This window comes from Spea bombifrons, chromosome 2 (genome assembly GCF_027358695.1).
Source record: "Spea bombifrons isolate aSpeBom1 chromosome 2, aSpeBom1.2.pri, whole genome shotgun sequence".
Taxonomy (NCBI): Eukaryota; Metazoa; Chordata; class Amphibia; order Anura; family Pelobatidae; genus Spea; species Spea bombifrons.
Genome location: NC_071088.1, coordinates 80,681,664 through 80,825,842, shown reverse-complemented (window position 1 = coordinate 80,825,842; position 144,179 = coordinate 80,681,664). Strand labels below are relative to the sequence as shown.

The following is a 144,179-nucleotide window of genomic DNA, read 5'->3' as shown; positions in this document are numbered from 1 at the left end:
GGCTGATATGTGCAGGCAGCAAGCTTGGAGGTGGGGGGCAGGCAGTGTGTAGTTTTGGTGTGGCATGCAGGAAGGAATGGGCAGGCAGCAGACATGAAAGAAACAGACAGCTAATAGCGTGAAAGGGGTGGCAGGAGGCAGCAGACTTGGAGCGGGAAGGGGCAGGCTGCAGTAAACTGGTTGGTAGAACAGGTGACAGCAGGGAGTGGAAGAGACAGGCAGCAGATTGGGTAGGCAAGAAGGCAGCAGACCTTGTGGGGAATGTGCAAGGAGGAATAGACAAGAATAATACATAGTGCTAAACTAGCAGGCAACAGAGTAAATGGGAGAACAAATAGACAGCAGACTGGGAGGGGAAGAGGCTGGTGGCAGATGATTGGGTTAAAACAGGAAGTAATAGGCAGTAAGCAGGCAGGGTGCTAAGCAGGCAGGCAGCAAAGTGAAGAGGCAGTACAGAAAGACGGCAGCAGACAGAAGTGAACAGGCAGGACTGGATAGTTAGGGAGCAGAATTAAGATGGGAGAAAAGGCAGGTGTTTGCATGGTATGGGTGAAAGGCAAGAAGCAGATTAGGAGGCATGAAGGTAGCAGACTGTGGGGGAGAGTTGCAGGAAATAATAGGTAGGAAGCAAAAAAGGAGCTTAGCAGGCATGCGGCAGAGTGAAGGGGGGAAAGGCAGGAGATTGGCTGGTTAGGAGAACAACCAGAGAACAGCCCTAGGCGGAAATGAGCTGGTGGAAGTAGAGTAAAGGAGAGAGTCATAGGGAGATGGCAGCAGACTTGGAGCTGTGTGAGAGCAGCAAACTAAAAGGAGAAACTAAAAGGAGAAACTGAGGGCAGAAGCAGGCTGTCAGAAATGTTGTGGTAGCAGGCAGCAGACTAGGGGAATACCTAGGAAGAATTAGACAGGCCCATACAGAGGAGAAACAGGCAGGTGGCAGCATAGTAAAGCAGGGAGACAGGCAGGGGGTGACAGCCTGGGGTATCATCAGGTAGCACTAGACCAAGAAGGGAGGTAGACAAATGGCAGCAGACATTGGGGCAACAGGCAGGTGGTAGGAAAACAAGCAGGTGGCAAGAAAAAGGGGAACAGGAAGGCGAGGGATAGGCAGGTGGCAGCAGACATGGGGAGGTCAGGGAGGATGGACCAAAGAGGCTAGAGAATGAAGGGGGGAACAGACAGGTGGCAGTGAACTGAGAGGACAAGAGACAGCCAGAAGAATAAAGCTGAGAGAAAAGCTATGTGTTTGCTTAGTAGGGGCAAAGTAAGGAAGCAAATTGTAAGCATAAAGGTAGCGGGGTGCAGGAAATAATAGGTAGCATGCAGACACGAGGCTAAGCAGCAGGCAGGGGAGTAAAGGGGGAGAACTGACAGGCAACAGCAGACTTGAAGGGAACTTGCAGGAAGTGATAGTCATGAAGCAGACGGGGCTAAACAATCAGGCAGCAGAGTAAAGAGGGGGAAACAGGCAACAGAGTGGGAGAGGCAGGTGGCAGCAAAAGAGGAAACGGGCATGTGAGTGATGACCAGGCAGCAGACCTGGGGGTATGGCAGGAAGGAATAGACAGGCTGCAGAGTGAAGGGGGAAGAGACAGGAGGCAATGGACTGGGTAGGAAAATAGTCAGGCGACAACAGACGGTGGGACCAGGCAGGGCAGAATCAGCAGGCAGCAGAGTAAAGGACCAAGAACATGCAGACTGCAGCAGATTGGGAGTGGGAAGAAGCAGGCAGCGGATTGAGTGGGGAAATGCAGGAAGAAATAGGAAGTAAGCAGACAGGGTGCTCAACAGGCAGGCAGCAGTAATGTAAAGGGGCAGAACAGACTGCTGGCAGCAGAAACGAGGGAACAAGCAGTACATGATAGACAGGCTGATGAGTGAAGCTGAGAGAATAGGCAGGTGTTTGCATAGTATGAGGTAAAGGCACTAAGCAGATTAGGGGGCATTAAGCAGACTGTGGGGGAGTAGGTGCAGGAAATAATAGGTAGGAAACAAACAGCCGAGTGAAGGGGGGAAACAGACAATTAACAGCAGAGTAAGAGCGGGAGGAACTAAGGTGATAGTTGACTGGATAGAACAACCAGAGAACAGCCCTAGTGGAAACGAGTAGCGGATATAGAGACAGGGAGAGGATGATAGGCAGGCGGTAGCAGAATGGGAGGTGTAAGAGAGCAGCAAAGTTAAAGAAGAAACTGAGGGTAGAAGCAGACAGAGAGCAATGTTGTGGGTGGCAGGCAGCAGACTAGTGGAACATCTAAGAAGGAACAGGCAGGCCGCATTCAGGAGGAGAAACAGGCAGGCGGCAGCAGCATCGTGAAGCATGGGGACAGGCAGGAGTTAACAGACTAGTTAACTAGTCAGGTAGCACTAGACCAAGAAGGGAGGTTGACAAGCAGCAGCAGAATTAGTGGCAACAGACAGTCGGTCAGTCGGTAGACAAGCATGTGGCAGCAGACTGGGAGGATAAATACGCAGGTAGCAGTAGACTCGGTAGGGTAACAAGTATGTGCCAGGAAAAGGGGAAACAGGCAGGCGAGGAATAGACAGGTGGCAGAAGAATTGGGGGAATAGGGAGGATGTAATAGAGATGCTGCATAATAATAAGGCAGGGCACCAGGCAACAGAGTGAAGCTGAGGGAAAAGACATGTATTTGCATAGTAGGGGAAAATAGGTAGAATGCAGACAGGAGACTAAGTAGGCAGAAAGCAGAGTAAAGTGGGAAACGTGGGATATGAGGCAGCAGAGTAAGACAGGAAGAGGAAGGTGGTAGTTGACTGGGTAGGAGAACACCCAAAGGCAGAGATATAGTAAAGGAGAGGGTGATAGGCAGGCAGGCATAGACAGAGAGGGGTAATTGGCAGAGAATGGCAGACTAAAAGGGGAAACTAGTGGAAGTAAGCACGCAACAATGTTGTGGGGGTAGGCAGACAGCAGACTGGCAAGGATTGAAGGAAACAGACTGTTGAAGAATGTGCAGTAAAAGAAAGTTAGACGCATAAGGGAGCTAAACAGGCAGTCAACAGATTGAAGGAGGGAGAACCAAACACACAGTATAAAAGATAAAGACGCAGACAGCAGACTGGGGGTAGGATATTCGGGGGCGACTGACATGCAGGAAGGAATATGCAGGAAGCAGACGGGTAGGGGGTAACCAGGTAGTAGAGTGAATCGATGAGAGAGCCAACAGTAGACTTGACGAGAAACTGGAAGATAGTAGCAGACTGGGTGGGACAACAGGCAGGTGGCAAGCTAGGCTTGGTAGAGATAGGATACAACAAACGGGAGTAACAGGCAAGTAAGGAATAGGCAGACAGCAACAGACTTGGAGAGGCGATGCAGAAAGAAGAAGACAGGCTGGGGGAAGCAACAGGCAGCAGAGTGAAGGGGAGAGAATAGGCAGGAGGCAGTAGACTGGGAGGGGGACAAAGCAGATGTCAGTGGACTGGGTGAAGGAGAAGTCAGGCAACAGGAAACAGGGAGGACCGAACAGGCTGTAGGGGGGAACAGGCAGAAAGGAAAAGACAGGTTTCAGAATGGTGAGAAATAAGCAGCCAAGGTGGAAGAACATGCAAGCGGCAGCAGACTGAGATGTGGAGGAGGCAAATGGTAGTGGACTGGGAAAGAGAACAGGCAGGGAATGTCAGGTAGCTCTAGACCAGCGGTTGACATAGCAGACGTAGGGTCAAAAGCAGGCAGCAAATTGAGAAACTGAAGGCAGAAGCATGCATGTTTTGGGGGCAGGTAAGAATAGACTGGGTAGTGAACAGCAGACTGGGGGAATGGAGAGATGGCCGACTTGGGAGGGGGACAAGCAAGTGGCAGAGGAATGGTGGTGAAAAAGGCAAGCTTGGAGAGGTAGCAGGCAGGTTGCCGTTTTACTAGGGCATGCAGGAAGGAATGGGCAGGCAGCAGACTGTAGTGAAATTGGCAGCTAGCAAAGTGAAAGGGGGGCAGCAAGTAGGAGGCAGCAGACTGGGAGTAGGAAGAGGCAGGCTACAGTAAACTGTCTGGTAGAACAGGCGACAGCAGAAGGGAAGAGACAGGCAGCAGATTTGGTTTCCAAGAAGGCAGCAGACCTAGGGAACATGCAGGAAGGAGCAGACAAGAAGAAGACAGTGATAAACAAGCAGGAGGCTAAGCAACAGGTAGTAGATTAAAGCGGTAGAACAGATCAACAGAGTAAAAAGGTGAAAGAAGTCAGCGGTAGTTGACTGGATAGGAAAACACCCAGAGAACAGCCCTGGATAGGAATAAGCAGGGGTAAATAGAGTAAGGGAGGGGGTGAGAGGTAGGCAGCAGCAATGTTGTGATAGGCAGGAAGCAGACTGAGGGGGAACATGCTGATGGCTTTATGGAACATGCAGGTGAGAGATAAGCAGGCAGCAGACTTGTGAGTCTGGCAGGAAGAAAGAGTCAGGCTGCACAGTGAAGAGGGGGGGACAGGCAGGAGGCAATGGACTTGGCAGGAGAACACTCAGGTGACAGCAGACAGTGGTATCGGGCCGGATACAATCAGCAGACAACAGACGAAGAACAGCAGGTGGAAGCAGACTGGGAGTGGGAAGAGGCAGTCAGCAGATTGAGTAGGGAAAATGGAGGGAGGAATAGGCAATACACAGACATGGTGCTAAACAGGCAAGCAGCAGAGGGAATGGGCCATACAGACAGGCAGCAGACAGGAAGGAACAAGTAGGACAGGCTAAGCAGGCAGCAGAGTGAAGCTGGGAGAATAGGCAGGTGTTTGGTTAGTATGAGTGAAAGGTAGGAAGCAGATTAGAGGGCATGAAGGCCTCAAACTGCAAGGGGAAGTACAGAAAATATTAGCAAACAAGGGACAAGGCAGGCAGCAGAGTGAATGGGGGAGAACAGACAAGCAGCAGCAGAGTAAGAGGCAGGCAATAGTTGACTAGTTAGGAGATCGACTAGAGAACACAGGCAGGCAGAACACAGTAAGAGAAACAGATAGGCGCAGCATAGTGGAGTTGGGAGAACAGGCAGGGATTGCATGCTAGTGGGAAAGGCATGTCTGTAGAACGGACAGAAAGGTGCAACACGATGGGTGTAAAAGGCAGGCTGCAATAGACCTAGGCTGGGAACAGGTAGGTGGTAGGAACGGGGGAACAGGCAGGGGTGGGATAAGCAGGCTGGTTAGGTGGGGACATCATGCAGGTAGGAGTATACAGGCTATAAACTAAAAGAAAGAAACGGAATAAAGGGAGAAGAACATGCAGACAGTATAATGGGACTGAGAAGAAGCAGACAGGCCGGGGGGAGAACAGACAGGAGGAATAGAGAGGACTAAGCGGGCGGAAGAGTAAAGTGGAAAGATCATACAGGTGACAACAGAGTGGGATTGTGAAGAGGCAGACAGCAGATTAGGGGACAAAAAGGTAGCAGACAAGGGTGAACATGGAGGAAAGAATGGACAGGAAAGGGGAGACTAGGCATTTGTCAGCAGACTGAGAGGGGAAAGAAGCAGGCGGTAATGGACTAGTTAGAAGAACAGGCATGCGGTAGTTGAAGGGAAGAGGCAGGTAGTAGTTGACTGGGTAGGAGAACACTCAATGAACAGACCAGGGCAAAAATAGTCAGGCAGGAAAAGATTGAGAAGAGACTGAGGCCAGAGACAGCAGACTTGGAGAGGAAAATAAAGGTGGGAATAGGCAGTCATCAACGTTGTGGGAGCAGACAGCAGACTTTGGGTGAATATGCATGTAGAAAAAGGCAGACAGCAGACAGGAAAAGAACCAGGCTGGTATCAACATAGCAAAGCTTGGAGAATAGGCAAGTGGTTGCATATAAAGGGTTAAAAGGGCCACTGGGTATGAGAACAGTGAGGTGGCACCAGGCAGTTGGGAACAGACTGGGGATAGAAGAGGCTGGCCGCAGTAGACTTGGGGAGGAACAAAAAGGCAATAGCAGACCGGGCAGGAGAATAAGCAGGTGACAACAGAATGAGGGGATAGTGTGGCTGCAGTAGACCTAGAGAACAGCAAGGTTGAAGCAAATGGTGGAACAGACAAATAAGGGATACACAGACTGCAACAGACTGGAGGGAGTGGTATACTCAGGAAGGAAAATACATGGTTCAGACTGGGAGAAACAAGCAGGCAGTAAAGGTGGAAGAACATGCAGGCCACAGCATACTGTGTGCTGGAAGAGACAGGAAGCAAATTGAAAGGGGTGTTAAGGCAGTAGATTGGGGGTGGACATGAAGGAAGCTATAGGCAAGAAGTAACCAGAGCTAAACAGGCAGGCAGCAGATTGAAGGGGAGGGAGTCAAAGATACAATATAAAGTATAAAGACACAGCCAACAGACTGGGGGAAGGAGATTGGGGGTGATAGAAATGCAGGAAGGAATATGCAAGAAGCAAACAGGGAGGGGGTAGCCAGGTAGCAGAATGAATCTGGGAGAACAGACAGGCAGCAGCAGACTGAAAGTGGGAACTATTCGAACCTATTTATTTATATATCTTTTTTTTTTTTTTTTTTTTTTTTTTTTTTTCTCTTCCTTTCACCTGCCATATTAGGAATACCCCATTAATTCCGACAACCATCGGTAGGATGGTAAATATTCCGCTTGTATCTCTCGCAACTGAGGGATTTAGGGAGAGACACATGCGGATGTATATTTCTCATTTTAAAATTGAGCTGTATACTGTACAAAGTCTTAAATGTTGTCTTATTGTGTTATATATGTATATATTTTTCTTAGTTCATGACAGATTAGAAAGCATCACCAGGGTAGTAAAATATATTGATCAAGTTGAAAGCAATGCTTAAGTTTGCTACGATAAATGCCCAAGGTCTAAATTCTCCCTTAAAACGAACATTACTTTTGGATAGATTATGGTCGGAAAAAATACATATTTGTTGTATTCAAGAGACACACTGGAGATTAAGTGATAAAATAAATATGAAAACTCAGAGATTCCCCACTATATTTGAGGCTTCACTGAAAGAGAAAAAAAAGAGAGGAGTAGCAATTTTGTTTAGTAAAGATATAGATGCTGACATAAAGCTAATAGAATTAGACCCAGACGGGAGATATATAATAATGATTATTGAAATAAATAAAAAACTAATGACATTGGTTAATGTATATGCACCAAACAGTTCACAAGTTTATTTTCTTACAGCTCTTTTTCAAAAGATAATGAAAATCAAACAGGGTTTCTTGATGATCTTAGGGGATTTTAATTGTATATTGAATCCAGATCTAGACAAAATGACTCAAAAAGGTACGACGAAAGATAGAAAAGTGATTGCACAAGCTAAAAGATTTCAAACGCTGTTACAAAATCATTTTTTATTTGATATTTGGAGAACTATGTATCCTAATGAGAGAGACTATACTTGTTTCTCCAAATCATATAAATCTTATTCAAGGATAGATCTGGCGGTAGGGGACTTAGGTTTGATGTCTAGAGTTTCAAGTTCAAAAATACATGAAATTACCTGGTCTGATCATAACTTACTGACAGTACTGGTAGAAGGGTTAATCTTTAAACATCGCCCTGAATGGATATTAAATGATAATTTAATGAAGAAAGACCAAGATATTGCCTACATAGATGAGACTACTAAATTATATTTTAAAGAGAATGACGTAGAAGGAATATCAGCAGGTAGCCTATGGTGTGCATATAAGGCGGTAATTAGAGGCCATTTTATAAAATTAGAAGCTCAAAAGAAAAGAGTTTTGGAATCCTCCCTGTCAGAATTATATATTAATCTTTATTTAGTAACAACAGAAAATAAAAAATCTCCATCAGCTCATGGGACCGAGAAGATTGAAGAAATAAAAAATAAGATTAATAATCTTCTATTAGAGAAAGTGAATAAAACCCTAAATTCCCTAAAAATGAATAGATATTATAAAGGGAACAGAGCGGATAAACTGCTCACTAACTTACTTAAGAAAAAAAGGGCAAAAAAGCGAATTACAAGATTAGTCTATAAAGGTAAAACCCTGCTGAATCCTAGAGCAATTGGGGAAGCCTTTAATGAGTTTTATAGTATGTTATATAATATTCCGCAGAAATGTTCGGCATCGGAAATCAAAAAATATTTTAGTAATAGAGTTTTCCCTAAACCTACAAGAGAAATGCTTAAGGAGCTCAACAAAACGATAACAATTGATGAAGTCCAAAACAGAATTAGAGCATTAAAACCAAAAAAATCCCCTGGTCCGGACGGATTTAATGCCAATTTTTATAAAATATTTATAGACCGAGTATCTGCTAATTTGACCATTTTCTTTAATGAGGCTATGAAAACAGGGAATATTCCCAGGGAACTTTTAAGAGGCAATATAATACCTATTTTGAAAGCAGGAAAAAACCCAGAGGACATGGTCAGCTATAGGCCAATAACTCTATTGAATTTGGATTTCAAAATCTATACGGGTATCCTGGCCCAAAGACTAAAAAAAGTTCTCCCCTGTCTGATCCATAAGGACCAGGCAGGATTTATTACAGGTAGATCTTCTGCAAGCCATGTAAGGTTTCTCGCAGATCTATTGGAACACTCAAGCAGGAGGGGAGTCCCCCAACTGACCCTGTCATTGGACGCGGAAAAGGCCTTTGACAGGGTCAGCTGGGTATATATGTCAGAGGCCTTGCTTTCATTCGGTATGGATGGTGATTTTCATCGAGCTATTATGGCCCTATATACAACCCCTATGGGGAGAGTAGTCGGACCAGGAATTGAGTCCCTTTGGTTTTCATTAACGAATGGCACCCGACAGGGTTGCCCACTTTCTCCCCTTCTTTATATTATCTCATTAGAACCTCTTGCAATAGAGATTAGATCTAGTCCAGGAATCAAAGGATGTGGGAAAGACGAGACCCATAAAATAAAATTATATGCGGACGATATCCTAATAACAATTGAAGATCCGATAAGATCAACAGAGAGTCTCATGACAGTGATTAATCAATATAGCTTTCTATCGAACTATAAATTAAATGTTTCAAAAACAGTGGCTTTACCTTTATCTATTAATAAAATTCAGAAATCACAGATAGAAAAATTTGGTTTTTCTTGGGTTAAAGATTCAATAGAATATTTAGGAATAAAAATCTCAGTCAATCCCGCAGATTGGTTAGAAATAAACTTATTGCCAGCGATAAAAGAAATGAATCAATCACTCAAAAATTGGCAAAAACTGTATATCTCATGGATGGGAAGGATAAATGCGGTTAAATCATATTTACTACCAAAATTTATATATATTTTTAGATTAATACCATTTTCTGTTCCCGATCCCTGGCTAGAACTAATACAACAAGCATTTACACAATTTATCTGGGCAAAAAAGTTATATGAAGGAGGCCTGGGTTTTCCAATCATTAAGCATTATGCTTTGGCTGCGCAACTTACTAATATATTAATGACCTTATTGGATAATGCACAATATGAATCTTGGTATGATTTAGAACTGTTAAATAATACTCCCTTTAAAGATCTCCAAACACTTTTTTGGCTACCTAAAAAGGAAACTATGGAATATGTTAAGACATGTAACAAGTTAATTTTGATACACTTATTAAAGGTTTGGATTCAAATAAGGAAAAAAATAGGACTTGAAAATAAAATTGTGTCCTTATCATTGAGTACCATAGAAAATTTAATACAGGATATAACCCTGACCACATGGAAACACGCGGGTATATTAAAGATCTCAGATCTATATGAAGATCAGATCCTTAAAAGTTTTACGACTCTACAAATACAATATAATCTTTCTCCGGGTGAATGTTTTAAATATTTAAGAATTAAGTCATTTCTGAATAAAAATATTTGTTTTGATAATAAAAATAGCTCTATTTCCTTGTTTACAAAAATATTAAAATTTAACGAACATAACAAAATGACTACTAAATCTCTGGCCATAATCTATTCTTATAAAAAAATCCCGTCCCCTCCAGCGTTAAAAAATTGGGGAAAGGATTTAAATTGTGAAATAAATTTAGAGGAATGGAATTATGCGTTGAAACTTACTATGAAACATGTTCACTGTTTAAACCTAAATGAATTACAGTTTAAATTAATGAATAGATGGTATAGAGTTCCAGTACTATTAGCAAAAATGTATCGCAATGCCATACCTAATTGCTGGAGATGTGGAGAACCAAAGGGAGATGAAATACATATCTGGTGGAGTTGTATAGCAATTAAAAACTTGGAGTTCTATATCTTCCCGTCTGCAAATGATTTTTGGAAAAAAATGGAATCTGACTTCTGACCAAGCCTTGTTACATCTAAATCTTCCCAATACAAATAATAACGACCTGAGATTCCTTCTTCACTTATTAACAGCCGTAAAAATGGAAATTGCTAGGAATTGGAAAAAGACAGAAGGGATTATTTGGGAAAAAGTTAAGGCACAAGTTATATATCAATGTCAGATGGAGAGAGGAATTGCAACCTACCCGACTTTCTATAAAGAAAAATATAATTTCTGGAATAGATGGATAGACCAATTACAAATGGGCAAATTGGATTAATATTAAATACTTAAGTTAGCTCTAATTTTTGTAACTTAATTAATAGTTACAATCTACCCTGGTGATGCGGGGATGATAATATATGTACATTAAGATGTGAATGAATCTATATTTTAATGTGGTACTTTGTACCCTATTTATTTATGTCTAATGTTTATTATTTATGTATGCTGTTGTTTTTTTTTTTTTTTTTTTTTTTTTTTTTTTCCTTTTGATTAATGTTTTTTTCTGTTTTTCCTTGTTGTTACGCCACAATTCGCCTGGTAAGGCACAGGCGAAGTCTGTTTTCATTTTCTTTTTTTCGTGTATAAATTTTGAAAAACCAAATAAATAAAAAATAAAAAAAAAAAAAAAGAAAGTGGGAACAGGCAAGCTGTAGTAGACTAGGTAGAAAAACAATCAGGGAACAGACCAAGGCGGGAAAAGGCAAGCGGAAATAGACCAGAGGAGGTGGCAACAGACTGGGGGGGGAGGCAGACTTGGTGAGGTATATGCAAGCGGCAGCAAACTGGGAGGAGGAATAGGAAGATAGCAGCAGACTGGAAGTGGGAAGAGGAAGACAGCAGCAGACTGGGTATGAGAACAGATAGGTGACAGATAGGTCAGACAGGTGGAAACAGACTGGAGGGTCAGAGAGGCACCAGTAGACTTCAGGAGAAACTGGAAGACAGTAGCAGACTGGGTGGGAGAACAGGCAGGTGGTAACAGAATGGGGGATAGGCAAACTGCAATAGACCTAGGCTTGGAACAGATAGGATGCATCAAGTAACAGGCAAGTAAGGGATAGGCAGACGGCAACAGACTAGGAGGGGACATGCAGAAGAAGGAAGACAGGCTACAAACTGGGGGAAGCAAACGGGCAGCAGAGTGAAGGAGAGCTAACAGACAGGAGGCAGTAGACTGGGAGGGGGAGAAGCAGGTGTCAGTGGACTGGGTGGAAGAGCAGTCAGGCGACGGGGAACAGGGAGGACAGAATAGGCTGTGGGGGGGACAGACAGAAGGGAAAAGACAAGTTGCATAATGGGGAGAAACAAGCAGCCAAGGTGGAAAACTGAGATGGGGAGGAGGCACGTGGTAGTGGACTGGGAAAGAGAACAGGCAAGGAATGTCAAGTAGCTCTAGACTAGAGGTAGACCCACAGTAGGGTCACAAGCAGGCAGCAAACTGGCATGGGAATAGGCAGGTAGCAGATGAGGGGGAACAAGCAGATAGCATTGTGATGAGGAAAACAGGCAGGCAACAGCAGACTGTGAGCAGAAAAAGCAAGGAACTGCAGACTTGGTAGGGGAACTGACAGGTGGTAACAGATGGGAAGGGAACATACTGGTGGGAACAGGAAGATGGAATTAGACTGGGGAGGTCTAGGAAATAAGAAGTAGGAGGCAGACAGAGGTAAGATAGCAGCAAACTAAAAGCAGAAACTGGAGGCAGAAGCGGGCATTCAGTGCAGGCAAGAATAGACTGGTTGGTGAACAGGCAAGATTGGGGAATGGACAGATGGCCGTAGACTTCGGAGGGGTACAAGTTGGTGACAGTTTGGTTGCGGAAAAGGCAGGTTGCAGCAGACTTGAAGGGGGAGCAGTTTGACAGCAACAGACTAAAAGGAACAGGCATGCATATATGTGCATGCTGCAAGCTTGGAGGGGGAGCAAGCATGTTGCTGTTTTGGTAGGGCATGCAGAAAGTAATGGGCAGGTAGGAGGCAGTAGTGAAACTGATAGCTAGCAAAGTGACAGGGGGACAGCAGACTGGGAGTGGGAAGAGGCAGGCTGCAGTAAACTGGTTGGTAGAACAGGCGAAGCGACAGGCAGCAGGTTTGGTGTGCAAGAAGGCAGCAGACCTTGGGAGAACATGCAGAGAGGAATAGACAAGAAGACATAGTGAAAAACAAGCAGGATGCTAAGCAACAGGCAGTAGAGTAAAGAGGGAAAACAGATAGGCATCAGAGTAAGAGGGGGAAGAGGCCAGCGGTAGTTGAATGGATAGGAATAAGCAGGAGTAAATAGAGTAAGGGAGAGGGTGATAGGTAGGCATCAGCAGACTGGGAGGGATAAAAGAGCAGCAAACTAAAAGGAGAAACTGAATGCAGAAGCAGGCAGTGAGCAATGTTGTGGGGGGTAGGCAGTCAGCAGACTGAGGGGAACATGCCGGTGGCCTTAGGGAACATGCAGATGAGCAGGCAGTAGACTTGGGGGTCTGGCAGGGAGAAATAGACACGCTGCACAGTGAAGGGGGGAGAATAGGAAGGAGGCAGTGGACTTGGTAGCAGAATACTCAGGCAACAGCAGACAGTGGTATCGGGCAGGATAGAATCAGTAGGCAGTAGAGTAAAAGACGAAGAACAGCAGGGGGCAACCGATTGGGAGTGAGAAGAGGCAGTCAGCAGATTGAGTGGGAAATTGCAGGAAGGAATAGGCAATACGCAGATGGTGCTATACAGGCAAGCAGCAAAATGAAGGGGCAGTACAGACAGGCGGCAGCAGAGAGGAGGGAACAAGTAGGACAGGATAGGCAGGCAGCAGAAGCTGGGAGAATAGGCAGGTGTTTGTCTTAGTATGAGTGAAAGGCAGGAAGCAGGTTAGAGGGCATGAAGGCAGCAGACTGCAAGGGGATGTGCAGGAAATATTAGGTAGGAAGCAAACAAGAGGCTAGGCAGGCAGCATACTAAATGGGGGAGAACAGACAAGCAGAGTAAGACACAGGCAATAGTTGACTAGTTAGGAGAACAACTAGAGAACACAGGCAGGCAGAACACAGGAAGAGAAACAGATAGGCGCAGCATAGTGAGTTGGGAGAACAGGCAGAGGTTGCATGCTAGGGGGAACGGCAGTTAGCAACAGATAGCATTAGACTAGTGGGGGAAACGTAAGTTGGAAATAGGCAGGTAGCAAACTGGGGGAGGGTGCAAGACAGAATAAGCAGGCAGCAAACACAGGACCAACAAGCAGTTAGCAGAGTGAAGAAGAAGCAGGCAGCAGACTGGGAGGGGGAAGAAGGAGGTGGCAGTAGACTGGGTTGGAGAACAGTCTGGCGGTAACAGACTGAGGGAATTGGCAGGTAGCAATAGACCAAGAAGGGGTAAGCAAGCAGCATCAGATTTGGGAGGAACAGGCAGGTAGCATACTTGAGCGGAATAGGCATGCGGCATCAGAAGTTGCAGAGGAAATGGGAGGTTCCAGCAAAGTGGGAGGAGGAAGATACAAGCTGCAGTAGGAGAACAGACAGAATGGGAATAGGCAGACTGACGTAAACCTAGGTGGGGAACAGGTAGGTGAGGAATAAGCAGGCTGGTTAGGCAGGGACATCATGCAGGGAGGAATAGACAGGCTGCAAACTAGGGGAAACAAACAGACAGCAGAGAAATTGGACTGGGGAGAAGCAGGTGGGCAGCAGAGTGAAGGGGGGAGAAAAGAGAGGTGAAAGCAGAGTAGGATTGTGAAGAGACAGGCAGCGGATTGGGGGGGGTGTATCAGACTGGGGTGAACATGGAGGATGGAGCAGGCAGGAACCAGGCTGCAGAGTGAAGGGGGAGAACAGACAGATGCCAGCAGACTGAGAAGGGGAAGAGCCAGGCGATAATTGACTAGTTAGAAGAACAGGCAGACGGTAGTTGAAGGGAAGAAGCAGGCAGTAGTAGAAGGGCAAAAATAGTCAGGCAGGAAAAAACTGAGAAGGGGGTGATAGGCAGGCGACAGCAGACGTGGAAAGGCAATAGGCAGAGAGCAGCAGACTGAGAGTGGATACTGAAGGTGGGAATAGGCAGTCATCAAAATTTTGGGTCTCACAGCAGACTTGGGGGTGGATATGCATGTAGAAAAAAGGCAGGCAGCAGATAGAAAAAGAATCAGGCTGGTGGCAACATAGCGAAGCTTGGAGAATTGTCAAGTGGCTTCATACTAAGGGTGAAAAGGTAGGCAGAAGATTATCATGTCATGAAGGCAGACTAGGGGGACATTCAGGAAGTAATAGGCGGAAAGCAGACAAGGGAGTAAACAGGCAGGCCTGTAACAACAGACTGTAAGTGGGAAGAGGAAACCAGCAGCCCACTGGGTACGAGAACAGTGTGAGAACAGACTGGGGATGGAAGAGGCTGGCCGCAGTAGACTTGGGGAGGAACAGAAAGGCAATAGCAGATTGAGTAGGAAAATAGACAGGTGACAAAAGAATGGGGGATAATAAGGCTACAGTAGACATAGGAAACAGGAAGATCTCAGTAAATGGGGGGGAAGCGCAGACTGTTACAGACGGGGGGTACATGCAGGCAGACTGAAAAGGGGAGAGCCGACAGTCGTCAGGAAACAGGAGGGAATAGGCAGGACAGAATAGACAGACAGCAGACTGGGAGTATGAAGGCGCATATAGCAGATTGAGGCAAAGAAGGCAGCAGATTGATGGGTAACATGCAGGAAGAAACAGCCAGACAGCAGACTGAAAGTGAGAAGAGGCAAGCTGTGGTAGACTGGGTAGGAAAGCAATCGGAAAAGACAGGGGGAGGAAGGAGAGTGGAAATAGATAGTGGGGTGTAGGTGCAGGTGGCACCAGATTGGGAGTGGGAAGAGGAAAGGGTACAAAAACAGAAAGGTGGCATCAGACAGGTAGCAACATAATTGGGGTGATAGGCAAGCTGCAATAGACCTATGCCAGAAACAGAATGGAGGAATGGGGGGGGGACAGGCAAGCAATGGATAGGCAGATGGCAACACACTTGGGAGGGACATGCAGCATGGAAAATGCAGGCTGCAGACTGGAGAGAAACAAGCAGGCAGCAGAGTGAAGGCGGAAGAAAATGCAGGCGGCGGGAACCTGTGAGAGGGAGGAGGCAGGGGGTGGTGGCGTGTTTAGGTGAACAGGCTGGCGGCAACAGACTAAGCAGGAATATCAGTTAGCACTAGACCAAGAGGGAAGATACAAGATAGACAAGTGGCAGCAGACTTTGGGGCACAGGCAGACAGCTAATTGGCATGGGAATAGGCAGATAGCAGATGAAGGGGGCAAGTAGATAGCAGAGTAAAGAGAGGAGAACATGCAGGCAACAGAAGACTTGGAAGGGGAACTGTCAGTTGGCAACAGGTGGGAAGGAAACATACTGGAGGGAAAAGGAAGGTGACATTAGACTGGGAAGGGACAGGGAGGCAAGAATAGACTGGGTGGTGATCAGGCAAGCAGCAGACTGGGAGAATGGACAGGGGCTGAAGACTTGGCAGGGGAACAAGAAGGTGGCAGCAGACTGAGGGGGATTAGGCAGGTGCAAGCAGACGTGAAGGGGCATCAGTTTGATAGCAACAGGAAGGCAGATGTGCAGGCAGCAAGCTTAAGTGGGGACATGCAGGATGCAGTTTTGGTGAGGCATGCAAAAAGGAGGGAAACAGACAGCTAGCAGAGTGAAAGGGGGACATCAGGCAAGACTGGGACTGGAGGGGGGAATATGCAACAGCAGAGGGAAGAGGCAGGCAGCAAAAGGGTGGGCAAGAATGTATCAGACTTTGGGGGTGTGTGCAGGGAGGAATACACAGGAAGAAGACATAGTACTAAGCAGGCATGAAGCAGAGTGGAGGGGGGAGAATGGACAGGCAGCAGCAGCCATAGGGTAAACATGCAGGAAGCAATAGTCAAGAAGCAGACAGGGGCTAAACAGCCAGACAACAGACAGAGTTGAAAGAGGCAGGCTGTAGTGGACTGGGTAGGAGAACAATAAAGGAGCAGACCGAGGCAGGAATAGGCCAGCAGAAATAGATTATTGGTGGGAGCTGGTGATAGGAAAGTGACAGCTGACTAAGATGAGAAACGGAAGGCAAGAATATGCAGACAACAAGGTTATGGGTTGCAGTAAGGCTACAGGCTGATGGGGGCATGCAGAAAGTAATAGGCAGGCAGCAGACAGGAGGAGAAACATATAGCATTATAGTGAAGCAAGGAGAATAAGCAAGCTGTAGCATACCAGGGGGGAAAATATGCGGCAGGAGTCATAGTCAGACAGCAACAGACTAGGAGACCGGCAGACAACTTGGTAGGCAGCAGCAGACTGGGAAAGGTGGAAGGTGGTAGCAGTAGAAAAGGGGGAGCAGACAGACAGCAGCAAAGTCAGGCAAGGATCAGACACGGGGAACAGACAGATTGCAGTAGACTTGGGAGGGGAACAGGCAGGTAGCTTTAGACTGGGTAGTGGAAAAGGCAGGTGGCAGGAAAGAATAAGCAGGCAGTATACTGGGAGGGGGGAAGAGGCAGGCGGCAGCATGCTGGGTTGGAGAACTGGTCGCCGTCAAAAGTAGGGGGTCAATAAGCAAAATAGATAGGGGACAATAAGCAGGCGTCAGCAGACCGGATGGGATCAGGCAGGGAGAACAGTAATAATAATAAGGCAAGAACAAACTGGGTGCAGGCAGGGTAGCAGTAGGAGATTAAGGGTGTACATCCAGGCAGCAGCAAGCGGTAACCAACTGGGGAAATAGGCAGGAGGCAGCATACTAGGTGGGAAAACGGAAGGTAGGAATTGTCAGACAGCAAACTTGGAAAGGGAAGCAAGCAGCAGACTAGAGAGGGAAATGCAGATAGGCATGCAGTAGACAGGGTGGCCTGATAGGAGGCAGCAGAGTGAAGGGGAGAACAAGAAGGCAGCAGCAGACTGGGTCAGTGATCAGTTAGACGGCAGCAGGTGGGGAAACAGGCAGGAGGCAACAGACTGGGAGATAGGGAAACTGCAATAGTCCAAGGTGAAGAGGGGGGATAGGCAGGCAGCTGACTAGGAAGCAGAAGTGGGAGCCAGCCGTTAACCGGGCATAAGAACAGTTAGGTGGCATCAGATGGATGACGAGACAGACTAGGGTTAAACAGCCAATCAACAGCAGACTGTGGCTGGGGGAGGATCAGGAAGGTGGGAGCAGACTGGAAGAGTTGAAGATTGGTCAGGCAACTGCAAGTGAGGGAAATCAGGCAGGCAGCATCAGACAAAGATAGGAGGTGGTGGCAGGTAGGAGCAGACTGTGGGAGCAGGCAGGCAGTAACATGCTGGGGGAACTTGGCAGTAGTATGCTATGAGTCACCAGACAGGCGGTAGCAGAGTGAGGTAGAGAGATGGCAGCAGACAAGGGGCAACAGGCCGGCAGCAGTAGAGTGAGGGCAGGTAGAATGTAGCTGACTAGAGGAGAAACTTGCAGGAAGGAACGGGTAGACAGAACAGTGGTGATCAGGAAGGCAACAGACTGGGAGGGAGGACAGTCAGGCCGACACATTCAGGTATCAAAACACTGAGTGGGGAAAGATAGACGGGAATAGACCGAAGGGGGCAATAAGCAGGCGTCAGCAGACCGGATGAGATCAGGCAGGGAGAACAGTAATAATAATAATAAGGCAAGAACAAACTGGGTGCAGGCAGGGTAGCAGTAGGAGATTAAGGGTGTACATCCAGGCAGCAGCAAGTGGTAACCAACTGGGGAAATAGGCAGGAGGTAGCATACTTGGTGGGAAAACAGAAGGTAGGAATTGTCAGACAGCAAACTTGGAAAGGCAAGCAAGCAGCAGACTAGGGGGGAAATGCAGATAGGCGTGCAGTAGACAGGGTGGGCTGGCAGGAGGCAGCAGAGTGAAGGGGAGAACACGAAGGCAGCAGTAGACTGGGTAGGTGATCAGTTAGACGGCAGCAGGTGGGGGCAACAGACTGGGAGATAGGGAAACTGCAATAGTCCAAGGTGAAGAGGGGGATAGGCAGGCAATTGACTAGGAAGCAGAAGTGGGAGCCAGCCGTTAACTGGGCATAAGAACAGTTAGGTGGCATCAGACAGATGACGAGACAGACTAGGGTTAAACAGCCAATCGACAGCAGACTGGGGCTGGGGGAGGAACAGGAAGGTGGGAGCAGACTGGTAGAGTTGAAGATTGGTCAGGCAACTGCAAGTGAGGGAAATCAGGCAGGCAGCATCAGACAAAGATAGGAGGTGGTGGCAGGTAGGAGCAGACTGGGGGAGCAGGCAGGCAGTAACATGCTATGAGTCAGCAGGCAGGCGGTAGCAGAGTGAGGTAGAGAGATGGCAGCAGACAAGGGGCAACAGGCCGGCAGCAGCAGAGTGAGGGCAGGTAGAATGCAGCTGACTAGAGGAGAAACTTGCAGGAAGGAACGGGTAGACAGAACAGTGGTGATCAGGAAGGCAACAGACTGGGATGGAGGACAGTCAGGTCGACACATTCAGGCATCAAAACACTGAGTGGGGAAAGATAGACGGGAATAGACCGAAGGGGGCAATAAGCAGGCACCATCAGAACTAATGGGAACAGGCAGCAACAGAGTTGGGGGAATGGACAGGATGCAACAGACTGAGAGAAGGAACAATCCGACACTAACAAAGTAGGAGAGGTAAAGGAAGGTGAAAATAGAAAGGCAGCAAACTGCATGGGGGGAGGCAAGTAGCAGACTAGGGGGAAATATGCAGGTAGGAAAAAGTAGGTGACAGCAGAGTGAAGGGGGAGAACTGGCAGGGATCAACAGACTAGGGAATAGGGACGCTGCAATAGTCCAAGGTTGTGGGGATAGATAAGGGGAGCAGTCGTGGAGCAGCAGACTGGGAGAGGGAACAAATGGCAAGAGGCTATGATAGGAAATGGAGAGTAGGAATAGGTAGGCAGCAGATCGGTGAGGGACATGTAGGAAGAAATAGGCACAAGCGTATAAGGAGGTGACTGGAAGGGGGCTGGACATGCAGCAGACTTAAGGAAGGAACAGGTTTGGTGTATAATAACTTTACTGATATTTTGTAATATAATAAAGTAATCATATACATATATATTGTCTTATGTTTTCATTTTGCTTAATATGCTGTCTGAAACAATGTCTGAAAAATGTAGGATGTTGCCTGCAAGTGGGAAATTGTGCCATTTTTGTGGTCCATATAGTGGTAGAGTGGCTATGAATTGTGTGGGCCGATTAACTCTGTTAGAGAAGAATGTCTATTTATGGATGGAGAATAAATGTGTGTATGTATCTGTGTGTGATAATGTGAGTATGTTTGAATAGAGGGTAAATCTTTGATGATTTTATTGAAAAAAATGGTATTCAGAAAGCGTAGTTAATGAATATGAAGAGAAAAATCCAAGGTATAAAAGATGGAAAGACATAAGGATGAGGATGGAGTTGGGGACCACTTCCATGGAATGCAGCGCAGTATTCTGCTGTCCACACAACCAAAGTAATATGCTGTGATAGGCATGTCTCCCCAGTCAGACAGAAAAGAGTAAGAAGGAAATGTATTTTTGGCACCGAGTTATCAAGTCCAAGCTGTAGTATTTAATGATTCCCATCTGTCGCTATTACGCTGGTCTCTTGGGGAGGTCCTCACCGCAGAATTTCTTCTGCCCAAGCTACTGCTGCTGAGAGAGGAGCTCTCGGCAACAGTAGCCCAGGACTTAGATGATCCCAACAGTGAGATACCTCCCGCCAGCTGGAGATAGGCTCTGAGCAAGTGCAGCAAGGCGCAGAAAGCAGCAGGTGAGTAGAACAGGATGGCCAAGTCTTAACACTAAGCAGGTAGTCAGACGAGCCAGGGGTCAGGTACACAGTACAGGTAATCAGACGAGCCAGGGGTCAGGTAAACTAAGCGGGTAGTCAGACGAGCCGGGTCGGTAAACAGGAGTTACAGGCAAGCAAGGGTCGGTAAACAGGAGTCTCAGGCAAGCAAGGGTCAAAAACTATAAGGGACAGCAAGAGCAGCAATACCATAACAGTAAGGACCACAACAGGGTGCCTGTGAGAAGCACAACCGGCTTTTTAAATCCGGTGCCAGTTCACAAGCCCCTCCCAGACAATAACAAAAACCACGCCCCCCGGCCGTCCATCAATTCCCCAGCAGCACGCAGCGTGCCAGAGAGGCAGACCCTTCCTAGGATGACGATCTGGGGAACGGACCGATTCCCCAGATCGTCGTGTACCTCGGGTGGAGGGTTGTCCACTGCCCGGGGAGATGGTTTTCTGAGACCCGCGGCCAACCCTCCTCCCCCTAGCAACACATGTGCCGCGGGTGGAGGACCGGTCGTGAACCGCGGCCGGTCCTCCTCCCGGCGGCAACGGGAGCCGGAGGAGTGACACCATCATTCTGTCTAGTAGATATGTGCATGGCAAGCAGAATTCAGATTAAATTCAGATTACCTTTTCATTTTTATTTTGCCCCATTGCTTTTGAGCAACAAATTTAATTTCCCAACCCTTTAATTTGGATAAAATTCTGAGAGTTTTTTCAACAAAATTCAGGGGGAGTTTCAAGGTGGGAGGTCCCTGCACTGATCTTTAATTTACAAGAGCAGCATCTCAAGGTTTAAAAAGAAATCCAGAGTAGATTTTGCATTGTAGGACCACCAACAGCATTACTGCTCCAATAGATACACACGACCACGAACACCAAGGCACTCACCACAGAAGTTCTTCTGCTCCGAAGCCCACACCAAGGGAGACTCTTAGTGACAGGGAGTGGAGACTGGAATGATTCCAACAGTGAGGAGGCCAGATGCAGGTGGATAAATTAAGGGCCGAGTTGGAGTGCAAGGTGCAGGAGCCCCGAAAGCAGGAACCAGAAGGCAAATGCAGCAGAGCCGGGGTTAACTCAGGTAACGTACTCAGGATAGCCGGGTCGGTAACAGAGCGGGTAATCAGACAAGGCAAAAAACTGGTAACCAGGATAAGCAGGAGAAGGTACAGAAGCGCTAGGCAAAGAATCGTCAGGCAGGCAGAGGTCAAAAACTAAAGTAACGAGCAGTAGCAATAACTCTGAATACATAGACCACAACAGGGTACAGACTAAAGCATTTCCTGGGTTTTTAAATCTGGCGCCCTTACAAGCTCCGCCCCCTGGACCTCATCATCGCAGTTCTGGGCAGTCGCCCAGAACTCCGCCTCCGGACCCGTCCAGCCGCGCCCCCATTGATACAGACAGGAGGAACGCCGCTGGACCGGGAGCAGGTAAGTACAGAATACTGGGGATCAATGCTCCGTCGGGCATCATGATGCCGGACGGCAGCAATGTCCCCAGACACCGCCTTGAAACCTCGATGCCGGTGATTGGGGACCTCTGCCCGTGAGCACCCGACACCGAGGGAGAGATAGTGACACACACATCCAGCAGAATGCTGAATTTCTCCAAAACAAAGGCAGGCCATTGGTACTGGACAGAATTTCCCCAGTATTCAGAATGTTAAATAATTAATCCTACCTCCAGAACAAGGAAGGTGATAGATGAGCAGCAGCTGAGCTTGTCTAGTCAGCTTTCTGATACCAATTTATTAAAGGGTCACCACTTTAGAGGCGCTGGTCTGGCTTTGGGATGGTTAGGTGGTGTGACGGACCGACCAGGGACCTCAGATTGTCCCTCTCGCCAAGAGCGACTTCTTCCTTCAGGACAATAATTCCCCGCAATCCGTAGGCAATATCCCCAAGCAAAGTAAAGGCATATCGCTAATCAGTACCCAAATAACCAGGGAAGACTAGTCTTTAGGTGCAACAAAAGGAATAACTGATTTATTTTAGACACAGGCAGCCGGATATATCCAGCAAAACACACATTAACATAAAACAAGATACTGGGATACAAACCGCCCCCATAATCTGCCTCCCAGAGACAACAGAGGCAGTAAAGGGATTAACAATACAAAAGGACACCAGCACCACCAAATCTGGGAGATACACACATTATCTTTATTAGATTATCTCTCAGACCTTAGTGTGTCGTGTGCAAACTTTTACAAAATAAGGTATTTATATACGTTTCTATTAATAACACATTAAAGAGTTTCATGTCACTGGATAACATTAACTGAGGGGACTTTGGAAATAAGGGCAACAATAGCGGAGGGGTAGGGTGACTTTAGGAACCGTCACAGGTGGTACTTACCAAAGAATGAAGGGCCTTTGCCCATATCGCTGCTGCTCCAGTGGATCTAGCACTGATGCTGCAAGGGTTTGGGTATCAGTGGTACTAATGCTGCTGCTTGCACTTTCCACGTCCAGCCTCTGCATTTCTCTGCGTCATTTCCCTGTTGTGCTGCATCCCACATACCCTACAGATAAGCAAGTCCCTCCAAGTTTTAAAATTGTTTTTTAGGGACCAACTGGAGGGGTTCTTACCTGCCAACACTTTCTATATTATCTATGCTAACTTGCCCTTAACTCTTGGGTCACAAATCATGCCCATTTAAGGCTCATTTAAGCCTGATCTGATCAGTGTTTTAACATCCTGGTGTAATCTGTCACCCTGTTCTGCTCTGAGGACATGGAGTGAAGATGGCTCCAGGGCCCCGGCGTTCTGGGGGGACCTGCATTATTTACTCCAGCCCTCTGGGTTCCGATGGGCCCATACATCTTATCTGTCTGACGAAGTAATGTCATTAATGGGCACGCAGCACAATGAGGGAGCACAGCGCAGTAAGGGGGCTACAGACCACAAGAAACATACAGGAGGGTCCTCCACAAACAAGTAGAGGATGCAGTAGATACTGTGTATGTAAATATATGTGAAAAAAAGGAGAAATGAGATAGCAGAAAAGGTGAGGAAAAGACAGTAAATGTGGTACAAAGAAGACATAGGGCAAAACAAAGAATAGAACAAAAGTAAAAAAAGGAGAAAATAGAACAGAAGGAAGAAGACTGCAAGAGGCTGAACGCAGAGGAAAGGGAGCTTGCTAAATGTAGGTGATACAGATTACATTCCTGTGTAATTACTCCAGGGAACAAAATAACAAGCTATCCTGGGAAAAAGGTATCCACTCCTCAAGGTAGGGTATCCTATTTTTCTTTTTTTACATATGCTGTATACCGTATTTGCTCGATTATAAGACGACCCTGATTATAAGACGACCCCCCAAAATCTAAATATTAATTTAGGAAAAAAACAAAAAGCCTGAATATAAGACTACCCTATAGGAAAAAAAGTTTTACTAGTAAATATTAATTCATGTAAACAATATTTTCATATTTAATAAAAGCTATGATTGAGAAAAATATATATATTTTTTTATTTCCTTTTATTTGCCAACCTGCCCCCCCAGTTATGCACATCTGCCCCCAGGGTTGCCACTCTGCCCCCAGAAATGCCTTATACCCCCTATTTGCCACTCTGCCCCATGATATGCCTTTTAATGCCCTATATGCCAGAGTGGCATATAGGGGGTTAAAAGGCATATCATGGGGCAGAGTGGCATATAGGGGGTTAAAAGGCATTTCTGGAGATATATATATAACTGCTAACAGCAATCACACCCCTATCAAGCCAAGGCAGCCAGTACATGCTGGAACCTAGGATGATAGGAGTGTGAGTACAGCCTCCCTATGCCATGCTACCACCACCACCCTTACACATCCATACTAACACACACTCATTCACAAACATTTAAATTCTCATTCATTCCATCAATCACATATACACACACACGCTCAAACCCCCCAGCCCCCCACCCCCTTACCTGAACTGCTGATCTCTCACTCGAAGACTTCTGCAGGGGCCCGCTGTGCGTGCAACTTCTCTGGCCCCGCCCCCAGAGGAAGGAGGGGGGAGGCAGAGTTTTGTGACACGCTGCTAGCTTCTTGTTCTCCTGCTGCTCGCGACCAAAGCCCGGTAAGTAGCATGGCCCCAGGGGACATTTTGAGGTCTGATTAGAAGACGACCTCGATTATAAGACGAGGGGTATTTTTCAGAGCATTTGCTCTGAAAAAAACCTCGTCTTATAATCGAGCAAATACGGTATATAGTCTTTGGTTCCTTCTAGAGGGGCTTGTCTCTGGCAGTCCTGCATCCCTCTAATCTGTGACCCTTTGACTAGGTAACAGGTTCACCAAGAGAGCTGTAGTAACTCCCAGAGATTACCCACATGTATCCTCTTGTTGTCCCCGAAATCACTTCCAGCACCAGTCAGCATGCACACCTTGGAACCCTGCTATGTGTACCCAATAAGTAGACACAACTACCTTGAATTGAGTACAGCAGGAATGAACAGTTTATTGTTGTAAAACATGGACTTATATAGTCACAGAACTTCATTAACATAAATTAACATTGATAAACAGGTACATGTAGACAACCCAACTGTAACGGGTTCACCAAGAGAGCTGTAGTAACTCCCAGAGATCACCCACATGTATCCTCCTGTTGTCCCCGGAATCACTTCCAGCACCAGTCAGCATGCGCACCTTGGAACCCTGCTATGTGTACCCAATAAGTAGAGACAACTACCTTGAACCACTGCCAGCCACAAATTGGTACTCCCCAAAACAATTTAACAAAAGAGCATTACTCACCCAGCCGCACTCTGCTTCTCCCAAACAACGTAACTGCCGCTGGGAAGAAGGGCCAAATGTGCCTTCTCCCTGGAGTTCTCTCAGCCGCTGGGGAGAAAACAGAGAGACTGGGGTCCCTTCCATATGGGGTTCTGGGCTGACTGCCCGGCACCTCTAGGGACTGCAGGTGGCAACCGTAGTCCAATCCACCTGCATGGTACAAATGTTTGCATGATCCACTGTGAGGGGAGGGAAGCCACATGCATCCCCTCCTGTATACTCCATCTGCTGATGAGAGATGTCGATCTGCCTCTCTCCCATTGCCAACACTTCTGCTGGGGATACAGGATCCATAAAAAACACTGCCTCTAGGCAACATTGCGGGGGTAAAGCCAATGGAGCTGGGGTCACAGAGGGGAGCGGGCAGAGGCCAGGAGCACCACCAACTCTGTGGCTGCCTGACCAGATCCTCCTTGGTTGCTGCGGTCAGGCTTGGGAACACGTGGAAGGGGTGGGCAGAGGCCAGCAGTACTCTGCCTCGATGCCAGCAGTTCAGCTGGGGGATCTGGCTGGGACATGCAGGGCAGGTCTCGGTCAGTTTCCGGGCCATATTGCGGGGAATAGGGCAAAGTGTCTGGGGTGAGAGAAGGGAGTGGGCAGGGGCACAATACTCACAAGATCCACTGGGGCACACTGCTGAGCACGGTCAAAGAGTTTTTGGTAGGCCTGCTCCAGGTTCCATTCTTGGTAAACCAAATAATCGAAATCAGCCCACAAGTCGGGCAGGTAACAGGGCACATCTGCGAGAATCCCTTCCCTGAACTCCCGGATCTCCTCGCACCGATATTTCGATGGGCTCCCAAATTCTCGGTCCTCCTGTAGGTTTCCATTTTCAATCCTGGGCCATCAAAGTCATCGCCCTCTGGCATGTAGTCATCCTTCAGCTCTGGACACCACTGCGCAGCCTGCCAATACAGGGCCCGGTATCCACAGTCATTTCAAGTGGAAGCAACTTCTCCAACCCAGCCACTAAGTCCTCTTGGGGCTGTTCTCCCAGGTACTGTATTCGCCAATCTAGTTGTAGCACGTACCATTCCTTGGAGGATGGAAGGACTATTCCTCGGACACCCTGGTCCACTCTGAGAGCCTCCATCCAGGCAATTATGTAACTCATGACTCTGCTGCGCACCAACACGTCCTGTAGTGCTGGAACCATCTTTAGCTTGCTGCTGGTATACCCGATGGTACTCCGCTGGGACGTTTGCAAGGAGGTTCCCGCCGCTGCCGCCAATGTAACGGGTTCACCAAGAGAGCTGTAGTAACTCCCAGAGATCACCCACATGTATCCTCCTGTTGTCCCCAAAATCACTTCCAGTACCAGTCAGCATGCACACCTTGGAACCCTGCTATGTACGTGTACCCAATAAGTAGACACAACTAGGGCTGAAACAACTAATCGATAAAATCGATAATAATCGATAATTAAAATCGTTGACAACGATTTTCATTATCGATTAGTCGAATCGATTTTTATCGATTATAAAAAGAGCAAATGCTCTGAAAAACTCCTCTCCTTATATAATCCGACTTTAAACAGAGATCGGATTATAACACTAGAATCCAGACCTGGATTCCCCTCACTGTCGGCCGGTGGATGTCCGTGCGATACGCACAGACAATTTCCGTCTCTCCCCTCCACTTCCATACACCCCTCTGACTCCTCCCCCCTCCCATACACCACTCTGCCTCTCTCCCGACTCCCTGGTGTTTTGTGAACCTCCGTTGCAGACAGGCACTTTCACTGCAGCTTCATAGAAGCCTCAGCGTAAATGAAGGTGAGTAACGGAGGCTGTCTGTGCACATCGCGCAGACTCCCACCAGCTGACAGAGAATCGAGGTCTTCTGCAGAGGATCATCCTCTCTGTGAGCTGGTGGGTGTCTGCGCAATGCGCACAGACAACCTCCGTTACTGCCCTTCACTTACTGCCTCCTCTCAGCAACGGAGGTTCACAAAACACCAGGGAGTCGGGCTCTGGCTCCTCCCCCTCCCATACATCACTCTGCCTCTCTACCCGGCTCCCTGGTGTCTTGTGAACCTCCGTTGCTGACAGGAGGCAGAGTGGTGTATGGGAGGAGGGAGGAGGCAGAGTGGCGTATGGGAGGGGGAGGAGGCAGAGTGGCGTATGGGAGGGGGAGGAGGCAGAGTGGCGTATGGGAGGGGGAGGAGGCAGAGTGGTGTATGGGAGGGGGGAGGAGGTAAAGTGGTGTATGGGAGGGGGAGGAGGCAGAGTGGTGTATGGGAGGGGGGAAGAGGCAAAGTGGTGTATGGGAGGGGGAGGAGCCAGAGTGGTGTATGGGAAGGGGAGGAGACAAAGTGGTGTATGAGAAGGGGAGGAGACAAAGTGGTTATGGGAGGGGGAGGAGGCAGAGTGGAGTATGGGAGGGGGAGAAAGCAGAGTGGTGTATGGGAGGGGAGGAGGCAGAGTGGTGTATGGGAGGGGGAGGAGGCAGAGTGGTGTATGGGATGGGGAGGAGGCAGAGTGGTGTATGGGAGGGGGGGCAGAGTGGTGTATGAGAGGGAGAGGAGGCAGAGTGGTGTATGGGAGGGGGGAGGAGGCAGAGTGGTGTATGGGTGGTATTATGAATTTCACGATAGCAGAGTGGTGTATGGGGGTGTAATGAATTTCAGGGAGGCAGAATGGCATATCTGGGGGAGTTAGAGTGGTGCATAGGGGAGGTAGAGTGGTGTATGGGGGGGTATAATAAATTTCAGAGTGGCATATCTGGGAGAGGCAGAGTGGTGAATCAGGGAGTATAATGAATTTCAGGGTGGTGCAGGGCATTTATGGGGGTCGGAGTGGCATATCAGGGTGCACAGTGGCATATATGGAGGTATAAGGCATAAATGGGGGCGAGTGGCATATTGGAAGTTATAAGGCATATAGGGATATAAGGCATATCAATATTAGGCATATCAGGGGGGCATAAGACGTATCTGGGGGTAAAAGGTATATCGGGCGCTCATTTGCATATCACTGGCATATAACGAGTATAAGGCATATCGGGGGCACAGTGGCATATCAGGGGGCACAGTGGAATCTCTGGCACATAGGAGGTATAAGGCATATATGGGGGCAGAGTGGCAAGCTGGGGGTCAGATGTGCATAACTGGGGGCAGTTTGGTAAATAAAAGAAAATATAAACATGGCTTTTTTGTCATAGTTTTTATTAAATATGAAAAATAGTTAACATATTGTCACGTACAAGTAATAGGAGGCACCGTGGTCAGGTAGGACTCCAGGACAGAACAGTTCATACAAGCCGAGGTCTGGATTCCGGAGAGCAGGATAATCGATAAACGGAGCCGAGGTCAGGATTCAGGAGATCGGGATAAACAATAAACGAGCCGAGGTCAGGATACAGTAAAACAACGTAGTCAGGCAAGCCGAGGTCAAACACAGGAATCAGGAAGGTAAACGCTATCTGGGCACTAGCACAAGGCATAGACGACCATCAGAAGGCAAGGTGTAGCTGGTTTGAGAGGTTTTAATGGGGAACCACGAAGGAAGTCCGAATCTCCCATCAACCCATCATGACATCACTTCCGGTGTCCGGGAATCGCAACCATTTTGAGTGTGGCGTAGTCTCCCTTCATAAAGCCCTGCAGTTAGGGAGTTCGCCACTAGAGGGCACGCGGAAGCAGGACACCACTTCAGAGGATGACAGCGGAAGTGACCGTGCGGTGGAGGGGGGTCTCCCTCTCCTTCGTGGCGGCTGCTGCGAAGGTGTCCGTGCGGTGGAGGGGGGTCTCCCTCTCCTTCGTGGCAGCTGCTGTGGAGGTGGCCGTGCAGTGGAGGGGGGTCTCCCTCTCCTGCGCGGCGTCTGTTGCGGCAGCGTGGGAACCGGGAACAGGTGAGTAACAGTACCCCCCTCAAAAGGACGCCCTCAGGGCGACCACTAGGACGAGAAGGATGTCTGGCGTGGAACTCACGTATCAATCGTGGTACCGAAAGACGTGGCGCTGGTACCCAGGAACGCTCCTCAGGACCGAGATCTCTTCACCGTACAAGGTATTGCAGACTGCCTTGTTGCTGCCGGGAATCGAGAATGACCTGGGGGGTACGTCCCTCCAAACCCCTCCTGGAAGTCTCAGCCGTAGAGTGTTCGCCTCGGGTAAACTGATTGCAGACCAGAGGTTTCAGCAAGGAGGTGTGAAATACCAGAGGAATACGAAGTGTTCTGGGTAGCGAGAGTTCGTGCGCCACCGGATTAATCCGACGCAGAACCGGAAAGGGCCCAATAAATCGCGGAGCCAGTTTCATAGAAGGAACCCGGAGTCTCAGGAACCGTGTAGACAACCAAACCCTATCGCCAGGCTGATACGAGGGATTGGGAGGCCGCTTCCTATTGGCCTGACTTTGCTGGAGCTGAGCAGCACGTTCCAGAGCGGAGTGAACAGAAGCCCAGGTGGCACGGATGGAAGCGAGTCTCTCCTCCAGATCTGGAACAGGTGAAACTGGTAATGTCCCTGGGAGAGACTGCGGGTGGAGGCCATAAAGGCGGAAAAACGGAGAGATCCTGCTAGCCTCCTGGAGCGTGTTGTTCCTCGCGAATTCAGCGAACGGCAGTAGATCGACCCAATTATCCTGGTGATCATTGATGAAGAGACGCAGGTATTGCTCCAAATGTTGATTAGCTCTCTCAACCAGGCCGTTCGTATGAGGGTGATATGCCGAGGAGAAAGCCAGGGTGATGCCCAGGGACTTAGTAAAGTCGCAATGAACTGGGTACCTCTGTCCGACACTCCGTGGAGTCGAACAATGTCCCGAATAAAAACATCTGCCAAGGTAGAACCGTTAGGAAGCTTCTTGAGCGGAATAAAGTGAGCCATCTTAGAAAAGCGGTCAACCACCACGAGGATCACGGTATGACCCTTAGAAGGAGGCAGCTCGACGATAAAGTCCATGGCCACATGAGTCCAAGGAACCGAGGGACAGGGAAGCGGCCGCAGAAGCCCAGCAGGACGTGTGCGGCAGGACTTGTTGGCAGCGCATTTGGTGCATGATTTGGTGCAGTGGGGCCACCAAAAAGTCAGAGAAATCAGATCCTTAGTGCGCGCCACTCCAGAATGTCCCGAGGTTCTGGTGCCATGGAGCGTACGTAGTACAGGAGTACGCAAACTAGGAGGCACAAATAGTCTCCCTGGAGGTAAGGAAGCCGGAGCTTGTCCTTGAGAACGGGAAATGCGATCCAGGAGGGGAGTGTAGCCACATAATCGAATGGCAGCGATGACTCTGGCAGAAGGAATAATAGGTTCAGGTTCCCTACTCTCCTCCTCCGGTTGTGTGTGCATGCGAGATAATGCCTTGGTGTTCTTTGAACCCGGACGGTTTGTCAGCACGAATGGAAATCGGGAGAGGAACAAAGCCCATCTGGCCTGGCGCAGATTGAGGCATTTAGCAGATTCCATGTACTGGAGGTTCTTATGATCGGTCAAAATCAAGGTAAGTACAGAAGCTCCCTCCAGCAGGTGACGCCACTCCTCCAGAGCCAGGCTGACAGCCAACAACTCCTTATTCCCGATGTCGTAGAGAAAAATACCCACATGGGTGCACCGGTGGGTGAGTACGGCTCCAACCCCAGATTCAGAAGCATCCACCTCCAGGACGAACGGTAGGTGGGGGTCGGCATGCCGTAGCACCGGGGCCGACGTGAATCTATCCTTGAGAAGGGCAAACGCTGACACCACCTCAGGCGACCACTCTGCGACTTTGGCACCTTTCTTTGTCAAGTCCGTTAAGGGTGCAACAATCTTGGAGTAATTTCAAAGAAAACGCCGATAATAGTTGGCAAATCGAAGAAAACATGGAAGAGCCTCGAGGCTCACAGGCTGCGGCCAGTCCTTGATTGCTTGTTCCTCCATGTCGAACCCCTCAGGCGTGATAATGTATCCCAAAAACATCACTTTACGAGTCTCGAAGACGCACTTCTCTAATTTAGCAAACAGTCCGTGTTGCCGAAGACGGGACAGTACACGACGGACCTGTTCGCGATGGGAAGGCAAGTCTGCAGAGTAAATCAGGATGTCGTCCAAATAGACAACGACAAACTGCTGAAGGAAATCTCGGAGACAGTCATTGATAAATTCCTGAAAAACCGCCTGGGCGTTGCATAATCCGGCATAAAAACGGCATAACTAGATATTCATAGTGTCCAGAACGTGTATTGAACGCAGTCCTCCACTCATGACCGGCACGGATACAGACAAGGTTATAGGCCCCACGAAGATCCAGTTTAGTAAAGATCGTCACCCCTCGTAATCTGTCGAATAGTTCGGAGATGAGGGGAATCGGGTAGGAGTTACGTCGTGTGATCTTATTAAGCCCCCTGTAATCGATGCATGGTCTCAGCTCTCCATTCTTATTCTTAACAAAAAAGATCCCAGCAGGAGATGTGGACCGACGGATGAAGCCACGCTTGAGATTCTCCTCGATGTAGGTCTCATAGCCTTGGTCTCAGGAACCGATAGTGGGTAGACCCGGCCTCTGGGCGGCATAGTACCCGGGAGGAGATCAATTGGACAATCATACGGTCTGTGTGGGTGCAACTTCTCTGCCTCCCTCTTGTCAAAGACATCCGCAAAATCTTGGTATTGTCTAGGAAGAACAGTAGTGGTGGTCTCAGATGCAGTAGACACACTGGCCAGCTTAACGGGTTTGACGCAATGCTCCTCACGCGTTCGACTCCATGACGTAACCTCTCTAGTCGTCCAGTCGATGGTGGGATTGTGCGTCTGTAGAGGGGGAGCAGATAACCAGGAACTGAAGTTTCTCGTTATGTATCATGCCTACGGAGAGTGTCACCGGTGAAGTAGTATGGGTAACCTGAACAGGATGCAGAGGTCTACCGTCAATGGCCTCGAGTCTTACAGGAGTGTCCTTCAGCATTGTGGGAATACACTGCTGTTCACAGAAACAGGTGTCAATAAAGTTCTCAGCAGCACCCGAATCCAAGAAGGCCTCTGTGCAAACAGATCCCGCAGGCCTAGACACCCGAATCGGCACAGTCATCCGTGTGTTGCATGTGTCAGAGGACATACCCAGCACACCCAAAGCAGGTCCCCTGAACCACTCTGGGTGCGGGCGTTTCCCGACTTATTATGACAAGAAATCGCCCAATGTCCTGCCGTGCCGCAGTACAAGCAGAGCCCCTCTTTATGTCTCCTGGACCTCTCATGCACCGACAGACGGGCAACACCCAGTTGCATGGACTCCTCCAAAGCGGACGGAACTGTAGACGGTGGTAAGAACTGGGTGACCGGACGCATAAAGTGACAAACTCCTCTGTCACTTACTCTCAGGCCGCCCCGCTGTACCTGTCGCTCGCGGAGTCGAAGATCAATCTGAGTTACGTAAGATATCACAGAGTCAAGGTCAGATGGTAGATCTCGGGCAGCAATCTCGTCTTTCAAGGTCTCGGATAATCCGTTCAAAAAGGCTGCAATCAGTGCTTCACTAGTCCAGTTCACCTCAGCCATTAGGGTGCGACACTCTATAGCATAGTCCATCAGAGAGCATTCCCCTTGGCGAATATTGAAAAGCAAGGACAAAGCGGTTGAACTCCTGCCTGGAACGTCGAATACTGAGCTTAGTGCAGACACAAATTCAGGATAGGAGCAAACTACCGGCATGTCTCTCTCCCACAAAGGAGATGCCCATGCCAGAGCCTTGTCGGTGAGGAGCTAAATTACGTATCCAACCTTAGCCCGGTCTGAAGCAAAGGCATAAGGAGAAAGTTTGAAATGAATTCCGCATTGGTTAAGGAAACCACGACAGGTAGCACAATCTCCTCCATAACGTTGTGGCGACGGAAGGTTTGTAGGAGTATGAACCACAGCAACTGGAGCAGGAGGAGGAACTGGTGGAAGTTCTCCTGCTGGGGAATGCCCCTGTAATCCGGGATCAGTACGCTGAAGCGGGTCTCATGATGGTCAGGATACAGGAAAACAATGTAGTCAGGCAAGCCGAGGTCAAACACAGGAATCAGGAAGGTAAACGCTATCTGGGCACTAGCACAAGGCATAGACGACCATCAGAAGGCAAGGTGTAGCTGGTCTGAGAGGTTTAAATGGGGAACCGCGGAGGAAGTCCGAATCTCCCATCAACCCATCATGACATCACTTCCGGTGTCCGTGAATCGCGACCATTTTGAGTGTGGCGTAGTCTCCCTTCATAAAGCCCTGCAGTTAGGGAGTTCGCCAGAAGCAGGACACAGTGTACCAGGAGGTCTGCCTCTCCTGCGCGGCACTTCAGAGGATGGCAGCGGAAGTGACCGTGCGGTGGAGGGGGGTCTCCTTCTCCTTCCTGGCAGCTGCTGCTGCGGAGGTGGCCGTACGGTGGAGGGGGGTCTCCCTCTCCTTTGTGGCGGCGGCTGCTGCGGAGGTGGCCGTGCGGTGGGGGGGGTTCTCCCTCTCCTTCGTGGCGGCTGCTGCGGAGGTGGCCGTGTGGTGGGGGGGTTCTCCCTCTCCTTCGTGGCGGCTGCTGCGGAGGTGGCCGTGTGGTGGAAGGGGGTTTCCCTCTCCTTCGTGGCGGCTGCTGTGGAGGTGGCCGTGCGGTGGAGGGGGGTCTCCCTATCCTGCTCGGCGGCTGTTGCGGCAGCGTGGGAACCGGGGACAGGTGAGTAACACATATGAATTAATATTTACTAATAACTTTGTAGTGTCCTTCAGCATTGTGGGAATACACTGCTGTTCACAGAAACAGGTGTCAATAAAGTTCTCAGCAGCACCCGAATCCAAGAAGGCCTCTGTGCAAACAGATCCCGCAGGCCTAGACACCCGAATCGGCACAGTCATCCGTGTGTTGCATGTGTCAGAGGACATACCCAGCACACCCAAAGCAGGTCCCCTGAACCACTCTGGGTGCGGGCGTTTCCCGACTTATTATGACAAGAAATCGCCCAATGTCCTGCCGTGCCGCAGTACAAGCAGAGCCCCTCTTTATGTCTCCTGGACCTCTCATGCACCGACAGACGGGCAACACCCAGTTGCATGGACTCCTCCAAAGCGGACGGAACTGTAGACGGTGGTAAGAACTGGGTGACCGGACGCATAAAGTGACAAACTCCTCTGTCACTTGCTCTCAGGCCGCCCCGCTGTACCTGTCGCTCGCGGAGTCGAAGATCAATCTGAGTTACGTAAGATATCACAGAGTCAAGGTCAGATGGTAGATCTCGGGCAGCAATCTCGTCTTTCAAGGTCTCGGATAATCCGTTCAAAAAGGCTGCAATCAGTGCTTCACTAGTCCAGTTCACCTCAGCCATTAGGGTGCGACACTCTATAGCATAGTCCATCAGAGAGCATTCCCCTTGGCGAATATTGAAAAGCAAGGACAAAGCGGTTGAACTCCTGCCTGGAACGTCGAATACTGAGCTTAGTGCAGACACAAATTCAGGATAGGAGCAAACTACCGGCATGTCTCTCTCCCACAAAGGAGATGCCCATGCCAGAGCCTTGTCGGTGAGGAGCTAAATTACGTATCCAACCTTAGCCCGGTCTGAAGCAAAGGCATAAGGAGAAAGTTTGAAATGAATTCCGCATTGGTTAAGGAAACCACGACAGGTAGCACAATCTCCTCCATAACGTTGTGGCGACGGAAGGTTTGTAGGAGTATGAACCACAGCAACTGGAGCAGGAGGAGGAACTGGTGGAAGTTCTCCTGCTGGGGAATGCCCCTGTAATCCGGGATCAGTACGCTGAAGCGGGTCTCATGATGGTCAGGATACAGGAAAACAATGTAGTCAGGCAAGCCGAGGTCAAACACAGGAATCAGGAAGGTAAACGCTATCTGGGCACTAGCACAAGGCATAGACGACCATCAGAAGGCAAGGTGTAGCTGGTCTGAGAGGTCTGAATCGCGACCATTTTGAGTGTGGCGTAGTCTCCCTTCATAAAGCCCTGCAGTTAGGGAGTTCGCCAGAAGCAGGACACAGTGTACCAGGAGGTCTGCCTCTCCTGCGCGGCACTTCAGAGGATGGCAGCGGAAGTGACCGTGCGGTGGAGGGGGGTCTCCTTCTCCTTCCTGGCAGCTGCTGCTGCGGAGGTGGCCGTACGGTGGAGGGGGGTCTCCCTCTCCTTTGTGGCGGCGGCTGCTGCGGAGGTGGCCGTGCGGTGGGGGGGGTTCTCCCTCTCCTTCGTGGCGGCTGCTGCGGAGGTGGCCGTGTGGTGGGGGGGTTCTCCCTCTCCTTCGTGGCGGCTGCTGCGGAGGTGGCCGTGTGGTGGAAGGGGGTTTCCCTCTCCTTCGTGGCGGCTGCTGTGGAGGTGGCCGTGCGGTGGAGGGGGGTCTCCCTATCCTGCTCGGCGGCTGTTGCGGCAGCGTGGGAACCGGGGACAGGTGAGTAACACATATGAATTAATATTTACTAATAACTTTGTATTAAAACTTAGTTTGAGAAACACTGCGTTTGGGTTCTTGTAGCTATTATTATTATGTCAGTAAAATAAGAAGGTGAATAGAGAGAGGCCATTGCGATAGAGATGAAAGTGTAAATTGTATGTTTTTTATTACATTATTTTAAATTTTAAAAAAAATTGCATTTTTTTATCCGATTAATCGAAAAAATAATTCGCCCAACTAATCGATTATTAATATAATCGTTAGTTGCAGCCCTAGACACAACTACCTTAAATTGAATACAGCAGGAATGAACAGTTTGTTGTTGTTAAACATGGACTCATATAGCCACAGAACTTCATTAACATAAATTAACATTGATAAACAGGTACATGTAGACATCCCCTTTAGCTACTGAATCTCCCCCTGGCAGCAATCCTGTTAATAGGATTAGTTTACACAATGGAGTTCCTGCCTGTTTGGCAGCCAGGCTGGAGCCATCTCTGAGTACCTTGGGCCCCTGTATGACAGGTCATTCTGTCACAGTATGTTTTACAGTGAAGAACTGCTATATTTTCTCTTGTTTGGGTTTTCCAATGTAGGGGTTCTGTCACAATAAGGGAAAATGTATCAAGATCCAAAAAGAAGTCTGAAATGGCTCTTTAATCTCTAGGTATTTGCAATATTTTGTGCTTTTCTGGTAGGATTACAATATGTCACACACACATTGACTAGGTACACCTTTTCACTAATTTGCACCCAGTGCATTATTTGTTTCCTGGATGAAAAAGATATTGTTAGACAATTACCGAAAGTTTTCCTCCCCAGATACATTGTATAATATGGTAAAGCCATGCCTGTCACTGCTTGACTGGAAATCAGTGAAAGACCAGCATGCTGTAAAATCCATCAACGTTATCATAGCTAATGCCATTTCTTTTTTTTTTCACTATGTGAATATAGCTGGGGCAACAACTTTCTTCTCTTGCATATTGTGTCATTATTCTTCTCTACTAATCAACCCCTTCGCCTTTACAGTAGCTGATTTCTCGTATCAGTTCTAGAATGGAGGCAATAAGAATGAACGTAAGGAATATAACTGGTTGTATAGTTTTTGCACCATCTGTTAATTAGCTCTGACTGGGTGAAATAATCCCTTCAAAGGGACGACCTAGCCATCTTATGCATCTTAATTCATATAATAGCTAAGTGTCCCTCTAAATAAATGTTTCCCCCTTGCAAATACATGCAGGACTCCATCAGAACGTGCCTTATTTCTCTGCTCCTCAGTTCCGTAGTTTCTGATGAATGAATGATTGAATGTATAAGTGTTTTGGGGCAGGCTGTTAAGGGGGCAGAGATGAAACAGGTAGGCTTTTGGGGGTACAGACAAGCAGTTTTGGGACAAAGATGGCACCGACAAGCTGTTTGGGGCATGGGAGGCACTGTCGGACATGTTGCGTGTGAAGGTGTGGTTTCTAGTTATGCCCCTGGTGTGGCGTGTGGGCACATGAGCTCGACCACACAATATCATACTGTATATGGGGTGGTGCTGAAATATTTCCACAGCTGTTTTTTTTATTCTCAGTGTTGTCATGTGAAAAGATATAATAAAATATTTACAAAAATGTGAGCTGAGCAGGGCTGGTTGGGGAGATCACAATCTTGCAGCTGCCTCGGCCTTAAAGACCGGCCTCTCCGCTCGCCCCCTCCCCTGTAGATACGCTACTGTTTTAGAGGGTTTGTGGTGAATCACTTTGCTGGCAGCAATGTAATTCACCACATGTCCCTAGAACACGAAGCCCTTGGGCAACTGCCCATTGTGCCCTTATGTTTAGATGGCACTGTGCCATTTGGTACTGCAGCTGGAGGGGGGGTTCCAAATTTGGTGGGGGGCAAAAGGGGGGAAATGAATAATCTAGGGGGGGCAATTGCCCCACTGCCCCCCCCATAGCGACGCCTATGGAGAGGAGGACTAACCCCCACACCACATTTCATCTGATCCCCTCAATCCTTTGGACATTTGTGATATTTCTTTTCCTATCCCTACTTCCTTTTCCACAGGTACCATTCCTACCATAATACCAACATTTTTGTGCCCCTGTGACTGTTTACATGTTTTGTCATGACAGCTATTGCTTCTTTCTAATATTATTTCACATGAATGTATAAATGATTGTTGGTGCCGTGCTGCAACATAGTAGAGTACTTTCATGGTGTACAGTTTTTTAGTATTACTGACACTACACATGTTATGTCTGCATATTGTCACAAACTGGGTCCATACAGACGAGTGTAATGACCCAGAGCGCCCAAAGATGGAGTGCAGGAGTTATTGCGCAGTAGCGGAGTAGGACAGGGCCTGATGCCCGAGTGGGCATCTAGGGTTTTACAGCCACATACCAGCGTCCTGATATAGCATCTGATGTTAACCAGAATTTGGAGATATCCTGCAGGCACCTGCAGGCTGGGAGTATGGAAAGCTAAGCAGAGTACAGGAGAAACATAGCAAGCAAGGGGGACAGAGCAAGAAGCAAGGGACAGTGAGACCAAGCAAGAAACATAACCAGACAAGATATACATAATACAGGGTACCACAGGGAACAAGACAAGGGATACTCAAGATCTGACATGAACAGGACACCCCTCTATTGGGGATACAGGACAGGACACCCCTCTACCGGGGATACACGTTACATAACAGACTGACACACATAAATACAGGAACTAGCCTAGGACTGTATGACAACTATTGGAGATTCTGTCACATCTTATGGCCATAGTATGCTTAGCCCACCACTACGCCAAAGTACTCCAATGAGGGTGGGTCCTAACGCTAAACCCTGCTTACTGAATCACTAATAAACTGAAACCAAACATTGAATCTGAACCTTTAGACTGATGACTGAGACAAACAGAACACATGGGTGGGGTGCACCTTATAAAGGGAACAGAGCTAAAGCAAAGAGCAAGACTGGAATCAAGGAATCAGAGGTACAGGACAGAGCATAGGAAAATCCAGGAATGGATTACTGCAAAGAGAGAACTGTAGAAAGGACTAGGGAAACTAAAGACATACAGCACTGCAGCCTGGATGAGGCCTGACACATATACTTGGTATGGCTGTTGATGTTTGCCCTTGAGCTGCACTTAAGTGTTTTAGCTCTATGTTTTGTTTTTTAATAAACACAATCAAGCCTATACTGACCCTTTTAGAATAACATGGACTGAGTGGACACTCACTGGTTTCACTGGTCGCCCTTCCCCATAGCATAATGCCAAGCATCAACTGGATTTATGTAGGATAAACTACTCCCTAAAAAAACTATATCACTTTGCTACAGCATGAAGGGGAACTGAAAAACTTTTCTGATGGTGTGATACTTCATACTTTACCATTATGCTATTTATTCCTCAGCTATTTACAGAGTTTAGAGTTTGGCAGGCACACACACTGACATGATTTTACAGCCAAAACTTGAGTGGAGGCACCCTCATTGTAATTGACCCTATCCTCTGATAAACACCTGCAGGTGCTTAATGGTCACTATCATAACTGGGAATTTTTGGGCTCCAGCTACCTGGAGCCTACCCTTGCGGGACACGCCCAGAACTTTCCACTGAAGTCAGTAGGCAGTCCTTCTGATATCGGGGGCGGTCCCGCTGATGTCAGGGGCATTCCCATTGATGACATCATGGGAAACACACCCATTTTAAGAGGAAATAGGCAGGGAGGGGGCGTATCAAGATCCCGCGACCTGGAGGATTCGGGTATTGACCTGGAGAACCGGAGAAACTGTGCTTCTCCCAGAGTTCTCCAGGCCAAACCCGGAGAGTTCCCAGGTATGGTCCCTAGAAACCAGGTTCAGTTCTCTGTGTACATACATGTTTATCTTATAACATATAGATTTAACCAGTTTGCTTTCCATCAAATAAATATTGGGACCATTGATATTCAAGACATAAGTCTCATTGTTGTGGTTGAACCAACCGTAACTTGACAAGTATGTAGTACCTGTGAACATGCTTAAGATGTTCAGGCACTGGTATAATTACACATGGGTTAAATGGAGCCAAACTTTAATCATCTGCATGCATTATTGTTACGGTATCAATCAAAAGCTGATTTCCTGATTATTTATGTGCCTATTAATTATTCACCTTTGGGACCAAAATAAATGATTATGTTGCTTTTAGGAGTGTAAAGTAATTAATGTAGAAACTGTTCCACTCTCCTAGAAGGACTGTGAGAGGAAGGAGACCCGATAGGATTCATCAAACAAAATAATCCATGCGAGGAAGTTCTCAGTATGTTATAATGAACTTGGCTCGAAATCGTATGCATCACCGCAACTATTAGATCTTTGAAGTGTAAATGAAAAGAAAATTATGCAAACACTAGAAACATTCAATTGAATCTTAATAAGAAGGTCCAATTAGTGTTAAATAAAACAATGGGAAATGTATCCAAAATGCAAATAAGGAACTTTTCACACACTTTGCATCTATACAATTAATTAAACTGGAGTATCAGTTTGTTTCCTATTCATAACTAATTATAATATATATATATATATATATATATATATATATATAATAACTATAAATATAATAATATAATTTGCAGTTAAAAGGTGCTGTTCTCTTAGAGAAAACATTAATTGCAATTGCCATTTTACTTTTTCATCTAATGGTTTTGTCATATAAAAACAAAACTTTTACAAAACTTGTTAGTTGCTATGGCAACAACCTCTTAGTGCCTCTCATGTCAAGTGTCCTGGGAAAAATTATGAATGATAAAATTTTTTACATGGAAAAAGCGGGACAGAGTCCCAAAATCGGGACTGTCCTGCCCAAATCGAGACAGTTGGGGGGCATGCTGTTGGTGTAATAGCCAGGTGTCCCAATACTTTTGTCCATATAGTGGACAAGCAGGGGTTAACAGGTTTGAAGATACAGTGATTACACCTTTCCTCAATGAATGAAAATATGTATATAGTTTATTAACCAAATCAAAATCCAATCATAATAATCAGATAAAAGAAGAATGGAACTGATTATGCTAACGTCCCCTCCTGCACTGGGAGACGCTCGAAGGTATACGCTGCTCCTCAGTGTGACACTGGCTGCAGGGATAAACACCACACACCATACGCTTATCCTCATCATGCTCATAAATATATTCATTAAGTAAGTAACATTTAGTACCGTATTTGCTCGATTATAAGACGACCCTGATTATAAGACGACCCCCCAAAATCTGAATATTAACTTAGGGAAAAAAAGAAAAAGCCTGAATATAAGACGACCCTAAAGGAAAAAAGTTTTACCAGTAAATGTTAATTCATGTAAACTATTTTTTTTAATAAAAGCTATGATTGAGAAAAATATTTTTTTGTTTTTATTTCCTTGTATTTTCCAATCTGTCCCCCAGTTACGCACATCTGCCCCCAGGCTTGCCACACCAATATGGCACTGTGGCCCATGATATGCCTTTAACCCTTTATATGCCACTGTGCCCCATGGTATGCCTTTTGACCCCCTATGTGCCACTCTGCCTCCAGAAATGCCTTATACCCCTATATCCCATTCTGGCATTTAGGGGGTTAAAATGCATATTATGGGGCAGAGTGACATATAGGGAGGTATAAGGCATTCCAGGAGGCAGAGTGGCATTAAGGGAGTTAAAAGGCATTGTATAGAGCACTCTGCCTCCAGAAATGCCTTATACCCCTATATGCCACTCTGGCATTTAGGGGGTTAAAAGGCATATTATGGGACAGAGTGGCATATAGGGAGGTATAAGGCAATTCAGGAGGCAGAGTGCTCTCTCTCTGCTTCCTGAAATGCCTTATACCTCCCTATATGCCACTCTGCCCCATAATATGCCTTTTAACCCCCTAAGTGCCAGAGTGGCATATAGGGGTATAAGGCATTCCAGAAATATATATGCCCTAACACACACACTTACCGGTGCTTCCAATTCCCTGCTGTATTGCCGGGGCAGCGGGTTGACGTCTCCTTCCGCTGCAGCCGGAAGGAGGTGGAGTTGGCAGCGGGGGTTTGTCTGCGTCCGTCGCGCATACCTTCCCCGGCTGTCAGAGATCAGAGTTCCCCGCACCGGTGCGGGGAACTCTGATCTCTGACAGTCGGGGAAGGTATGCGCGACGGACGCAGACAACCCCCGCTGCTAGCCACACCTCCTTCCGGCTGCAGCGGACGTTGTCTACGCGGATCGCGTAGACGTCAACCCGCTGCCCCGGCAATACAGCAGGAAGCACCGGTAAGTGTGTGGTGGGGGGGCGTTAAATGGGGGGGGGGGAGACAGGAGGATCCAGGTCCCCTGCAGCGGTGCGGGGGATCTGGATCTTAATCTCATAATCAGACCTCTATTTGAGGTCTGATTAGAAGACGACCCCGATTAGAAGACGAGGGGTATTTTTCAGAGCATTTGCTCTGAAAAAAACCTTGTCTTATAATCGAGCAAATACGGTAATACAAAAATGCATATATGCTTACCAGTCTACATGCTCATAAATCTGCGAATTAGCAACTACCTAAAACCACTGACATCAGCGGGTAGCCTGGCCGCATCCCGCAAGGGGGGGGCTCCAGGTAGCTTGAGTCTAAAAGTTCCCAGGTATGGAGCTATGTCGTCCACAAAGTTCAATGTTTGACTCATCAGTCCACATAGCATCATCCCAAAAGTCTTGGGGCCATCAAGTGAGATGGGGCCATCAAGTGAGATGAACCTTTGTCTTCTTTATGGTCAGAAGTGGTTTTCACCTTGCAGATCTCCCATGGATGCCTTTTTTGTACATTCTCTTTGTAACCCTTTTCAGGCTGACAGATGACTATGACTTTCTATCTCATCATGTGCTGCTTTTTAAGACCTTTTAGCCTACTTCACTTTGGAAGACAGGTTCTATTGATGTTTAGATTCAACAGGACTGGTAGTAATCATCCTTGGTGTGTTAAGTGAGATTGAACCATTTAAATTTGGTTGATATGTTGATTTATTAACTAGGGGAGCAATTACATTTTCCCGTACTGCCAGGGTGGGTTGGATAGCTTCTATACATGAAATAATTTAAAACTACATGTTGTGTATACTATGGTTATCTTTGTCTAATATTAAAATTAGTTTGATTATTTGAAATATTTAAGTATGATGAATACACAGAAATAGGGGAGGGGCAAATGCCAGTACTACCCGATAAATATTCATAGAGTTCCAGCTAATACTGTAGTGTTGTTACAGTGAGGGGAAAGCGCAAGTTAACAACAACATGAATAAACATAATGCATAATATGTAGAACAGAGAGGAGTATACCTATAAGCAGTCTCATGGCAATTGAGAAAGAATGTAATGGGATACCTTGGGCAAGGATAATTCGAGTCTATAATTTGAATATAGAGAATATAACACAGATAAATCGGCGATAGGCCAGATAGAAGTCCACAGGTTGGAGATAAGAGCTGGCATATAAGGGGTTGCAGTGTTTTAAAGGATCAGGAGTTTGAGTTACAAATATCAGGAATCAGTAAAGGAACTGGTATAATGGGGCAGTAGATGTAGAGCAACGGTTAGGTAGATGAGTAGAGTGTTGTAGTAATCCAGGTGTCATATCACAAGGCAATGATTTACTATTTTAGGGTTGCCTAGAGTAGGTAAATGTAAAATATATCTGATACTTTTCAGGTGAAGGTGTCCGCACTTGCTGTGTGACTTGTATACTCTGGTTATCTTTGTCTAATATTAATATTAGTTTGATTGTCTGAAATATGATGCAGGAATAAAAGAAGCATCAGAGTCAATTATAACACCAAGGCAGTAAGACATGATCACCTATAGCGCCATCTAGTGTTCAACATGTTTTAAAACACACAATGAATATGCATGATCAACATAAACAAAGGCTTTTTCTGGAGCTAAAGAAACTAGATCAGATTGGAAACCTATCATTTCAGCAGCAACCCCAAAAAATCGCAAAAAAACCCCAAATATCAAAAACTAAACTATTGGGAACATAATACATCATCTTAAGGTGTATCAATGTACTTACTTCCATCTTTAGTCTATTTGCCAGAGCTTCTGAAAAAGATGTATAGTCTGTTAATAACAGACACCTTAGTGATTTCAGGTACAGTAAAAAATCTGGTCCCAAATCTATTGAAATTAAATTGTAACCCCACCGTTTAAATAAGTACAATGATGTATAAGCACATTTCCTATCCATTCTCATGGTCATGATGTCTGAAATTGTGCTTATTCCTACAGACTGGTTCTTATATCCGTTCCTTTCCACAGCTACTTTAGAGCATCTACAGATTAAGTGATCTTAAAAATTGTCTGTGCAATAAAGTCAATTGATTACATTATTGCATAGAGTACACTGTACCCGTGTGATCAGATTATTTTTAAGATCACTTGTAGATCTGTAGAAAGTTTGGATTCTTCTCTGGTACTACTGATTTTGATGCTCTTTTGAGGACTCTTAAACTGATCTGTTTCTATAGACTCTAACAGTGTATTGCAACACATTCCCTGCCACACATTTATTTCTTCAGATTATGGGGAATATTTTTTTTCTGTCTTCAAAAAATTAGTAAAAAACATTGAACATGTCACCTAAGTTTATATATATTTCAAACAAACCTGCTACATTTAAAAATGCTTAAAAGTTTATCAAAATAAGACTATGTTTATTAAGTGGGTTCTGAGACCAAAATATTATGTTACGATATTGATCAACTCAAATGCAAGGTTTCCCTGTTAAAGTGCCATGGATAGATCAAGAAAACTAATAGAGCTAACCATTGAAAGCTGTTCTGGATTTCTAGAAATATATGCCTTCCTTGCTCCCATATTACTTACTCCACTATGCATTCTATTGAAGTTTGGGGTAAGACAGACAAAAAACCTCCCCTATGTTAAAGGAGTAACACAAGCACAAAAAGTTGACATCTTTTAGACATTTTAATCTCTTTGAAACACTATCTACCATCTAGATCAGGACGAGCTATCTGCCTTAAGGCAACTTGAATCACTATACAGCCTTCCTAGATTACATATTGGCAAAGATTTTTTGGAAAAATGAAGAAAGGTATTAAAAGACTGAAGAAAGAATAGCAACATTTCTCTTTAAACAGCATATACATGTAGTGGATTTTATATAATCACGTAGTCTATAAGATACTCATTGTACAGCGCCATGGAATTTGATGGCGCTATATAAAACAATAAAGAATAATATGATCATTCCAAAGGGAGAGTGCAGAATGCTACCATACATTTATATTACAACGCAGGGTTAACCTTTGTGTGATTTAAAACCAAATGGATATACCTACACAGTTGAATTCTACACAAACAGTTCCTCTGGCAGATGCCAGACTTCAAGAGAATGAGTCCTAAGAACTTAATTGTTTCCAGTAAATCCTGAATATAATACTTTCGTTATTCCATTAAATCCCTGGAATTTCCTGTGTTGCTAAGGTTTTAATAATCTAGGAAATCTTTAAACTGGTGAAACCTCTGAAGTTTAATCTGTAGCAGTCCTTTAACCGTGAGATTAAAAAAATCTGACCCATGGGGCAACACCTCTTATTTTACTTACTCACTTGTTGCAAATGTGGAATAATAAACTAATAAAACAGTGGGGACTCCGTTTGGATTATAAACCAGAAGGCTTCCTTATAGCAAAGGATAATCAATTTTTTTTTAATTTGCAGTTCCTTTCTTCTTTTATGGAAATGCCCTTGCCATGTATTTTAATATCTTTGTTTTGTACTTCTCATATCCAAATTATACTGTTTCACTCCCACCCACCTTTCCCTTTCTGATTTACATCCCTGATTCTTTAAACTAATGAACTCAATATTTGTCCTTATCCTCCTTGTTGTTTCTTCATTACACTCATATCATTCCTCCCCATGTATTTCATTTTCAAAAGAGTATTTACTCTTCTTTCTTTTCTACTGTTTCCCTATCATTTACACTTGCAGTTCATTTTCTTCCCATTATTAACCAAATTATATATTTTTCAATTTCTCCTTTTACCTTCATTTCTTCAAACATAACTTGGAACATAGTAACAGCCAGGGCCATATAATGATTCCCTGGCAGTTTGGCCCTCAAATATTTCAGTAACCTAGACAGGAACAAGGGATGGATCTATAAATCATAAGTATAAAGCAAGAACCCTGTTTAACCCCTTAATGACAAAGCCCGTACATGTACGGGCTCGAAATGTATTGTTTTCAATGGGTTTTGGGACCGCCCATTGTCCTTAAGGGGTTAATAACTTACAGAATGCAATAGCACAATCAGTCAAAAAAAATAATAATGAAAAGGTTTTTTTTACATAGTAGCAGAAAGAATGGAGATGTTACGATGCTTGGTCGAGGTCTGGACCTTTGGTCAAAGACCATTATTCCCCTATGGTTGAGCTTCTAGGTAACATCTCTTGCAGAAATCAAACCTTATGACAAACCTATATCATGGTTGAAAATAACAGGAATATAACAGGCCATGAGGTTGGGTCAGGTGGACCACAATGCCTGCCAAAGACATTCATGACCTTGACTGATGATGATGCTATACGTAGGTGGAATTCTCTGCCTCATGCAAAACCATGAGCCATGCTAAACTTCAGTATTCTGTCTTTTTGTTACAGACTTGGCCTTTTGGCTTAAAGTTTGTGTGTATGGGGGGGGTTATACTGTGAGCAAGAGCTACATCAAGGCGTTTTTTGATTTTCCACCACGATTGCACTGGATTTTGTTTTGCATTTGTGCTCATTATTTTGTATAAAGTCTGCACTTTTTGGGACAAATAGGCACCATATTAAAAAAATGATTTAAAAAAAAATAAAAAAAAAATGTTAACATGCCTAATTTGGAAACCCTATATTTATATATAATGTTCATTTATATAAAATCTTCTCTTTTTTAGGTTTTAACACTTTAACCCTAAACCTAACCATATCTCACTAATTATCAACTAACTAACCCCATCACACTAACTACAAAATATAAACTTTTTTTAAAAATTAACCCCTTAGTTTAGCATCAGGTTAAAAAAAATAAAATCTAAAAAAAAACCATTTTAAATATATCACATATTAAACAGATTAAACTGGATCTTATGCACTGCATATGTTTAAAAAAAAGCTATTGGAGAATAAATTGTGCATATAAACATCCCCCCCCCCTTAATAACTCATTAACCTAGAAATATGGACTTCTAAGTCATTTCATCTACAGAAGCATGTATTAATATAAGACATAGAACACAATTTAAAAAATGAACATGCAATACACCTGAAATTGTTTCCTGATCAAAAGGTCCTCATGTAAGGGTCCAATCTGACTTTATTAAAAAGCAATTGTGAGGCATAAAAAGATGTCATCACTAACCAGCCTTCAAAGTATCCAAGTGAACACTTCTAGGTACAAGAAATCTCTTGTATCAATATCGAAGAGGGTTAATCTACATACCATTTATATTGTAGATTTTGCAGTTTTTCCACAATTCTTTGCATACTCTGAAAACATTAGAAGAAGTCATATCCATTCATCATTGTGGTCAAAACTATATGGGACATAGCAAACCACTGGGTTTTTGTTAAGCACTCGAATTTTGTGGAAAAATGTGTTTTTCATATTGTTTTGTACCTTTGCCCTGTATGTGTGCATTCTGACGTATTCTTTTCTTAGTGACCCTTTGCTAAGACCTTGGCTGATTTAGGGTGTTTCATTATTTACCACTGTAAGTACCTACAAGTAGACTTGTGCATTCCTATTCAGGCAAACATGAAAACAAACACGAAGGGTGCGTTTTAATTGTCCAGCCCGAACACCGAAGAAACTAACATGGCAGCGGCAAAACATATATGAAGACACACAACCAAAGCCGCTGAGTAGTGCGTACCGCATTAACCCTGTATTAACCCCTTCTACAAAAAAATGTTGAAACATACGAACACGAAGAATGTGCACGAATATTCGCCCGAACCAAACACAGGAATGGGCGAATATTCGTGGAATATGAAGATTTTTTTTCCCCACGAAGACTTGGCCGGCACCCATGACTACCTACAAGGCCTATGGGACAAAAGACTAAAGTTTCTTTTTTTATTAAATCAAATAAATTGTATAATGTCCATTAAGGATCTCCTATTACCGGTATTTATAATTGTGTTATCTGTATGCTTATTTCCACAAAAATATCCAATTAAATATAGTTTTACAAAAAACAAAAAAAGACCTCCATAATAAGGTGACAAAAGGGAAGTACAAGACATAAAGTCTAATGAATTATGTCCATGCATTCAATACTTGTTATCAAGTCCTCCAGTTACGGTAATTGGCAGGTAGACGTTCTGCATGTGTCCCTCAGTTGGTTGCTCAGGGGTCCTGTTGCCTGTGTGATCCTTGTATTTGTGTCTGATCTGTTGCTTGGCCTACTGGTTTTGATTTTTCTTATTTGTTCCTGATTTCCCCTTCAGTTTGGCACTTACAACTGTTGTAATAGTCTGGTTTAATTTTTTCGATTGCATAAGGCTATGGAATAGGACTGTATTATATAAATCAATAAATAATAACTGATTGCTGATTTGTTTCACAAGTCATCTAATATCGTGGTATGACTCAGGATCCAAATATTGGCTTCGTCCTGAATCTGAGTTCAATAGTCCAAGCAAACTGGTTACAATACCCCCAAAAAATAAACTGGAGACTGTATTTTGCCTGTTTTAAAGAAATACACAATGTTCTACTTACCAATTATGAGTTTCCTAAAAATAGGCCCAGTCGTAAATGGATCCTTTAAGTTAATTGAAAGTTAAATGTTTTAAAGAGGTTAGCATCATATTGCTCAATCTGCTAGCACAAAGAGCTACGAATGGCACAGATCTATATAATATTGCTAATACTAATAATAAAACTGTATGGTCACCAATAATACAACTCTATATTTGCATGTATGAGTATCATAATCATGGATATTGCACCATTGTAATTTACATGCTCCTTTCCAAACTTCTAGGTGTACTTCAGAGTCCGGCCCTCCTTACCTGTTGTTTCTGTAAGTCAAATTGTTATCATATATAATATTTGTTATGTCCTGTCTGCCCATTGTACAGCGCTTTGGAATTTGATGGCGCTATATAAAACAATAAATACTAATAATAATATTCTCTTTGTACAGTCATTGTAGTTAGTCATCTAAGACTGCTGTCCAGGGTACTAACATGGCAGCAGGACGGTGGCGCTTGTAAACGATATTTGTGGGACCCACATTCCTTTTTCCAGTCACAAAGAAATGTCAAAGTGTGTCATCCCAATGCATTTTCTGAAGGCACCCTAGCTCTCTACTAGAGAGCTCTCTACTGTGCGTTGTATCTCTAATGCTAGTAGATCATGTAGACCAGGGGCGTCCAACGTGCGGCCCGCGGACTTCGAGGTGTCACAACGCCCTCCTAAATTTGTAGTGACTTTAGAGGACTTTCTTGGCCCAGAAATCAGTGAGAGGAAAAGTTAAGGTTTTGTGTTATTTACTCTGTTTCAATCTGCATATTTTATTAAAAAGGATCAGTGGCACTAAATTGTGGCTTCATGACTTTTTTAGTGTACTGATTACTCCCAGTCCCATCGCAAAAGATTCAATCTTGTATTATCTGCCGAGCACTGCTGTCATCTTTGTCCAGTATACACCGATGCGGAGGAGTTAAGATTCTGTCTATTTTATTTATTTCCATAAAACGGCCACCAAAACCCTCAGCACCAGGCCCATGATGCTCTAAATCCGGCCCTGCCTCCACTGTGCGTCAGCCATCTTAAATCCAGCTTGTACCCACAGTGTGCTCCAGCCTTGTGCAGTTTTATTTGTCTAAACTTCTTTTAAATGGTTTGTGGACTGACTTTGTTTTACTGTTTAAGTAATTTAGTATTGATCGAATGACGTTTCCACTGCTTTTTTCATTATCGCCAAATTACCCCTGTATTAATATCCATTATATACCTAGAAGACCATATTTTCTCTCAGTGAAAAATGAGGGCGGCCCACGCGCACATACATTGCTGATGAAGTGGCCGACTGCAGAAAAAACTTGGACACCCCTGATGTAGACGTATATAAAGCCAACCCAACTGTCTACAGTAAGATGCAATATACAATCAATCTGCTACAAGATACAGTGAAAGATGATATTAATTGATGTAACCATTATCCCTATTCATGCATTCACTTATTTATTTTTATAAAACCTTGGGACGACATACAGGATGTTCTCATCTGCTTTTCTTTGTATGGGTGGAGTACTATATCTGGCTGGTATTTCGGTCAAGCAAAAATCCGGCACAAACTACTCACTATGAGGTTCCCTGTCAGAATACCCCACAATTATAGTGTCAAAACAGTATTAGAAGTAGTATATCAGAAACCAGAGTTACCCACACACAGATCTTCACACAAGCTAAAGAATGCTAACATTGAAATGTTGTGGTAAACATAAGAACCACAAATAAGAAGGTATAAATCAATCACATGTCAACAGGTTGGGAAGATTGGCATGACAATCGGAGAAGACAAATCTTACATATACGTTCTAAAAAAACCCTGAATTAAGTTGTCACAAACTGCTCAGAGCCAGTTACTGCAGAGCCCTACACCTCTAACATTAACTATATGTTACAATGCTCCGCAAGGGTACATAATGTACAAGAGTTCTGAACAACTTTGTGGTTCAAGGAGGGCTTTAAAGCGATTTTTGTTGAGATTATTTATTTATGTGCAAATATATTATTAATAATGATACAATGATCCAACTCACTGTAATGTTGCCATATCATAATTTGGGGAAATTGAGCTAATTTGACATATGTTTCGCTCTCTATGCTAGTTTAGCGACATACAAGAATATTATGTTTATATTTGAGTATTTATTTAACATGGCGTCTACTGATATTTCTACTCCACAGTGGATTTTTATCAAAAATAAATGTCTGGTATGTCTTGTTTGACCACGATTGTTTATTTTGTATATTTGTCATCCTTCCTCATTGTAATAGTGCTGGCGCTCTGTAAATAAAATATAATAATAATAATAATCTTGATAATTATATATCATTATATGATATTTTGTTTACTTGGGATTAAGCACCTCAAAAATCTAAATAATCTAGATTGTGCAGGCTAATTTCACAATTTATATGGATTCCGATATATCAACTATACATATAAATAATTGAGACACAATATATGATACAAGTGAAGCAGAATATACATTGTCTTTTGAGTAATGTCAGAGATATACTGCTTTGCATCACTAGTCGTTGTACCATAAATCTGATGTTATTTTTATTTTTTGTCCGAGTCGAACCCAGCCCACTAATCTGTAATCTGAAAGCACAACCTCCATGTTTAACAGCTAACCAGACACATCCTTCCCCCAAAACCAACATATTGTGGAATACAGTGCAGTGTTAATCTGGAATCCCTGCATAAACATCCCCTGCCTCTACTTCACGGCTAATCGGAAGCCTTGGCTCAGTAATCATTGCCAGAAATTAACATGATCGGGAAAAAGGGCTCTCATTCCACCTATCCCCTTTCTTCTTTCTGTCTTTTCCTCTTTCCTCCTTGAAGCTGGTTTGTTAATCCTGTATGTAAATTACAGCCAATAGATGCTGTTGTTGAGCAGGGCTGGGATTAGAGACGGGGCGAATGGCTTTCAATCTTACTGGGATTATAGAACAAAGGGACTCTGCAATACACACACACACACAAAAAGGAGATTTTATTTTGGAAGGGGGGTGGGAACGTATCTCCCCCCCTTCTCGTCCACAGCCCTCTCTGCAGACAGGAGCCAAGAGGGGGTTGATTGAAGACAGATAGATATCTATTTTGCACTGCGGATCGGGGGAGGATCGGATCAGATCTGAGAAGAAATTACAACTATCCTATACCCTGTACAACACCCCTCCCTTTTCTGTTATTTCCCAGATCAATTAAAAGGAGAGACCCCAGATCAAGGTAAAAAAAAAACAAGAGGCTGATCGGGGAGGACCTCGCACAGAAGTACTGGGTAAGAGAAACTTTGTGTCTTCTTTAATGGTTATTTGTGTTTTTTTATGTATAATCCCAAGTGTTCCTATATAGTGGAGTCCACACGTGACTGGGCAGGTTTTACTCACGCTGGATGGATCGCTTTGGATTAGAATTTAAAGGGACACGATGGGCCGGTGTCCTCTCTCGCTGCACTCATGCCCCGGTTTGCGTGTCTTGTCTATTTATAATGACGGGAAGCGACTGGGATCTGTGATATGCAACTTACAATTGCTGCAGTCTGGAATGAGGTCACTGTGTGTGTGTGTGTGTGTGTGTGTGTGTATGTATGTATACACGTCTGTGTGCTGGGAATTGTGGTTATAGGAAAGTGCTTTGGCCTTTTGGTGACCCCTCCCACCAGTGACTGCCACATCCCTGGGTCACTTTCTCCCCCCACTGCCCTTGTCTATTCCCAGTGCCTATTCTTCCAAGGCTGGGACACAAATGTTTGTTCTGATACATTGTGCTGATCACACATTTAAGTTGCTACAGTATCTGCCCCTATTCATGGTTGTTCATAGCCTGAAGGTACAGGGTCAGGTAATGTAAGCATGTTTTATGTTATGGAGAGGGTGGTAGATAAATGGAACAGCCTCCCAGCTGAAGTGATAAAGGCTAATACAATGATGGGATAGGCATCAATCTATCCTAGATGGACCGAATGGTTCTTATCTGTCATCAAATTTTTCTGCTGCTGTGAATCTAGCACTATTTTTACACGTTGCTCTTTGGATGTTCATATCAAAGGGGTCATTTTTGCTTGCATTTGGTCCATTAAGATTAAATAGGACGGTATCAGTTGAAGAAGATATTTGTGAGGATGTAGGTAGGCTTTGACAGGCTTGGCTGAGCCGTAAAGTGCCTCCTATTCTTCAACCTAGTTTATAACTGCCCCAGGCTATGGAGGCCAGATTGGCTCAGATGACAATTTTCTCTTGACCTCTACTCTTCTTTTTTTTTTTTTTTTTTTTTTTTTAAGGATCATTTATGACCACATATGTGCTGTACAGAAAGATATGTTATGTACATGTGTTAACCAGATTATTTTCAGTTACTGTTGGATAATTGAAGATATTGACTGGAGATGTACATCATAGTATATATATATATATATATAATATGCCGAATTAATTCTGATCCTGAGATGACTATATTTTAGCCCCAGGCTCCAAGATTTTGTGTACTAGATTGACAGCTTCTATTGTGCTATGTTTCAAATGCTTCAAGCACTATGGGAGACTATAGCGGCTGAGATTATGAGGTTAGGTTTGAACATGTTCTGTCCCATACCTTTTGCGATATGTGAGTGAATTATTTATGTGTCATCAAACTGGGCATTATGAACGGACCTCAAGATAGGCAAACATTGCTTAATAATCAATACACACCTGCTTTCATTTAGACGTTTGTTTGGCATACTAATATAATGATATGTGTTTGGCAATTGTAGAAAAGTTTAATAGGACGATCGTGGGTTAATTTAATGTTTACTTTGTATCACGATGTCGCTTAAGCATAAAACAATTACATCTCCAATTTGGATGTTTTCAATTCAGAACTATATGTTATTCAGCCTGCTTCAGCCACGCAATTACAATCTATAGTAAATATTCTGCTTCATTATTAAACACATACTGATATACGTTAACCCTCTGATTTTTGAACAAGGCACTGCACACCTCATCCAGCACTTGGTTCAACTGAATTGATCTGTATAATGCCTTAAACGTGGGTCCTAATGTTATAAAGAAAGCTGTGGACTTGGGCATTACAGTCAGCTTTCTTCTGATTCTTTATGGCAATTCTAATGAAGTCTGTCTGGCGATTAAGACGGAGGTATTCTATTGTTTAACACAGCCAGTATGATAAGGAGTGTTTGTATAGGACATTAGGCTAGAACAAGAATGGCTAATACATTATGCAAAAACTAGACCTGATTAAAAAAAAAAAAAACCACAGCAGATCTGATAGTAGTAATAAAAACGTAGTGGGAGTCCCTTCCCCCTTTTAATATTTATACATTTAATTATAATACCGGTAAAACACATAACAAATGAAAATGTTCTTCAGAGCAAATAATTGTGAAAATTTTTGTCTTGAATCACATTGTTTCTAATTCACAATAATTGAATGTTTTTTTTTATAATGTGACATGATTTAAACACTGACATTGAATGTTCTGATTTCCAGCGGGCTGTGATCTAAAGTATAAGTCGGCGGGAAGCGAGGCACTCAGATGAACAGTGGTTCTCCCAGCCTGATTAAAAACAACCCATGTAATTTAACATAGCCGTTAAGTCATCAAAGGTAAGCAAATACGCACATGTATGCAAAAAAACATGTGTGTAGAACGTATTGAGTATAATCCCAGCGCCAGTGCTCATGGACGTGGGAATATGAAGAACACTCCAAGAGAAATACTACTTTTATAGCACAAAGCAATATAGCAGCGAAGTAAACGCCATTGAGAGGAAGCAGTAATGGAGATCTGTCATCTTCCAGGGAAATTGAAATGCCATTTCATGTACTTTGATTAATGTCGTGATCTCATATTTGACAGCTTTTAAGTTACCCGACTCCAAGACACATTCACCTAAATTCTAGCTATACCTTTCCTATGTGATTGTGTTAAGGAACCGACTTCGGGAATACTTAGGAGATTTTTAGGCCAAAATTCTACGTTATCCAAAACCTGGCTTATATTTGGCAGCTTTGAGTCTACATCTGTGGGCCACCCGCCTAAGGCCTGTTGTTATAACTAACTGGTAGCCATGTGTAGTGTATATACGAGTGTAACACACATATAATAGTCAATGTTAATAAGAGAGCATTGCTTGCTACAAGAAATTATTGTAGTTTATCATAGTATAATAGTAAATATGTTACTAAGACTAACCTTATGCTGTGAAGAACATGAGTTACCATATCCTAATTTATCTAAAATGTTTTGTCTAACAAAAGGCCTAATTACATTACTTGAGAAGCGTGTAAGGAATTTAATGACATTTCAGTTTCTATGGTGAAATTAAATGATTAAATTCCGTTTGGACTAATAAAGTATAGTTAGAATTTTAGTGTTCCTGAGAGAAAAATAATAATATTAATAGTAATAATATTACATATGCCTGTATTGGTCCAATAGAAGATGAATGCTTTAGTTGAAGCTGGTGACATTTATTGGGCTAGCAGAGAATAAGTCTTATACGTTTTTGATATCTCAGAGGTTCTTCAGATGGCAATAATCTTCTTCCATCTTAAAAAGAGGTCTTGAAATCTTATGTGACTTTTTATGTGTCGACCCGGTAGAAGGTATCTACTGGAATAAAAATTCCATACTCCCCAGTGCAAACAAATATGAATTTTTCATATGAGGGTCTACAAAAATTTAATACTACCATCCTACCTAATTGTTTATATCCAGTAAGATGCCTTATTCTGAGCACCAGCGTTAATATACAGTTATATCAACTCCCTTGATAGTTCAGTGTGAACTTGTGACGTTTCATCTGAATCTATCATTTAAAGCAGCAAATTATGTCTTCATTTTCATGAACATTAATGACAAAAACCCCAGTTTACTTAGCTTATTATGTTAATCTTGACCGAGCTATCAATTATTTGATCTTCAGTGCTCTCGTAAAATAAAGGTTGTGTTCCAAGAACTTGTTTTTTGGGAAGAAGAATGTGTGGCATCCAGGAATGGGGTGGAATAGCACTTGATGATGTCATCCTTATGTTGAAAACTACTCGGTTTAGCACATCTTTCTGTGTATGTGTATGTATCAGTATGATTCCTACATGCTATGTGTGACAGTCTTTGATAGTGGCTATTTTGACAGTGTTCATAAACAGCCATAATTCATTTAAAAGGCTCATCATTAATCACTAAAAGGCACACAAGAAGTACCGTATATTTTTTTAAATGTAGAAAAACATTGCACTTACTAAAAAAATAGAAATAATATTAAAGATATATATTTATCACATTGATATCTGTTCATGCTAGAGTATGCCGTGAGTTAGAATATATTTTTATTGATTTTCTGTTAAAGGCGGTTTTTATTTGTTTCCACCACATATTTCCTTTGTGACAAAGTATAACATCCAATTTAGCAAATTAGAAAATCCTATTGTTGTTCAGTAATATGCACATATGGGAATTTTAAATACATTTTGGTGTCAGCGTCAAATACGATTATTTTTCAACCTGCAATATCTTGCCACGGATGCACCAGAGCCCACCACAGCTGTTCATTTCTTCTTAGAAGAATTTACTTTTTTTTTTTTTTTTAAATGGTCGTAGACTTCAACATCCATGGCTAATGATAGCAGTTAATGAGTTTCAACTCCTTCGAGAGGGACTCAATATAAATGAAATTTGATAAGCTTGTTGATGACATCTGAGACGCTTCCATTTCAGGTATATAATTGTTGTAATAACAGTAAGTGTTTGTGTGGTTTAAGTTTTCTAGGCTTTTATTATCCTTTTTATACAGATTTTAAACATTGGAATTATTTGTATGTCTATTAGTATACCCATGGTGTATACTGCTGAGAGAGTAGTATGTGTGTGCGTGTAGGCCTACAAGTACTGTATCATGGTTTGGGTTCTATTTTCAGGCGAGAACAATAGTTGTTGCTTGGGAGAACATCTGTGTTTCTTAGGTCTGCTTTTGTTACAACAGGAATAAAGTCATCTTTCAACTGCACTTAGCCTTATTAGTAACTCATTCCTGACAGTGGTCTCCATTGTTGAAGCTGCAATTTCATCCTAGGTGTCTTGTAACCACAACGTCCAGGCAAAAGCATAGGCAGCATCTAGATATAAAATGCACCTGGTCAATATCAGACTCGTTTCTATCATAGAAAGTCTTGTATAGAAGTTTGAACTAATATATTAACAGTGTGTGTAACTTTATGCCTGCTGCTGACTCTCATTTTATAGAATGGGGGAGTGAAGAATGCACATAACAGAGGAGTGATACAGCACCCTTACGTCTGTGTAATTTTAGTTGATGGTGGGTTAAAAATAAGTAGACATGAAGGGGAGTAAACAAAGTTGCTTTGATGTCACTATTACTGGAAAATGGTTTTGTCTTATAGAATCTAGCCTGAGGTGTAAACACATCATGCTGTTCACATAAAGGGCCAAACCTTCCTTGTGCATTGACTGTTTTGAAAGGTTTCAAGGGTCCTTCACTACGTGCAACAGTCTACTACATGTATTGAAGTAAATGCTAGTATAGCTCCAGCTTACGTGAACCTATATCTATATTTAAAGGGGAAGTACTAAACCTTTCAGTGCCTATTATCATGTTGAAGGACAACCTAAAGTATGGGGGCAAACACAGATAAAGCTGTTTTTAGTGTTTTAGGCGATACTTCCTCCCTATAACTTTTTTCTTTGCGTTGATATAGATGAGCATCTAATTACTGCAGAAGTAAAACAGTCCTTAATGAATAACTTAATATCTAAGTATTAAACCCAAAGTTTTGGTCGATTCTGCATATAACTTTTAATGTGAAAAGATTCCTCTATGTATAATAAAAAATAATACCAGAAATGAGAACCAGCTGCTGTTATTAACAGCATATTATCATCATCACATCATTTTGTACACGTACTGCCTGCAGTTCTTTATGGAATACTTTATAGGGTAAAACATTTTTCATTATTGTACACAAAAAAAGTCACAATTTGAAACTTTTTGCATCGTGGGAAACATTTTTATACCTAAATAGGATATGCCCTCTTCATGCTGTAAAACGGAATGTTATTATTTCACTATAATGCTAAAGCATCCTGCCAATGAAAGCTGTGGGAGATAACATAATAACAATACACATCAGCTTTAACATTCTCTGGTATAAGAGGTACTGGGGCCTTAGACTACATTTGTAGACCGAGATAGAGAGCTTTCATAACAGATCATTGTAATGTTTAAGGGAAACTTTCATGTATCTGACAGCCTTACCAAACAAAAACTAATTTAAAATGTCATTTAAAATAAAAAAGTACTTAAGTAGAAGCTGCAGCTCTCTTCCAACCACTGATTGGCTGCTTGAATATTTTGGAAACCAATCACTTATCTTGCTTTAAAGGGACTTCCCTTTGAATACTGTGCTGGGTATGATGTCTGTTGGACATTTTTGGGTTATCGAGTGCTTCAGACTTTTCATCATATGAAATGCACAGTTTGGGGATTTCAAAAAGTATATCAAGGAACTGTAACCCCATGAATCCCATGCAACTGTGGCTCTTGAACCAGTTCAGGTTTTTTTTTTTTTTTTTTTTTACATCTCAAATACATCACAGTAAGCCCTCTACAATAAGCGTATTTAATAATTAGCTAACAGATAATAAGTTTGTTATTGCATCTGCGAGTTCTAGCGTGATTTTACTTGGTCTCTTTGGGATAACTTTTAATATTTCCCACCTTTGCCTCGCTAATGTTTGACTCTCATCAATAGCCCAGTGTTTTATTTCCAGATCTGCTGGCTTTTGGAAGCACCTGCATCCCATTACAACACGTCTCTGGCTCCCAGCAGTGAAAAGAAATTGAAACAAAAAAAAAAAGTCATTTGAGCTTGGAGCTATTTTAAGCCCTTAAGGCGGTAAAAAGGATTAAATACCATAGTTTTTATTTTACACGTCAGGATTTTATATTGTTACTATTATAACACAGATTGACTGTTGATAAATCAAGTTCTGTGTTTATGGGGTAGAGCCAATTCGTATATGTGCTTTATAATATAAGAATTTGATTTGAACAGACTGAAATACAGATACATTTTATGTTTTATGTTAATTTTACCAATTAAGTAAATAAATATGTGTTTGAGGGATAAGGAGTTCTGTTTAACTAGTGTGAATATGATTTACGTGGTACAAATATACTTTATTAAAGCAATGACTTCCACCTGATTTTACTGGTGCATCTGCATGCAGAATAGGGGTTATTTGTAAAGGGCGGTTCTGGGGCAAAACTGTGAAACTTCTAGCAATCAGAAGACTTTTAACACATTGTATCACACATAATACACTTTGCACATGACCCCAGCTGCCCTTTGTTCTTTTGCACACTATTAATTGAGGCCCTCCAACCATCATATGCACTTTAATGCATATGAGAGCCATGTGATCCCCTTCATGGTAGATTTTCATGGTGTCCCCCTTGCGAATGTGGGGATGTTCTGCAGAATCCCTTCTCATATGCCTTTGCCCCTTTCCCCCAACTCTTAGCTATTTTTCGTGCCAAACACGTCTCACTACATATGATATACTTATTGTGAGTCCGCTCCAGGATTGGCTCAGCAAACGCTGCGGATGGGGGTCTGTTCAAACCCCTGCGTACATGTGCTGTGTGATTTCATTGAGGAGCCCTTATCTGATACTGATTGGCTGCTTCAGGCAGCCAATCAGTGGTAAGGGTTATGAGAGGATGGAAGAGGATGGCAGCTCCATGGATGCAGCTACAACCTTAGGTAAGGTTGTTATTAAAGCACTGGAGACAAGTATAGTCAAGTTGATACCTTTTTGGCTAACTGAGTAGATTTGGAATGCAAGCTTTCAAGACTTCTCAGGTCTTCTCCTCAGGCATATTATACAAAATAAATAAAGGGAAAGACATTTCCCTTTAATACACATCACTTTAGCCGTTGAACTAAGTTCAGTCCAGGGCTAAGTTCTTTGATCAGTCAGTGGGAGTATATTGAAGTATAGATTGCAATTTTCCTCTAGAGGTGTCAGAAGATGTTTGCACTTTTAGTGGGGCCAGGTTGTCTGGATCTCTGGTTTGCAGGCTGGTCTACAATGTGATGATTGGAAATAAATTCCTTATCATGGACTAGGCCATCATTTAGGCTGTTAAGTTAAACATTAATTTAATTTCCCATATTTTCCTCTCTCTACGAGTTTGGAATAGTCCCATTAAGACCTTCAGTCTGATGTCGCTGATGCTGTGTCCATTTTGGCAAAAATGTTCTCCTACTGGCGTCTCTGTCCTCTTGTTGGATCTGTGTGAATTAAATTGTTCATGTAATGGTTGGCCTGTGTTTTTTAATATGCAGTCTTCTTTAATGGGGCCCTCCCCACTGTCCCCTTAAACTAGTTCAATGGAACCTCCCTATGCTCAATGTCAGGTTTGTAGGTCAAACGCTATTAAGTAGTTTGAGTGACCGTTATGATTATTGCCAGCTTTTTAAGACATATATTTCAATATATAGCAGTCCAATCCTACGTGACTTTGGTTGGCCAAGAACTGTCTGAAACTTGGCTGCTGCTCAACCATTGTAGTTTCAAGGGCATCCCATCAAGAATCGCATTGCAGTCACCCCGTGTTAAGAAGACAGACTGTAATTGCTAGAAATGAGCAGAATAGCAGCTGCATTGTATTTTTGATCTTTTGGTTGTGAAAGAATTATTGGTGTCTTTAGCTGAAGTTGATAGACCTTTACTGTGCCAACATAGGAAAAAAATGTAACATTACTTAACCTTGAAAACCTCAGAGGTCTCTGCATTATACTGTTTTAAGAAGATATTATGCACCATAGGGCCCCTTTGTCTTGAGCACAATAGCTAGAAATATTGGCTAGAACTGGTTCCTGTGCTCAACAGTACATTATGATTGGCATTTGTTACTATACAAATTATAGTGATGTTCTGATTTTCTGAATAATAGCAAAGGGTATAGAAAATATGTTTGGTTTGGGTTACTAAGTGCTCACCAGTGTTGACTGCATTTCCCGAGCGTGAGTTAAAGTGTTTAGAAATAGAAACTGTGTTATTAAATAGCACCTAGAGAGTTTAACCTGATGATTTATTTATTTAATCTTAACTTTTTATATTCCACATGGTACTTGAATGGCTCTGCCTAGTGTCTCATGGTCTTTTTGTGTGCTGTGGATGACAGGAAAGTCTGTTCACGTTCATAGTAACACAAGATCACGTACCTGAGGACCTTTTTCAAAAGAAGGATTAAATAATTGATGGCATTTAAAGGAAAAATGTCAAGGCAGCATTGTATGGACCGACACCCCACAAAAGAGATATAATAAGCATATTATAAGCATAACATACCCCAAGTTCTAGATGTAAAGGAATAAGGCATACAACCAATGGAGTACCTGAAATAAGACTAGGCCAAATCATCAAGTAGTATTTGTGCACAGACTAATAGGTACATGTATTTAATTGAATTGCATAAAGTGGCTGAAATACAGTTTTATACTGTATGAAATAACCTTTTATGGGCACTTGCTTGTGAGCATTTTTTTTTTCTTTTCTTTTTTATAGTGGAAAACAGAAAGTGGAGACCGTAAAAAAATATATTATTGCTTCTCCCTTGTTGGCATTTAGCGGCCACTGGAAAAAAGTTTTTAATACTATATGACCAAAAGTGTGAATTAAATTCTTCAGCCACAACCGTTACTAACGTGTATAAAATCCAACGCATAAACAGCCATCTTCATAGACAAACATTGGCAGTAGAATTGGTCGTACTGAAGAGATCAGTGACTGTCATAGGATACCACCTTTGCCACAAGTCCGTTCGTAAACTCTGCCCTGCTAGATCTGCCCGGTCCGCTGTAAGTGCTATTATGGAACATAAAAATCATGTAGCATCACTCTGCCTCTCATGCACAAGCACTGTACGTCCAGAGCTTCATGAAATGAGTTTTGATGGCCAAGCAGCTGGACACAAGCCAAGGATCTCTATGCATAATCCGAAGCATCAGATGGAAGGGTGTAAAGCACACTGGACTTTTGAGTCATGGAGCTGGATCGTCCAACCGACTTTTGCTCCCTTAGCCTGGAACAACACACTCTTTCCCCGGTTTCCCAGTCACTAGGCGAGGCTCAGTGTAGGGTATAAACAAAATGAAGACTGCTTTATTTTTCACACACAGGGCTGGATATAGCCAGCAAAGCACACATTAACATAAATCAAGATATTGGGATACAAACCTTCCCACTTAATCTGCCTCCCGGAGACAACAGGGTCAGTAAAGGGATTAACAATACAATAGGGTCCCAACCTCCACTATCTATTACTGGCCAAAATCAGTTCCAAGGTTTGGCCAGGGTAAATGTCTGTAGTGGTGGAACTTGGGGTGGGGTGCTGACTTATACAACATAGTAGTGCACCATGGGGTGGGGGGATAACTCCCTGGTTGCATATCCTGGCTGTCTGCCAGAGATAATCCCATCAGCAAATGATGAGATGATATTCTTCTGGGGCTAGACACAGAAGTCTTTACAAAGCCAGGGCCGGTAGTCAATAGGGAGGAGGCTGGCTGTCAAGCCTCTCCAGTGGCCCCAGTGATGTAGGGTTCTGTCAAAGAAACGTTTGCGGATGCCAGGAGAAGGCTACCTACTTGGATGCATAGGGCCTACTGTAAAGTTTGGTGGAGGAGGGATAATGGTCTGGGGCTGTTTTTCAGGGTTTGGGCTGGGTCCCTTAGTTTCAGTGAAGGGTATACAATAACATACAAAGAAATGTTAGATAATTGCATGCTTCCAACTTTGTGTCAACAGTTTAGGGAAGTCGCTTTTCTATTTCAGCATGAAAGTGCTGCTGTAGACAAAGCAAGGTTCTTAACCCCTTAATGACAAAGCCCGTACATGTATGTCTATACTCACAGCTATGTACGTTGCTGTATTGTGAACAATTCAAGACATGTTTCATATATATCGCGCCCACAAGCATTTAGAGGAGAGATTGGATGAGCATTGTCAGAGTTGTAGTTGTAATAATTGTAATAAAATATATTCAGTAACTGACAGCTGCTGTGTGCTGTAAACCCACTGCGTAATAGTGAGGCATGCATAGTACAAACTATGAAAACATGTACTGCATATAAATGTTTTCAGCAGATTATAATATTCCTTTGCAGAAAAAAGTAATTGGAAATTGAAAATAAGCCTCACAATTTTGTGTATTTTGTTAATTAGACTAAAGTAATTTTTGTCAATAATAATTAGTTTTGCTGTAATTTACAATGTTTGCTATGCTTTGTTTGCTGCTAAAAAAATATACATCAAATAAACATAAAAAGATATCTTCATTCTATACGCAACATAAAATGTTCTAGTCCTAGACCTGGCTTGTTTATATTTTTGTATTCCAAATGAAGTTTTTTTTTTTTCTCTTTTGTTTTTTTTGAAAAGCAGATCCCAAGAAAGAGTTTCAGTGTCTGTAAGATTAAACGTCCCCCTTTGACATTGTTCAAATACCACGAGATTAGTTTCCAAGGAGACGAAAGACGGTTGCCATAGGTACTAGGTGCCCAGGAATTAGGATTGCGTTTTTTATATTTTTTCCCCCTTTTTTTTCATTCTTTTTCTCTTAACTCGGTCACACAAACAATAGCTAAACAGTGCTGTGTTCGAATAAAAGTTCTGCATGCTAATACTGGAAAATTTGTCATTTGATATGACATTATATACACGCACTATTAATCTCAATGCATGCGTAGGATGCAGGTGGCATATAAATCATACATTATATGAGTTTTAGGATTTGTTTATCTTTACGTTTTAGTCCAACAAAACATCTTCTCTGCAACTCTAAAGATCCTGTGTGAGAAAAAATACCGCTTTACTCCCTGCTGGCTAATACAGTGTAAATTATTTAAAAAATAAAAAAATTAAAAAATACATTATTGGGGCATCTCCTACCTTTTTCCCCACCTAGCTAGAAAGCGTAATATACATAATGTCCTTTAATAATCCTATGGGAATGACAGACCGGCTGGTATTTTGCTTCTGACAATATGGCAGCAATGCACCAAACTTTCTATCCAATATACATTTAAAAATTCTGTAACACTGGTTTTTGGATTTTATGGCTAATTTCAGGGACACGGTAGGTATTTACTAATAGGTGCGCACATGTGCATTACTTATTTTTGACTTTTTTATGTATACAAGATAAAGAAACATTGTGTCCAAAGTATCAGCAGAGACTAAACTCTTTACAGAAGTAAGCTACTGAACACATATACTATGGATAGCACCATGGAAAGGAAACAAATGTTAGCATTCGGTTGGCATATGTGCAACAGGTGCTCATCTCCTATATATTTTTAATGGTTGTGCCACAGTGTATGTGCAGGAAGGATACATAAGTACACTTCCTGTAATCAGTACAGAAAGGACTAGACTGTTCCTTTTGGGAGTTATTTTTCTTATTTTTTTTTCGGAGGGGGGTGAGGGGCATTTAACTGATTTGGACTAATTAAAATAATAATTTGTCCAAATAATCAGAGTAATTATTTGCAGATCTATTTACTTAAAAAATGTATTCATGAGAATTCAGCATAAATTAATACATAGAATACAGCAGTAAGCAACATTCCAAGCATGGACATCAACAGCAATGAAGAGTCGTGCTCTGCATAGGATACAGAATAAGTTTACATGCACAGTGTATGGTGTCGTATGACATGGATGCACATAGATCTGTACGATTGGTCATCGCAATCGGGTCTGGTTGCGAAACAATAACATATGCAGTGATGATGTCCTGTCCTACCGCCCAAACTCCCCAACAAATTATAATAGAAAAAATAAACATAATAAAACAAAATAAAACCAGGTTACTTATGCTCCCTTCCTTTTAAGACTGGTGATGACGTATAGTGGTTCTTACAATATTGACTTTTGCAATGAAAATGCTTGTCTCTATGTCCATTCTCCTCTGTAATTGTGATGGGAATGGAAGCATCAGGGTCCATTTCTTTTATGTCTTTTAATACAAACCGGTGTTTCAATTTCTGTTTTGCCTATTTTCAACGCCCCTATCTTCTCTATAATTTGACTTGACGTTTGCTTGACACAAGATAGCAGTATATTCCATATACAGCTCAAGTCTGTACAATTCACGTTGATTTTTTTATTCTTGCAAATTTTGTTCTTTATGATTACTTTCCAAGTATGGATAGCCTCTTTCCCTTTCACAAAGGGCTATTGCTGTTATAATGGTAAAGAAGCAAATTAGGTACAAAGTTCAGTGCTACAAGATATATATAGACATTATATTGTACCGGTTTTGCAGTTGCAATTGTAAACAGGAATATCTAGACCACTGGATATGTCAAAATGACATTCTACAGCTCCGACAACAGTTAGTGTGGTGTTGTTTGTACTGGCCTGTGCTTCAAGGGGAAGAAACCTGTTGGATTTTATCTTTACAACATTATGAACAAACGCTTTTAATTCTTGGCAGTGTGTCAGAAGACATTTTACTGAAAATGCGTTAACCTCATGTTTACTGTTAAGGACACCAGTTCATTGTCATGATTACTATATTGATTGGTTTGCTAGTTATATGAAATGTTACCACGTGGCAGAAACACGTTATGTTGTGTTATACTAGTAAAAGAGGGCTGAATTCCATTTGGGCTGAATATATTTGTGGAAGAGCCCAGTCTGACCTTGAAATAGACAAGTTTACCAATTATGGGCTGACACTTATTGGCTTGCAGGCTTAGGTCCCTGCTTGCTCAGTGATGCCCCGTGTGGCCAAGGTCTCATACACGCTGTGAAGCACACATGATTCTCTAGCTGAGTAGCCAAAAAAGGCACTGATGTCTTCGAATTGCTACCCTTGCCTGGTTAAACCTCAGAGAAGCCAGGTTGTCAGTCTGGAGTAAACCTGCAAAAGAAATCAGTCCTGTTTTGATTTTATGTTTGTTTCCTTGCCATAAAATCCTTACATAAAAATATGATTTCATTTGTACTTTTTATGTTGTTACTTAAAGTATATATTTTGGGCATGTCCCATACAATTTTTAGTTGCTTACGACCATGGAACAATCTATTCACTGAGATTTTTTTTCTCCTCTTAATTTCCAGTGTATGATATGAATTGCAGAAATAAGATATGCTTGGGGATGGAAGCATGGCCCCAGGGTTTAGCATATGCTAAATGTGGAGATAGTTACTGGAAGTATTGTTTAATGGATAACTGTCACTATTTAAAGTAAGCACAGTCAAAAAAAATCTTCTAACAATACAAAGCTAAGAACATGAGCTCAGCAAGTACCAGCAATGACCTTAATCTTGGGTGCAGCATTGCAACTTCCAATGGAGTGCTTCCAGTTTTTCTATTATGACTTTTAGGGCACAGTAACACACTTAGACCCACCAAACGTTCTGAACTCCAATGGAAAGAATGACATCAGGGGGGAGGAGAGATAAAGGATTTTGGTCCCAAAGAGAGACTGACCTTTCTATAGAAGGAAACTTTTTAGGCTGAGGTGATGGGATTTGGTCTAGTGATACTGCATAGTTGAGACCCTATTGCAACATAATCATCTACCTTTTCGTACATGGCTGATGCTCAAATTGTATGACAAGAGGTCATGTCACACATTCTTCATGACCGTTCACATCTTCATTGTTTATAACATATCTAGACTTTCCATTAATTGTGTGGGCATGTGGCTTACACATGTTTTGTTGCCAGGCACCAAATTAGACAAATGCCTATCGCATAAAAGCCCTCTCTGGCAGACCAGAGGATTGCCAGTCCTATGATCCTCTTCCCTCCTAGGCTCCTGCCAGTCCTTCAGCCTGTCCTGATCTTGGCTCGCTATTGTTTTATATTTTTAGAGTTTCCCCTGGTAATGTGAACCTGGTTAATGCATTACCTGTTCCGCAGTGTTGTCCAGAGCTCTTCTGAAAACCTCTCTCTTTTGAATCTATCTAAACACCAACAACTAGCCTGACACCTGTGGTGAACAACCACCCTTTGAACCTTTGGTTGAATTGGACAGGGAATTTTATTATCCTTAAAGCTAGAACGAGAGGGAAGCCTAATGACAACGTCTGTTTAACCAAGGCTGATTTTTCTTCACAATAATATATGTACAATTTTCCCAAAAGGCACTGCCTATCGTTTTGTTTTTAAGAGCGTTTTGACACATTTGAGTCCATTATAGTACAGCAGCAGACAGATAAATCACTGGAAAATTGCAGTTTAAAAAATTGTCAAGAACATTTCGTGCTGCTGTTTCTGTCTGTAAAATATATTTTTGCTTCTAATACAGTTTATGTATTTGCCTGAACTTTCAGTCATTTTATGAAATGATGCACATTGACCATAACATGAACACATGTTGCTGCTGTTACGTGACTTATGTGGCAATGGTCCACTTATCTACTTCATTGATAATTTGGAAAACTACACAAATACTTGTAGGGAACGTTCACGAAATGGCACATGAATGCATATCTAGGTACCCTTTAAAGATCAGTTTTATGATGATTATAATCTGTGTTTTTCTGGCTTCTTTTCACATCCTTGACCAACTTTAATAGCTTCTTGGGCTTGGCCATGTCACCAGACCAATAAAGAATGAAGTAGGTAATATGTAGTTTGTGGTAACCTTTTTTGTTTTAAACAATTTGGAAGTCAGTAGGCTTTATTCATTTATATATCAGCATCATATTCTACAGTGCTGTACAGTGGGATAAAATGAAGATATTTGTTATGATATACTGTAAATTCTCACATATATTAAGCACAATTCACCCCTTTTTTGAGAGCTCTGAAAAGGGGGTCATATTACACCCAAGTATATATTTGTTGAAATATGCTGTGTGATCGCTCCAATTAGAGCGATTGTGCAGCGTTATCTATGATCGCCAGTTTACTGGTGACTAAGTTCCAGCTCATAAAGGAAGCCTTAGGGACGAAATTCAGGGTATATGACACGATCGCTGCATTGCAGGGGTTAGCACATATGCCATAGGTTTGTGGGGACAAGTCACAATCAATGCTGTTGCTCCTACAGAGCACCAGTATTGACAGGGTTAAAATAATAATAGTGATTATAAATAATAACAGTTGCTGTCAATAAGCTCTGACGCAGTTTGTAATGGTGATGATCAGATCACTACTACTGGTCAGGAGTGATCTGATCACTCACATCAAAGTCAGAGAGAGAAAGGGGTCATCCAGACCACAAGGTTAAACAAATCATGCAAACACATAAATAAAAATACAGATTTTATTATTATTATTATTTTTTAAACTGATTAGGTACACTTTATGTCTCTAATTATTGATTAGATTTACCGTTCAATATCAGTGGCCTAAACTTGTTATCTACAAGTGGTCAGATTTTTTAAAAATGTTATTCTTAACAATTTTTAGTCTAAAAATTGTTATCTGATCAATGATTCATGACTTTTTTAGCCAGTGATCTATTCTGGTGGATGCATAGTAAACCGTACTTTTTGTATATTTCCCTACAATATTGAGTGTTAATGTATACCCCCATATAATGGTACGCTTACGGTATGCTAATGCTTATCTGCCAACCTAGTTATCGTTCGACTATCATCACCCTCAGAAATAAGTCAACACCAGACCGACAACTATGAAACAAGATATTTTAAAGGTTACCATCCTATTAAACACTTTGGTTTGAGATGTTTGTTGTGGTTTGGCTTACCGTTTTTTTTTTTTTTTTTTTTTTAAACAAATTCTGAAATTTGAGAACACAAAATAAAATAGTGGCGATGCTTTCTCATCATTGACATTGACTTAATAATGGTAATACGCCACAACACCGTCACCAAACACTAAATGACACTCCATTGCACAGCGCTACGGAATTTGATGGCGCTATATACAACAATAAATAATAATAATTTCTTCACTGTTGCCAGATGTCATTTAGCAATGCTCTGTGACTTTCCTGCAGTCTTATTTTTTATCTTAGTGCTTAGGAATCCATGGGCTGCAGGTATAATTTTATATTGGATTTAAAATGACCAAAATGCCAAATGAAATATTTTTGTGTGTGCTAAAAAAAAAAATCCTTTTTGTAATTCCAGTGATGATCCAAGACAGGGGACTTTAATTACAAGGAGCTGGAAATGTATTATGTAATTTTTCTGCCAACGAGGGAAAACAAATCATTATGAAGAATTCAGTACCTATCTGCTATGCGGCAAGATTTTTGCTTCAGTGTGCCAGATGTTGGTACAGGCAGCTGTTGGGATAGCTGCACGGCAATGGTATCTCTTCAACGGCGTGCCTTCCTATTGTTGTAATTCACATATCCTTTAATTTCTTTTTAAGGATCAGTGAAAAAACGACATCATTAATGTCTTTCTTCCATTCACAAACAATCGTGTTAACATTAGCAGACATGTGCATGCATAGGCATGGAGGCCGACGCATGCTGGCATTTGATACGTAGACACTCGGCATTAGAGACTGTGGAGATGTTACATAAAACATAAAGGAATGGTGTTGTGAAAAAAAGTTAATTTAACAGCATTTTAGGCTTTGTTGACAAACTGCTGTTTTATACTAAGCAACTGGATCTGAACATAGTTGTGTTTATAAGCAGACCTGTCAACCCACGGCCTATTGAAGTAGAGTCTCGGCAAAAGAGATCATATTCGTACATGGGAACTCTCCGGGTTTTGCCCAGAAACAATGGCTGCTTCTCAGGTTCATTGGGTGGCGATGCAAAATCTCTGGCTTGTGGGAGGGAAGTTTGGGCACGTCCTACTCCCTGGTCATTTTCTCTCCCATGAACTAAACAAACTTACAATTATAGAATACAATCTTAACTAACTACACTACTTCTTACATTGCATTTATATTTGTATTAAATTACTGTAAAATATGGCAATACAGTTTTATAAACCATGAGACAGTGGCAGGGCCAAAATTATCTTGAAACAATTGACATTTACATTTGCACAAGCATTCCGTGTGTACATACTTTTGTAACAGGAAAAAAAAATTACACACCAACTACTAAAAATGATAGGAAACATTGCTGGTGACAGTTAACTTAGATGGCAGTTGAATCTTCACCCACTACTACAGATGTTTGATAAATGATAAGAAAGCCACCGGGGCTCTTCTTGTTTTTATATAATGTCTGGCTGTGTTTTGCAGTTCTGTTAGTATGTGTAAGATTCTTTGAAAAATTACCTTTATAGGAGTAGCCTAATATTATCCTTTTGTTCTTTTTTTATATATACACTTTCTGGTTTCTTTCAGTATTTACACAGCAGAGATACAAAATATGTTTATGTTTGTAAAGCTGGCCTTTTAGCCTTCGTGGTTTTTTGACGCTTAGCAGACAAAACCCACAAAAAAACCAAAAAAAACAGAAAGTGGTATTAACACACGTTTTAAAACAACGGATGGAATCTTTTTCTCTTTTGTCCTGTTCACCTGTTGAAACCTATAATGAATTTCTGCTTACATTTCCGCTACTCCACTTATCTACCAACCTCAAATTGAAAATATACCTTCCTTTATCTATTTTTGTAGTCTATTTGGTTGGGCCAACTCTGTGTCAGGACAAAGCAGAGCAGAGTTAAATAAATGTGGAATATCACTTGTATAATACACATTTGACTTTAACAATGTTGTATTATGTGTGCATAAAAGCATTCAGTTTTAGGAAGTATACTCCAATGAACTGCAGAATCCATTGTCGACAGACAACTCCACATGAAGCTTCTCATGCAGTTATTGAGTCTAGGTACACTGTACCTTCGTTCAAACTACCCGATCACTTGTGATTTCACCATTTGACGAGCGCTTCCTTTCTTCTGCAAGTTGAACAGTCATTGGCATTCATCACTAAACAATGGATTGTCGAGTTGGGGTGAGATAATTCACAATTCACTTGTATTAAGTATGCGGGAGACATTTGCTCATAATCTTTTCATCTTACTCCAATTCATTATTTAGCAAAGAATAGCAGGAGCTCATTTGAACCATTTGTTGCCCAAGTTACTACAAACCATTTCAAAATGGATTTCAGTGGAACACGTCAAGGTCTGCTCTGCGAGAAAAGCTTAGTTGACCTTTCCTATATAAGGTCATAAGGTTATATATATTTATATTTTTATAGGTTAATCACAAGAGAAAAAAATAATTTTACTGGATGATTAAAAAAGCAAGCACAGTTGATGCCTATCCATTTCATGTCCAATATGATTTTATTTGTGTGTATATAGCTTGTATTTGTCTGTTTTGGTGGATTATGTTGGCAATGTATAAATAAGTGATCAATATAATTACAACTTTGCTATTTAGTTAAGTGTTTATGAATGTAAGCAAGTTAGGGAGTATGTGCTAGTGTATACTGGCATTTTCCCTGTTAATGCTATTATTATACTATATATTATATTATATTGATTATAATGCTCCTCCACACAGATACATTTCCATTTAATATCATACTGAGATCTAGTGACATTTCTTAAAAGTGTAATACAAATGGGGTAATTAGATTTAAAAGTTCATCATGCTCAGGCATTTGAAAGAAGAACCTTCCCTTTCCGGTTCTTCTTTCAAATGCCAAATTTATTGCAGTGCTGTGGATGGACTTCAAGGCAGCACCATCACCAGTATACTGACAGCACCTACAGTAATATCGAGTTGGAAAGGGAGTCAACAGTGGACCATGAGGTGAGGCGGAAGAGAATTCTGAAAACTGAGTAGAGGGCACCTGAGATATAGTTGAATCAGCTGTGTGTGCAAACATGCAGGTGGCAATAAATATAGAAATGTTGAAGTAACTATGTTGCATTAGGCCTTTACTAAGGTTTATATCAGTGATGCAGAATGTTTTTGGGCTTGAGTGCCCAATTTTTTGCAGGAAAGCAAGCTGCAGACCCCAAAGTGCCAACACTGCATGTTAAACGTGGAAAGTAAGTTTATTAGGTACAAAATGACTGTACACAACAGCAACACATGAAAAGAGGGTCTATTTGTGTAAAGATTTTATTAAATAGCATGGGCATTTGCAGTGAACAATTTCAAGGGGGTCCAATGTTATTAAACAAAAGTCTTAATACGACTTAAACTACAATAATATGGTAAAGGACCACACTGGGCATGTTCTTTGGGCATGGCCAGTGGGACGTCTGCTGCTGTATGTGTGCTGACAGTTTGTCAAACCTTGGCTCACACGCAGTTATTTTTACTGGCAGCAACGCATGGGTTCTATCCGAGAAGCCACCAAACACCTTGCACCCATCCTGTTTAAATAAATATATGTCGATTAAACAGGATGGGTGCAAGGTGTTTGGTGGTTTTCCTGATGGAACCTATACGCTGCCACCACTGCCCTTTCCTTCCGTAAGATATGAGATAAGAAATGTCGAACATAATGCAGCATATTTTCACACTACATTTAAAATAAACGTGTATATATATAATATATATATATATATATATATATATATATATATATATGTGTGTGTGTCAGTGAGCTGCCCCTGTGTGACGTTGACGTGGACAAAGCACTATTTTAAAAAATTAACTGGTCAAATGGCAACCTGGCCGCATGCCGTAGGTTTACCATCACTGGGTTATATGAACAATAAATGTTGTACACATCACATGTTATGTATTGTGCCTTCCTTTTCTGTTGTAAGACAGTCAGGATAAGTAAATGCTAAGCCAGTGATAAGTACAGGGCGAGTGATGGAGGAGGAAGTCTTTTCACATCTCTGAATGAATTCACTACTGTGGGTTTTACAGTGCTTAATATATTTAAAAGGAATATTTTACATGATTGCTTCTAATATACATTCAAGTCACCACAGCCCCTCTGTGCCTGCAGAGTGGTTTTAACGGCAATCAACCTTTCCAGCAATCTGGAGTTTTAGCCTTTCCAGAGTAAGCGATCCTGGGATTAATCCCGAACTTTGCCATTAGGGGAAGAATTAAGCTTTTAGATGCATGAAAATAAATCTGGTGTAGTTATCTCACTGATATTAGAAGCAGGGCCAGACGGGGGATGAAAAGCAGCCCTGGCACTTTAAGGCCAGTGGGCGCTACAATGTACTCAATGTTTTCTGTTTTTATACGCATTTCCAGCCAGCAGTTGCACACTGCAGGACCCAATCTGCCTCGGTATTGGTAGCAGGGGTACGTATGGGGCACTTTTGGGCAGTGGCCTACCGAGCATTTGCCTGGTGTGCCAGCTGGCCAGTCCAGGCCTGGTCAGAAGGTAGTTTCAGCAAATCTAAATAAGCAGCATTTCTGAGTTACGCGTGCCAGCGTCAAATGATAGGGATCGGTAGAGCAAACGCAGTTGCTTAACTACTGCGTAAAGATAAACCAGCTATTAGCCATTCTTTCATAATTGTTCTATAAATAACAACAAATAAGGTTATCCTGCTACGGATATATTTAGTGCAGTGTTCACTTCCTTTAATTTCAACCTTCAAAATAAGAGTCAACGTTCTTCTCTCCCTGTGCTGCTCGGATATAGATTTTCATGGTAATGAGGTTTACTTGACAAGGCCAGAGTGCCAGGGTCTGCAGTGAAAAACGCTCATTGATCCTGTCTTTAAGCCTCAGCAGGTTTCCACAGTGATTGTCTGCGTAGCAAATCACATTTCTCCTGCTTCATTCTCATTCTCTCGCCAGGAGCTGGGCTTACTGCTGATTTTATAAGATTGCGTTTATTAGTAGTCAAATCACTCTTGGTGAAATGTACCATGCCACACCTTTTGAAGCAAAAGGTTTATATTCTGTATGCATATATATATATATATATAGTTTTTATGATAAAATTACTGTGGAGCCAGGTGAATCCTTAAAGTTTATTCTGAGCTAGTAAGAGCAGAAAATTATATCATTTCAAAGTGTATCTCTTTAGGTGGGACAATCCTTTTTTGGGGGCCAAAATCCCTATGTCCCTCCTTCCTTCCCTGAAGCCCCTCTTCTCCATAAACGTGTTTTTTTAAGGAACTATCCAAAGAGGCACACACCAGATAAAACCAGCAAGACAATTGTGAGGCATGGGATTGCATGATTACTGTATGGTTTTAGTTATGTTACATCATCAAGCATTAAGGAGGTGGGCACAGGGGAAGCGCACAACAAGGTCACTTAACATGTATAACATGTTCCCACTGTAGTGGATCCACTGGTGTAAAGGAGACCTGCGTGAGCTACCAACACCAGCTCCACCAATCTATAAATATAAATATGTTAGTATGTGTAAGTATGTTATTGCGTGTATAACTATGTCATTGTGTGAAAATATGTTACTGTATGTTACATTGTGTGTAAGTATATATATGTGAGTTTGGGAGTGTGAGTAATTTAGTGTTTAATTATTTTCAAATATGTGTGTGTAGGAGGAGATTGGAGGTCCCAACCGTACGTCTGGAGGGGGGGGGGCGGCGGCAATTTTTATTATGCCACTGAGGAGAGAGGCAGCGGCAGCTTCCACAGTTCAAGTTGCATGGGAGACGGGACCCAGCCAGATAACAGGGGGAGTAGTGTGTGTGTGTGTATGTATGTGTAGTGTACTGTTGTGTTAATACCAAATAATAATACACATACACTTATGCTAACACCATACACTTACACTCTCTAATATAAATCACTCAACTTTAGTTTGTTACAGTGAAGTTGCAAATGTGGATGCCTTCAGTTCAGTTAAGTATTTTTGATTGCGTCGGATCATTTAAGTTCATTTTCTTACCTATGAAAATCCGTGAGTCATTTTATAATATGTAGTCTCCATGGTGTTGTTGCATCTATAGTAGGTATAATAAGAAAGAATTGATCTATAGAGGGTATGATAAGGAAAAATGGATCTGAGTTTTATTCCTTCTGCAGAATAAAGTAATTGGGGAGCTGTAATTTTTGCATTACAAACATCTGTAAACATCCGTATAATTTCCAGTATTCTCTAATGCGCTGTATAGTAATCATTTGTACTTGTGCAAAACAAATTGCCTCGCTGTATAAGGCACATTTATTTGGTTTAACAAAATAATTCTCAGGATAGTTAGTAAGAAATGCATAGTCAAAAAGGAATATTTTTTTCCTTTATTTGACAGCTTTTCGTAGTGTCACGGAAGCCTCTGTGCCATGGGCTCCTGGAGGGGACTGAGTGCCAGCCTCCTTCCTACAGTCTATGGGCCCCGGTAAGGAGTGCCACGTTACCCAAATCACAAGAGACTGCAAAGACTGGAGCTCGGAAACAGATTTGGGGTTCCTGCATTTTGGGACTGTGACGGTTCCTAGTCACCCCACCCCTCAGTTAATGTTATCCTTTTGTGTGTTATTAATAAAAATATATTTTATTATTTCCGTATTTCCTAACCGGTTACACACAGCACACTAAGGTCTGGGAGATAATCTAATCAAGACAATGTGTATTCCTTATTTTAGTGGTGTCTGTGTCCTATTGTATTGTTAATCCCTTTACTGCCCCTGTTGTCTCTGGGATGAAGATTAAGGGGGCGGTTTGTATCCCAGTATCTTGTTTTATGTTAATGTGTGTTTTGCTGGATATATCCAGCCGTCTGTGTCTGACATAAATCAGTTCTTCTCTTGTTGTACCTAAAGACCAGTCTTGCCTGGTTATTTGGGTACTGGATAGCGATAGCCCGTTACTTTGCTTGGGGATATTGCCGACGGATTGCGGTGGTTTGTCGTCCTAGCAGGAGAAGTCGTCTCTTGGCGGAGAGGGACAACCTGAGGTCCCTGGTCGGTCCATCACACATAGTAAACAGTAATTTGCATGTTTTCATTATTTCAAAGAGCAAATAACAGAGCAGTGCTGTGTATGAACTGATACAGTGTCCCTGCCCAAAAATCTACAGCATTATTTTTGTTATTGTTGTCATTGTATGTGTGTGTGTATGTATATATATATATATATATATATATATAATTTTAAGTTGCTCGCTACATAAAAGATCTAGAGATAATGGGTGTTATGGGATGTTTGAACATTTTAACCCTTAAAAAATGAGAAGATGTTATATTGGTTGGTGGAGGAGGGAACAGGTATAATATTCTACAAAGATTTTGGAATCACTAATTAATTTAGGAATATTCTTATTTAATTTTTTTTTTTTTAGAAAACTTCAGCTATGTTTGTATTTATGTTATGGTTTAGCTTGAACCTCAAGTGGAAGAGTGCGAGCCGGACAGTCAAGCTGATGTTGTGCCATTAGCTAGCTCGACAACCATTTTAAAAAAAATATGTTTAGTACATTAAATAATAAAGCAAGATTCAAGAATTTCGCTACAGGTTAAGCCAAATTAGAGTAAAATATAAAAAACAAAAGTCAAATATTTGAAGAATTAAAAAGCTGAATATTGCCGCATTTTGTGGCAATAACGGTCTACATTTTGGTGACCCTGTTGCGTCCCCTGTACGGTAAAAGTGTACGAGCAATATATAGGTAACCTGCAGGCCCGTGCGGTTGTTGGTTGTTGAGGGTTCAAGGGGCAGCTGCTATGGGCCCACTAGCACTTATCCAGTGCTCCGGATGGCTACTCTGGCCCTAAATCATGGTTTAGGAGTCCAAGAATTCTACCCTCCTTTTCCTACATTATGTGAAAAGATTTCTACAGTTGAACTTGTGTTTCACACCCGGTTGATATTGCCAGACAGTGGGGTAAACCAAAGCAATGCACACATTACCAGTGAGAGAAACCACAAAACGTTCTTTTACGGTTGGATGCGCTGCTTTGTATCTTCACTTAACCAGAAAGGAACCTTTAAACTGAACCATCAAGGTGGTGACTCTTGAGTGAGACCCCCATAAAATCCCATGGGTGTAAGGCTCCTCTATCCAGTGTTGTTCTATTAATTCCATGTCACGTTACATTTTGCCATAGTGTGTGAATTAAGAATTATGTGTTCACAGCAAAGCCGCATTAAATTACTAATTTGCATATAAAATGCAGAGTTACTCGTGAGACGTGAAGCCAGAGGGAGCAGAATAGCCTGGCAGGCTCTATATTACTTATACCGTAGTTTAAACCCGTCTGATATTCAAAGTATTCTCAATATATATCTATCCATTTGAATTATGCAGCATAGAAAATTTTATTAATATTAAATATTAATGCAGTTTAACATTAATATGTTATTATTCTACCATATCAGATTACAAATGATATGAAATGGCATCAGTAATAAAACTACATTGGAGTATATCATCCCTGGTTATATTTAATTTTAATATTTATTCATTAATAATGCAATTAATATACGCCAACTTCACAGAAGTCTTTGTGTTGTTTTTTTGTTTTTTTGTCTTAAATCTTAAAGTATAAATGTTTTTTATAGACCCATAATCATACCATGAAACTATTAATGCAGCCCTGGTACTTTAAGGGCAGCAGCCAGAGATGTATATACCTTCCAGTTGCCCTAGGCCCATCTAAGTGTAGTGGCCCTACAGCAGTCGTTGTCTTCCCTGCATTAAAAGGCTTGCTGTGGCTTTAAGACTACCAGCCCATTGAGCAGCAGGACACCGTGGGCCTGATCACCCAGCTTTGCAGCAGGGGAACTACTGCCCCTCCAAGGACCTGCCGCCCTAGGCCTAGTCAGCCTAGGCCAGGATACGTCACTTCCAGCAACCACCAAATTATGTACATGTGGCCACCAACTTGATACACATGGCCAGAGATTACGTTCTCATACACTTGCAGCGTGAGGCACCCTCAGCGGTCGGCCAAGCACTCAAAGATCCGATCTTCCAGAGAGGTAGTATCCACAAGATTTTGGAGTGTTTCTGTGGGAATTTTTCATCCAGTAGAGCATTTTGTGAGGTCAGTCACTGATGTTAGATGTGAAGGCCTGCCTCACAATCTCTGTTCCAATCCATCCCAAAGGTGTTTGATGGGTTGAGGTCAAGTCTGTGTGCCGGCCATTCAAGTTTTTCCTCAGTAAACTCATCCATCCATGTCTTTATGGACCTTGCTTTGTGAACCACTATAAGGACAAAAGTATTGGGACACACCTCTTAGTTATTGAAATCAGGGGTTTGGACTAGGCCCAGTGAAGAAAAACCTTAATGCTTCAACATACCAAGACATTTTGAGACAATTCTATGCTTGCAACTTTGCGGGAACAGTTTGGGGAAGGCTGTTTTCTATTCTAGCATGACTGTGCCCCAGTGCACAAAGCAAGGTCCATAAAGACATGATCGGATGAGTTTGGTGTGGAAGAACTTGACTGGCTTGCACAGAGCCCTGACCTCAACCCCATCAAACACCTTTGGGATGAACATCAATGCCTGACCTCACAAATGTTCTACTGGATAAATGTGTAAAAATGCTCACAGCAACACTCCAAAATCTTACGGAAATCCTTCCCAGGAGAGTGGAAGCTGTAAAAAGGTGACCAACTACATATCAATGTCTATGTATTTAGAATGTGATGTAATCAAAGTGCCTGTTGGCGTAATAGTCAGGTGTCCCAATGCTTCCGTCGATATAATGTATATTTGTATGTAGATACAGGGACCTAGCAATTGGGTAAAAGTAAATATCACCTATAAAACCTAATACATAGTTTTTTGGGTTTTTTTTGGAGATTACAGTTCAACTGTAATTGAATAGAACAGAGGAATAGAATTACATCACCACACAAGAAGAGACTGTCATTAACTTGATGTGTTTTCTTGGCAGACCAAAATGGCACTGGCTGGAAATCAATATGAAGAAGCCTTGAACAGCCATAGACCAGATCTATGGATTTCAACTATTTCTGGAGTGAAGGAGGAAATTGTCACAAGCCTTGTATCTGCCTTAGATTCAATGGTAAGTTAAAGTTAGGGCTTGTTACTGTCTGTGGCCTGTTGAAACCTCCCTTGCTTCAGCAACCCCATGGAACTGTACCATTTGTGTTTATAATCTCAACAGAATGTACCTTTTCAAAAATTAGACTTCCAAAAGACAAGGGAAGGTAAAGGTAAATTGAACAGTTGACACTGTAAGGAGTCGAGCAACCCAGTGTTTATGTGTCTTAAGAAGGAAAATAGCAAGTTTCCGTTTGAAGAACAAATAGGCAAGTGACGAGATTAATAGTTTAGACGTTATTAAAGGGGAAAAATATTTTCTTTGTGAATTAGAGACAGTGCTGTACGCAAGTAAAGCAGTTTAGTACTTTAGAAAAATTGGTTTTATTTAATTTCGTTTATAAACTAAACTTATTTTTATCTGTAGGCCTGGAATATGTAATATTTTGTAATTCCCTACTCAGATACCATACTGAGCCGATTCTTTATGGTCATTCTAGTGAAGTCCTGTATATGCAATGAAATTCTTTTATCCGTAGACTATTATTAGTCAGCGTGAGGGTCTGGGTGATTGTGACTGAGCTATTCCAACACAAGGTAGTATGATGTTTGGGTTATTTGTTCTTGTAGAGAATGGAGCTGGAACACATGCGCATGAATTAAATGAAGCTGCCTGAAAACATTACATAAAGTAAAAACTGAAAACAATGTAATAAAAAAAAAAACTGATTTCAAATGTGAACATTTTGGTTATTTTGTATTCATGTATATGACACTATAATATTCCACAGCACTGCGCAATCACTAAACAGGATCTTAAAAGTCCTGTATCAAATAACAATTCTAATTTACAGAAAAGAAATGTAAGGAGGGTTCTATTTAAACAAACTTACAATCTGGACCCCCTTTAGGAAGGAACTTTTTCAAAATTGAATCCCAGGCATGTATTTATTGCTTTCCATTGGCAAGTTAATATGCTCAGAAGATAGTCTATTAGCCAATTAATTATATGAAGCAGAGTTAGAAGCTGAAAGTATTTCTAATTAGCTCACTTATGTTGACGTGTTCACGTTAACTCTTTGTGCTTTTTTTTCAAATATAAAAAAAGAGTTAACAAAATTGATATTTTTGTTGGCTTACTGCGTTATCTAGCACTACATCTGAATCCAAATGGCATATTCACTGGATGAATAAGAATAATATACCTGCAGTTAAACAGTTTTTATAATATGACCTCTTAAGTGGTGGTTGAGGGAAATATGGAAAACCCTTTGGATTTTTTATAAAGTCGATAGGAGCGGGACATAGCAATCCATGAAATGATCTTGCATTTTTACCACTTTGCACCAGTATTGCTTCCAATAAGTTGTCCCTGAAGTGTTATACTATAATTTGTCTAAATAATCTTATGTGAATTTGCAGTAAAATAAATTAGATATTAGATAAAATTAAAAAAAAAAACAAATTAGTTCATTCTTATTACAGTAATCCGATCCCTGATGATTGTAAGCTGTATGGTTCTGGATCCAACCAAAATTACAATCATTTATTAAAGATGTTCAAATCACCAAAAAATAATAATAATAAAAAAAAAACCTATAGATATTTGTACAACTGATAAAATTATTGTTTTATTTCCATTAGTTACTTTATCTCTTGCATATCATAACTGTAGCTTATAGACAATAGAGCCAGTTATTCAGTTCTTTTTCATTGTTAGAGTGAATTCCAATTAAGACATTGCTCATTGATAGTGCCACTAGGCAGTACAGAAGTTGGCCATGTCCTTACCCCACCGTTGGACCCTTATTGTTTTGCATTGCTATGCCTCGCTAATCAAAATCTCTTCCATTAGTATATTTTATATCACAATGCATAGGCTAGCCTAAGAAAAGTATAATTAGTAATATACGGTAATTCAGCCAGTCCTTAGATACAGAACAGCTGCAGGTGGAAACATCAGGGTTGTGTATGTGTTTTATTGTTTCCACCTACAGGGGAATAATGGTATAACATCTATTCACAAAGACTCCTTACTGAGTTGTTGAGTCACCGGTGATCATTTGCTTTATCATATCTTGTAATTTTCCCTCTTTTACTCATTCTTCAGTGTTCTGCGCTCTCCAAACTTAACGCTGAAGTGGCCTGTATAGCAGTACACGAAGAAAGTGCATTTGTTGTTGGAACAGAGAAGGGGAGATTATTTTTAAACTCTAGAAAAGAGCTTCAGACTGATTTTCAGAGATTTTGTGGTAAGTAGTTGTTTTTGCTGGACACCTATTCAGAACTTTTTTTCCATTAGCCTACGAGATTTACATCGTCAATACCAAAAAATTTCAGGGATCATGAAGCAAAATGCATTCAATAATCTGTTTCAGGGAAACCTAAGAGATGCTGCTGTGACTTAACCTCCAGACTGACTCCTGGAGTACATTAGACAGCAATGCTGAGGATCTGAGCCTCGGTGTGCACAGGCAAAATGAGTGCAATTACCTCCTCGTGTCAGCTTCAGCAACTAAAACACTAGCCTATTAGATATTTAGAGTACCATTCCGTCAATTGAAGAGGTGATTAATCAGAAATCATAGTGATTTTCCATATTTTAAATATGGCCGTTGCCAGAGTGTAATAATTGCAAAATAATTGGAAACATGTAAAGCAGGATAAATGTACATGAATTATATATATATAATGCAAGCTTTTTATATTTTAGGAAAGCTGTATCTTTAAAGGAATAGTTATATCATTCCTAACATCATAAAATCATCAAATTGCATTCAAGGAAGTTACACATGTTTATGAATATATGAATATATATTAATATCGTATACAGAGTGCCAACAGTTCTTTAGAACATTTTTCCCCTGATCAGTTAATAATAATATAAATAATAGTAATAGTATGTTGATAATACAAATGTAAGATGCTTAAAGCCGAATATATATATTTGTATGTGTGTATATATATATATATATATATATATATATGTGTGTGTGTATATTTGTGTGTGTGTGTGTGTGTGTGTGTGTGTGTGTGTATATATATATATATATATATATATATATATATATATATATATATATATATATATATAAGCTAGATGGCGTCTTTGGTTTTTGTAATGATAGGGGAGAGGGCTTCAAGACAGAAGTTAAATGATATGCCATCTTTTGCTATATAAAGTAAATATAGTTTATTAAAAACACAATTGTGACTGAACTGCCCCTTATTAGGAATATAGGTGATGACAAATTGTGGAAAACCCAGCAATTTGGTTTTATTTATGTGGTACTTTGGGATATTGATGCCCTTTTTTCCATAACTTCTTCTTAACATCAAATGGGAAATGGACTACTGGAGGAGAAATATATTTTCCATATAGCTCATGGTTACGTGTGTTATAATAATAACTGGTTAAGAGCTATGTTTCTGTATTTTCAAAAAGAAAGAAAAAGATGCCTTTTTCCTATTTTTGAAAAGAAAAGGTACATTTTAGCAGTGGCTCTTAGAAGGCTTAACATTCTGGTTTTCTCTTTATGTAGGGGGTCCCCACAGAAAAGAGCAAGAATCTGAACTGAAAAGGAGAAGCAGGGACTGCATTCGAAATGTGCCACAAATATCTTCTGGACCAAGATCCGATGTTTTTCTTCTCCGGAAGATGGTTGAAGAGATCTTCGACATGCTTTATAGTAAGAAGCCTCTTTGACAGTTCATGCAAGATACGTTTCACACGTTGCTTATTTTTCCAGACAAGTAGCTTTTTATATATAATAGAAAAAAAATAAATACAGCATTTAGAGTATATTAAAATTACAAAAGAAAGCTAAAAAGAACATGTAGTAAAGTTGTTGTATAGTGAAGTTGTACATCAAATGTCTCTTTTTAAGATGCAGTCCTCCATCAAGTCCCAAATCCCCCACGTGTCCCCTTTTTCTTGAAGTTACTATTTTTTGATGTGTGTTCCACATCGATAACAATTTCAATGAAGTGTGTATACACTAAAGGAAATATTATCATTGATTTATATCAATTCAGACTTACAGAAACAAAATGTACTGCTTAAACAAGCTTACAATCCAGAAGGGGCGGGGGTATGTTACAAAAGATGTTTTGGGCCAGCCAAGTAGCTTTATCTTAGTGTAAATAATATCATTAGATATGTGTACATGTTCGTTAATGACTTTAATGCAAATTAACTTGCTGAGATTTTAGTACATATTGCACTTAGCTTCCAAGTTTCCATTTAAGGTACTAATTCTTGATTTATTACATAATAGTAGGCTTAAAAACTCCCAGTCTCCACCTTGATTGAAAAAAATGTGTCGCACTCTCTTAGGTGATGCTCTTGGTACATCTAGTGTTGTTCCTGTGCCATATGACAACGTTTTGAAGGATCCTGGATCGCTGATGGTAATCGGTTTCCCAGATGGAGTGCGTTTCCGGAAACCTGCTGAATATGACCTAAAAAGCTTGATGCTAATTTTAGGCCATAGTCATCAAATCCGATTCAAAGTGAAAAGGTAAGATTTGAGGTGTTACAAATTAAAATGTAGGATGATCTGCATTTAGAATTTTTTTTAGGCAGGTTTGAAAGACAAAAGTACATATAGTGGCAAGAAAAATAAATGAACCATTTGGAGTTACTAGCATTTTTCATAAATCTCTCCTTAAATATGATATGATCTTCATCTAATTTACAATAATGAACAAACACAATCTGTTTAACTAATAACACACAAATTATAGTATCGTGGGTTGGAAAAAGTAAGTGATTCCCTGGACTAATTACTCCAACAAAAGCTAATTGGAGTCAGGAGTTAGCAAACCTGGAGTCCAATCAATTAAACAGGATTGGAGGTGTGTTTTAGATCTACTTTGGAATAAAAAAAAAACTATTCCCATGAAGCATCTACTGATGTGAACCGTGCCTCACAAAAAGAGAAATCTCAAAAGACCTACAATCAAGAATTGCTGATTTACATAAAGCTGGGAAGGGTTTCAGAGTAATCTCAAAGAGTTTACATATTCATCCGTCCACATTCAGACAAAATGTTTATAAATGGAAAGGATACACTACTGTGACTACATTCCATAGAGGTGGGTCCCCAGCCAAGAGCATAACATAGAATACTAAATGAGGTAAACAAGAACACTGGAGTAACAGCTAAAGGCTATAAGGACTCGTTGAAACTAGTGAACATCTTTATTCATGAGTCTACCATATGCAAAACATTGAACAGGCATGAAGTCCATGGCAGGACACCATGGAGAAAGCCACTGCTCTTCAATGTAACATCTCTTTTCACCTAAAGAGCAGCTTGACACACCGCAACACTATTGGGAAAACGTTTTGTGGACTGGTGAAACAAGCAGCCCAAAAATGGTACTGTATACCCTCATGAAAACATGATCCGAATGGTGAAGAATGACTTGAGGTTATTGCTGCCAAAGGGGTTCGACCAGTTATTTAATCCAAGGGTTCACTTACTTTTTCCACCAGCACTGTGAATGTTTATTGGGTGTGTTTGATAAAAATACATGAAAGTTTATCATTGTTTGTTATTACCTTGAGCACAATGTGTGTCAGTGTCTATACTTGTGACATTTTATGAACAATTAATGCAGACAAACAGGTAATTCCAAAGGGTTCACTTACTTTTTTCTTGACACTGTATATTGAATGGGCTGTCATGCTGTTTTACAAATTGCTTAAGTAAGCTGTCCCTGGGTAAGAAAACGGTGCTTAGTTATTTACCTCCCAACATCTTTGTCCAATTTACTTGATATCGTGGGTTTTTAGTGAACACTGATATGTTTTCCGCGAATTCCCAAATGGCTTCTGGGTTTATTGCCAAACTCTGAGACCCCTGTCTGCATGTAGCTGTTTGAGAGGCACATTGACCCTGTTGGGAACTTCAATAAATGTTTAAACAGCTGTCAATTGATTTAGAACATTTAATAACGCCAACTGTATGTTGACTCTGCTTAATACATAGTTTGTTGCTGACGTTTATTTGAAACTACTAAAAATTCAACAGAAAATGAAGCAAGTCACTCAAATACTAACATAAATATTTATCAGAGGAAAGGTTTGAATAGAAAAGGTTTGGAACTAATAGTGTCAACAAAATGAATCCATAGTTACATTTTTAATTGAAAGGTCTCTTGTGTATGAAAAACAGTGGATTTTACTTAACATCTGTAGCAGTGGTATATGATTCTTGGCCGGCTTATGCCAAGCAGTCATCATGGAAGATGTAGTCCTATTTGATGGTGGAAGACTAGTTGCTGATTACATGGTGCTGAAATAAGTATGCATTCGCCATAAAATGTACAAATGTTTTATTTGTAGCTCAATGTCTATGTTGCTTTAACAATTTTTTATTTACTTGTATTAATTAATGCGATTTCCCTATATTTAGACCTACTGAAGAACCTAGCAGAGAGATGAACTCTCCTTTAGATCTGAATAGCTCCACAGTCTCGACAACGAACGTCATTCCAGACACTGGCCCAAGTACTAAAGTAGCAAAACAATCAAATCATGACAGTCATTCTGCTGTACCAAACTTCATATACAATGCATCACTGCCAGGCCACATTTCTATGGATGTAAAGCAAGAGGATCACACTAATGTGCTTGAAACCAACACAGCCAGTGAAGGACTGATCCAAAGGCCATCGGGAGGCCAGACACAGGACTTCCCCGACGGTTGTGGTAATGACCATCCACCTTTTTCCTAGCAGCAGTTGGGTTTTGTGTGAATAGTGTCACAAGCTCCTAAGCTATGGGCTTGCTGAATTAATAACTATTAATTGATTGATAAGATTACAAGAAAATAAGCTAAATAAAAATTGAAATGGTTTCTTATCATCAGCACCTATAATAACCAAATTAAAACTTATGACAACATATAGAGCGTAGTATTCTCATTTAGTAGTTCTTTTTTGTATTATGTTTTAGGTCTGGTCGGTTTAAATACTTAGTGCCATATATTTGGTCGTTGTATTACGTGTCCCATAATCAAAGACCTAGAAATTTTGGGTTATCCTCAAATTGTCTTTTTAACCTGTTGCAGACAAGACCTTTGGAGAACCTGACTAGCACTAATTCAAATGTGCTAACCACGTAATACAAAAAAAACTGTAATATGTAATTCATTCTAAAGTCTACTATTTAAATGATTGTTCAATATTCCCAATATGATCGCCATGAGAAAAACACATTTATTATTAATACCCATACCTGTAAGTGATTTTTTTCCCCCATATTTTGTTGTCTCTGCTCAGGACAGCAAGTCTCGCCGACAGGAAGCAGCCTTAGACAAAATGTCCACGCTTCAAAACGTGTCCTCTTTTCAATAGTTCACGATAAAACAGGTACGTTATCATACTGTTCTTGGGGCTTGTGATCACTCATCGCTATTGCTTCTCATTCTTGGCTTCTTTGTTAATAGAGAAATGGGACAGTTTCATTAAGGAGACAGAAGACATCAATACCCTAAGGGAGTGTGTGCAGATCCTGTTTAATAGCAGATATGGTGAGTAGGTATTATATATACTGTGTGTGTGTGTATGTATATGTATATATATATGTGTATATATATATATATATATATATATATACACACATACACACACACACACACACACTATTATACAATCTAAATTCTTTATTATAAGCAGTTCCATTATAGTGCATAGTAGTACATATTGGAGTAATGTTTCTTTATCTATCTATGACTTTGGTATGCATAATACCTAGGAAGAGCGCTCCAAGTTTGGGATACTGTTTTACCTTGCAGACATGCTGCTGTGATATCATTGTGCTTTTTTAACCCCAGCTGAAGCTTTAGGTCTCGATCACATGGTACCTGTGCCATATCGTAAGATTGCCTGTCATCCAGAAGCAGTGGAGATTAGAGGAATACCCGATAAAATCCCTTTCAAAAGGCCGTGTACTTATGGAGTACCCAAACTTAAGAGAATTCTAGAGGAAAGGCACAACATCCATTTTATTATCAAAAGGTAACATTAACATGTATATCCTACTGTGCAATGGGGTGCCATGTCCTACATGTATGCTTAAAGCAATGTTTCCTCTTTTGCAGCATGTTCGATCAGAGAATCTTTGAAGGTATGTATTTCCTGACTATTTACGTAATGTTATGCAGAAGGGGAACACCAACCATTTATCACGTTAAAGAAGACTTTTTAAAAAATGCTGTGCTGTTTTCTTTAAAAAAGGTTCTAGTTTTTTCAGACCGCTAACTATTACTAATTTGAATGTGTTCTAGCTGCAATCATTGTCCAATTTACTAGACAAACACCCTGACTCCTTAGGCTGTAGTAAACAATAGAATGACTCGGTCTTAATGCCCCTGTCTGACACTCTGACTAATGAAAGCTTATGGCAGGGAAATATTTCATTGTTTGGGCAGGACTTCACTAGCATTACAATTAAGGGTCACCTCACTCAAGATATCACATGACTGACAGCAAAGGCACCCCCAGGTCTGCAGAAAAAGGAAGTTTATTTGTACAATCCCATATTTTCGCTGGTAAACTGCATTACTGCCTGGCGAAAAATATTTGTTCTTTTTATGGGAGTTCCTCTTTAAGTAAATGAGTATAAATAGAACTGTATAAATTACACAAAACCCTGTAAGAAATGTATTTTAAAGCAAAATAGATTTAACGTATTTTTATTACATGTAGTTACGTTCATGAGACACCATTGTTGTCCAGGATGTAGAATACATTTAATAACTTCCCTTTTTTGAGACTGGACTCTCTTTATATTGGAACTCAAACAGAGCCCAGGTTTCAGTTCAATACTTATTTATGTTTGGTTGAAATGCTTTCAGATGTTACTGTTTGCGATCTAAAATAAAAAATGTACTGCCTAATCAGGTACTAAATTTTCTAAAGAAACCACAATAACCGATTCCTCGACCTTGGGAGAGGAGACCCTGAATGAAGCCCAAAACATACCACTGCTGGACATCAGTGGGCAATCAAATGGACACAGGTTAGTAATTTTATGACTTACTTACAGGTCAGTCTTGACAAAATGTTAGTATTAAAAATTAAACATTTGGTCTTTTAACTTAACCATTGTTTCGCTCAAGATTGTAAGCTTGTGAGCAGGGCTCTCTCCACCTAATGTATCGGTTTGTCTTAGTCTGTCAATTCTCGTCTTGTCATACCCCTTGAATATATGTATTGTATGAAGCGCTGCGTAAACTGTAGGCGCTATATAAATAACAGATAATAATAATGATAATAATTGTAGTATAGATTGTATATTGTAAAGGCCGTCTGGAGTACATTGGGGAGGGGGCATAAAACAAGGACAGTCCCTGCAATCCTGCCTCCCACTTTGTTTTTACATTAACAAAAAGTTTTACAACATTTTTAAATAACTAAGAAATGTAAATGCATGACAGGTTTAGCCAGTTGGTACATGTGTCTCTTACATGCAAATTCTGTAATTTTTTGTACTGTTCTAGTGTTGCACAGAATTCCCCTAAAATGCATTTGCCTATTTTCCCATCCCCTTCCTATTTTCAGTGCTGGAGATGGACTCAGCTGAATATATCTCCTAGCATGTGAAATAGCCCCTAGTCTCTAAATAATGTATACATTTAACAAATTTCTTCTATTATTTGTTTGGGCTTATATTTATATGACATACATTTGATATCATTTCTAATATTGGGCTTTTGTTTACCCAGGTCTGCAAACAGCAGCACATCAGATGAATGTGAACCAGGTAAAACTAAAACCATACGAGATAAAGCATCAAATAATATATAGATGTTCACTTTATAGATGTGTAATATTAATTATTAAAGGCACTTTAACATACCTTTAATATCTGATTCTTCCATCTTCAAAGGAGATTTTTCCATTTCCAAGACTGCTATAATTTAGTTTTATACCGAAATCAAAGTCCTTGATTAAGGAGTCCACGTATCTCCTGTCCACACCACTCTTAACCTCCTAATGAATGTAGACTCATCTTCAGTACCAGTATGTCTCATGTTTGTTTATCTCATCCTCATTGTAACGGGGCTACACAACTTGCCAGTGTTTTATAAATAATTTTTCAGATCAATCATATTCTCCTCATTTAATAAAGTTACTTTCATTGTTGTATAACAGGCACTTCAGGTGAGCAGAGCGGAATGAAACGTATAAAGACAGAACCAGAAGAAAATGAGATCATACAAATCACTGTTCCAGGTACCAAAAAAAAATGAACATTTTTCATGAAGCTTTGATTTATTATATTCTGTGAACTATCTCCTACAATCTTTATATAGCCATTTTGCAGATGGTGATAGGGTTGTCTTACTCAAATATTAGTTTTTTTTTTAATCATATGTGTATATTAAAATCCTCAGACATTCTCTTTATAGATCACACATTTCATTCAGATGAGACGAGTGACTGTGTGACGAGTCATATGGCGGCTGAGGACGCTGGCTATGTGCTGGACTCGGGTTCAGGTAATATCTCACCCTTCTCACTGTGTTTATGACTAGCTGTCAAAAAACTAATGATGTACTTTCAAATATATTATTGTGAATTATTTATTTAATTTGGGTCATTGAAAATACTGTTCAATTTTCCTATTGTCACCTCTAACCCCCCGCTCCCCCCTCCCAATTTAATTAATTGCAAGCAGCAATGCAAGAAATCTAATTAAGCGACTTGTAACTCTTGAAAGAGCATGAACGTTAAAATAAAAGTGAGACACTTGGTGTTCCCCATGTGTTTTCTGGCTACACTGTAGCTTCTTACATTTAATACAGTTGTGGTTTAAAGGGTTTCTGATTGATTTGCTTCGCAGAACCAGCTCATTAACTTTTTGGTGCATGTAGAACTTCCGTGGGGGAAACACTGGTCTTGGTCTTTCCAATAAATAGCAAAACAAATGTTTCAGTATTCTGCTGTTCTTGCTCTCATGATTTTAGAAAGTACTCCGTACTGTCAAGTACCTCAGGATTACTCTTGGGAGGGCAGTTAAGTATGTCAAGGAATGAGTACAGAAAAAGCACAGGGAGAAAGTCACAAAGCGACCAGCCGGAAAGCTTTAATAAAAATAATCTTGAGGTTAAGGAGATGGTTAGGGAGGCATGTAACAACATTTGATGCTGAATAAGTATAATTAAGCAGATTTTTCTTCTGTAGGTACACTAAATCTTATTCAGTTCTTGGTTTTGCTTCCTTTTTCACGATAGCCTTATGCCTATTCCATGAATGGTTGTTCCTTCAATGTATAAATCACTAGCACTTCTACTGAGAGGCTGTTATCCATCACCCTCTGAGTAAAGTAAAATTGTGTTTTGGCCTTAAAGCTCTTACTCATAGGCATTCATACACTTGCGCTAAGGCAGCTGGACAGAATGTGAAGCTATTCCACAGTTTTACCCAAATGTAAACCTCAAAATGTGTATAAAATTATTAGAAACCAAAACATAATTGGTAATTTAAAATGAATTAACTAAAGCCCGCTCTTGTATGTACCTCTATGTATACACATTTTCCATGTTTTGTGTTTTTTTTTTTAGTTTCTGAAAAGGGACTCAGTGATGAATCTAGAAATGAAGAAAAACATGTAGATGGTAAGTATGATGCTCTTGTTACTTTGTTGGGCACAAGTACATACTATAAAACAAGGGCTAATAATTGGAAAATATATATATATATATATATATATATATATATATATATATATATATATATATATATATATATATATATATATTAGAGAGAGAGAGAGAGAGAGAAGATATTATATGAGGTAAATACATTTTCCCAACAGTTGAATATATTTTGAAAGGCCTAAACTAACAATCTATGGGATGGGCCTGGACCTTTATATGCATTAGTGAATACCACAAGATGAGAGTAATTAGAGAAAACTATCCCCATCATGAGATAACGTACATCAGGACAAACTGGCAGACCAAAAGGGGCGACTGTTTCATATTTGCTTTCGAAATCTGTGTTTCTATGTTTACAACATAGAAATTGGGCGACCAGACTTACTCAGTGACATAAGGGTTGGCTAAAGAAGTGGCCTCAGTGTCAGTTGTGAGATTTGTTATTTTATGAGTTTAATTTAGGTTTTGGTTCAAAATAAAATAATGTTCTTTTTTTGCCATACTTTGAAAGATAAAAATGTAACCGCGCAGAGAATTATCATGTGCACTGCACCCGAATATAGCACAAAAATATCATTATAATTATTTATGGCTCTGGTTGGCATTGGTATTTTGAAATGACTTATGAATTGTACAAACCTGTGAAAGACGAGTCTCATCAGAATATTTTGGTAATGAGATCCCTAATTGGATGAGGTGACTTTAATCAATTGCTTCTTCATTGTTATCTTTATTTTTGACTATGCTGGTGCACAAAGGGATTGGAGACATGATAAGACAACTGAGAAAACAAGTAGAAAATGCATTTAATTCAAACTATGGTAAGTGGCTTGGTTATTTAATTTCAGTTCACAATCTGTTTTGTTGTAGCATATGCCAATTTTAATAAAAGTTTTATGTTGTAGTCGTGTATAATCAGTTATATGGTTATTTTAATTTATTTTACACTTTTTCCATCAACATTATTAATCTTCTCATTATGTTGTGTTTTTTTTGTTTGTTTTGTTTTCTGAAACAGCAAAAGCAATCGGAGCTCCAGAACCTGTCAAAGTGCCATACTCTAAGTTCTTGATGTACCCAGATGATCTGTTTGTCGTGGGGTTACCTGAGGGGATCTCTTTCCGACGGCCAAATTGTTTTGGAATTTCAAAACTCAGAAGGATATTGGAACACATTAATGATATCCAATTTGTTATTAAAAGGTGTGATGTACTAAATGTCAGTGTTATTCCCTGTCCACTTGTCAGTAATTATTTATAGCTTCAAAAAATAGTGACACTGGTCACAATATTGAAAATATAAAAATATTTATTTTAGTAAGTGCACCTTCTAACTTAAATAAGGAGCCTTCTATACCTTCTTGGCTTAAGGAGCGCTTCAATTCCTTGCTATTACCCATGTGTACATTTATAGGCCTTTTAACTGATTCTGTTTTGGTAAATGCTAGAGCACTTTACATATTACTTACAACTTAACTTCACTTTGGTATGCAGTCCGAAGATACATTTAGAAAGCGCTCCTATGTGGGAGTGATGCTGGCTTATTAATCATGGAATTAGTTTGGTACGATTTTCCATATGACATTGTGCCCCAGTGTTTACTTATGTTATTCGCCATATTAAAAAACATTAACTTTAAATCCTATCCTGTTTCGTACTGCAGATTTTAGGGTAATTGTTATTTTTAAAAGCTATACTCTATATAGCTATACTGTGCTGTTCTTTCTATTTTCTGTAACCACCCTAGTCCATTGTACGACTAACTGTTCACGTTGATTTTAACAAACCAGTTCAGTTCATTGGTTATGTATTTAGTTTTTTTGTTTTGTTTCTTTTTTAAGACCTGAACTGATATCTGAAGTTCTGAAAGACAATTCTGGACTTCCAGGTATGATTCTATATACCGTATTGGCTCGAGTATAGGCCGCACTTTTTTCCCACAATTTAAATCTTTAAAGTGGGGGTGCGGCCTATAATCGGGGTTTAGCATTTCTTACCTTCTCCAGGGTGTCTGGAAGACCGTATCAGCAAACTTTCTTCAGTGCGGTCCGGCAAAAATGCGGTCCCCCGGCAACACGAGCAGAAACTTTAGTTCCTCCCTGATTTTTTATTCCCAACATTGATGTAGATGAGGCAGACTGGTGCAGCAAGTGGAGTTCACGTATGCTGCATCTACATCAAGGTTGCAGATCTAAAGTTTAGGTAAGGAGGGTGGTAGCCTCCTACCATACATTCAATGTAAAAAAAAAAACCCACACACACTAAGCATAAAGAACTTGCCAAGTAGTCCCCAACCTTGAATCCCTTTTAAAGGTCCCTACCTTAAACTCTAAGGCTCCATTATAAATTATCATAAATTAAAATGGGACCTTAAAAAGCTATTTTATTGTAGCCCCACACTGTATAGCCTTTTTTAGGCACCCCTTAATTAATGATGCACTCTGTAAGTAAGGTGCATTAAGAATTAAGGGGGGGAACCTTAAAATGGCAAAGTATTGAATTGTAGCCCCACACTTTATAGCCTTTTTTAGGCACCCCTTAATTAATGATGCACTCTGTAAGTAAGGTGCATTATGAATTAAGGCGGGAACCTTAAAATGGTGATAAAGTATTGAATTGTAGCCCCACACTTTATAGCCTTTTTAGGTACCCCTTAATTAATGATGCACTCTGTAAGTAAGGTGCATTATGAATTAAGGCGGGAACCTTAAAATGGTGATAAAGTATTGAATTGTAGCCCCACACTTTATAGCCTTTTTAGGCACCCCTTAATTAATGATGCACTCTGTAAGTAAGGTGCATTATCAATTAAGGGGGAACCTTAACATTATTGTAGTCTCCTAAGACCAATGAATTAATTTTTCTACAGGAACTAATAAAATACCAAAATGGCTGATCATGTGGAGATTAAACCTTCGACCAGCAAAGAGAAAAGGCGAAGTTATGATTCAACTTTTAAGATAAACGTCCTAAAATATGCTGAAAAAACGAGCAACAGGGAAGCTGCCAGAAAATATGACCTAGATGAGAAAAATGTAAAATATGGTTCTGATATTTTTTCCCTTTTCTTAGTCTTCTCCCCATCTCTACTTTCTACCTGTCCATTCTTTTATTCATATAACATATATTATATACTGTCAAAAGAAGGGCTAACTGCATAATAAATATAAAAAATGTTCAAATACCATTCATTAAATAAAATACTGTTTTACCATTTCACTAACGTGTATTTTTTCTTTAAAAAAAATTTTTTCTTTAAAATAGCACCTAACTTTTAGGGTGCGGCCTATATTCGGGTGCGGCCTATATCCGAGCCAATACGGTATATTAATTGTATATCACCCATTATGCAAACGTATACTTAGCTTGGAACTTCCCAGGATGGGTCATCCAAGACTCCCCTCCTCCATAGAAGCTTTATCACATCACAGATGTGGCAGGGTGGGTGCTGACAAACATGACTAACCTGCCACCCAAGGGCCTGACAAACAGCCATGATGACAGGAACCTCTGGGGAAAACCAGAGGTCCCAGTGTCTTAATACGTGAGCAACAACTTGTTTATGAACATATTCATATATACTTCACCTGGCCTTATCTGAAGTTATCTTCAAATAAAATATAGACTATAGGTCTGGCCCTGTAAACCATAGAGTATGTGAAAAACCTTAGCAAAATAATCTGCAATATATGTCATAACATATATGTAATGTATGTTATATAACATATAAGCTGCTGCTTCTGTTTTAATTTGTTTCGGGTTAGTTGAAATATGTTAACTATTATATTAACAATTCTATTTTGCTTTTAGATGTTAGTGACACAAATTGCCATGATTCTGTCTTAGATGAAATCACTAAGAGGCCCAGCTTTCAAGGTAAACATTATATATCTTGCCGTTTTTATCAATCACACCACATGACCCTTGTCACAATCAGATAATCCTTGCTCAAGCAGCCCCTAACTCCTAATAGATTGTAAATTCACAAGAGCAGGGCCCACTGTCCTTCTGTACCTGTATGTCTTAACATGTGTTAATGTTTGGATATAATAATAATTTTGTCTCCCCTGTTTTAATGGCACTACACAATCTACAGGCACTCTGTAACTAAAAATATGTAATATGATGCTATGCAGTATAAAGTCAGTAGCCTACATGGATACAAAATGATGTAACAAAATGTCAGAATGTGAGGGCGCACACAATACTACATTAGTTAATTGCAACAAAATTATCAGATTGAAAAAAAAACATAGGGTTAAGTAAATACAAATATGGACATAGTCTTTTCGAATGTATTATGTTTCTAAGCAGTTTTCATATTTTGCTCCCTTCGGGATCTCAAAAGATAAACAAAATGAATGGGTTCTTATTATTATAAAGGTCATCAGTATTTCTTGTTAGGGACTCTTCTAAAAGAACATAGCATGAGAAATATGATTACACATATCTGCAGGTCTGATAGCAAGTTCCATCACTCTATATTTTTGACCCGTTGTATTTTTTGCCTTCTAGAGAATTATGATACCAGACTCTCGAGAATTGATATTGCTAACACTCTCAGAGAACAAGTGCAAGACTTATTTAATAAAAAGTATGGTAAGTGTGTTACAAGGCCGAAATCAGACAAAGGAATGTACACATTACACACCCCTCTGCGGCAGCATCCTCACAGCTAAGCAGCACACGTGTTAAAGGTGTACAGTACATTTGCTGCATTCTCTGGAATCTTTGCCCAATTGGCACATTCCTCCATAGTGTAAATGAGCCAGTTGGGAGATCTCCCTTTTAACCAGGGAGTGTGTGATGACCCAAAAGGGCAATCTGCCCAAGTTTTGCATCAGAGGAACTGCTATCCCTCTGGACCTGCTGCCCTGAATATGTTGTTGCTCTTACCTAAACAAAGCATAATTTTTTGCAGAATAATTTCAAACAAACCAAATGCATTTCCTTGTATTGCCGGATGAAACAGAAGAAATGTAGCTGCCTTCAGTGGTGTATTACGGCCGATACCCCTAACCAGCCTATTAACACTATGGTGGACTAAAAAAAGAGTGCTATGATACGACATCATATCCCAGCACTCAATAGTAAGGCCAGAGGGGGCAGCGGTTGGCACTGTCATGTGCCGAAGATAAAATACTGGCTACAATTTTAAGAAGTGTTATTGTATAGAAGTATAGTTTAGCAGCTATTTTGCAAAACTAGTTCAACTTTCTGACAATCTTATGTAAAATACATAGTAATTCAAACCACATTTATATTAGTTGCTGCTGAAAGATTTTTTTTGGTTATGAGGGGTATGAGTTTCAAAATATATATTTTTTTATTTGTAATTGACCAGATTCACGCATTTTTTTTAATTTAATGGAAATGGTAGTGTGGCAGTTTCTTTGGCCTGACTTTGGTAATACTGTACGTCTCTTTAGCTTAGCAATGAAAGCAATATATCTTGAGGTTTGCTAGATATGATTGTAAACACAGAATGATGTAACATTAAAGACATCATTGTAATAAATCCTATTTTATATTGCATGGCATGTAACTAATTAGAAAAAAAATGTTAATTTCCTTACATAGCAGACAAGGTATCTTAATAATTTAAATGCATTACAATTTTAGTTATAAATATGTCAGCATCTAAATTGAACTAATGAGTATTTATTTAATTACATTTCAACCCTTTTCCATATCATACAGTTTTGGGATTTTGTTTACATAATATATTTAATATGTAACTTATTTTAGGTGAAGCACTTGGGATCAAGTACCCAGTCCAAGTGCCCTACAAGCGTATAAAGAGCAATCCGGGCTCTGTCATCATAGAAGGTCTTCCCCCAGGAATCCCATTTCGTAAGCCCTGCACATTTGGGTCACAAAATTTGGAGAGAATATTAGCAGTGGCGGATAAAATCAGATTCACAGTAACAAGGTATATATATGATGTTCATCTCCTGATTTTTTTTTTTTTTTTTGATGATTTGGGGGTTTATTCACTTTATCTATATATATAATTGTCTTTACTATTTGACTACGCTACTATTATAACTTTAATGATCATTGGGTATGGCCAGACAAAATCTAGTTTTTTAAATTACATTCTGTTATTATATAGGGTAAGCTGCATATTTTTTAAAAAAAAATCAATTATGTATTTTACCTTTCTCTCCCCCCTACATTTAGGCCTTTTCAGGGACTCATTCCGAGACCAGGTAAGATATTTTTCTATAAAAGTAGAGCATCTGATTTTTAAGGTAAAATGGAAAGCATCCAACAATAATATATTTCTATTAAAGCCACATATTATAAAAAAAGGCATGACTATTGCTTTAATAAATAACAAATATTCTACAAATATGTGATGACCATTTTCCTTTGTTTTAATCAGAAAAATCAAATTAGAGTTTCAAGTGGACTTGAAGCGGTGGATCCTAAAATATGCATAGAATCCCAAAAGTCATTTTTTATTTTATTTAAAAAAAAAAAAGATTTGTTTTGCTGTACTATATATTATATTATATGTCTCTAGGTTGTAAGCCTGTTTGAGCTTCCTTACCTTTTGTTTCTGTAAGTTAAAATTGTTATGCTTTCTGTTATGTCCTAAATAATAAATAAAGTCCAGAAATCCTCCATGTACTGTAACTGGGGTGTACAATAATCCAAAATAAGTGAAAAACTTGCTTTACGGTTCTCTGAAAACGTAAACATTGCGACAGGCGGATAATAACACAATGTCTATGTTTGTTGATTGCACAATTCTAAACCACATTTTTGGATTCTGTATTTTAGATGATGAAGATGCCAACAGACTGGGAGAAAAAGTCATTCTCCGGGAACAAGTTAAAGAGCTTTTTAATGAAAAATATGGTTAGTCTTTTTAGTGTTACTGCATAAAACGTAACATGGTCAATATGATGCTGTTTACTAATATATATATAACCTGACTAGTGTGCACACCATGGGTCTTTCAATACAAGGATCTGTATTCATGTTTTAGAAGTCGTCTAATCAATGTATTCATATATAGGATAGACAATAACATGCTAAATAAAGAGTAAAATTCAGCTAAGAAAAATAACTAAAGATGATCATCTATGACACCAAGTTCCTCATATCATACCTTGTGTAAATATTAAAAAAACACTCCCATCTTGCCACATCTCCATACATTCCTTAAGCATTATTAACTTATTGTGTGTGTTGCCAATTCTAACAATATAACGTGTATTTCACACAGGAAAGGCACTTGGATTAGGTCGACCAGTACTGGTGCCCTACAAATTGATCCGAGATCACCCAGATTCTGTTGAAATAACGGGACTGCCAAATGATATACCTTTCAGAAATCCCAACACTTATGACATTAATCGGCTGGAAAAAATTCTTAAAGCAAGAGAGGACATCCAAATGGTTATATTAAATCAGTTACAGTAAGTGTCTCTTAAGAATGCATTTTCTGTCCTCATGTCATTACACTTATCATACACACCAAATAAATGGCCAATCAATTACTAGCTACCTGCCCTTTCACCAGTGAGAATCTCTTTGAGCATCAGACAATGCAGGTGAGTTGACGATTTCCCAAGGGTTTGTGTAGACTCCAGTGTCCAGTGACACAGGCCCACTTTCCAGTAGGACTGAAATTGTATGTTAGGCCTGGACTGCTTTTATGATCTGGAAAAGTTGCTGTGAAGCATATAAAAAAGAGAAGCAAGGACTAATTATGATGCTTTTGGCATGGCTAAAATCACATTAACAGATGAGAAAATAGATGGATTCCCAGCCCCACTATGAGAGTCCACACTCTGAAGGTTAGTGGTGGCAAGCAGGTGTTCCAGGCAGGGCTACAAAAGGATGGGAGTAAGAGAAGTAACATCATCCTCACCCACCTGCCCTTCAATATGGCCACACAATTATTATTTTTAATAATCATGGTTATTTTCTGAAATCATAAACCTGTGGAAATGAAATCTACTTCCATTTCACACTCCTGGATTAACTGTGATGTACCATGTTTCAAATGAACTTCCTTAATTTACAAAATCGTCTTTTCGCCTATGATTTTTGCAGACAGAATTTTCCATTATTTAACACATGCGCAAAAATAACCAAAATAAATTGTTTTAACCCCTTAATGACAAAATGCATTGTTTTCAATGGGTTTAGGGACTGCCCATTGTCCTTAAGGGGTTAACCAGGTTTGTAACTGTGAAGAAATGAATTGGTTTTCATAATAGACTTCTATACTGTGTTGGTCTTGTGGAGAAAAACGTTGTTTCATTTTTCTGGTCCGCGCTAAATTGCAAAGATGATTTCCTAGCAATACAGCCAAATCAGTTGTTTGGATGATTTCTCACAGTGATATAACTATTGATCTTAATCTTTTAACACAGACCATTTTCTGAAATCTGCATCGAGGCACCACCTATACGTAAGTAAATCCCCTTTGCTTATTGAATGTGAGACCGGAGACCGGATGGCTAGCATACTGGAAGAAATTACCCCTACTCTAAGCACCCTCCCACAATAAATATATATATAAGTAAAAGACATACATGGATTTATATAAATAAATGTATTAAATTAAAAAATGTGGACTACAACCCCTGGCCATATTGATGATAAGGGCAGTGGAGCTGTTGCCCTCCATAGAGCGCGAGCTGGAGGTGCAGAAAGGTTGGCATACCTGTAGAAATATGTATTTTCCTAACTATATTTTGTTTTGTTAGCATAATTATGATATTCACACCCACTTATATGTGCCTACACTGTGCTGTGAAGGATACTGCCACCTATATGGATTGTATGTGCAGATTTAGTGGGTAAAATCTTTACAAATGTACTTTTTTAATACAGAAAAAGACATCTCTGCTCCTAAACGGAAAAGAAAGAGAATCTCTGAAGGGAATTCTGTATCTTCAACATCATCAAGCTCTTCATGTTCCTCCTCATCCTCATCCTCTAATGTCGATGCCATCTCTTCAGCACATCCAGCGTCACTAGTGGTAAGAGCAGGTCATTTTGCCGTTATTACTGTATTTATTTTGTTAGTAAGCAAGATTGGGGAAAGGGATCAAGGAGAAGGTGCAAGAGAAAGGAAGTTAAAGTCAAAATGTGGCTGGGAGACTGGACAAGGGCAGAAAGAACAAAAAGAGTTCAACAAGTTGCTGCAGTTGAAGGGTGGTTAAAAAGTACAAATTACAGAATGCTTTTCTTATGAAAACTCTGAGCATGTTTGTGGAATCCATCGGGTCTGACATAATAATTGACTTAGGTGGGTTTCCCTTATGGGAATGGGCACATTGGCACTTCATCTTTTAGTGAATGCGAGAAAGTTTCACCATATTGTATGGAAGTTAGGAAATAAGAAGAAAAACAGAATAGGATTCAGAAGAACAAGAAAGACGTATAATGAATGATGCTGAGGTAAAACATAAAACAGAGAAGTTATGATATCGGCTACAAAAAGGAAATAGATTTTTTCAGATTGACTAATGTGATTATATGGTTTAGTATATTAGAATATGATATATATATATATATATATATATATATATATGTCTTAGGCTATATGTTACCTACCCTGTTATATTGAAATAATTACGGTGATCTCATGTCTATATTTCTTATCTCTTGTTTTTCAGCAATGGCCTATGTACATGTTGGACTACGGAGGTGTGAACATGCAAATCCCTGGCCACATGAATTATTAGATCGTAGTATTTCGCTTTTAATTAGGAGAATATTGTAATTTATGTAAAAAGAAATGTATATTACTGTGTATCAATGCCTTTTAGTTTTTTTCAATAATTTTTACAGTATGTTTCTGCCATCCAAGACGGCCTTTTTGAATAAAAATGTGTTGCCTTGTTCTGATTTGTTTGTGTCATTTTTACCATTCTTAAAACATGTACTCTCTTTAGGTCAGTTGCATGCGTGATCTCTTTCAATCCATTGTCAATCCATGTCTTCTTCACATGGGGACTAAAATGGTCAAAAACAATCTGCGTGTTAGTGAGTCCCTAATCTGTTTTTAGGTACCTAACTCAATAACCAAAAAAACGGCTTACCGAATAGACCTTTTTAAATGCAATTAACAAGCGGTATCCAGAAACAAATGTAAAATATAACACAAAAAATAAGAATGCAGTGTGTTGTGATTTTGGGGATTTACTAGCATTTCAAACAAAGAATGAAACTGAACTATACAAGACGTTTATCTACCAGTCTAAAGTTTATTTGGAGTTGGTTGCTGATAGCAGGTAACACTGGTCTGGGGGTCCACAAGGAGCGTTTATCTCAGACCTCCACTATCATTAAAGAAGGCTCTATTTTATATCTTTGCATACATTTCTGGGTGTGCTGAAAATGTTTCTTATATGTTTTAAACGTCATAATCATAGAGTGCAGCATTTTTATACACTAAAAGGACATACGTTGAAAGGATGTGCAATTGTGAAGATGATATTTGAATAAACACAGATGCTGTTTACGCAGCGTTGCTAATATCTCAGTTTATTCTGAGAATTAAAGCTCATTCTTTAATTAAGCTCCTTTTACACGCCATCTGTGCACAATAAAGATGGCCCCATGTTTAACCCCTTCGCGACCTTTGCCGGTTCAGGACCGTCATGACAAGAAGGTCACTAAATGACCTTTGACGGTCCTGAACCGTCAAAAAGTTAAATAAGCTTAGAAAGTGATCAAGGATCACTTTCTTCGCTTAAACGGCCTTGCTGCAATGCCTCGATGTCGAGGCATTCAGCAAGGCCGAGATCGGCATCGGGGGCCATGTCTGGCCCCTCCCCGGGGCGTCAACAGCCGCCATACATTGTATGGCGGCGGACGCCCGTTTTAAAAGCGTTTAGGAGGCGATCAACGATCGCCTCCTAAACTTAAATGGTGTCGCTGGAATGCCTCGATCAGGAGGCATCCAGCGACACCAAACACTTACCTTTAGGTGGGCTGTGACCGCTCCGGAGAGCGGTCACAGCCGCAGCTGCCGGTGATCTTCGCCATCAAGTAAGATGGCGGCGGCCCGGGAACTACAACAATAAAGACGAAAAAGTTCGCTAGAGGGTCTCCAGACCCTCTAGAGAACTGGCTCCACTTGCTGGTTGAAAACAGGTACTGCATTCAACCATGCAAGTCAATGGAGCCCAGCTTTCTAATCACTATGTGATTAGTAAAATATTCAAAAAAAAAAATAAAAAATAAAAAAATGGAAAAAAAAAAATGTGCTAACATTTAAAAATAATTATGCAGTGATGTCACTAGATGAACCATCCAGTACCAGCACAATGTGTAAAAAAAAATATAAAAAAAGTATTAAAAAAATAAAAAAAATAAAAAAATAAAGTTTATTATTTTGAGCAAGTGCTAAAATTTCTCAAAAATCTCAGAGTTAAAATAAAAGCACTTCAAATACCCAAGGGGTGTCTAATATATAAAAAAAATGGCTGATGGGGTAAATTGGAGTGGCCTAGCTCACAGATAGGGCATAGGTACAGACTGACCAAAATGGAGAAAAAAAGCGCACTTCCCAAATGTGGCATTTTAAATCTGAAACAACCCGACAAACCCATGCATGTGGGGTATCACTGCACTCAGGAGATGTTCCTGAACACATATTGGGGGGTTGTTTGACAGTGACATATACCAGAACCTGTATATCTATAACTAAAGTACAATTTGTGTGAAAAAAAATTACTATTACAAAGTTTGACAAAGTGTAGTTCTATAATTGGTGCATGGAAAGGGTTAAAATAACAGCATTCGGAATACCCTGGGGTGTCTAGTTTTCCAAAATATATGGTTTGAATGGGTTAAATTGAGTTAACCGGCTTCAAAGATATTCCAAAGAAGAGATGGAGGCAGAATGACCAAATGACCACCTGGATTACGCATGCCCCAAAAGTAGCCTTTTACCAGCCAAACAATCTGACAAACCCATGCATGTGGGGTATCGCTGTACTCAGGAGATGTTGCTGAACACACATTGGGGTGTTGTTTGATAGTGACATATACCAGAACCTGTATATCTATAACTAAAGTACAATTTGTGTGGAAAAAAAAATAAAAAAAATTACTATTACAAAGTTTGACAAAGTGTAGTTGTATAATTGGTGCATGGAAAGGGTTAAAATAACAGCATTTGGAATACCCTGGGGTGTCTAGTTTTCAAAAATATATGGTTTGAGGGGGTTAAATTGAGTTAACCGGCTTCAAAGATGTTCCAAAGAGGAGATGGAGGCAGACTGACCAGATTTGTTAAAAAAGATTTGGAAATCATAAAACGCTGCTTGTACTTATTGCCCTATAACGTACAAAAAACAGCAAAAAAACATAAAAACATTGGGTATCTCTAAACTCAGGACAAGTAGTAGAATCTATTTAGCTAGTTTTTTTACTTGCTTTTTTAGGTGAGTAAAAGATTTTTCAAATAAAAGTCATAAAATGTCTTTTTTTTCAATTTTTCACCATGTTTTTTTTATTTTTTTTATAGTAAATAAGATGATACGATCAAAATAATGGTATCTGAAGAAAGCCCATCTTGTCCTGAAAAAAACAATATATAACTTATGTGGGTACACTAAATGGGTGAGGAGAAAATTACACCTGAACACAAGCACCACAAAAGTGTCAAAACAGCCTCGGTCCCACAGGGTAGAAAACGAAAAATGAGCCCGGTCCTTAAGGGGTTAACAACACAAAAGGATCTGTTTTATTTTGGATTCATACATAGCAAACTTGGTTAAATGGTGTGAACAACATAAATATATAGCCTAAACATCTGTTATGCAGTGTTTGGTACAAAAATCTAAATATATGATTATCCCATGGATTATATTTTGGAACGTTAATACATTAAATGATCAAACAGCCTATTTTCATTGGTTTAGCTGTTGAACTCCCCTGCCCAATGAATAGACACAGACTTATGGATCCCTTGAATGAATTGTTTCAATAGATCATTTTGAGATGTCAGGAGGCAGCACAGAGGTAAATAAAAAAAAAAGCAGTATTTCCCAAGGAAACTCTGCTCGGGCACAAAAGAAAACAAGGCACGTCCCTATAATCTATATGTGACCCATGTCTGTGTTGTTATTGGCATAGTGTAAAATTATATTAGGATAACAGTATAACTAAAGACCATATATGTAAATACAGACCAAAAGCTTTACATAATATTCTGGCAGTTTCAATGATCTGGACTGTTAAATTGAAATAAAATATAATCATCTCTGTCTATTTGTGTCTTATGCTAGATTAAAATGTGGAGAACATCTAAAATGTTCTCCAATCCATACTTGTCTGTGAGACTAGCGTGCCAGTGGCATGAAAGAGTGCAGCAAGTCCAATTTCAAAATCGTCTACTAGGGGACAGTAGGCAGCAACCTCAGCAAAAACCAGTGTCTGTACTGTGCATGGAGTTTGAATGCGTCATAGTATCCTAGTTCTCTGCAGTGTGAGAACGCAAGAGGTGGAAATCTGTGCTGGGAGTAGTGCAGGTCTTTGTGCATACTGCAGAGGAGCCCCTAGGTATGGTAAATGCAAAGAGGTGGTTCACAAGGGTTATAGGGGGAAGTTTTATGATCACTTTTGGGATTCAGTAACATTTATTTACTATTATTGTAAACTGGAGCTGGAGCATGATGGTAGAAGATGCCCAAGTGGCTCATAGAAATAACGAGTCACGCTCCAGTGTTAGAAAAATCTCTGGGTAACAGCGGGGAAGTTAAAGACACCGCACAACCAAAGATTGGTGAAAGCCAAGGGTCCAAGGCCCGAGTCAGGAGAGGTGAAATGAAAGGGGTTTTATTCGGTAGACCATACTTTGTGAGTTGCTGTTTGTTTAAATTCACAGTTTAACAATTTATTATGAAGGGCACAGGACTTGCCCCTGAACTCCGATTACACACGGACATGGGACTTGCTGAGATTGCACCCAAAGGGTTTACCCAGAAACCCAAATAGCACCCACAGTGGTCTCCTCAGAGTCTCAGATCTCCTCTGAGTCTGGCTCAGATGCATCCATTATTTATTCTACATCTTTTAGGCTCAAAACAGTAACAGTAATGGATCGCTTAAATATCCTGACTTACACTTGGTCTTTCATGCACACGCTTGCTTTCTCCCTTTCTCTGCCTCATAATCCCTCCCTCATGCCACTCTCCCCATTCTCATTAACCCCCTTTATATCTCCCCTTCTCTTTATCTCTCCCTCTTTATTTCCTCTCCTATGTATTGTTCTATTTTCTCAATATTTCTCCCCTTTCTCATTACCTTCTCCTCTCTATCTTCATTTATTTTTTCTTTACCATCTATTCTATATCTATCTCTCTCCATCACTTACCTTCCGGAGGTATTCTCCTTGCAGGCCTCTAATCACAGCTCCATCAAGGGGTGTCTGACCTCATTGCACCTTTCCGCTCTCTTGCGATGCTGCCAGCGATCGAAGCTGAGTGCCGGGATGCGACGTCATTACTTATTGTGAGTCACTGATATCTTGCAATGCTGCTGGAGAATAATGCTGAGCTGTAGCAAGGATGGGTGCACCGCCAGTTAGAGGAAAATCTATGATCTTTCCAACCAGTCCTGCTCCTCCAATATCGGGCAGTATAGTTTCTCCTAAAGGTAGCACCGTCCCCGCTGTGGAGGTATCAAGCCCTGCAACATAATCACAGTAGGACCCACACCACCCACTGTCTGTACACTACGCTGTAGTAGTTCCTAAATGGAAAGATTAGACCATTCATTTACTAGTAGATATAATATAATTATATTTATGGATATCATACTGGAGTTAAATAGTTTTTTGTCAATTCACACTTTCCCATTAGTACTAATGCTTTTAAGCAGCAAAAGTCATCCAAAATATAATAGGACCGACAAAAATGGCAGCCTCCAGATCTGCAAAGGACATTTTTTAACCCCTTCAATCCCAGGGGTTTTTGGTACGTCAAGTCCTAGAGCAATTTTGCCATTTTTGCGCTATGTCGGTTCAGCGATTATTCTCTTTTTCTGTGAATAGTGTACCCATGTAAACTATATATTGTTTTTTCAAGGAGAGATAGAGCTTTCTTTTGATACCATAGTTAGATGACTAGCTGAAAAGTTAGAATGATCTTACCCACAGAATTGCATAGAGATCACAGTGTCTGTGCCTCATCGAAGCGATCAGACATCCCTGCAGGGGATATCCCGTCCTCCGATGAACTTCCGGGTGACGTCAGCAGTGAGGCGACCCGGAAGGGAATGCCTGATCGCGTATGTTTCCCTGCCGCTGCAAGAAGGGCAGGACGTACCGGTACGTCCATAGGGGATTTTTGGGATGCATTTTTTTGATGTACTGGTACGTCCATAGGGGACTGAAGGGGTCAAGCAGTATTTAAGAAAAACAAAAATAAAACTGAGTTATTGTGAATACATTACTGTTTACAGCACTTTATTTAATGCCTAGTAAAAAAATAAACAAAATCCATGGGATGTCATCTTTAAAAAAGGATAAGGTACAGAGTTTCTCATCAGAAGAGACATCAAATTTCCCAAAACAAGAGGTGGTGATGGAAGGCAATATGCTTTCTATGCTTAGAGTGGGGATGTTTATTATTTTGTACAAACTGAAAGACAGGAGATGTGACTTAAAGAACAGGCGTCTCATCGAGGGACGCTGCAGGTAGAACTGAATGCCCCCCGCATACACATACACATGCTCACATCTCACACCTGGTGCTGTTCCTTACAGCTGACACTGCACAAGCGGCCACACTTTCACTGAGGGGTCACGTAATGCACCTCCACAAGCGGTCTGGCCCGAGTCTCTTGTTTGAAGGATTTGAAAGCGTTTAAGCTGATTTTTAGCTCAGGTACTAACTACCAGATTACAGCCCGTCATCTGATAGCGTGTCCCACTCATAGACCATGGCCGCGAGGAGTAAACATTGGTGATCCATTACAGCAAGGTCTGCTCGGGTGAGTCAGACATTCTCACTGTATGTTAACTGAATGCACCAAGACATTTTAAAGGCTTGTCCACGACTAAGCAGGAAATGTGTCCATTAAACACATCTTCTGCATGTCAAACTGCAAAAAATTCCTAGTGTATGAAAATAAAATCTAAACGTTAGCCTGCTACATAAAGAGGGCGACCGCCTTGAGAATAGACTTGTTACAAAGCCCAAAGTGTTATTGAAGTACTACTTGTTATGGCCTGTTTGCTCGCTGTACAGCGCTGCAGTATATGATGGTGCTATATATTCTATAAATAATAATACTTGATGACTTATATCAAAAGCTGTACTGGCAATAAGAATGCTATTCATCTATACCACAATCACTATAAATAATACCGACAATGCAAAATTAATATCTTATTTACACTTTGTACATCGCTACACACACTGTGAGAGCTATGCCAAAACATCAGAAAAAGACACGAAGGGTGGAGTTAAAATTGGTATTTCTCTATGTTAACGGACACTACAGAAAAAGGCGATAAACCAGGCCACCCTAGGGCTGGGCAGGCCCCTGTTGGCACCGGTAAAATGGCAGTACAGGAGATTAACTACACAGCCATATTACAAGCTCAGTCCGGGTACTTATAGAGGCCGCTGCAGCTCCAGCCGCTTTGTTCTTTTTTAGAGCAGCAAGCAGCGTCAAACGTGGAGTGTGATGGGACTTGTAGTGCCGTGAGCTGCCACTTCCTGTCGCTGCACATTGATCTGGCACTAAAGTAAAACTACAGCCCCCATAGTCCCTCGCGGTGGAGGAGCATGCGCGCTCTCTTATCTCAGAAGAGAGCCGAGAAGAAAAAAAATCTAAAAGAAAAATACGAAGAAGCTCGTCTTGCACAGCGCGGTGCGGCTAATGCATGGTATTAAGGAAGCACCGGGTAAGAGTTCCACGAGTCGCCATCTGGGACTGTGAGGAGGCTCTCGTGACACGGGAAGCTTCGCGAGCGACGGCGCCAGTGACTGCACTGTATTTAGCTGTGTCCGGCTTTAGCATCTGCATTGCAGCCGATTAATTCGGTAAGGAATAGTCTTTGATGTAATGTATAGGCGCGGGGGGCGCCATATTATAAAATGCAGTAAGTGCACACTTCCTAATGTCCGTTTAGCATAAGTACTGAAAAGACTCACGGACCCGTACTGTCTTGCCCTATGTTGGTGTGTTTGGCTAGGGGTTCCGCGTAGGCGGGGCTTCAGTAGTAGTGGGCGGAGCCGGTTGGGTTACTCATTGTCGTTCGTGAGTACAGCGGCTAGGTTTGGGGGCAAAGCTCTAAATGTAGAATAATCACTGTGGGCAGAAATGGGCAGTCAGTGTTGTTCGATCTGCATTTGGCATTCAGCACCAGAATTGTTCATGATTAAAAGGGGCCCAAGCTCAGCTGTGGATGTGTTTCCTTTGTAAGACAATTCTTAAAAAGGGCTTGTGTAAATCGAGATAGACAAATATTGTCATGAGGGCAGCCATGGGTCCAAGCGCTTTGTAAAATATATTATTTAATGTTGATAATGTAAAGAAGGTAATGGGGGGGGGACTGAGGTCCATGGGTAAATGCTGTTAATGTGTGCTGTGTTAAGAGATATGGATAGAGACAGAACGTTTGGGTAATAGTTTACATGGGGCTGACAAGATCAGTATTATTGCGTTACATTTTTTTTTCGCATTACCAAGCGTGTGATAGAGAGTTTTGGTGCAGTCAATCAGTCATTTATTTTTTTTAGTCTCCGTCAGTATTGTTAAAGGGACAGTCCACTACTCCACACAGCCTCATCAAACTTAAAAGTATTATGCTTTTTTTTTGTTGTTGTACATGATTAAAGTTGGGGGGAAAAACAAATCTGGGAAAATGTTGCTGCTTGAAATAACAACTAGTTATTTGGTTGAGACTTTTCTAATCCCTGAGGGAGTGAGGGAGTTAAATATCGCAAAGTAGAGCATTTGGGTTCTTCTCATTTACTTGCCCTCCATGTTATCTATGAGGACTGTTCACGTTTTATGCCTTGTAAAGTAAGGGGATGCTGCGTCGTTGCTATTTTTTCCTGTAGTATCAGTCTTGGGTTTAGATCTTTAGATCTGGATGAATGATTGTCTTTGATGGTCTCAGTGATAATATTGTGTAGAGTCCCCACAACTCCATCCATGCTCTACTTAGAATGGCATTATTATTTGAGCTCCGGGAAATAACGTAATGAAAATTAGAGAACCCTGTGACATCAATTGAACCATTTTATGAAGGAAGAAACCCATTATAGTGCCCGCATGTGGCTAGACTACATCTGCATGTAGATAAGCCACCACATTGGACAAATGCTTTCTTTTTGGTTCTTCCAACAACCACGCAAGTCTAGAACTCTTGTGCCCCTTAGTTCAGTTTCAAAAGAGCTCTTGGGCTCATGAGCTTCATTTAAACTTGTGGGTTTTTTGAACATATACTTGTTTGTCGTATCTCGGTAATATCCACCTCTGTAGGACGCAAGCAAATTTTTTGTCATCGACATTTGCATCCGAACGTTACTTTCCTTGCTTCTGAAAGCAGGGTCCCCATCACCTAATGTATCGGCTTGTCTCAGTCTTGAGGGAAAGCTGGGTCCTCTGGCCACAGGGCTGGGGATAGCATCAGAGAGCCCGAGGTGTGATAGCGTCCCCTAGCATGGATCCGCTGGGGCACTCGGCTCTGTGATGAGTTTGTTTGGGGGCAGACTTTTTTCACTTTGCACTGGTTGATAAGCACGTTGTGTTCACCTTGGATCCTCTCATGATTCATTTTTTTTATATACTCATTCTTAAATTGCCCTGGCCATTGGCTGGTGGTGGAGGGTGAATTTTTTTTTATCTTACCAGCCATTGGCTGGGGCCTGTGATACTCTCACTGGCACTTATTTTGGCACCAGCAGTTTTTTTCGGATTCAGAGCACGTTTGATTCAGGTTTTGGATGAGTTAAGCACCATTGGGTTGCCCAATTTTTGGTGTGGGGGGTGTCTCCTCCTAAGAAAGTCTTCATGTACGGGAGGAAGTGAAGACTTCAGTGAATCTCCTCTCGGGGAAATCCTAGAAGATCCTGCCCACCCGTGGCTTCTGCCCGGGTGGGAAGGAAGGGGCTGCATGTACCTTCGGGGAGTGCATGCCCCAGAAGATGAAGATTGGATACTCTGCTCCACTGTGGCTCCCACAGTTTGGAATCACCGTATATATATATATATATATATATATATATATATATATATATATATACACATAAAAGTACATGTCCTGCCTTTATCAAGAGAATGGTGTGTGCATCACCAGAAAATGATAACAATGCTATAGCAATTCAGTCAACACTACACCAAGTAACAATCTGGTTTTCAGGCCACAGTTGGCCTGTCCTCAGGCTGGGATTAAATATTGTGAGTGAGTGGTCCTTGCTTTTTTTTGTTTGTTTGTTTTCTTCTGCTTCTGGCTTTCTTAAAGCTTTGGTCAAGCTTCAGTACACCGATTTCTGCACCAGAATTAATTTTACGGCATAGCATTTTCCTCTAATTTTTTTTTTTGGTGGCGTGTGTACAAAAACAAATTTCCACTTTGGGTTGAGACTTTAAATATTTTTCAATATTTAAATATATTAATTTTAAAAATCAGAATTACATTTTAAAAACGTGTGAAGTGGCAATAGACGCTGTCACCGTTAAATCCAATTTTAACCCAAACGGGAACAAACAGTGCAGCTTTTAATAAAACCATCTCTGGAGTTCTAGATAAAGTAAAAGTTAAAGGCCAGCAGGTGGCGCTGTCCTGAGAGCCCAAGAAGTATTTATCTTACGGGTTGTGTATTTGTGTACGTTGCAGTAACCTGATCGTGCCTTTTGTTGTCTTTTGGGTTTTTTAAGCCGGGGATCAATTTAACTTTGTTCTGGTCTCTTCCTTATTCCATAAATCTGTATCTGGATGTTAAAAATTACATTTTTGACTCATGGCATACAGCAGTATGTAGTATGGCCGCATAGTGTAAAATTCTTTCAAAAGCATGGAGGATTATTTTTTTCCTCTAACTTCTATACATTTGCATGTTTATTTTTTGCAGGGAAAATGTCGCAATTCACAGTGCCGGTCCCCAGTGATTCTTCTGGGAGCAAAGAAACTATTATGTGCCTCATATCTGCACTGGAGTCAGTGGTAAAATAACAATGTCAAAGTATATGATCATTGTACTTCTTTATTTATCATCATCATTTCAGGTTTCAGTCCTGATCAAATCAGTGATACCCTTTGTTCTTTGAGAAGCCATTATCTGAAAATGATCCCATCGATGCTGCCCTATATTTATTAATTGTGACATGCAGTTATGTGACCAAGATTATGCCACCTGTACATTTTTGTATTGTTGGATATTTTTCACATAGTTTGGGTAATTCTTTTGAGTTGTTTCAATATATATATATATATATATATATATATATATATATTATAATTAAAACATCTAGAAGAGGAAATCACATGAAAGTTAGGTGCCCGTTTGTTGTGTTTGATGCACTAGGCAATCAAACATGAGTTCTTGCCACCCTCTGCCCCTTCCCATAAACTCAACCCAATAAAAAGGATTATTAGGTTCAGGTGTTTGATGACTTTGGTGAAACAGGCCTATTTATACCAGCCCTGGTCAATATAGATTTGACTGATGGGGGCCATCAGATAAAACGTATACTATGCATTTCGGTCTGGAAAGAATTTCACCGCCATTTCTTGGGCTTGAAGGGTACAAAACCACTGCCATAGCCGTACAGTACAAATGGAGAAGGTTTGAGACAGTAGTGAATGTCCTGAGGAGTTGTTATCCTGCCAAAATCTCTCAAGAGCAAAGTGTAAAATTATTCAGAAGATCCCCAAAGAACCTAGAATGACATCCAGGGATCTGAAACCCTCTCTTGCCTCAGCTGAGCTCACTAGGCAAACATGAGAACCATGGCCGTGTAGCGAGGCTGAAACCGCTGCTTTCTAAGAAAAAACATAACATTTTCATCTAGTGCTTGGCAAAAAGTACTTGGATGCTATGTATAATGAAATGATAAAATCCTCATCTTAATAGTACATCGTGGTAGTGGCAGTGTCATGGTTTGGGATGATTTGCTGTATCAGGACATAGACGACCTGCTGTTATTATGAGAACCGTGAATACTGCTTTGTGTCTGAATTGTACAGGAGAATATCAAGCCATCTGTCCCTTAGCGTAAACTCAATTGAGATGTTGTGGCAAAGCCTGAACCAAAGCATGGATGGGTAGGGTCAGAAACTGATTAATAAATACAGGGACCATATGATTGCTGTCAAGTTGGTGTAACATGGTGATTCTTTTCACACAGACATTAGGTGTTGTATCAAAATTCTGTGTCTTTTCACCCAGGTCTATATTTATCTTATTCTGTTTTGGCTGAATATCTAATAACATTTGTTTGCCAAAAATATTAAACCATGAAGCAAACCAGACGGAACATAAATACATTTTACACAACTGTAGACCTTTTATTAGTTTGTACATCTGTTGTCTATATTTAGCATACTGTATTTTTCATATAGTATGAAGTATTATGTGCCGTAGCCCATTAATTGTGATTCCAAAGAGCCTACATGTGTCCCCTCGCTTGCTGATGTTGAATTACGATGGAATAATAAGCATGCTTTGATTTTGTGAATAACGAAAGCCTTCGATCGTGATGTAACTTTCTGTCTTTGCATTTCAGTGTAAGGAGTTCGCTAAGGTCAAGGCAGAAGTCGCTTGCATTGCCGTGTACGACTCCGAAGCCCTGATAGTTGGCAGCAAGAAGGGAAAAACTTTTTTAGACACAAGAAAGGATTTTCAGAAAGACTTCTTAAAATACTGTAAGTCCATCCCATTGTTCAATTTCTCCCATATAAAACAGTAGTTTTCTAGGATGCCTTCAATGGAGTTCCCTGCAGTACCTCGCTATTAGTTACTATGTTAAAGGAAATCTCCATATACCACTCAACTGCAGTTAACATACTCTTCATTATGTTTTAGTATAAATGCTTTTAACTTGTTATTACTTTAACTTACAGTATTCATGCATGTAGTCTTTTCAATGAGCATGACAAGAAAAATATCAGATGTTTGCATGTGTATTAGTAATGGTCATAGTCTGTGACTTTGAAGGTCATACTTACATTTAAAAATGCCCCTTTTTTAATTCCCTAAAAAAAAAAAATGAAAAAGATTCCCTTAAAAAAAAAAGAAAAATGAATACTTCTTTATCATGATGGAGGGACTATTTTTATTTGATTCCCAGAAAGTTTTGTACGCTTTCATGGCTTAACAGGAAGTTATAATGGTTTCATTCGCCTCAGTCCATATTTTCTTATTAAAAAACAAACAATCATTTGATCCAGTTTTGTAGGAATGTTAATCATTTGTTATTCGTGTTTTATTTGCAGGTAATTCGGAGGAAGGTTCTTTTCCAAAGGATCGTATCGTTAAGAGTCCGATGATGGAAATTGACTCTCTCCGGAAATCAGTGGAGGATTTGTTCTGTATTTGCTATGGTAGATTGTTACTGTCAAATATCACGGCAGCGTTAGTTTAAAATAGACATCTATTCTCTAAAGCCCTTGTAATTGCATTAAAAATGTTTTGCAGAGCCTTATGCGCCTTGGTATATCCACATGATTTAAGATACATAAATATAAATGTTGCTAGTTCTTGGGACATTTTCTTGTTTAATGGAGATTTTTGCTATTTATGTGTACAACAGGCATGTGCTGTCTTAATTATATTCTTTATTCCTCACTGTGTCAGGTAAAGCTTTGGGAAAATCAACCCCAGTACCGGTGCCCTATGATAAGATGACAAAAGACCCCACTGCAGTCTCGGTGTGCGGGCTTCCGAAAGAAGTGCCAGTCCGAGATCCGTCAAAATATGATCTTCACACTTTGAAGCAGATTCTCGATAACAAGTCTCAGCTCTATTTCATTATTAAAAGGTGAAGTCTCATAATTGTACCTTGATTGGAAAGAGAATTGCAACCTAGAATGAGCCTGTTGTATTTTCTTTAGGTGCAAGACTCTCTGAGAAGATGTAAGACTGATGTGTATATAGCCTGTACTTAATTGCATTTTTGGTTATGCATTTTCTACTTTAGAAGCCAGAAAAGGTAGTACGGAGTCTATACTTTACCTTTAAATTAGGCTTGTTGACTTTCAGATGCTTCCATTTTTGTCTTGTACATAACCGTATATTAGAAATAAACCTACTTCCTTTTTTAAGTTTACACAAAGCATATTTTTCTTTTTGTGTGCTTGATTTAGGCCATTTATTGATCAGAGGAAATCAAAGTCTAAGGGTGAGTGCAACACTCAACTAACTTATACTTCTTTATCTTGACTGTATGAATTTCTACAAATGCCTGCTGGTCATATGTGTAGCATTTGTTTCTATACATTATCCAGGTTCGATAACTTCTTACCTATCTATTTTTCTACATTTTCTAAGTAGAAAAAGGCTAAGCTCAGTGTATAGCTAAAATATGTCGGCCGTATAGAGGGATTTACATATGGCCGATGTACTTTGACCTTTCCTGTGTCGTCGTGTCTAGATGTGCATGACTGTGAATTAATTTTGCTGTAAGTTTTATTAAAAAAAAAAAAAAAAAAAAGTGGAAAGTGCTAACTGCATTATGCCAGCCCGGAAGCTGAAATGCTGAATAGACTAAAATAAACAAAACTTCTAGATTTTTTTTAAGGGAAACTCTTTATGCACTTTAATCCATATGATAGCTGTTACGTTTTTGAGTTGCATGTTGTGCCAGTGCATGCGTGGATTCTGCTGAATCCCCCCTATGAATTTGTCCTGTTTTTTTACACCCTTTATCTCAGTGACTTGCACATAATGTGTTCAGCTGAACACATCTCCCTGCATGTGATATACTCGCCACCAGTTAGCTCCAGCGCTGTCTGTTCAGATCCCTATGCACATGTGTGTAAAGTACTGCCATTGAGTTCAATGGGAACACTTTCCTGCCACTGATTGACTGCTCTAGGCAGCCAGTCAGTGGAGAGAACAGTTGGATCATGGCTGATGAGGATAGTTGCTGCTGCAGGACAGCCTTGTCTGTGTCTGGCAAGTGTTTTGTTTTGTATTTCTTTTTTTTTGTTTTGGAAGAATGTATATTAAAGCACCCCCACTGTACTTTATCATGTATTCTTCTTTACAATGGATTTCAAGGAGATTAGACTGTACATGTGTTGATTTAGGTTGACAGCTATTGACATTAATAAGTAATCTTGAAATTAGGGAAATTAATAGGTCATGTGGCCGTGCCTCAAGCCCCTAAAAACCATTTTACTATTTTGAAATGATGTGGTTTCTTCTGAAAACTGGTATAGTTAAACCATTTAAATGCGTGAACTGCCTACCCATGTGACTGTTATATAAAAAGTGTCCTGACTGATTTTTATTAAGTATCCTTTGACTTGTTTTCAATGGTTTAGTACATATTTTAATTTTTGTTTGTTTTCTTATGAGCACTAATTCATGGCATTTGATTCTTTTTCAGAAGATGAAATTACTGAAGATACAGATGAGTCTTTCTCAGAAAGGTAAAAAATAGGTTCCTGCATGTAGTGTGTAGCTTTTTTTCTGAAATAAAGGATGATTTAAGACATGTCAGTTTGAAGACAACTTTTTATTCAGCAGGATAGTGTCTCATAATGTTTTCTCTGAACCTTGTCATGATAACATGATCCACTTCCAACCACCCCACCACCTTGTTTTGTGCCAAACCGAAACAAACTAGAAATGCTCAAAACCACACTCAGTGGTTATCATTTCTTCATGTTTTATGCAACTTTTCTTTTCCTTTTTTTATTTAGTTAATTTTATTAATTTTATTTAATTTTTATTTTTTTTCAAGCATTGTTCCTGTTCAAGTGAAAACTGAGCCAAGCGATGACTCTGGTATGTTATTGTTCATTAATCTGTTTAATTGTTGCTGAAAAGAAACTATGTATATAATATTTTTCTGCCAGTAAATACAGCACATTTTGTATGGGCGGTGGGGAGACGTGTGCCTACTCTCACCCATCACTTAAGCAAAAGTAGTTGAGCAGCAGTACAGGGATCAGTCTAAAAATGCCCAGCTTGTGTAGCCGTGCACTAAGCTGGTTATCTGCTCGTTTGTATTAAAAAGAATCAAGTGTTTAGCACATAGCAGCCCATATTCCTATGTGCATTTATAGCAGTTACAACTAAAGGTGCTGTTCCACCTACACAGCTGAACTTAACATTTCTATAACTATTGCAGAAACATCCTTTCTAGTACTGTTGAATGCCCAAACCTTTCCCATAAATAATTATTTAACGGTTAATTATTCGACACAAGAAAAGGAATGTTTTTTGACAGATCTGCTAAGGTTATTTTTACACTTTTGGTAACTAATTCTCATCTAAAATATTTCCTATTCATCTCAAACATTACCTAATGATGGAGTTCCTTATCTTTTTTTCAGAAAGTTCAGTTGAACTGACCACTGTGACAGTAAAGGAAGAAGAGGAAGACCTGGAGTATTATAAGTTTAATTTCCAAGGTAACACAATTTTATCATTAACTTCTCACACCTGTCACATATTCAATTAGCATTATTGTAAATAAATCTATTTCAAATCACAACTAGAATGAGAAGAAATCAGCTGATTATTTCTCTAGTATTATGTTGGATATTAAAATACTTGGGCAATTGACTCCTGACATTTAAATTTGACTTTCACAACATGTACATTTTGTGATTAAAGCAATTACCCTGTAAGTGAAATATGAAATAGAATACTGTTGGTTTTTTTTAAGGATGAGATGCATGCAGTGTATATTGTATTTTCATGGTGATGTTCCACCTACATTACTAAATGCAAGATTGCTAAAACCTAATACTGCTTTAGAAACATCATTCCTAACACTGCTCAATACCCACACTCACTGGGAATAATTTTGGGTCAAATCTTGCCTTTCAAGAAATCCAGTGTCGTTGATGCTTAATCTGAAAAAGGTGTGACATGTTGTTGCCATAGAAACCCATAAAAAGGTTTCTCAATATGCTAGTGAGGTTTTCTCTAAGTGGAACAGGCGCTTTAAAACATTTACTCTTCAGTTGTTTATCCTAATTATCCATAAAGGAATAAATAAAACTAAATACTTTTTATAAAGGTGTATTAGGCAATTTACTACAAAATAAATCTGCGCGTTTTCATTTGAAAGAGTGATGTTTTAAGATTTCTGATTACAATGTGTCTTTTCTTTTTATTTTAAGGAAATATAAAAAAAACCATAGAAATATGTTTCTAAAATAATTCCATTACTGATTGTAAAGAACAAATCGCATGCATAAATGAGCTTACAAATCATCAACTTCTGATTGCTTATTTGTTATAAAGATATATATCTTTTGAGCTTAAAATGCGGCACAGTAACGTAGATTAGCATTGAAGACTTGCTTCCCCCCCCCCCCCTTCAATAAGCTTCCTGTGTTTGCAGATCGCTGCCGTCATTGTCAGTTGTGATATTTTGGGTGGCTTTCCCCGCTAGGTTGCCACACTGAGCTGATTCTATATGGCAATGCTAATGCTTAAGACAGTCATTCTGTGACTAGGAAAACCTAATTTTAGGCAAAACTATTTAGTAAAAGGAAACCACACAGTACTTTTGAAAACATATTACTAGTATCCGATAAAAAAATTAAAAAGCTTTTCTGCTGTTTCTCATCGCTGTCGCTGATTTCCACTCCCTCGTTTATACCGAGGAAGGAGATTATAACATTTTGTGTTTTGGCGAGTCTGCTTTGCATTCCTTTAAGACGTTTTCAATGATGTGTGTACGGTGGGTGCTGCCTTAATTGGCCAGTGGTCCCCCAGAACACAAATGCTTCTGGTCCAGATCTCAGACTGTTGCACGCTCTAGTGGCTGAATAATGTAGATCCTTGGGATATGTCTTTCTCTGTTCGGTTGTGTGAGCGTTTGAATATACAAGTGTATCTCTTCAGCGAGAGCTAGAGAATCATCATCTTGAGTATTCTGAAGTGTTGTACATGCTGATGTTCTTTAGGAGTTAACACCCAACCAATGTCTGTGTTAAATGAGATCTTTTCTATAGTCTAGAACTCTTGAGTTGAGCCCCTTGAAGTCAGTGGCTTTAAGTGTAGTAACACGAGATATGATTTTATCAACTAAATTTAAGTTAAATCTTAAAACGTACAAATATTCCTTGTAGAGAATTATAGACCAGTAAGTCTTAAGTCGGTAGTTGAGGAAGTTTATGAGAACCATGCTAAAGGATTGTTAAATATCTAGATGTCAATCAGAAACTCCGTGAGTTTACTTCAGGGAGATCTCATCAAACTAACAATTTTGTTTTTGACTGGCTGGCTAGAATAATAGAATAGGGGGGAGCAGTAAGGCACGTCCTACATAGACCTCAAGATTCAAGTGAATTGCAGTTTTTGGAAATTTTCAAATAGTGTAATTTACAAATCCCAAGGCAGGAAATAGCATTCGTGGTACTGTTCTGTCAGTGACAACAGAAGAAAGGTAAGCAGACAATAAATTAAAGCATCGGAAAACGCAAGCAAGGGTGCTGGGTTGTATAGCTAGAGACATTCGTAACCGTAAGGAAGAGGTGGTTCTGCCATTTCAGAGATGTCTGCTCAGACCTCACATAGAGAGTATTGGGTACAGTTCTGAAGATCCAGTCTACAGAAGGATGTTGACATTTTTAAGAGAGATCTGAGGAGGGCGACTAAAATGGTGAATGGTTTGCAGGAAGAAAATAGTAAGGAAAGACTAAGGGAGCTCAGCATGTAGAGTTAAGAGGAAAGGAGAGATGTGATGGAAGCATTTAATAAAGTACAGGAGGAAAGTTTATGTCAAAGGGGAAGAAATGTTAGAACACGAGGTCATAATCTAGAGAGTCAGAGGTTTAGATGTTATGTTAGCAAGACTTTCTTTACAGAGAGGGTGGTAGATAAATGGGACCAACATTCCATGAAAACTGGTAGAGTGCGCAAATTGAAACATGCATGGGATAGGCATAAAGCTATACTGAATCTAAGATAAGACCAGGGGCTGATTACGGTCTCAAGAAAAATTGGTATACTAGATTGGCCAAATGGATCTTGTCCAGAATGTCATTGTCTTTTAAACAAAAACTGAAATAGTTTGGTAGTCTCAGGCTTCATAGCAAATATTAGATGGATCTTTTAATTTCCTGAAAGCACTGTATTTGTGCTATTTCTGTACAAACTGAGAGAGAGGACCACGTGCTGGAGACTATTTCTAGTCTTGAGCGCAGGCTTTCAAATCCTTTATATTTAAGTGCCTAGTGGATCTATATTTGAAAGTATACACATTGAAATAATGTGTCTGTGCACATATCTTTATCTGGTTTTCTTTAATAAAACATTGAAAAAGTGAGGGACGAAGTTAAGGACTGAATGTTTTTTTGTTTTTTTTTTTTTAAAGTAGCCCCCCAACATATGTTTTTAATCAAGGCATGCTTGTGAACATACTGTTGCAGAGGGATGTGTGTATATATAGTAAATATTACACGTTAACTCTCTACTAGAAGACTTCCAACAGAACACTGAAGCCAGAAAGGATGCAGCTGGATGTCTTCTGGATGTCTCTTCTGGAGAGGAATCAGAAGAGTGCACAGTGGATCCTCCAGTCAGCACTAATACAACTGATAAGTTTGATTTTATGTTAACAGAAGAAAACAGAAACACACTTAGGAAAACTATGTTTGACATTCAGAACCTTCAGACTTACTTTTCTACACACTTTAATGAAACAAGACCTATTTACGATATACCGCCAACAGTGCTGTGTAATTTGCTGTCGCGCTACTTTGTCAGTGTTAAAAAGAAAGATAACAGTGATTATGAGCCAGTTACACTTAGGTCAATTTTCCAGAGTGTTGAACGTTACCTGAAACAGATGAACTACTCATCGAGCTTGTCTACTGACGAAATATTTAAATCAACAAGAGATGCTTTGAAATTGAAACAACGAGAACTGAAAACCAAAGGAAAAGGATGTAAACGAAATGCTTCCGATGAACTGACCGAGGAACTTATAAATCAGTTGTATCTGACTAAGCAGCTGGGGCCACATAATGCTTGTTCCCTTCAGAATACCATGTGGCTGAATAACTGCATTTACTTTGGTATAAGAGGCAATAATGAAATGAGGCAACTAAAATGGGGGGACATACTGCTGAGGGAGGATGAACACGGCAATGAGTTCCTCCAGTACGACCGAGAGCAACACCTAAAGAGTCCTATAGGAGCCAGTCATTCCAAGGATAAACATAGGCCAAAAGCATTTGCTTGTCCTAAAAGTCCTGAACGTTGTCCTGTAATGAACTACAAGATATTTCTTCATCATAGGCCATCAAGAATGCTTGAGCCCAGTGCCCCTTTTTACCTGGCGATAAATTGGAATCCAAGCTTACAGCAGCATGATCCTCAGTGGTACAAGAACCAGCCACTAGGGATTCATTCTATTGAGACAATCTTAAAGACCATGATACAAAGAGCGGGCATCCACACAGAGCGTCGAATCACAAACTATAGCGCCACAAAACTCTTACTACAGAAACTGCAAGAACCAGATATAGCTGCAATGAGTAAACGCCATAAAGCTTTTGAACATGGTAAATCAAGTACTCCAAACCCAAGTGATGAATATTCTAGAACCAAAGAAACGCACCAAATTGCTGTACGTTCTAGACATAACAATCAGAACCACGTAACGGGAATTTCACTTAATGCACCTCAGAAATGTGTGCCTCGAACGCCTTCGTTTTCTCAAGATATAGCCCTGAACAACCACGTCACACTACTCCGCAAATCTCTTGGCAACCGTCCTGTAGCAGCTAACCTCGGTGTCAACGGTGACGAGGCCTCCACCTCAAGTGAGTAAAAATCAATTGAGAATGATGAAGGCTTTCAGTGATCAGGACTCTACCGAAATAACCCCTTTCTCTGATCTTTTTTTTTTCTTTTAGGTTCTCCCGCTTGTAATGAAAGGAAACGGAAGTTTATATCGGAAACAAACAAATAGAACTGCAATGTTTATGAAAAACAAAACCTAAAGCCAAACTTTGTGTTACGTACTACTTGCGAAGTGAATGCACAGCATCTACTCATTGAGCAAAAAGCAAGAACTGACACTTCATCGGAAATGCCAACCATAGTGTTTATTGGACCTTTGGTACCACAAGCAATTTTAACCGCTTACAAAGAAAGAAACTACTTTTACAATTTTTTTTTTTTTGTCTCCTATCCCCTTTAAAAGGACTTACTTTTTAGATACTATTGTGTTATGGAGACATAAGTTACTTGAAAAAACCAACGCCTGCTATGAACGTTGTGTTTTGCAGTTATTTATGGTATCCAGCTTTAAAGGAACTTGAGATATTTTATTCTGAATGCGTTATACACTCCAATTGTGACTTTGTTTCTGAGCTCGAAGGTTTGATTTTGGTCCTAGTTTAATTGTAATCAATATGCATTTGTTAGACACCTTCTAAGGTGTATTTCCTCAATTTCGTGTAAAAACCTTGTGATCACACAGTCTCTGGCGCTCTGTGTCTCTGATCTATATTTAAAATCAGTACGTTTTCCAGCAAATTCTAATATTACGCAGTGTGTACAGCCATACCCAGTATGTTAAGTATCAACCCCCACTTATAATAAAATCCATGTAAAATGCTGGTTTATATCTGTGTGTTTGTGCTTCTGCCTACAAAATGTGCAAAATCCAATAATAAAAAATATGTAATGTGTAACTTTATATTATAAATTCTACACAGGAGGATACGTAGATGGAGGATAAGTAGATGAAGTATAATATACAGAAAGCAATGTTCTGGCATAGCCTCGCAGGTTGAGCGGTGTGCTCCATACTGCATGCTGTTGTAGGATTGGGTGTTCTACTAAGTTGCGCATCCAATCCAATGTTCTACTAATGAAATAGTAGAACATTATACATTGCATGAGCTAAATGTTATATTTTGTGAAATCAAATATTCTAGTAAAGCTTTTAACAGAAAATGTTGACCTGTTTGTGAAAGAAGAATTACCCATAGTTGTGTGCCCATTTGTAACCGGCTGCCAAGGTAGAATGAATGGGACTCTTGTAACAATTGGGCTTTTGAAGCAATGTGTAATTCTAGTTGAGATGTCTGTGCCGTACGTCTAAAGCACAATGTTCTAGTGCTAAATGTGGAGCAATTGGAACGTTCTCATAGTTTCCATGGTAATTGCTCCTGACGAAGAACTTTGACCCTAGAATAGCACGTTGGGCCCCATTGTATCTGTTTGTTCTACTAGGTTTGGAGGGGTTAGTGTTGACTACCTTCACGTAAAGTATTGAAATTCTCTGTATTATTACCTTGCCTCTTAAACAGTAAACTATCATTGAAGAAGTGTCATCTACCAATATAGGTTGTATCTTTTTTTCCTGTTAAAATATTTAGTTACTGTCCAAACATTTTACCAGTATTAATGTAATGACTTTCAGTATTAGTAGGGTAAAAATGTCACACTACGGAGGAGGTGTTCCACTGCAGCTTCTCCTGAAGAGGCCATTTCTTTTCTAGGTTTGATGAATGCATATGAGCGTACCTACAAAGTACTTAAAAATGTATTCCTTGTTGAATATCTGCTATTAGATTGGCAATTTTAGTCATGATATTTGGTTTTGCATTAATGTATGTACCACTCTCAGAAACTACCCATGTGAGCACCTGCTGTGAGAACATCTGAGATTGCCTGTTACTAATATCAATACCAACACCAAAAAATCCTTCTACATACCTTTTTTAAAATATACGTTTTAGAATTTTCACTTTCTTTTGACAGAAGCGTAGTACAGCGTAACACATAAGCTCTGCAATATATTTCCTGATTCCAGCTTGGACTATTTTATGTCCGTATTCTATTGATATTTCCTCCTAACCCAGAAAATGCTTCATTTGGAATATTCTGTCACTGCAGAACCGTTTTCTCATTATAACATGTTACTTTTGTGTACTCATCTGCAACGCAAAAGTGGTATATGTCATAACAAAGTGGGGAAAATTGAGGTGAATTGAGGTTTATATACTATTTAAATTTGTGTTTTCTTTTATATTTTTAAGGGTATAGTTATGGTGAAGAGTCCAATGAAGCAGCTGATATGGATCAAGCAGAAGGTTAGAGACCTATAAAATATACATGACTGTTGTGGCTATAACAACTAAATGTACACAGTACATGTTAAGCAGACATTTTATAAATGTCCACGCATTTCACATCTATTCACTAACCTGGACGTTTGCCAGAGAAATGAACATTTCAACTCCTTGACGTCGCTAAACATTACAAACGGACAGCCTCGTTGAGTGTCTGGAAAAGTAGCATAACGCTTCTCACAAGTATAATGATGCATTATGCTAGGAAAGCTCAGTTATGAAAAGCTCATACTTGACGTACTGAATATTCTTATGACGGTTTCCGACCAGTATCAATTTTTTAAAGCAAATCTGATTCTGGCCCCATGATTATCAAATACCCTTTTCCTCAAATGTGTTTTATTGTGAAAACACAGCTCTCAGTAATTTGCCATCAATTTGATACAAAGTCATCATCATCCTCTGCCCACAAAAAAAACCCCAACTCTCCCGGCATTTGAGGGAAATGTGGTAGAGGAGAATCCTACTACTTATCACAGTGTACCATATCTTGTTTGTAGACATGACTAGACACTACAGCTTTGCACAGACATACTTCATACCAGAAGCGGTGTATTCCAGGAACAAAACTGTTTGTGAATGGAATAAAAAAACTTTTATATGCATGTTATAATGTTGTAGCACAACACACATATGGTAGCACAAACACAGCATAAAGTGTTTTTCATATATGTAATTTTTGATATATGTTCTCCTGTATTTTTAAAGAAATATTTAGTAGACGTACAAATTTTTCGGTTTGTTTTCGTTCCCTGCCCAAAAAATTTGGGGGCCTTTTTTAATCCGGGAACGAAATGTGGTGCCCAAATTCACTCTCATTCACTCTTGCTCATTGTCTCTCGTTCTCTCTCTCATTCACTCACTCTGTCTGCCTTTTTTTCTGCATCTTCTATCTTCTCCCTTCTTTTCTTTTTTCAATCTTTAATCCTTAATCTTCGTTCTTCATCCACATCTCCGCGGACAACCCAACAAGTTCCATACGTAGGCGCTGCAGTGACGACCTACCTGATAGGACGTCACTGCATGCGCCACCATATTGAACTGAATATGGAGAATCAGGAGTGGGTGTCATTGCAAGTGCTGCCACTTTGGGCTGAAGTTGATGTGTTAGTCTGCGGACATGCGGGCAAAGTAAAAAAGATTAAGGATTGAAGGAAGAAGATGAAGATGCAGAAGTGGTTGGCTGAGAAGGAAGAGAAACATTTAGAGAGCATGAAAGAGAGAGTGAACGAGAATGTGATTGAATATGGACCCTAGAATGTCTGACAAAAATGCTGAGCTTTTTGCTTAGTTATCATCCGGTTCGTGGGGGGGTCGGGCCTCGTTTTCGGGGCTTTGTGCGAAATCACCGAATTTTCCAAAATTTTGTAAGTTTGCAGTTTGTGCGTATCCGAAAGTCTTATATTTTCCATGATTTTGAATATTGTTCTGTTTCCTACTACATTTTGTATATTCACATTATTTAATTTTAAACATTTAGTGGGCACACAGGGCAGATGCCCAGTGGGCTGGGTCAAATTTTTAATCTGTGGCTCCCTGTTGGATACATGGCAAAAGTGCAAAGTCTACTGTACGGCCGCGTGTACCTAGCTGCTGGCCTATAAGTTCAGGGATGACTTTTGTGACATGGCTGTGGCTGACTTTATTAGTTGCTTATTATTATTTCTAAGTGCTCTGAGTTAGTCCTCACTAACTTGCCTCTCAATGTAAGTAGCATAAAGAAATTCGTCATAAGGCTGCTAGCATATATGTCCACGTGCCACCAGAAAAATTTATATACCTCTATATTTAAGAACAAGGATCAGTTGGATCATTATCTCGCTCTGGTAACTAGCTGGAGTAGTAATGCTCCTGGTACTATTATTTGAAACTAAGTTTTTTTTGTTTGTTTTTTCTTATGCCCAACCACCACCATCTTCGTTCTGAAGCTTGGTTTGTCTGTCACAAAGTAGCTTAATGGATTCTTGAAATGCCTTTTCCATATACGAAGTTCACCCCCACATTGGCTTAGTTTATTGAATGGAAGTAAAGCGTGATGTCTACATTGAGAGGCATGTCCCTTTCTAATGAAAATGTTTCCTTCCATGAGGAGGAAGAGGAGGCATTGTTCAACTGTGCTGACTTTGGATACTCAGGGTGCTCAAAAGAAAAGGGAAAAAATCTGAATTATAGATATTTTTTTATTTTATAATTTTTTTTTCCAAATTTAGCATGCTGGGACCCTAACTTAAATAATGGTCACAGATCACGAAAACCACCCCATACATTACTAAAAAGAAGACAACCCAGGATATCTGACTTGAAACATTTTCACACTTTTCATGCAGCCATTTTACCACCGATGTTTGTGGTAACTCTTCATCTCCCAGAGTTATTGAGTAGTATTTTAAGGGGACATTACTTTTACATTTCTTTTGGGAATACGGGCCGAGGATTTTTTTTCAAAGCTTATATACATAATTTATGCCATTGGGGCTGTAGTATACACACACTCACACTGCCCGATCGTGCATTGTGCAATTAGTCATTGAGGTGTTGTGGCAGGTCCAGAGACCCTGTGAGTCTTCACTGCATGAAGGGATTTGCCCAGCAAGGTCAGCAATGACGTCACCAGAAGGAAATGCCCGAACCAAGATTCAGGCATTTAAATCTCTGTTGAATGTAACGGTGCTCTGTTTAAACAGCTCTGATCTCTTCCCCTACCCAGTCCATTAACTGTTTTAAAAGTCTCTAATTTGTAGGGGAAGTGCAGTCTTTTTGTCTGACAAAAAAAAGATTCTTACAATCCCTTTTTATGTATGCAGAGTTCTTTTACAGTTATACAAATAGCTTTCGGTTAGGACCGGTTAGAGGCCATGTTTCTCTATGGCTAAATACCTAGAATTTCAGCACCCCTAGATATTATGAAAGAGTTGAGCTATATCACGGATATCAGGAGTGTGGCATCAGGGTTTCAGTATGAGGTGTGTGTTATATTATTGTATGGGCTTCTTTTCTTTTCTTTATGCTTCAAAGACTCAACTCATCACGCAGCCTCTGAAACAAGTGAGGATCCTGAAGTTGAGGTCACTATAGAAGGTTAGTTTATAAAGACCTTTTATAATGAGAGTAATCGTGGCCTGCAACTAAAACGGTATTATCAGGGGTTCTGACGAATGCAGTATGGACATGGTGTGTGTGCATCAATATACACGCACGCTGAAAATGCATGGCGACCGTAAATACACCGAAAAAAGAGCCAGTATGTATGATCTACACCTTCACTTCAAAGGGTAGATGACCACCGTGCTGCATGAGAAGCCAGACAGTTCAGGACAAATATATCCGGAAAAAGCGCATGCGGCTTGTGTTTCAGGCATGGTTCTGAAGAAATGCGTCTTTGTAACGTCAACTGCATGTCCTAGAGCTTAATCTACTACACGGTTAGGCTACTGGTGAATGCATTCACAAAAAAATATTGGAACTCAAAAAAACATTGTTTCCATTAAAATGTTAAGTTGGTGAAAAAGTACTCAAATGATGACACTTACATTTTCCTGAAAAGCACCTAAAAGGAAAAAAGAATTGGCCATGAACTCATCTTTATCTTTAAGACCTCCTTCTAAAAAGCTAAAGAAAACATTTTTTTTGTTTGTTTCAAAGATGATGACTACTTACCACCTCACAAGAAGCAAAAGGGTGCAGAAACTCTACATGATCAGTCGACACAATGCAGAAGAAAAACACGAGAATTTAACTTTGGTAAGTAGAGCCAATGAGTAAGTGTTATTGGTTGTCCGTATTAGCCATATTGAAGTTTCCTTGTTATACGTGGTTTCTGGCTAATATTACTACCGAAACTGCTAATCGTAAAGAACATCTGGTATCTCGAGGTCTAAATTCCAAACCTTCGGTTTATTTGTACAACTACATAATCGTATATATTATAATATGTACTGAAACTGTATAGAGACAATAACTTTTTGTCAAATAGACGTAACCTTTTGATAGGTTTCTGTGCCTATTATGATGAATGTATTACCGTATTTATCGGCGTATAACACGCACTTTTTTAACTAAAATATGAAGCTGAAACCCTACCTGCGTGTTATACGCCGATAAATCCTAGAGCCAGTGGCGGAACTACCGGGGTCGCAACTGCGACCGGGCCCTGGAGCTCTGCCAGTCAGGGGGGGCCCAAGGGGTGCCGAGCGGTTGCTGAAGACGACCGCTCGGCAACTCTCGGGCCCTCCTGACTGACAGAAATCCAGGACTCCTCTGCTGGCGGCCGCCGCCGCCTGCCTCAGCCGCCGCCTGCCTCAGCCGCCTGCCTCAGCCGCCGCCGCCGCCGCCTGCCGCCTGCCTCAGCCTCAGCCGCCGCCTGCCTCAGCCTCAGCCGCCGCCGCCCGCCTCAGCGCTTCAACTCCTGTGTTGGAAGCGTGAGGCGTTTGTCTCGGGTGCCGGCGCTCAGCAGTGAAGCGCCGGCACCCGAGACAAACGCCTCACGCTTCCAACACAGGAGTTGAAGGTAAGTGACCGGGGTGGGGTTAGGGAGAGAGAGGGGAGATCCTGAGAAGGGGGGTTAGGGTGTGTGTGTCTGAGTGTGTGTGTCTGTGTGTTTGTGTGTGTCTCTGAGTCTGTTTGTGTCTGTGTCTTAGTGTGTGTCTTAGTGTGTGTCTGTGTCTTAGTGTGTGTCTTAGTGTGTGTCTATGTCTTAGTGTGTGTGTCTTAGTGTGTGTCTTAATGTGTGTGTCTGAGTGTGAGTGTGTCTTACTGTGTGTGTGTCTGAGTTTGTGTGTGTCTGAGTGTGAGTGTGTCTTACTGTGTGTGTGTCTTACTGTGTGTGTCTTACTGTGTGTGTGTGGTTTCCCAGATAGCAGTGATTCTGATGAAGTTTTTTTTGTTCAGTTTTTTTGTTCAAAAATGGGGGTGCGTGTTATACACCAGTGCGTGTTATACGCCGATAAATACGGTAATTTATATAGCACCTTCATATTGAGCAGCCCTGTACAATGTTTCTGCATTTTAGAAGAATGTAAGTATTATGTGTCGTCATAATGTACAACACCGTTGTAGGTTTGTAGTTGTATCTTGCCTACGGTCCCGAAAATCACCTATGTTTTATTTTTTTTATTTTTTTTATTCCAGAAAAGTGGAATGCAAGAATCACAGACTTGAGGAAACAGGTGGAAGAGTTGTTTGAGAGAAAATACGGTATGTAGGGAGAGACCACCAGCTCCATAATGAGTACCATCATAAGGGACAGGTTTCTGAGCAACAGGTTATATACCATAAAATCTTGGGTTTACCTGAAAAAGGAGTTGCGTATCATACCCAAGTACTTAATACTGAATAACTATTTCTTTTTAAGTCATGGCCCCCATTTGGGCTTCTGCTCCCTCACAGTCCTCACAAGCTGCCTGCATCTGAGTGCCAGGAAATCATGTTGTATCCCATGCTGGGACTGAGAGAATGCCGATGGAGACGGCTTTGCTGACAGCACTTTTCACTTTTCTTTTAATGTTCTAGCATTTAAGACTGTAGTTTAGTTTCGTTGATGTGTATACGAGGGATCTTGCGTTCATGGTTAGGTTGTGTAAAATGTTCTTATTGTTTCTGTTAAATGTGTTTTAGCCTTTAACATTTCATCAAAGCAATTTCTTTTTGTATGGCTTTTTTTTTCTTTGCAGCTCAAGCCATAAATGTGAATGGTCCCGTATCAATTCCATATCACCTCTTCCAGTCGAATACAGAGGATCTGTATGTGGAAGGACTTCCCGAAGGAATTCCATTTAGAAAACCTTCAACTTATGGAATTCCACGCCTCGAAAGGATACTGCTTGCACGAGAACGGATACGCTTTGTGATTAAAAAGTATGTTTGCCGTTTCCTTTGTTAAACCATAAGTGTACACTGAGACAGATTAGTAAATCAGAGTGGTCTTGTCTGAGCTTCAAAGCTTAGAGTTTAATAAAAAAAAAAGTACTCGTTATGAGGTCTGGCAATCCAAAATCATCTAATTGTGTGACTTTCGAAAGAGCTAATTTATGGTAAGCTATTCCTTCTTTGACCATTAACATAATGGGATTTTTTCACTAAAGGATGAATAAACCCCAACAACCAAGCACGTTTTTAAAGATCTTAAAGAAATCGGAAAATCTTAGGCTATGACTATGTGGCTTGGAGTAGTTCTAAGCTATATGAAATCTTTATATCTTGTATCTTTATATTTACCTGTATATTTTTTTCTTCATCCGAGAAGCTCTATACATCACTTTTATGGATAACTAGTATGGATAACAAATGTTACTGATTGAAAAGTTTGGTTGCAAGATCAGGAGTCTTAAACAAATGATTAGAGTACCTCTTGGCTTAGATGGGGAAAAATATACATTTCTGCACATAGCAGCAGCCCAGTTATAGCTATATGAAAATGTGATGTTGACTGTTCTTATTTTCCCTCTAGGCCTGATCTTTTAAATTCTGCGACAGAACCATTTTTCATTGAAAAGACAGCCCCAGGAGGTATTTTATTATTTAAATGTTGGTATTAAATTATCTAAGAGGTCCTTAAGACTGAAAAGCATCGTGAGCGCTATAATTTGTTATGGCGCACAAGGCAACCTATATCTGTGTTGCACAATAGTATACATAAACAGACACGGTATACCCCACCATGTTACACAATTCCTGCACCTTTAGAAGGTTACCAGTTAGATAGTGGGAGGTTGGCAGAGGTTGGTGGGAGTTATACAGTCCATTGGAAGGGAACTTCTGCAACATCCTATAACCAATATAATGCAGATCCATAATACAGAGAGTCAACATGGAAAACTCCAGTCAATATCCCCATTGCACATTTCAAGTCTCGGTCTTAAAGCAGGGATCCGTTGAAGAATGTTCCTTTTTTAACAAATTCATGTAAAAAAAATTTACATCTGCATGTATATTCTAATTTTTGTAACACCAATATGTTTATAAGCAATTGAAATATGACTAATTACTAAATATATATTTTTTATTGACCTTGTTAGTGAAAGAGGAATGGTATGCAAGAATCACAAAATTAAGAAAAACTGTTGATCATCTATTTTGTAAAAAGCTGGGTAAGTGTTCTGTCAAGTTTTGTAAACATTTTTTTAAATTATTTTTTATATTTCTCTCCACACTTTTCAGATAAGCATATACTATTTGGCGCAACATCCCTGTCTGGTATCTACATTAAAAGCAGATGTCATTAACGGCTAGGACATTACTCACAATTTTATTCTTTTTCACATTTGATCCTTGTTTTGATCTTACTATTTCTAAAGAGCATCTAAAAGTTATTGGTATATAGAACATTTTCTATGTTCTCAAACAGCGGAGTCTTTGGGAAAAACAGAGCTCATGCCTGTACCGTACCAGAAGTTTGAGGCTAACCCCAACGAAATGTACGTGGAAGGTCTGCCTGATAATATACCATTCAGAAGCCCATCCTGGTATGGGATCCCCAGGCTGGAGAAAATTATTCAGGTTGGCAACAGGATCAAATTTGTGATTAAAAAGTAGGTGGTATAAGTTCTTTTTTTTATTTTGAGATATTTAACTTTTTGTAACTTCCCGCCAGGACTTGTGTGTAAATACACATAATACTAAACTCACCGATTCATCTTGAAGCCCTCCAAGTATTTTTCTGTGTAAATCTTAAGTGCCTGTGTGTTAAACATTATGTATGACTAACTATGGGGGATTTCTTTGGCTAAAATGGCATGTGATCGAGGCCAACATGGCCCATACTTTAGGAGAATGTAGACCAGGGGTGCATAGTGTGTAGACTTCATAAGAAATGGATTAACCCATTAACTATAATGGAGATAAATATATTATTTTTACTGATTCACTCATTGCAATTTTTTTACGGTTGTATAGTTGCGTAATAGTTTGTATTTTAAACTTTTAGGCACCAATGCCCCCACCTCTCATGTTTCAGATTTTTTTTCAGATCTAATCTGTTAACATTATGCACGGCTAAACAATTTGTTAGCCTTTCATATGTCAATTTGTGTGTCTTTTGGACGTATCTCAAGCTGTCGTGACTTTACAATGTAAATATAATGAAAATGTATAAAAGAAAACCAAACTATACTAGGATATACTTAATGATATGACTGTAAAAGTATCCAAATAATGTCATCATATAAAGATATCCTTGTATTGTTTGGTGTTTTTTGACACATTTTTAGTTTTTGTATTTTTAAAAATAATTTTTATATTATATAATTATAAAAATATTATTATTATGGGAAAGTGTTCTTCACAGTAAGAACAATAAGAATATGGAACTCGCTGCCTTAGGATGTTGTATTATCTAACTCTGTGGGTATTTTTAAGAAAGGTCTGGATGCTTGTCGGTTAAGCATAACATAAAGGGCTACAACTGCTAAAAGGACAGTCGTATTAGAAAGTTGATCCAGGGAGTAATCTGATTGCCACTATGGAATCAAGAAGGATTTTTTTTCCCTGTTGTAGCATAATTGGTAAATGCCCCAAGTAGGGTTTTTTGCCTTCTTTTGGATCAACTTTAGAACTTTAGAAGTGGGTGTGTGTGTGAGAGGTTGAACGTGATGGACTGAAGTCTTTTTTTCAACATACTATACGATACTATATGAAATTCTATTCTAATGTAATTTTATTATATTTACAATACACTGCTGGCCCTCCTGGACTTTTTCTTTTTCACCGTCATTATTTAATAGTCCAATAAACCATCATCTGTGAGCAGCAGCTCTATGGGAGGGGAAACCTGATAAAAAGGTCACACATCAGACACAGCATGGTAGTAAATTAGTATGTGTACTTTAATAAACTGGGTACTGAAACTGATGAAAGCATGCTGGCCGTGGACTTGTACTTTACCATCTAAGAGACACACACACAAAATTATTCTTGCCGTAGACAACACAGCTATGCACCGAACATGACATTGGAACAGCAGCATGTGGTGCACAGTCCAGTTTGGAAGGACAGGAACTGTGAGCCTTGCTTGCAAACGTATAAAGTTCTACTGATTAGACTAAAATAAGATGTATTCTTACTGTACAAAACGCTCTCTAAGCTCACTCTCAACTTTTTTTTTATTTGTTTTATTTTTTACAGTCCAGAGCTACTTACACAGGCTTCAGCGGACTCTATTCAGAACAAAACAAATGCAGGAGGTATGCATATTCAGTAAACATGGATACTACTATATTCTAATGGTTTTCACTATTTGGCGTGGACGCTATTTTGTTTTTTTTTATGTGTTTTATATTTTTACCTGCATTTTACTTTGAAATCCCTCATGGTTACTTATTTTCCGTTTAGCGAAAGAAGACTGGAATATAAGGATAACTAAGTTAAGAAAGCAAGTTGAGGAGATCTTCAATGCAAAATTTGGTAAGTGTTGATTAACTGTCATCAGAAATTTCTACATAGAAATAAAATAAAGTATTGCCTAAAATTTCTGATTGCTCCTGGCCTAAGGGCAATGCAGACCAAGTTTCCTTAAGGTTCCTCAGACCTACATTTCTGACACTTATTGGCTTTCTCAATGAGCTAAAGATGGTATCTCTCTGGTCACAGGAGACGAAGATGTCTACGTCACGCTTCTCTTACTCGTAAAGGGGAGGTCCCATGCAAAAAATATAATAAAACCAGGTTTTGTCAGGGCTAATCTAAGTTACCATATACAGCGATGTATTTTAGCAGGACGTAACTAGAAACCACAAGGCCCCAGTGCGAAAATTGCCCTGTTTTGCCCCCCCCTGACTTCACAAACCAACATGTGCCACCTTTGCTCCCTGTGGCATCTTTGTCCCCAAACAGCTTGTCTGTGCTGTATTTTTGCCCAAACAGCTTGTCTGTGCCCCAGCTGGTTCATCTCTATACTCTCTGTGCCGCTTACCTGCAACAAGCGGCTTTAAAGGGCGGACAAGTGGTCGCAGGGGTCAAACCTTAAAAACGTTTATTTTCACCACGGGCAGTATGATAAGGAGACAGGGTATTTATATATTATTTGTATTTTATTTGTATAAAATTACTTTTTTCTTGCGCTTGATGCCGAAAAGGCGCTTGATCGCGTAAGCTGGTCCTTCCTAGAACAAACTTGAATCACCTTTGGTTTGACCGGTCAATTTTTAAACTATACTATGGCGCTGTATAAGAACCTGCAAGCGAAAATTTCAGGGTTCAATCTCAATTCAGCCAGCTTTTCTATTAACAATGGAACAAGACAAGGGTGCCCTCTTGCTCCCTTACTATATGTTCTTTCAATTGAACCTCTTGCGACAGCAATACGCCTTTCGGATAAAATTACCGGTATAAGAACAGGCCCCTATGAGCATAAGATCTCTTTATATGCTGATGACATTCTCCTTACCTTAGCTTCCCCTGAAACTTCTCTTCCAGAGACTTTGGAATGTATCAATAATTACGCAATATATTCTAACTACAAATTAAACTTAAATAAATCACAAATTATTGACTTTAATATGGATCATCTTCGGTTTGAAAACATTAAGAATATGTCGGCAATGAATTGGAGTCAAAAATATATTGATTATTTGGGTATTAAAATATATCAGAGTCTTACAGACACTATAGTTAATAATTATACGATTCTTTTAGACTCCTTTAAAACTCAATTTACCCAATGGAAGAATCTGGAAATTTCTTGGATGGGCAGACTTAATACATTAAAATCATATGTCCTCCCAAAATTGATCTACTTATTTAGAATAATACCTTTACCAGTTCCATTGAAAATTTTAAATCAATTTGAAAAACTATTTACATCTTATGTATGGTTGGGTAAAAAACCTAGAATTCTACGTTCCACTCTTACCAGAACTCTTTCGCGAGTTGGGTTTAATTTTCCTAATCTAAGCAATTTACATCAAACGTGCCTATTTAATCACTTTCTAGCTTGGGATATTAAACGGAAATTGGACTTACCATGGTATAATTATGAAAGGTGGAAATGCCACAATTTAGATCCATCTCTTTTATACTGGACCAGTATAGAGGATATAAATAGTTTAAAGATCTCTAACCCCATTATCTTAAATATATTGAGAAATATGACTACTTTTAAGAAAAGATTTGGCACTACGAAACCCTGTTCGCTGTCTACTCCATTGGTAGCTGTACAAAGTATGATAAAAGACATTGATTTAAGATCTTGGTTTTCGCAAGGTATTGATACAATATCGGATATTAGCTCTTTTCCTGATTTGATTTCATTTAAAGAACTTCAAGTTAAATATAATCTCCCAAGGAAGGAACTATTTTCCTATCTAAGGATTAGAAACTTTATTAAAACTAATTCGTTAAATCCTTCGACTAACTTAGATAAGTTTATAAGTAAGCATTACAAAAAAAACCTAATTTCGCGGCTAAATAATATATTGGATCAAGAGCTTACTTTAGACAAACCAAACACCATCCTGAAATGGGAAAGAGATCTAGGGGCTGTTTATCCTTTTGATACTTGGTGTGAAGCTTGGAATAATTTAAGGAAAGCGATACATTGTATAAACCTTCAAGAACAATACTATAAACTCCTTCATAGATGGTATTATGTTCCAACGTCATTACATAAAATGTATAATGCTACCTCTAATAAGTGTTGGAGATGTAAAGTAGAATTGGGGTCTATGAGGCATATTTGGTGGGACTGTGACAAACTTATAAATCTGAAATCTCTAGCCTATTTAAATGTCTATTTGGGACGGACCTGACACTGTCTCCGCAAATCTTTCTTTTACCTTGGGAAAATAAAGCGAAATCATACTTGGCAATTAATATCTTGGCAGCAACCAAAATTTGTATAGCAAGGTATTGGAAATTGGATCAATCTCCATCATGGTCCCAGATCATATCCCAGATAAACTATCAATATACAATGGAGAAACACTTCTATCGAATCCATAATAATATTAATAACTATGATGCTATATGATCTCCATGGCATAGATGGATCTCTTCAAATGATCAAACATATTAAAAAAAATTACTATTTACTTATCTATTTACTTATTTATTTATTTATTTTTTTACCTCTCCCACACAATCCTGGCAATTATTAAATTATTATATTTTTAATAGGTTTAAAAATATTATCACTATCTCTCTTCTTTCTCCCTCCTCGAAAAAGAGGTCTTGCCACGGTCTGGATTTTTGAATGCTGTAAAAATATAATAGCAATATTACCTGTACGATGTAAGAATGAAATGTCCTATGTATTAAAAAAAAATAAATAAATAAAAAAAATAAAATTACTTTACTGATGTGGTGGTAGGTTGTAGAGGGTAATATATGAAGGTAATTTTAAATATGCATATGAACCTTAGCCAATACCAGGCACCAATTTAAGGTCTGAAGGAACGAATCGTTTGGCTGAAGCTCTCTTATCTGCTCTTATAGGAGCTAGGTAGCCATGGCTCCTAGAGTTTTAGGTCCAGCTCCTAAACTTCTTGTATTGTTTTATGTAGATCTCTATGGGTGACCCTCTTGCTGGCTCATATTATTCTAGTTGGTTACTAACTTCTACACAGTTTTTTCCAGGCCTCCTTTAGATGCGTTGGGAGTTATTTTAACCAGTTATTGTAGTACAATAACCATTGGTTGTTACAGCAATAAGGCCACAAAAACTGCGCATTATAATTTTATTGTTTTTTGACAATTCTAAATCAACCAGCCAAGTTATTTTTGGTGCAAGCTGAACTTGTTAAGTTTCAGTGTAAATATGTTTTGTGACTGTATGGCTAGAAAGTCAGAATGAGACAATGAATCCTTCTTCCAGCTCAAGCACTGGGGCTCTCAGAAGCTGTGAAAGTCCCTTATCCTGTATTCGAGTCCAATCCAGAGTTTCTGTATGTAGAAGGGCTTCCAGAAGGCATTCCATTCCGGAGTCCAACTTGGTTTGGCATTCCACGACTTGAAAGAATTGTACGCGGAAGCACCAAAATCAAGTTTGTCGTCAAGAAGTATGTGTAAAGGTCTTAATTTTCTAAATATTTTATTGCTGTTGCACCTTTCGCTCATCATTTAATGGGCAGGCGTTATACATTTACAATCAGCTGTAGGAGACTGGTTATCGTATGAGTGTAATGCACGTACAATCACGTTTGAAGTAACTAAGACAGTTTTAATTGTGTGTCTTTCCTTTGTGATTAGAGATGTGGATGAAACTAGTGGAAAGGACTAGTGTTTGGGAACTAAAATATAACATGGCTAAGTGTAAAATAATGCATTTAAGACATGTTCGAGCATATCAAGGTATTAAGTAAGGTCTAGGAGGAAAACATTTGAATAAAAAAAAATGAGTTCCACAGCTTGAGGGTATGATTTAGAGGATGTAAAACTGTGGTAAGGGTAAGTAGATACTTGGAATATACTTCCGGTGTAAGTGGCATGTACAAACACAGCACAGGAATTCAAGAAAGCTTGGAATTTCCATAAAGCCATTCTAAAGAATAAAGTGAAAATGATCCAAAAGCAGCAGACTAGGTGGATCTGTTTTTCTGCCAGCAGTATTTGTGTGTCTGTGTGCAGTTAATAACAGGGTTTGTGGCGTTTAAAGGTCACGGGTAAAATGCCCGGCGAATTTAGAAGGTCTGCAAAGAGCAGTGTCCCATTTGGTGAATGCCAATTGTGCCAAACACCTAGACTCGGTTGGATTATCCAGTTTAATAACACTTGTGCTTATATATATATATATATATATATATATATATATATATATATATATATACATACATACATACATACATACATAGAAAAAGGCGCAAAACTGAAAGTTGTATAGTTGTCAAGAAAGTCCTATTTTCAAACCGAAAAAAAGGTATTTTATATAACAGTAGTTTGATTCTAATGACAAACAAATGCGCCTTGTTTTCCTTTCTAGGCCGCAGTTGGTATTCCCCTATATTCCTCCTGAACTAACTGATAAAATAGGTGTTGACGGTAAGAATAATAATTTACTTTACATGGTACCTCCAAATGCTGAAACTGTTGGCATGCTGCAGTTTTGAGGTCTTTGCTTTTATGATAAATGCATCTTATTACAGTTTAATTTTTATTTTTTCAAATTTTAAGGGGTTTTTAAAGCGGGAACTCACTCTTTTCTATATGTGGTATAGTTGTATGGGAGTAGAGAACCTAGCAATGTAGCTATTGCAGAGCAAGAAAGCCCAAGGTTCTGCATGGGTGTTTCTAAGTTCCTTGCATACAAATACATTAAGCATTCACTACAGTTCAGTGTAGCCTTACCTAGCCAGAGATAGGACACTAAAGGGGCAATAGTGGCCTGAAGCTGACACCAGGAGAGATGTATGTAAAGTCAGAGTATTGTTGCAGATAAAATTTCTATTTACGCATTTGCGACATCCATATTTAAGTTTTGCACTCTGGTTCACATGCTGTGTCGTCCAAGAAGGGTCCAGGTCACGAGAACTTTAGGACAATAACGAATGGGAGAAAAATAAGGTGGGAGTTCCCCGTTAAGTAGACATAGCTCCCATGCTAAAAGAGGGACAAAGTTTACAATATATGTCGAAGCGTTATTGGATTATAGCCACGTCTGGAGGGGGCGCCAGACACACACGAGCAGAAAGATGAATGAGTGCGTATGCCTGAAGGCACAAGAAATACAAATGAATGGCAGAGGAACATTTCCAAACGTCCAAAACGACTTGGTAAACAATAAAACCTGTTGGTTTTTTTTTAGCTTTACCGAACACGGAGACAGACCAGAGAGCAGAAAGTCCGTCGGTGGACGTTGCAGTGGAAAGTGTGAATTCAGTGCCAGGAGGTAACCAATGTTTCTATTTTTACGGTTCCCACTTTGCATGATTTCTGGTCTTACCAGAAGTCTGCTGCTACTAAATTTAACCTCTGCAGGTGTCTCTAGTTCAGAAAGCAGTAAAGAAAACACACTTTTATGAACAAAAAAACTGTCCGGTAGTTTGTAACTTGTCAGTGGCTTATAGTCTCAACCCTGAGTATACGTAATGGGGCCTATATATAAAAAAAATTTCTGTTGCCTAGTTAGAAAAGTGATGACCATAGGAAGCAATGGAAACATTTAAGCTGCTTGGTCTATTATGTTGGTTGCTATGGTAACAAGCATTTTTTTAATATCCTCTACATACTCATGCTTTACACTCTGTACATGTCTTAGTGATTTCTGTTTTCCAACGTTAATTTTATTTTTATTTTTTTTTAAACTTGTGGCATGTAATATGTTTTATGTTTTATTGCTTTGCAGTCTCGCAAGATACATCAAAAAACATTGTGCTCCCTCAAACGAATGGTTCCAGTGTGGCATGCAAACCACGAGGGAGAGAGTTTTCCTTTGGTAAAATTGAAATGTCAGATTTCTTTTAAATATTGCGTTTGCTCTTAAGTATTAATGCATGTTCTTGTAACAAAATGAGGTAGTGTATGGTTTTTTAAGTATACTAGCAACCTAGGTAGATGTATATTATGCTATCTTTTTAAATAAACCAAGACTAGAAGATTCTGCAATGTGCAGGTAATACCTGTGTCCTGTAAAATATATATATATTTTTTGCTAGTAGACAAAAGAAAACATGTTGATATTAGTCTGAAGTTTTTCTACACTACTTAATTTAAGTAACGTCAGTTTAAATTTTCAACAGAGGCATGGAATGCAAAAATTACAGACTTGAAGCAGAAAGTGGAAGCACTATTTGATGAAAAATGTGGTGAGTGAACCTTTTAATTGATTTTCTTGTACTTCGTTAGATTCTATGTGACTTCATTTGCTTTGGTTTGTCAGGCCTGTTGGTGTGGTACAAATCTAATGCGTGACATTTTAAATGGTTTTAAAATTCACATTATTCATTTTAAATAATCACTTCTTAATTTGTTGTCTACCTGGTACATTATGCTAACTCAGCGTTCCCAACACAATCTGATTCATTGTAGGAGAGGCGTTAGGCCTGAATGAGCCTTTCAAAGTGCCGTTTGCATTGTTTGAATCCTACCCGGAGGACTTCTACGTGGAGGGTCTTCCCGAGGGCGTTCCTTTTCGCAGGCCTTCTACATTTGGAATTCCTAGGCTCGAAAAGATTCTCCGAAACCGAGCCAAGATTAAATTTATAGTCAAAAAGTAAGACAAGACTCGGCGTAAGGTTTTCAAATAATTATGTGATGTGAGATTTGTGCACTTTTGTCGTTATTGTACATTAAACTGATTGTCTTTGTCAGGCCTGAAATGTTTGAAACTGCAGCCAAAGAGCCCCCTGTACACTTTCTACCAAGTAAGTATTCACTTCCATTCTGAAAGCCTATATATTTGGGGAAATATTAATACGGTAAATATTCCTCTAGATTATTGTTACACAAGATTGTCTTGATATTCAAAATCTCTCCTTTGAAAAATACATGATGATCATTTTTCATGTTGATCTTTTCTTTTTTTCCCCATCAGCATTCTGTGCCATTAATTTACAATTCTTATTTAACCGCTCTCTTAGAAATAGTTAATAAAACAATTAAATTAAAAAATAAGACTATGACTAGAAGATCTCACCATGGCATCATAAAGGGTACCATCCAGTTCCAATAGGTTTTTAAAGACCTCAAAGGGATCTCGAGTCAAAAAGTGTACAAATAAAAATAACAATAAGAAGAAGCAGAAATAGTATCAACATTTAAAAAGTGGAGTTGTGCCCCTCCCACTATAAATATACATTAAAAATAACCCCTTCCTTTCCCTCAATCCAATGTTAAATAAACAATTATATGTAAGGGAGTGTTTTGCTCCCCTATGTGGGATATTCTACTCAGGGGGTGTTGTTGAACATAAATCCAGTTGTAATCGTTGACAACTAACTTGTGGAAGAAATCTAAATAAAATTGCATATTTCTAACTTATTTGACATATTATTTCCACCAAATCACAGACTATACAAAAATTATATAAAGAAAAAGCCCTATCTGTCCTTGATAAAACAATATATAATTAGGTACACTAAACTTTAAAATAAGGTATACTGGTTGTATGTTAAAAATGGCAGAAAAAAATTCTGGTCACTTAGACGAACAAAACCCCTGGTCACGAAGGGAATAAAGGAGAAGTTCCTTGCTTTCCATACGATGTGTAAACGTCTATATATGTTTCTTTTCTTTCACTCCAAGGAAGGGGAAGTGCCCACAACGCCTCTGTTACTGCATCTGCACTTGAAGATCTCAATATTATACAAGTAACTATACCAGGCAAGTGGCATGCCATATAAACCTTTGTTCTATCCTTTATGTTGTTCAGGCTGCATATGATCACTTTTATAACCTCCTCATAACTGCTTCACACATTTGGATCCACCATGCTGTATTTGGAAACATTGCACTTCTATTGATTTTAATGGTAGTGCTTTCCTACCACTGATTGACTGCTAAAATCAGCCAATCAGTGACGTGAAACATCAGAACACAATACTTAAAAAGTACTCTCGTATGCGTTGTTTGTTCAGGGTGCTTACTGGGACATTGTACAACTTTATTGTTTTTCACCTGCAAAGCTTTTATGAGCTGGATCCAACTTTTATAGCCCATTCTGGTGAAATTACTGTAGCTAGCACCCAAATTGAGCACTAGCACATTTGTACTTTCTGGACTGTCTGCAGTCCCAATTAATACACTTAAATACAACTTTTCAGTTTGTCTTCTCTTCCAGATGTGGACACCGAAAAAACAGTTAAAGTAGATAAAGCCCGTCAGCTGAGGGAACAAGTGAATGAACTCTTTAGTCAGAAATTTGGTATGTATACATAATTATGTGTGAACTTGATTTACTCAAATTTCTTATGTAATTTCCCAAATATGGTAACTTCATTTCATGTCGGCAAATGGCTGGTAGTTTGTATGGAAAACACAGGCTTTCAGTTTTAGGCAGGGGTTGTGCCACCATAGCAGATTAAGCAGCTTCTTATGCACCCCCCATTGGCCTAAGGCTGGCTCAGAGGCTGTCTGAGAAGTAAGGTAAAAGTTTCTTATGAAGTCCAATCACTGTATTAATAATGATAATCTATATCTTTAATGAAAGTTTTTTTTTTTTTTTAATTAATATTAGGGCAGATTTTGGGAGAAGCATCGCCGGGTAGCCATGTCTTATTCGTGATGTGTTGTGTAGTGCAGGAAAATATTTAGCATTTTGTTACTTTGTTACCATATATATAATGTGCTTAACTTGTGCTTTATAGAGAGATATCTATCTATGTATTTCTAAACTGGCTCACCTTCTAAGGGGGAAACTCAACAACTAGCACTTGGCATTTATGATTTTTTTTTTTTTATTTTTTTTTTAAACATAGGAGAAGCTATTGGTATGAGTTTCCCAGTGAAAGTCCCGTACAGAAAAATAACCACTAATCCAGGTTGTGTGGTAGTGGATGGTATGCCTCCTGGGGTTACTTTTAAGGCCCCCAGTTACCTGGAAGTCGGTTCTATGCGGAAAATTCTGGATTCTGCAGAATTCATAAAATTTACTGTTATTAGGTGAGTGGGCTTAAATTTCGAAATGTGTGCTCGAAAAAATAGATATCTGGCAGGTTTGAAATGTGCAATAAAATGAAGTATGATTCTCACGTCGGACAGACCAAAAGTTGGGATACATAATTTACAGCTTTTATTCAACTACAAATTTAATTTGTGGTAAAATGCAGCAGTTGAAACCTGTTTTTCAGCGCAGTTCCCAGAAATAATTCTATAATTACGCTTAATTGTCATATGACACAAAACCTGGCATGGGTTCGTTGTTGCAGAAACATAAAAGGCTTCGCGGCTCTTTTTTTGTGAATAAATCTTAAGAGGAAGGGGAAAAAAACAAATTAGTTAGTTTGCTTAATATACTATGAAACCCAATGAATCTTTAGTTAAACTTTATGCTTATAGATTTTTGTTCTTTCTACAGACCCTTCCCAGGATTGGTGCTTAACAATCGTAAGTACTCCAAAAAAAAAAACATATGTTTATATACATTGTGTACTTTTATGTTAACAGCAGTAAAATGTTAACAGCAGTAAAAACTAAGATTAAGGTGGAATTGTATGTATGTTTGTTTTTTATATATACCCGAGCTGTCTTTTGTGTGTACACTAATGAAGAATGTATCTTAAATGACTTTTTTAAGTTATTTAATATGCGTTATGTAAAAATGTAGCTGAAAAAATGCTTACCTTCAGAGCTGAAGCGTACTGCACCATGTGACCAGCTTTTCCCGCCACTCGGTTTGAAGCAGCCGATTACGGTCAGGAAAGTGCTCCTAATCGAATCAATGGGAGCACGTTATGCACGCATGCACATTCGGATCTTGTTAGAACCCCCGGAACTCTTGCTCAAGCAGGGAAGGAGAGCAAATGCGTGTTGGGGTGGATTCTGCAGAATCCCTCCATGGATTTGCAACGTGGCAGAATGTGGTCACTTAAAGAGAATGCAGCTATCGTATCCGTACAAGTGCATATGGTTGATCTTTTCCTTTCTGTAACTGATAATATTGGAACCAGTGATCCATTTATCTGAGCCGGACTGTTGGCGACCCTCCAACGTACCTTTGAGATGGGAGCTGGTCCACAGATAGCTGGTCCATAGAGGTGTAGAGGAGGGATCTCCTTTGCAGACCTCAGTAGTTAGTTTCCTGTAGCAAGCATTGTACTGTGCAATTTTTATTCTGTGTAATTCAAACGGATACTATGGTCCTACAGCGACGTGTCATCACACATCTTTGGAAATGTGAAAATATTTCATAATCCAACTTCGCACACATCGTTATTTTAGTTTTTTTTCCTTTTTTATTTTTTTATTTTAGAAGTACATGATGAAAGTGCATCTGCAACATCTGTAGGATCTGGTATGCATGTATATATTTTTTTCTTTTATTTTTTCTTTTGCAGGCCACTGCTTTTCATAACGTTGCTTTTTTTATGAACAATTTCATGTTTAGAGATAAGAAATACATTTATCTGTTTTTGCTTGCCATGTGGGACGCTAAAACTCCTAATAAACCCTTTTATTTTGTAAGGTAAAGCGGACAAAAGCCAAGTAGAAGAATCAACAGATGAAGGTAGTAGTGCCTGTTCCATTTTGCATGTTGTGTTTTCTGATATAGAATGGCAGCTTGTGTGGTGGATATTTTAGGGAGTAGTTTTTATTAGTGAAGAAAGTCCCAGCTTAATTATGAGGATCCCTGATTATTTAAGAGGGTTAACATTACTTCTAAAGCACCCGTGAATGCTGCAACACTATGCAATTTAATTGGCTTCCAAAAAGTGGGGACAGATCCAGCGTCAGTGCTATTTGATCTGATGTACTGTTAGTAAAATGACAATAAGTCCAGACCTCATCAGGCAGTCCTCCTGTTTAGACGCTGCAGAGTGTTTCCCATCTTGAACATGCTGGAAGAATGTTCCACAAAAAACTGTGAACCAGTGGTTTGATGAGAGTCTACGCTAAACTTGTAATGGACGGACAAAAAATGTTGATGACCAGTGAAGTTGAAATATACTGCACTATTAACTCTAATAATGGCATTTAGACCTGTTACATGGGATTTGCCGTCGGTGTAGTTCTCTAATAACAGTAATAATGTTACATTTTAAGTACCGCACGTGGAAAATGTAAGCAGCCCTTGATGAAAATCATTCTGAAAACACTTAACTGCGTGTGTCTCCTATGCTGGTGTCGCGGCACGGTTTGGAAGCCTTATTGTTATACTGCTCCTTTCCTTGATGTTTATGGAAAATTAACAGAAAATGTCTAAATTCATAACGTGACTTGTACCTTTACAATGGTGACTTTTTTTTTTCCCCCTCCGTTTTCTTAGGATCAGCAGAACCACAAGACCAAGCCAATATAAAACAAGAGTCAGATCCAAATAGGTAATTTTTTACTTTTTAAAATTGTAGATAAAATAGGTATATACAGAAAGTACAGTAATGATACTTTATATCTTCATTATTAGATAATCCTGCTTTAACCCTTCTGTGTCTCTTTTCCTGCTTTGTATAGCTAAACATAGCAACGCTCCAAAGGAGCCCAGGAATCTGTTGAATAGCCAAGCGGCAGACGGAACGTACGATATGGACCATTTCTTTTCTTTTTTGTACGTTTTTTAGTTAGAAATGTTTTGTGAATTGGATTATAAAAGGTTTGGTGATAAAGTGGCGTTGTCTGGAGCCATGAAAATCTATTTTTGTTTTGAAGACATAAGGTGGAGCATACTTTTATAATCCTATGTTTGTTGAATTTATTTCTGACAATTTACGTCTTTCCTGGTGGATAATGGGAAGCCTTCAAGATGGAGTGGCACATAAGAACTTATCGACCTGGAGAGACTTGCCCTTAACTCAATGGTGACTTCATTTTAGAAGATGTTTTTTCCACCTCTCCTCAGAATGATTCTCTGTTTATAACAACGCATGTTTTTTTTTTCCTTTTTTTTTAAATTTCCCTGCAAGCCTTTTCTAAAGACCTCTCCACAAGGCACCGACTACAAAGGATACCCCAACCATGTACATTGTGTTGAAACGACTATTACAAACTGATTTTTGCTGGAATAAAGTGTACTTTAGTAAAACCATCACCCTTCCCCATATAACACTAAGTACAAATAAACACATTGTTTTCTAAGAATTGTGCGTATTGTTAATCTTTGTTTTATTCAGGTTATTATTGATGAATCTAATCAGATAAAAAAAACAAAATTAAGGTTTAACCGTTAAACTACATAAAGATGACGTTGATGAAAATCCAACTTTAGTTGAAGATGCTCTTCCTCTTATAGAAGGGAGTAATTACTGACACGAGGTATTGGTAACATTACTGTTGTATTGAACCATGACCAATGCCTGCTTGTAAACCGAAAATTGCATTCACCCCTTCTGTTCAGTTTCTGGTACCTCCGAAACGTGTTTTCCCATTTATGGATTTTGAAGCGTCTTCTGTGCGGTAGTCTGTTTCTAATGAGACGGTATTTTTTTTCTCTTTTGTAAAAAAATGCTATTTTTTCGGTTGGTGGGGTTGTTAGGGTGGCTAGTAATGTAAGTATCCTTTTTAATGCATTCTAATAAACATTATGGTGTATATAACTGAGATATAAAAGTACCTGAACTTGCCGTAAACTGACTTGGCTTCGTCGGTCACTTATAAAGGAAACGTGGTATAAATACTAATTTGGTCATTAAATCATTTTATAGTAGGATATTCCAGAAATCAACAATTTCAAAAGCACAAAATGAACAAGTTAAGAACAGTTCATTTTAAGGCATTAAGGAGTTACAAAATTAGGCGCCTCTCAGGATGTCTCTCATGATGCATTCGGATGTACTAGAGATGAACCCAAAAGGATCAGAAGTGTAGAAACACTTCTCTTTCTCTGCA

The 144,179-nt window shown here is 40.2% G+C and overlaps 2 protein-coding genes and 1 long non-coding RNA gene across 7 annotated transcripts; all 3 read left to right on the top strand.

Moving 5' to 3' along the window:
• The first annotated feature begins 50,840 nt into the window (after positions 1-50,840).
• Positions 50,841-99,376, top strand: GTF2IRD1 (GTF2I repeat domain containing 1). 2 transcript variants are annotated; one of them, XM_053454917.1, is made up of 28 exons: positions 50,841-51,240; positions 53,454-53,570; positions 77,717-77,848; positions 79,937-80,078; positions 81,369-81,515; positions 82,163-82,346; positions 84,249-84,544; positions 85,117-85,206; positions 85,284-85,367; positions 85,671-85,854; positions 85,938-85,963; positions 86,758-86,857; positions 87,564-87,601; positions 87,994-88,074; positions 88,251-88,340; positions 89,406-89,459; positions 90,260-90,322; positions 90,520-90,703; positions 91,342-91,388; positions 93,311-93,376; positions 94,016-94,099; positions 95,249-95,432; positions 95,684-95,712; positions 96,290-96,367; positions 96,738-96,930; positions 97,894-97,931; positions 98,357-98,505; positions 99,145-99,376. In XM_053454917.1, the coding sequence occupies exons 3-28, from the start codon at positions 77,723-77,725 to the stop codon at positions 99,211-99,213; spliced, it is 2,826 nt and encodes a 941-aa protein (XP_053310892.1). In that variant the 5' UTR covers positions 50,841-51,240; positions 53,454-53,570; positions 77,717-77,722; the 3' UTR covers positions 99,214-99,376. The 2 variants fall into 2 exon arrangements, with proteins under 2 accessions (XP_053310892.1, XP_053310891.1); XM_053454916.1 differs by having other exon boundaries at positions 86,740-86,857.
• Positions 99,377-106,078: 6,702 nt separating this feature from the next.
• GTF2I (general transcription factor IIi) lies at positions 106,079-142,319 on the top strand. Of its 4 annotated transcripts, XM_053454920.1 has the most exons (33): positions 106,079-106,533; positions 109,573-109,664; positions 111,227-111,365; positions 111,936-112,043; positions 112,297-112,480; positions 112,806-112,840; positions 114,053-114,095; positions 114,410-114,453; positions 115,005-115,082; positions 121,686-121,739; positions 124,794-124,856; positions 125,421-125,519; positions 126,906-126,971; positions 127,448-127,631; positions 128,224-128,282; positions 128,792-128,863; positions 129,121-129,304; positions 130,896-130,954; positions 131,103-131,174; positions 134,581-134,764; positions 135,685-135,743; positions 136,507-136,590; positions 137,047-137,136; positions 137,441-137,506; positions 137,730-137,913; positions 138,012-138,064; positions 138,945-139,022; positions 139,480-139,563; positions 140,117-140,300; positions 140,716-140,744; positions 141,610-141,651; positions 141,823-141,867; positions 142,001-142,319. In XM_053454920.1, exons 2-33 carry the CDS (start codon positions 109,578-109,580, stop codon positions 142,006-142,008), a joined length of 2,820 nt encoding a protein of 939 aa, XP_053310895.1. In that variant the 5' UTR covers positions 106,079-106,533; positions 109,573-109,577; the 3' UTR covers positions 142,009-142,319. The 4 variants fall into 4 exon arrangements, with proteins under 4 accessions (XP_053310895.1, XP_053310894.1, XP_053310897.1 ...); XM_053454919.1 differs by lacking the exons at positions 141,823-141,867; positions 142,001-142,319 and having other exon boundaries at positions 141,610-141,809; XM_053454922.1 differs by lacking the exons at positions 109,573-109,664; positions 141,823-141,867; positions 142,001-142,319 and having other exon boundaries at positions 141,610-141,809.
• A 282-nt stretch (positions 142,320-142,601) lies between these two features.
• Positions 142,602-143,432, top strand: LOC128472944 (uncharacterized). The gene is made up of 2 exons (XR_008346227.1): positions 142,602-142,678; positions 142,809-143,432. It is a non-coding gene; the product is annotated as an uncharacterized LOC128472944 (long non-coding RNA).
• Positions 143,433-144,179: the final 747 nt, after the last annotated feature.

Coding starts and splice junctions, on each gene's coding strand:
- GTF2IRD1 (XM_053454916.1), top strand. CDS start 77,723: ATGGCACTGGCTGGAAATCAATATGAAGAAGCCTTGAACAGCCATAGA. Junction 85,207..85,283: donor AATAGTTCACGATAAAACAG/GTACGTTATCAT, acceptor CTTTGTTAATAG/AGAAATGGGACAGTTTCATT. Junction 89,460..90,259: donor TGAAGAAAAACATGTAGATG/GTAAGTATGATG, acceptor TGGTGCACAAAG/GGATTGGAGACATGATAAGA.
- GTF2I (XM_053454919.1), top strand. CDS start 109,578: ATGTCGCAATTCACAGTGCCGGTCCCCAGTGATTCTTCTGGGAGCAAA. Junction 109,665..111,226: donor TATCTGCACTGGAGTCAGTG/GTAAAATAACAA, acceptor TTTGCATTTCAG/TGTAAGGAGTTCGCTAAGGT. Junction 115,083..121,685: donor TTATAAGTTTAATTTCCAAG/GTAACACAATTT, acceptor TATATTTTTAAG/GGTATAGTTATGGTGAAGAG.